We start from the raw sequence: 141,679 nt of genomic DNA, 5'->3' as shown, positions 1-141,679 counted from the left end.
TGCCCTTGCACATTCAGAACTTGGAACTAGATAAGTCTCTTTATAAAGTATCTATTCTCAGATATTTTGTTATAGTAACAGAAAATTGACTAATCTACATAGGGTCTGTGTTCTGAGCATATAGAATGGGCAAAGAGTCAGAAAATGTTTTTTACCCCCATATGGCTGATTCACTGTGCACCAATTAGATGCAGCAAGAGGATTTCTTTGCTTTTGTTTGTCCCTCCAGTGCCTCCTATACTAACCTGTAAGTGTAAAATATAAGTGAAAAAGAATCCAGTTCATTATTCTATGGTAGGTTTTGAAGGTGAATTTGAAGCTGAGATGAATTAATTTATAATGGCCACAGTCCATGTTTTGGATAGTCAACATCCATATGTATCCTTATATACATATTTGAATTTCCTTATAATATAAAACAATTGTATATTTCTACCTAACAAGAACCAAGGGAAAAAGTTCTTACCCTTCTCTAAAGTGAAATGTGCAGTCCCCCATCAAACACCATACCTTTTCCAAGACTTTCTTGTCACCAGTCTTGTTTCTTCCATATCCTTGTCTATCCAGCCAAACCACTGGCAACAATTCATAAATCAATGTGTATGCTTCTTTGTGGCCATCTCTCTCTCCAGACTTATTGGCTGCTAAATTCAGTAACTGAATTGGGAAAATTTTTCTTTCACTACCGTCTTCATGATCACCTTTCTGTGAGAACATAATTTTAGTTCTCCACTTTCAGGTGGAACTACATATCATGCAGACAACATCTGTAAACCAGGCTTTTTGTCAGCATCAATGGGTAATAAGGAATATCTCAGGAAGTCATAGGCATGGACTGAGGGAGAAGAGGTAGTGTAACGTGTTTGTGTTGAAGAGTATAGATCCCCTGCTCATGCAATTCTCTTTACTTACTGAAGCTGCCTGAGATCAATATCATCTATGTTATTTTTACTTGAGGATACATTTTTTTTTCTGCATGTGCCCATGTGTCTGTCCTATGTCTCAACAGAACATATAACATCCTTTTCTTAATAGGAAGCTCAGTCTGTGCAGCCACTTGATGTCTTATGGTTTGTTCAGTCTCTATTGTATACCAATCATAAGCTATTTCTCAAAAGTAGAATGGTTTCCACTAAAACAGGGCACGTATTTGTTCTATTTGCCAGAAGTCTGTGCTGAGTCTCTTATTAGTGCTTTCTAGAGGCTTCCAACCTCAACCTACTTACCACTGACAGTGAGTATCATTCTGTCTGGTGGATCATTCAGACTTAATGCTTGAGAAATTTGTACTTCAGCCTGGATTTGATGCAGAGTGCTTTCACTGTTGTCCCAATTGAAACTGGAATCCATCTAGGAGGCTCTGAAGATGGGTTAAAGCACATTCATATGGATACATGCTACTGTCTTCAAAATCTGAAAGTTTGGCTGGGGATAGAGTTCAGTGGTAGAGTACTTGCCTAGCATGTGTGAGGCACCGAGTTTGATCCTAAATACTGAAGTGGGAGGAAAACACCCTGAAAGTTCTACCAATGCTGTGCCTCATTGGGGAGCATGTGCCAGACCCTAAAAACATCATTGAGTTAGCTGGCCCCTACAGCTCCATTCTCTGTTTTGTTTGTATCTTATACAGATGTCTCAAGTATTTGGCATTTCCAACTCATGAGATTCAAGCCACATCATAGTCAACAGAGTAGACAGTTTGATGATCTATGCAATGTAAGACCTCTGACATTCTATTAGTGCAGTGGTATACGTTGGATCTGGAATGTACCCCCAAAAGTCCATATGGTAAAGTCTTGGTCACTTCCGAGTTACAACTAGGAGGTGGTGGAACCTTCAAGAGGCGGGTACTAGTGGGAAGCCTTCAGGTTACTGGGGACATGTTCTTTAAGGGGATAGTGGGATCTCAGCTCTGTCCTGTCTTTTACTGTCAGAGCCCGCTGACAATCTGTAATTCCTGGTACAGCAGAGATGCTTAAAGAAAGACACACGCACACACACACATCCAGTAGAAAATGAGCACCATCTTTACTTTCTTCTCTCCTTCTTTTATACAGCATTGTTAATTAAAACAAGGGAAAAGAAAAAACATCCTTTCGGCAGCTTAACCCTTACAAGCATGGATAAACATTCTCAGGAAAACTTTGTTTATGGTCACAGTGCTCAGTATTTCTTATCAATTAACTTGTGGGTAGTTATTCCCAGGCAAACACATACACACACACACACACACACACACACACACACACACACACATATATAAATTTTACTCTTGGCAGAACATTCTTTTATCTTCTTAAGACAGCAACAAGGACACAGTTCAAAGAATTCTTACTTTCTCACAGAACTCCTTATTTTGCTAAGTGCAGCAAAACTTAACTGTTTGTGTGCATGAGCACACATTTTACTTCTTAACCATGAGTTGAGCATATTTTTTTAAAGAGAGAGAGAGAGAGAGAGAGAGAATTTTTAATATTTATTTTTTAGTTTCTGGCGGACACAACATCTTTGTTTGTATGTGGTGCTGAGGATCGAACCTGGGCCTCACGCATGCCAGGCAAGCGCGTTACCACTTGAGCCACATCCCCAGCCCAAGTTGAGCATATTTTGCTCTGCCATGATGTGCCAACTTGTCACAGGTCCAAAGCAACAAGATCAGTCACTTGTGGACTGGAGTCTCCAAAACTGTGAGCCAAAGTAAATATTTTCTCTTTATAAGTTGATTATCTCAGGTACCTGTTATAGCAATGGAATGCTAACATAGGCAGAGAATGGGGGATTAATCCAATTTTATGATAATCTACTTCTCCAAGTTCCAATCTTCTTCCACACAGGTCTGGTTACATACCTATTTTCATAAGTAGGTAACTTTGAGAAATAGAAGTTACCTATTTCTGAAAATTGGGGGAGAGGCTGTGATTCTCTGCTGTGATGACTTGTTTCAGGTGTTTTGTCTACTGGATTTGAGACTTCTTATATAGATAAATAAGAGTCTAGTGCTCAGGTTGGCAACTATGGCCCATGGGACACATCTTGCCCTAACTTTAAAAGTTTCACTGGGACAAAACTGTGCTCATCTCTCACTTTACCCCAGCTGGATGGAGTTGACTATTTGCAACAGAGACCATTTGACCCACAATGCCTAACATTTAAACCCATCCCTTTAAGACAATGTCTGTTGGTCCCAGTTCTGCTAGGCTGGTTCTCAGTGTCATTCCTTGCAGCACTGTCTTCATATTCCATCATCAGTGATCTCTGCCAGCCAAATCATTCTAATTTCTGGTATGTGTCATCTGCTCTTGACTATTGATGTGGACCCATTGCCTTTGATAGTTAAGGGCCACCCACTTAGTTGTCACTACTCTGTCATCATCCCCAAGAAATCAAGATACTCAACTCAATGATTGTCTCCCCTATATTTGTACCTGACATATAAAATGGTATAACCACAGGTTTTCAAGGATGGAGGTTCTCCCGTCACCAGTTTATCTATGGTTAACTCATGAAGAGAGTGTCTTTGGCGTCCTCAACACAGGAAGAAGAAGAAGGGCTGTGCAGATCACACGTGAGAAATTCAGGGCAACATTCCTGTCTCTAGGATTCCTTCTTTCACTTATGCAGGAAAGCTCTGGCATATGAATTTCCCTAACTCTAGGTCACCACCAAGTCAAGTTCCAGTCATTCAACCAACATAACTGTTGGTTACACCCAGATCCATGAAATCCAGAATGTCTAGTAAGTGTCCCCTGTCAAAAACCCTAACAGTGTTTTCTGTTTTCTGAGGGCTCAAAATGGATTTCTATATTGCCATTTGCTGGAGCTACCTTGAAGACAATCTGACCAGTATGACAAATAAAGCAGGGCACTCCCAGACCCCATTCCTTTGTGGGGTTTTATGGGGGAAAAATCCACTCTGCTAGTATGTAAATATGTATCAGAATAAAAACAGGTAAACGTTTGAATGGATGCTAAGGATGTTAGAGCAAAGAGGGCGAAAAGTAATACTAGATAGGACCAAATGCCACATGGGGGCATTTACTAGCCTAACTAGTCCTGTTCCTCAATTATGTCAGAATACAGCCTTGAACTTCCAGTGGTGTCTGAATTAGGCAACTGAAAGTTTTAAAAAAATAGCCTGCATCAGACTAAAATTCTAAAGTATCTACTGTTTCTGTCCTTCTCTCCGATTTTGGCAACAGTGTCTGATTCTTCCCTTTCATTCCCTGCACAAATCTGCAGATAGCACCTGGCTTTACAGACTCTTCCTTGCTGGTCTGTCTTGGTAGCTCAGACTTGCTTCTTTGCCCTGAGCAGAGTCACAGAAAATCAAGGCTTCAAACCCAGCAAGGTGGATATGGCAGTTATGCTCCATGCTTCCAAGGGAGTAAAATTAACAACTGGGCAAGGTGGCACACGCCTATAATCCCAGTAGCTTGGGAGGCTGAGGCAGGACCCCAGCCTCAGCAATTTAGCTACGTCCTAGCAACTTAGAACCTGTCTTAAAATAAAAAGACTGGGGAAGTGGTTCAGTGATTGAGCACCCCTTGATTCAATGCTCAGTACTAAAAAAGAGCCATCAAATTAACATATAGCAATGAAACTTGAGTACAAGACATTTTTATTATGAAATAATACAAGCAACAGAGACTAAGTAACATATATTAAAATGGAGCCCCTTATACCTACCATCCTGAAGGCCAACCCCAACCCATTTTTCAGTGGTACTGAAGATTGAAGCCAGGACACTTGACGAAAGCTACATCTCCAAACCTTTTTTAATTTTGAGACTTTTTATATTTTGTTTTATTTGTGTATGTATGTGTGTGTGTGTGTGTGTGTGTGTGTGTGTATGTGTTGCTGGGGATGGAACCTAGGGCTTTGTGCATTTAAGGAAAGCACTGTAAAAACTGAGCTATATACCCAGCCCTTGAGACAGTTTTTTTTTTTAAAGATTTTCTAAAAAATATTTTTTAGTTGTAGGTAGATACAAGAACTTTATTATGTGGTGCTGAGGATTGAACCCAGTGCCTTGCATGTGCTAGGCAAGCACTCTACCACTGAGCCACCACACCAGCCCTAATTTTGAGACAGTCTTGCTGAGTTGCCAAGACAGGCCTCGAACTTGAGATCCTCACACGTGCACCCCATTAGAAGTTTATAAGAAGCCATTTTTTTTTTTTTTTTTTTGGTTCTGGAGATTGAACTCAGAGCTTCATGCCTTCAGGCAAGAGCTCTACCTGAGCCACGTCCCCATCCCAAGAAACATCTAATAGGATATGCATATCAACAATCCCCTGACTACCCAATTTCCACTCAATTTCAGGCAATAAAATCTGTATGTCTTAGGTGGAGAACACAGCGGTAAGCATGAACCTGGATGTCACGGCAAGGCCTGATGTCCTTTACCAGCTGCATCTACTCCCTCTGAATCTGGTCAAATTTAACAGGGTTGACTTCATCCCCATAAGCCCAGGGGGTGATATTCTCCTGAGGGGCAGGGTACTGCACTTGTGTCAACAGCATCAGTCTAGCTGTATAGCGCAGCGGGTTCTTAAGGGCACACAGGGAGATGTGGTTCCCATAGATGCCAAAGGTTTTGAGCTGGAAACAGTAACCCAGGGCTAGAAAGATGGCATCCAGCTGGGAGTCTGTGATCTCACAAAACTCTAGGACCAGGGTCTCAAGGGCGTCTGCCACTTTCTCTAGAGAAACCGGGAGAGGTCCGGGTCTCATCTCTTTCATTGATCATTTGCTGAGCTTCAGATGCTTCAGTTGGTTAGTGCTTGGACAGATGCTTTATGTCTGATTCTTTAAGTGGACTCGATGTCAGCAAGAGAGTCTTCGAGGGGGTCTGGCTCAGGAGGATTTTATGTAGTGCTCTGTAAAGGAAGAAGACATCCTGCATGCAGAGTTCCTAGAGGTTGTCCAGCTTTCTCAAGTGAAGGCTGTATTTACGGGGAAACCACCTATTCAGCAAGTGGGATGTAAAGAAGTGCCAACTTATGCTGGTGAAATGAAATAATGAAGTTTCCTCATCTTGCTCAGGTAAAGAAAAACAAAATGTTCCAATTTTTCCTGACCCCAGAAAATATCCATTTCCAGCTCCTGGACATAGTCCACCAGCAGAGCACACATGACTTTATAGGAGAAGTGATCACCAATCTTCAGCTTCTCATGGTATATGCGGACCACCGCCTTTCTCTCCAAGGCCCACGTGGGGAGCCTGAAAATGAGTTCATTTTTGGCGGCTTCATCCATCTCTTATGTATGAATACCCTCAAGATCTGTTTTTATTCTCCTTCATCCATATTTCCCTCTTTTCTTTGGACACGTGGCCTCTTGTGAGCAAGTACTCACTGGGGCTGTGGACCTCATGATCAGGAAGTCCTGATTCATATTCCTAAAATCCAACACTTGCAGTTTCCACTGCCTGGGGTGAACCTTCTGGAAAAGCAGCATATCCAGCCCACCCAACAGGATTTTTAAGGCCTGCACATTTTGTGTCTACATAAGAGACCCCAGAAGGAGGCAGGCCAAGGGGCAGGACAGTAACATCTTCTTCAGCATCTCCATGTGACCCCACCACCACCATTAAAGACCCTTTGTACAACTCTAGAATGAGCACCCTGGTCAGGTACTCCATATTGGGGATGGCAAGGCCTCATTGCTTAGCAGGTTCTGTATCACCAAGTCCTGGAATGTGGGTATGGGCTGGAATTCATCCTGTGGAATCCTATCTGAACATCTGGACGTGGCTATCAGGGCACTCTGAGTGTCAGCAGGGCCAGGCAGTGACTCCTAGCTCCAGGATTCTTGAACAGAATGGAAATTTTATTATGAGCTTTTCATCTTGCATTCTGATACATACCTGTTGCCTGAAATTTCCTCTTCATTTTGTATATATTCCACAGATTTTTATGATTACCATAAAGATTAAACATAATATCCCAATGCCTATTGCATTATACCAGTCCCACACTTCCCTCCTGCTATCCTCAGTATAACATTGGGGGGAAATTCTACTTAGAAAGTATTTTTAAAGCAATTAAACATTAAAATGTAAAACAACCACAGAAAACTGTGCTTACGTATCTTGAGAGTAAGACGCAGAAAAGTGATTTCCTATCATTTATTTCAATTTCTCCTCCAGAATGATTTATCTTATATGCAATTGTAGTACCACCTATCTTCTCCAAATTCTTGATTTATCCTTTTGGGAATGACAATGAATATTTTCTGTGTCTCTGAAGATATGTGTATTTACTAAAAACATTCCTACATTTTTGCATTCATACAGCTTCTTTGAAGTGTGAATTTTAGTTTATAGTAAGACTTGAGCATTTCCCTCATTCTCTACAACCATAATTCCTCTCCAGTATGAATTATTAAGTTCATTAAAGGATGAAAGCAAAAATAACATGTTTTCCTCTGTGTGTGTGTGTGTGTATGCACACATGTGTGTAGGCATGCCCATATTCCTTCCTTTAAAAAAAAATTTGGGGGGGTGGGCACTGGGAATTCAATCTAGTGGCACTGAATCACTGAGCAACATCCCCAGCTAAGTTACTGAATCTGGACTCAAACTTGAGATTCTCTTGCCTAAGCTGCCAAAGTCACTGGGATTAAAGTCATGGGCCACCTTGCCCGGTGGCATTCCTGTACGTCTGACATTCATGTTTTTGGCCTCTGAGATTTTTAACATATGTGGTAGAACTAAAGCTTTCTTATATCTTATGGGGAAAGGGTTTCTCTCCATTTCCTGTTACTTAGCAATATCTGAAGAATCTTTAGCATTTCTTAAACTTGTGAGGTTTCTTACACATGATGCTGTCAAATATTTCTGAAGGCTCTCCCAGATATTTGCATACGTAGCCTCTCTCTCTTTCTCTCTCTCTCTCTCTCTCTCTCTGTGTGTGTGTGTGTGTGTGTGTGTGTGTGTGGTGTTTGGGGTACCAAGGATGGAACTCAGGGCCTTATGCATTCTAGGCACTCTAGCCTGAGCTACGTCCCTAGCCATTCACTGTAAGTTCTTAGGGAAGGGTTTTCTTATAGACTTCACATTTGAATCCCCATGTGGATATTAATACCTAATTTTACTTAGGTAAAATTTTGCCATATTTCTTAGGCTGGTTATGGTGGCATTTGCCTGTGGTCCCAAATATCAGGAGCCTGAGGCATGAGGAAAGCTTGAGCCCAGAAGTTTGAGACCAGCCTGGGCAACATAGCAAGATTCCATCTCAAAAACATAAACCACATTTCTTACGAAAGAGTTATTCTTAAGTGTGGGTTGTTATGTTCTATGAAATCATGTGGATTTATATGTGTAAAATAAGTCCTGTGGAGTGTGGAGTGATGGCTTTCCCACATTCCATACACACATAGGACTTCTTTCCACTGTGAATTCTTGTATGATTCATGTATTTTCTTCTCCAGTGTGAGTTCTCATATGTAATTTAAGTCTTGTGGATTGAGTGAAAGCTTTGCCATATTCTTTACAGACATAGGGCTTCTCTCCATAGTGAAAAGAATGTCCTATAAGGTACAAAGAATGAATGAAGGCTTTCTCACTTTCCTTACATGTGTATGTTTTTCTCCAATATGAGATCTCATTTGTACTTTAAGACATGACTGATTAGAAAAGTTCTCCAACAATCTTTGTATTCTTACAATTTATCTTGTGTATGAGTCTTCTCCTGGCAAGTAGGATTTGGAACCTGGTTGAAGATTTTATATTGTACACACTTAGTTTTCTCCCCAACATGGTTTCTTTGGGGCAGAAAAATATATTAAGTTCTTTTTAAAGGTTTTTCTGCCCTGTTTATCCTTAGATGTTTTCTCTCTAATGTAAGTTCTCATGAGTCATAAGAAGTAAGTATTTGCTACAGATTTATCCACAATGGTTAGAACCATAGAGTTTCTCTGTAGCAATGTTTCTTTTCTGTAGATTAATAGATGAATGATGAATACAGAGTTTTAGTATAGTAACAGAATGTCTTCCCTATCAGCAACATTTATGTATTGGAAACAAAATTATCATGACTAAACATTTTGCTGTTTCTACTATGTATACAGAGTTACTGCCCTGCTTTTGAGATTTGTTTTATTTTGTGTGGTGTTGGAGAGATAATCCAGAGCTTTGAGGACTGAGCTACACACCCCCAACCCTGAATTACTTTATATTGAATAATCTATGAAGCCAGGAGCCTGTTTACCATCTCTACTTTCACAGAACTTCTTAGAGATTGTATCTGTATTAATAAATATAGTCATTAAAAATGTTTATCAAAAATGGATTACATAAAATGCATTCTACCTTCAGGTGTAACTAATTAGAACAAGTAAAAAATTCAAGTAAAAGATAGAATACATGAGTTATATGTGGATTTTTTTTTTAGGTATCTGAAAAAAAAATAGCTTTGAAGTGAGTTTAGAGTGATCCCTTAATTCATGAAATTCAGAGAATCTCTCAGAGACTCTGCTTTCTTTGGGTAAATGCCATTTGACTCACATAATCATGGAATTGGTGCTTTGGGTCCTAATGTGGAAGATTTCACTGCTAGAAAATCTTACCAATTATATTCCATTTGATGTTTTCTCTGCAGAAATGTTTTGAAACTGTGGAACATCTTTGGTATTAAGTTGCAGATCCAAATATTAAATAAAAATAGCAGGTTTTTTAAAAAATGAAGGTTTGGGATAAAGTTGTTTAAAAGAATATGTCAACCAGGCATGGTCCTGCATGCCTGTAATACCAGTGGCTTGGGAGGCTGAGGCAGGAAGTTCACAAGTTTAAATCCATCCTCAAAAACTTAGCAAGGCCTCAATCAACTTAGTGAAAGCCTGTTGCAAAGGAACTACATGCAAAAAATTAAACTTTCAAATAAGCCAGAGGCCTCCCTGAAAATAGAAAAAAGTTGAGAAGATAGATGGAAATTTAAAGGTAACAGCAAGTTGAAGGCACCCAAGGAAACTCAGAAACCAATTGTCTTAGTTTTCTCAGGAAAAAAGTACACTCAGAATTTACACAGTGATACTTAGAATGTACTCCATGTTTCCCAGACTAGCAACTCCTCCTCATAATACCATATTTACTTGTGACCTCACCCTTCAGAGCCCTTCTTCCTCCTGTCCTCAGCTCTCCCCCTCTGTCCATTTGATGGAATTGGATTTACATAATTTGGACCTTTTTTGAGGGAAAACACACAAAGAGAACTGGGCAAGATATGACAGCCATTTCTGTGAATCAAGAAACCACCCCTCTGCTTTCAGGACTTTTGAAGATGATCAAGTCTAACTTTGTAAACAGCAAACTAATCATGCAGCATTTCCAATAATGTAGTAAAGCTAATTTAAAAGGAACAAAAATGTAAACATATTCTCTCTGTGTGCCCTCAAATGACTGGGGAGCTCTAAGACCTAAGAACCATAAATTTTATTCATATTTAAAGGTTTACAGTTTTTAATCACATAAAAGAAAGTCATTTACTTAATGAAGTCTTCATGGGTAACCCTCTGCACAGTAATGCCCATCGGCCAAGGTCTATGTCTGTGCTTGTAGCAGGGATGGGGTAGACACTGGGGATTGAACCTAGGAACACTCTACCACTGAGCCATATCCCCTGTCCTTTTTATTTTTTTGAGACAGAATCTCACTAAGTTGCTGAGGTAAGCTGCAAACTTGTGATCCTCCTACCTCGGCCTCCTGAGTTGCTGGGATTACAGGTATATGCCACCATGCCTGACTATGTCGTTTTGTTTTGTTTTTAATCACATCATTCCCATTTGACAGCAAGCATTTAAGAAACATTCATTTCATAAAGGGCTCAGTGAAGACATGATACCAGCCTTACCCAGTGTAACAAGATTCCTGTAGTCCTCCAGCATCACATCTCTGTAGAGAGCTCTCTGTGTTTGATCCAAAAAGTCCATTCCTCCTGGGTAAAGTCCACAGCCACATCTTCAAAGGTCACTAAATGCTAAACCATCAAATACATAACTGACTTTAGCCAATTACCATCTTCTTTGGTGTTCCAGGAAAGGTGCATGAGGGACGGCACTCTTGGGCCTCAGATCTTTTCTCTTCTCTACATATCATCGCTGTCTGGTGGTTCCATTCGGTCACATGGATGACCAGTATCGCTGACCCATGTCTAAATGTACCTTACCATAACTCTACTGTGGGTTCTCATCTTATTCTTCCTCTATTTTTAGGTCATAGTTAACACTGAAGACATTGCAGCATTCTGTAAAGACTGGTAAATGAATTATTCCCACAATGACATACATATTCCTTCAGATTGGACACCTTCGTCTTTTTAACGTGATGTAACACTTGGAAAACAATAAGCCAACAAACATGACTGAGGATCAGAAAAAAAAATAGTAAAGAACTGGAGGTAGCTCAGGGGCACAGCTTATGCTTAGACTGTGTGAAGCCCTGGGTTTGATCCCTAGCACAAAAAGAAAAAAAAAAGAAGTAGGAAATACTGAGATAAAAGAATCATTGCCAATATACTCCCTGTATAGCCTAATGTATGGTTCCTGGAGAAACTCACCTGGGAACTCAGTCCCTGAGGAGTGCTCTAACTACTTAACACACTTACATACATGAGAAGGGCAAAGGCTACCTGATGGAAACATGCATGACATTTTAAAGAAAGAACTACTTTCCATTTGCCTGAGAGGAATCCATCAGTAACCCAGCCATCATCCTTGCCTCCTTGAGGTTCCTCTCACAAAGACAAAAAGGTTCCTGAGAAAGATATGTAGAGAAAAGAATTAGGGCATGAAATTTTCAAGTCTTTCCTCAGTAGCAACAATCACATGCCATTATACTATTCCACACAACACAGAGAACACACTAGACACAATAGTTCCACACAATGCCAAAGTGGTTCTGAGTTACCTAGAATAAGAAAAGGGTTATCTGCATCTTCTCACCTTTGAAGTAGAGGAGATTAATTTAATTTTATAGTTATACAAATTAAAGCACAGATAGACGGAACTGTTTATTCACCAGACACGATAACATTCACAGATTGTTATCCCCAAAAAAGCACATATGTGCTCCTCTTTGCATTCCAAATTCTAGGAACCTGAGTTGTAGACACCCTGGTTCATTTCAATATCTTTTGCAAGGCTCACTGTGACTACTCCTGAGCAATGGGTCCATCATCTGTGAAGGAGCCTCACAAAGTAGATGATTTGAAAAGAAGCATCAACAAGGACTCACCACATATAAGTCAGATCAATGACTGCCATTCTGTGGCACTGATAGTGAAATTCTCCAGGACATTCCATTTCTTGCTCAGAAGAATCCTGTGAATTTAAATTAATAGATTGATCTTGATTTCTCAGTACATTACTGGCTGGGTAACTGGATTAATATCATCAGTCACTAAGCCTCAGAGGTTTCTCCTTGATCATGAAATATTACTCATTAGCCCTCTCTGCAAATAAGACAAGCACCAACCATTAAAGCTAACACTATCCCAGGCAAATATTAATAATAACAATTGACATTTAATTAGCACCTGTTAGGACTTCTACATTTATAACATCCTTTCAATGTCTAACAACTCTACAAATTAGGTCTGAACACTGTTGTTTTATAGCTGAGAATGCTAAGGATCTGACAGAATCAATAATTGTCCTGTATTCTCCAGCCAGGAAGAGGCAGGCCAGGATTAAATGACAGGTTAGTGTGTCAAAAGCCTTATCTCCCGGGTTGTTATCCCTGATATGACTAGAATTCACTCCAGACCCTTGCTAGGCATATGAACAACATGATATAAAAGGCTTTATGGAATTTGGAAGGTCCCAGATATGCTCTGTTGGAGCTTGATGGATTTGAAACCTTTGATTTCCCTTCAGTCTATTAGCAAACATTCATTAAGGTCCTTCACTGTGGCAGGCCAGGTACCAGGTACTGAGCAGTAACTCTTAGGGATCTCTAATTTCAGTAGGGCACAAATAACTGATTTATCAGTTGCAGATGAGTAGTATGGTTTTGTTTAAAAAAAAAAAATCCCAATAAACTGTAAGGAGTATCACACACACACAAAGAAGGGTGTCACGCACTTGTAATCCCAGCAATTTGGGAGGTGGAGGCTGAAGAATCACAAGTTCAAAGCCAGCCTCAGCAACTTAGTGAGGTCCTAAGAAACTCAGCAAAACACTGTCTCTGAATAAAATATGAAAAATGGCTAGGGTCGCTAGGGTTGTGGCTCAGGTAAAATGCTTGCCTACCATGGGTGAGGCACTGGGTTCAACCCTCAGCACCACATAAAAATAAATAAATAAATAAAGGTATTGTGTTCATCTACAACTAAAAATATATTTTTTTAAAAAAATGACTGGGGATGTGCCTCAGTGGTTAAGTACCCCTTCAATCCTCAGAGAGAGAAAGAGACAGACAGACAGATGGACAAAAGCAGAATAGGAAAATAATCATATTGGACCCAAAGATACTTGAACTTGAATATTATGGTTTTATGAGTCAAAATTCATTTCTTATGCTGACCATTTCAACAGGGTCTGAATCATGTTGAATTTTTATATTCAAATTGAAGTAGCTTTATTTTACTTATAGTTATAAATAATACAATAAAACAGTTTCATCTTTTTATCTTCTTCTTATTGACCAATTCTACTTTTGCCCAGTAAGTACTGGTTCTTTAAAATTTTTTGTAGGTGTAGATGCACAGAATGCCTTTATTTTATTTGTTTATTTTTATGTGGTGCTAAGGATAGAACCCAGTGCCTCACACATACTAGGCAAGTGCTCTGCCACTGAGCTAAAGCCCTAGCCCTAAGTATTGGTTTTATTATAATTCATGGTTTCAGTACACTTTATTCTCCCTATTTCTCATTCTCATTATGAAATGTTAATACTTAGTTCTATTTCTTGAACTTCTCTCACTGAGTTACAGTATATATACAACAGAAGGAGGCAATCCAGAGTAAGAATTTCAGTAAATTGTCAAGAAATGAATTGTCCCATAAAGCCACCATTTGGGTCAAGAAATAGAACATTCCTATATCCCACATCTCAAATCTGTCTTTTGCCTCCTAGTCAAAACCACTACACTGACATCTTACACTCTAGTTGATTTTGTCCATTTTTAATTTTTAAAGAAACACTGTCATTTTTTTTGTGTCTGGCTTTTCCCATTTAACATGTTTGTGAGGCTCTTCCAAGTTGTTGCATCTATCTACTGGTGGTTTGTTCTTTCTCTTGGCTGAATAGCGTGCCATAGAAAAAATATGCCATAATTCACACACTGTCCTGTTGATCCATATTTCAGTTGTTTCCAACTAACAGTTATTTCAAATGATGCTCCTCTAATAGTCTTTATATGTATTTTGGTGCACATGTGCATGCATTACTGTTGCATTATGAACACTTCCTATTTAGTTGCTACTGTTCAAAAATGTGCTTCTACCAGCGATGTGTGCAAATCTTAACCAACCCTTGCTAAGATCATTCATTTTAGTTGTTTTGTGGTTGTTTTTCAGGACTGGTGTTTGAATCCAGGAGTTCCCCCACCTTCGAGGCAAGCACTCGACCACTGAGTTTTATTTATTTATTTATTTGAGACAGGGTCTTACTAAGTTGCCCAAGTGGGTCTCAGACCTGCAATCCTCCTATCTCAACCTCCCCACTAGCTAGGTTTACAGGCATGTGCCAACTATATCAAGTTGTCACTCATGCAGTTTTACTTGTAGCTGTTCAGTTATGTGTGTAGTACAGTCATTTTATGGTTTGGACTTGTACTTACTTGGTTACTGATAATGAATGAGCACCTTTCCTTATTGTTGTTGTCCATTTGGGCATTTTCTTTATGGAAGAGGCTATCCAAATCCCTTGTAAATTAATCTCTTGGGATTTGTAGTAAATTTGTAGGAATTATAACTCCTTTGTTGTTTCATGTGAGGCAAGTAACCAAGTATTTATGGTCAAACACCATATCCATAATGTCACGATCTCATAAACATTTATGTACACACAAAGAAGGAGATGTAGTGACAGTCACAGCTTCTCCCCTCCAGGATGGAAGACCCAATCATTCAAAGTGGCTCCCCACATTCAAGTATTTATATGGCCTTTTAAAAATCTAGCTCATGGTGGTGCCTGCTTTAGAGAAGAGCCCTGGAGCTGAGAAAGTAGGTTTCTCCCCCTCCTCCTTTGGACTTAGCATCTGCAGAAAGCTCCAAGACGCCACAGGGGAAGAAGCCACCCTGATGTTCCTCATTCCAAAGGCCATCTGGCCCTCTCTCTGCGTCTCTTCTGTGCTGCAGCGAGGAGGATGCATAGTCCCAGCTTGCTCCTCTTTTCTTCCTGGGTCTCTTCGGGCTTTGACTTCTGCCCATCCAGGGCCACTTGTCCCAGGACAGTCAAGACTTTTTTATGAAGTTTCTTCTGGACAGAGGCTACCAGGTCTGGGGCCTCCCCACCTCCTGCCCCCACGCAGGCAAGGTTGGGCACAAGAGCCTGGGGGCAGACCTGAGGGAGTTTTGGGGTGTGGTGGCTGCCAGTCCTGCTCTCCCTGCCACTCCAGCCGTCCTTCACCTTGGGGTTCCGCACCCTGTTGGTGGGGGCACGGATAGGCTGGGGGCCCCACTCATACATTCCAGGCCCTGATGCTCCTGCCCCGACCTCCCCGGGAAGGTGGCCTAGAGGCTGAGAGGCAGGGGAACAAACCAATTCAGCTAGGCTCTGCCTCGGTCCCTGTCTGTGTCTCTGAGGCAGCCCACCCCTCCCACACACACACACACCTTGGGGTACCTCTCTCTCTCTCTCTCTCACACACACACACACACCTACCTTTAGGTCCTTCACTCCACTCCCCAGGGGAAAGGCACATATCCCAGCCCGTCCTCAGCCTCCTGGCACCGAAGAGCGAAGAGCGGCTTCCCAGTCCCTTCCTGTGGCTGTAGCTGCCTCCCTCCGCTCAACCACAGGCTGGGACCGGGGCTCTGGAATGACAGGCGCCACTGCCAGCTGGGAGGGTGGCAAGGAGAGGAGGGCAGCCGCAACTGCAGCTACTCCAGGTGGGTGCACAGGTCTGGGCGCAGGGGCTGGGTCTCTGCCCCCTCCTTCACGCCCCAGAGCAGAGGTGGCTGTGGACCCGCAGAGCTGTAAGCTGGGTGAGGAGCTTGGGCCTCACTCCAGAGGGGCCGTGGGGGCGGGGGTGGTGGTGGGGGCAGCTAGAATAGAGTCCTTTAAGACATTTTTTTCTCCATCGGGTTGGAAGTGTAGGTCAGTAGTAGTAGAGCACGTGCATAGCAGGTGTAGGATCCTAATTCGATCCCCAGCACTGCAAAATCCTCCTCCTCATCCACATCGTTCACAGTCAGAGTTGCTCTGTTGTGCGTCCTCGTTCCTGTTGATTCAAGCATACTTCATGGTTAATGCTATCCCATGTTCATCCCAGTAAAAAGCTTCTCCCTATAAGAATTCTGTAAGCTGGGTGTGGAGGAGCACCCTGTAATCCCAGCTACTAGGGAGCAGGGCAGAGAGGAGAGTACAGCAAGTTTGAGGCCAGCCTGGGCAATATATCCAGAGCCTGTCTTTAAAATAATAATAATAATAATGAGCCACTGGACACCTGTAATACCAGTGATTGGGAGGCTGAAGCAGGAGGACTGCAAGTTTCAGACCAGCCTCAGCAACTTAGTGAGATCATGTCTCAAAAAATATAAAGGTTGGGGGTGAAGCTCCATGGTTAAGTGCCCCTGGGTTAAATCCCCAGCAATCCCCCCCCACCAAACTCTTGTGTATTAGAAGCATATGAGTAAGACAGGTCTCCTTTTCTTTTTCAGTACATAAATACAGGTCATATCCTATTTGAGTTCTTTCATGTTATATAAGGTAACTGCTACATCAGAAGGCTCCATTATAGTCATTATCATAACAGACTTATTACATGAAGAATTTATGTGATAAATATTAAACTGATGAAAACATATACTATACTTGATCTTAGCCAAAAGACCAAGAATGATTATATGCAAGAAATATTTTAAAACTAAATTATGTTTCAAATGTTAAATACTTGAGTCACATTTATGGAAATATTTACTTGTAAATATCTACCTGTGGAAGTATTCACTGTGTTAAAATTCTCAGACAAAAAAAATGTTTTGAGCTAATCTTAGAATGATCCTCAAATTCATGCTATTCAGACTATCCTTAGACATTGGGTAAATGTCACCTTTATCAGTTGCCTCTCCCAGTTCTCTTACTGCTCTTCCCAATCTTCTGCTAATTTGGAGGAAAGGTTTTATTCCATTAAACATTATCTTTTCCATCCTGTTGTTTTTAATCCTGAAAATCCCAGGCTGAAGTACTGACTCTTTTAGTATAAGTTGAGTCTCTAATTCTGGGGAAAAAAAGGGAAAAAATTTCATGCTAGTTAAAAGAAAGACTAAAGAAGCTAAGGAAAGGAGAGGAGCAGGGAGGGAAGGGAAAGGGAGAGGAAGGACGGCTCCAGGCATGGTGGTAGTCCATGCCTGTAGTCTTAGCTACTTGGGAGGCTGAGGCAGGAGGAGTGGTTGAATGCAGTCATTTGATTTTTTTTTTTTTGGGGGGGGGACTAGGTATTGAACCCAGGCAATTTCAAGCACTCAGTTACATCCCCAGCCCTCCTTTAGTTTTTATTTCAAGACAGGTTCTTGTTAAGTTGCCAAGGCTGGCCTCAAACTTAATTTCTGTTTCAGCCTCCCAAGTAGCTGGGATAACAGGTGTGGCACCACCCCTTGAATCCAGGATTTTAGAACATCCTGGCCAACTTAGTGAGACTCTGTTTCAAAACAAAAACTAAAAAGCTCTGAGGATATAGCTTGATGGTACAGTGCTGGCCTAGCACGTGTATACAGCACAATGGTTAACAATGAGTGCTTACCTATCTTACCTAGCATGTGAGAGGCCCTGGGTTTAATCACCAACACTGCAAAATAAAATAAAATAAAATAATAATGGTATTCCTCTAGGCAATCGAATACTATTTAGTACTAAAAAGAAATGAACTATCAAGCCATAAAAAGATATGAATGAATCTTAAGTGCATAGTTACTGAGGGGAGCCAATATGAAAAGGCTTACCTACTGTATGACTCCAACTATGTGACTTTCTAGAAACACCACTATGGAGACAGTATAATGAACAATGGTTTCCAGAGGTGGAGGGGAGGAAGGGATGAATAAGTAGAGCACAGAGTATTTTTAGGGCAGCAAAACTTCTGTTTGGAACTATAATGATGGATACATGTCACTATCCATTTGTTAAATCCACAGAATGTACAATATAAAGAGTAAACCCTTAGTGAAACCTGTCTCGAAATAAAAAAAGACTGGAGCTGTGGCTTGTGGGAAGCTGTTCTCACACGTGATTGGGCACCTCCCTGACTGGGTGTGAGGGGTTCTGGCCAAGCTGTGTCAGAACTTATCCCCAACCTTTTAAGATGCTAGAGCCCATCCGTGTGGGGGTATAACTGACCATTGACCCTGAGACCAATCACTGACCCTGACCTTGGAATGCTGTCCCCCTCGACCTTTATTGGATGGAATTTTCCCCTGAATTTCTTTTCCTCAATAAAAGGTGTGCCCTCCCTCTCTCCTGCTAGTCTCTTGTGTAAACCTCGATACCCCACCAGGTGGCTCAAGGCAGGAGCCAGGGAGGGCCTCTCTGACCTGGTCAAGAAAAAGGTAAGCTGAGTTTATGTGTCTTTATTTTTTATATCACTAGTTAACTTCTATGCTTAGGACCTCTAGTATGAAGCTAGCGTGCTGGTTGCGTGGCAGTGGCTCAGTGGTAAAGTTCCCCCTATGGATTCAATCCCCATCCCTGTCCCCCTCCAAAAAAGTTAATGTAAACTAAGGACTTTGGATAATATTGACATGTTGATTAATATAGGTTCATCAATTATATCAAATGTACTACTCTAGTGCAGGATGTTGATTATGGGGGAGGCTAGGTGGGGGGAGTAGAAGATAATATGTAAATTTGGTGCTTTCTGCCCAGTTTTTCTGTGAACCTAAAACTGCCTTTTTTTTTTTTTTCTTTCAGTGCTAGGGAACCCAGGGCTTTGTCCATGCTAGGTAAGTAAGTGCACTACTACTGAGGTATACTTCCACCTTAGCCTCTTTAGTTTCCTGACTGATATTTTGAAATGGACCAACTCTCTCACAAACTAAGGCTCTTCTGCATGAAAATTAATTTAAGCTTAGCTTGGAGAACTCTCTACTGTCCCCAGCCCTTGTTCAATATTCTATATATATATATTTTACGTACCCACATATTTTTTAGTTGTAATTGGACACAGTACCTTTATTTATTTATTTTTATGTGCTAAGGATTGAACCCAGCACCTCCCAGGTGCTAGGCCAGCGCTCCACCACTGAGCCCCAGCCCCCACTTGTTCATGATGATGACTGATTCATGGATGTATTCCTATGTCCAAACTCATCAAAATGTACATTTTTATATGTGCGATTTGCCGGGCATGGCAGCGTACACCAAGTAATCCCAGCAACTCAGGAGGCAGAGGCAGGAGGGTCATAAATTCAAGCCCAGCACGGGCAATTTGGCAAGGCCCTGTCAAAAAAAAAAAAAAAACAAACAAACAAACATAAAGTGGAGTTGGGGCTGTAGCTCAGGGGCAGAGCGCTTGCCTAGCATGCATGGGGCACTGGGTTCGATCCTCAGTGAAAGACCCTAGCCCAGCAACCTCAGGCCTAGTTACAGAATAACCAGGGCATGTCACAAACCTGCGCAGGCACCAGATGTGTTTGTTTTTTTTTTAGACAATCAGTTAAGTGTAACCAATTAAAAGGAAAAACAGGATGGTTGGGAAAGAGCAGAAAAACCAGAGTGCTCATATGTAACTGTCATGTGGTATTTTTCCAGGAATGTGAAGTAAAAAACAACTTTACCCTTTCAGTAACCTATATGCTGGGTTCAAAATAGCCAATAAGAAACCTGTTGCTTACCGCGGCGCACGCGCGAAACCTGCCCCTTTATCCTATAAAAGACCTGTACCCCAAAGCCCGGTGTGCCAGTTCACCAAAGCTCCGGCTGAGGTTTTGCTGAGCACCCGCAGGCACCTGTGTAACAATAAATTGCCTCTTGTTTTTGCAGCCAGTGTCTCGTGCGTTCTTCCTTGGACAGGAAGTTGGAGGGTCTTTCATGTGGAGGTTCCACCAAGACTCCCCTGTACCCCCGTCCGGATCCCTGCCCGAGGAACACCCGGCAACCACTGGGAGGTAAGCTGGCCAGCTCGTGTCATTTTGTGTCTTTTGTTCTATGTTTGCAGTCTTCGGTCGTTGTCTGTCTGTGTGCGGCGTCTGTACGATTACGCGTAATCGCTCTGTATTTTGGGCAGCTTGAGAAGGAGTTGACGAACTCGGACTTCTCTCCTGCCACCCTGGGAGACGTCCCGGGGATTTCTGACACCCTGGGAGACGTCCCGGGGATTCAGAAGGCCCATTTTTTCGGGGCCTCCAGTGTCTCTGAAGAGTACACTGTTCTTGTGGGTGACGGAGGTGACAGAGCTCCTCCTCCCCCTAATCCATCAGATACTTTCGGTTTGTGCCAAGGCCGCGCAGCGTTCTTTGTGTCCAGTCTGATTTTTGTATCTGTCTTCTTGCCTTTGTACCTTTTCATTGCTTGGGGCCAGCACCCACTTTCATTTTTTTGACAATCTAAAAAGGGAATCTGTGTCTTTGTATGTCTCTGTGTGTCTTTTTGTTTGTGTCTCTGTTAAGTGTGATGGCATTGTTCTACTTTGGACCGATGCAGAGTCCCAAATTCCAATCTACCTTAGAGGTGTGGAGATAATTTTAGCTAAATTTTTAACCTAAATTGTAAGCGAGATTAGGGAAGCAGTGTTTTCTTTACTTCCCGTAGTTGGCTTGAGTGCACCCGCTGCAGTTAAGAAATGCCTGCTGGGGATCTAAGAACTTTGATATCTCACTTTAACTTTTCTCAAAACCCTGTCCTCATTATTAAATTGGCATTAATTGGCTTTGGGGATGGGAGCTGAACTTTCAATCATAAATTCTGTCCCAGACCGAGATTCTACACCAAGATAAGTGCACGCACCCCATGTCTGTTTGAGGTGCATCTTTCTCTCTCTTTCCTTCTGGAGGTAAGGTGGGCACCCGACGGCTACTTAAACGCAATTAGTGCAGCCGCCACTCTTCAAGACTCGGGTGAGAGGTTTCCCGGCCTAGGCAGCTCTCAATCACCTGTTCAATACAGAGCAGGCATGTTGGGTTCTGCCAAAGCCACTTCCAACTTTTCTGTCTGAGCCCGGAGAGCAATTGGCATGAGTACACAGTGTCCCGAATCCCGATCTGCCTCGGATGCATGGAGGTGGAGGAAGGAGTTTGGAACAACTGCGGAATTCTGGTCTGGGCTACTCTCAGACGATTCTTAAGGTTCCTTTCTCTTGAGCCCCCTCCCAACAGCCCTAAGGGGTATCTAGGGTGATCGGTAGATGAATGGCACTGAGGGAAAGCCCCAATCACATTTGCCTCCGTATGGGCTTTGCAACACTCCCAACCTCGCATCCATTCCTCCTGGATGTTCCCCTTCCTTCGCAGGACAGAAATGTTAGCAATTCAGGTTGCAGGACTGAGAAAGGCATGAAATAATTAGTAAGATCTGCCCAGGTTCCCTAAGGTGCATAGGTAACTTTCAATAGTCTGTTTTACCGCCCAATGTTTAAAATGAGCTGTGTTCTTTAAGCTGCTAGAGAGGCATTTTTAGAATCAACTCCTCCGGTAATCTGCTACCTTAAAACCAGTAGATATCCCTTAACACTTAGGTGACTCCTTTAGTCTACAGATCTGCCATGAAGAGAAAAAAATCTTGGACTCACTGAGTGAAAGAGTCAAGAGAAAAATTTGAGCCGATCAAAGTACATACCCTCTTCCCCCTTCAAGACTTAAGGCAGATAAAAACTGACTCTACTGGAAAGTTAGGAGATATGCCAGATTGCCTGAGATTGGGTCTATCCAAAAAAGTTAATCCTGTAAGTAAAGGGGAGACTGAAAAACTCCCAGCAGCTGCCAGAGCCATCTTCGCTCTGGGGAATTTCCTCATTCTTTCCCTGCACTGCAAGGATTACTCCACCTGAATGCAGTAAAGTCAGTCACACTGAGACCCTTGATTTTACACCTATAGTTGCCCCTATGTAAAAACATCTGGTCCACTCATGGGAAAATCTATGGTGCCACTGATAGGAGTCATAATTAAATGGAAGTTCAAAACCTAGAGAGATATTTTCTTATCTAGTTGTCTGATTGTTTCTTGGGGATAATCTAGGCTAAATGTGTGTCTAAAAGATGATGTTTCATTGTAACGTCTGGTATCTAAATGAGTTTGAAGCATCGCACAATCTTGCAGTTAAAAGTTAGGGTTAGGTAATTGTTTAGTTTGTGATTTCAGATAATTCATGCCAGAGAACTTAAATACTTAGGATAAAAAAAAAAAACACATCTGGTGCCAGCGCAGGTTTGTGACATGCCCTGGTTATTCTGTAACTAGGCCTGAGGTTGCTGGGCAAGGGTCTTTCATCAGCACCACATAAAAATAAATAAAATAAAAGGCATTCTACCACCTACAACTACAAAAAAAATTTAATTAAAAAATAAAAAATAAGTGCCGATGATGTAGTTCAGGGGTAAAGTGCCCTTGGGATCAATTCCTAGTGCCAAAATAAATAAAACATGCAGTTTGTCACATGTGAATTGACCTCAATACTGCTGTTCTGAGGAGTTCTACGTAAGGATTCGGAAGCGAGCCTCTTCAGTCATTAGTGCTTAACAGGACACGCTGGCACTGCCAAGTCTACGGGGCTGCAGGAAGCTGGGACCCAAGTCACGGTGGCCCCAAGGGCAGAGATGCTTTTATGGAGAGAAGACCCGGATGTTGCTTTGGCGACTTTTGAAGGAAAGGCCCCGTCAGCCCGCCTCCTGAGGAGACGGAGTCCCAGGTTACAGGGCCACAGCCGGCAGCCTGGGGAGAGATGCTCCACAATCTAGTAAAGAGTTTCTGCTGCAGCCTGGCCCACCCTGCCCCTGGACCCCACGGAGCCTCCGCAACCCGCCCATCCTGCAGGCTTTAACTGGCCCGGCCGCCCAGGCAGGCGGAGGCCGCTTTGCTCGGTGGTCCTGCATACCTGCATTTCCGCTTCCTGTTTGGCGAGCCAGGAAGGGGCGGGGCCATAGGGCTCCCGGGAGAAGACCCGAACCTGAAGCTAGAACCTGGTCCTGGGTCCGTGGGCGGAGCTAGAGGGAGGATAGGGTTAGGGGCGTGGCTCGGGTTGAAGACCCGTCCTAGAAAGCGAGGCATAAGATGGGCATTTGACTTGTGGAATTGGCTGAAGTAGACTCCAAGCCCAGTGCGTGGAGCCATGATGGGGACCAGGCTGGGAATGGAAGTCGGTGAGTGGGACCTCCATTGGCCAGATCTCAGGATGCTCAAAGTGTTTTTCTTGCAACTGTTCCCTATCTTTTTTTTTTTTTTTTTTGCCGATCCGCAAAATAAGTCAACCATCATTCATACATTCATACTGTTCTTCCTTAACCTTTTTTTTCTTTCTTTCTTTTTTTTTTTGTGTGTGTGTGTGTGTGTGTGTGTGAGAAAAGCATTTTATTTATATGGGGGGGAAAAAACTACAATAAGATCTGTAAAAGGAGTCAATATAATGTTACCTGAACAGAAAAAATTCAAATGTGAATAGCAAAAAATAATTCATTCACATTGCAATAAAATTAAGTATAAAAAATTAAAACATATGTTTCTGCAGTAATCAGAATGCCAAGAATCAGTGTAAAGATCCTCTCAGGATTAAGAAATGTTCAGTCAATCTAAAGAATATCCTAAGACAAGGGAGATGCCATTGATTCATTTACTTACCAGCTGTTGAATTAATACTGTCCACTGGAAACAATTAGTTGCTCTAATTCCAGCACCTGGAAGGCTGAGGCAGAATTGAAAGTTTGAGGTCAGTCTCACCACTTAGCTAGATTCTGCCCTCTGAACAATTTTGTGAGGCCCTATCTCAAAAAGGACTGGGGATGTAGCTCAACTAGTAAAATCCCTCTGGGTTCAATCCCCAGGAGCCCCAAAATAAAAAAAAAAATAAGTTGATATACATGCAAATTGGACCTATTTAGTTTTGTATAGTGAAAATGCAAATTATGAAGTGAACTTACAGAATGAAATATGGATACAGATTTACAAAAATGACAGATAACACATATACATTTCTCATGTAAACACAACTAGTTTCATTTAAATTTTCCTTTACTTGTTATGTGGGTCTTTGGGAAGATGAGGGACATGTTTTAATTTAAATCACAAATGTAAACCAGAGTATCCAGATGATAAAGTTGATGCCCAGCAAATAGTTATTTTCACTTTATCTCAAACAAGGGTGAAGAGATAGACATATAGGTTTTCTTACATTCCTGTTGAGATGTTAATGATTTACATGGCAATTCAGGTGATATTCTGCCTCCTGCTGTATACTGGTGGTTTTACATTCCATCGCTAGCAGCTGCTTTTTGAAACTAACCATAAAATCTTCTGTACTGAAAGTTCTCATAAACAAGAAAAACACTTTCTGGCTGGATATGTAGCTCAGTGGTAGAGTGCTTACCTACCATGCTTAAGGATCTAACCCCTTAGCACTGTAAAAAACAAAACCAAAAACATATTTCTGTCTCACTGTATCTTTGGGTTGTAGCATCTTCCCACTGCTTGGGCTAAGGATGGGAGTAGATAGCAACAGTTTAACAGATGAGAAAACAGACCCACATAATTATAATTATATATAATTATATTTATACATACTATTTCCACTTCATTCCCAGCAAAATGCTGAAGGAATTTAGAAAATGTAAATTTCCGAGGGAAGAATAAACAGCAAGTGCAAAGGCCATGAGATAGGAGAGTGTTTGACCTCTTTAATCAACAGCGGAACCCTCAGTGTCTGAAATGGTTTGAGTGAATTGGGGATTAGGTCCAAAGTAAACTACCAAGAAGAGTAAAACCAGAGAAGTCACAGAGTCAGATCATAACAGGGGCACCTAAGCAACTCTAAAAATGTTGAGTTTTACTTTGATTGCAATGGGGAGCCACTGAGGGAAAGGTCTGGAGTTAAAAATTCAACATTATCTGAAACATTTTAAAAATATCTCTGTTATTTGTGAACTTTAGGGAAGCAAAGGTATGATGTGGAAGAATAGCTAGAAAGTTAAGGAGAAAGTGGTTTGGAGGATGAGAGGGTGGGAAGTTGTCTGATGCTAAAGTGAAGACAGTCAATAGCTGTTTAAGATGTATTTTGGAATCATTCATGATTCCAAGGATTTAGTTCATTTGTCTGTTTTGCATTATCAAGTGAAAAGAACTCTGGACATTGGTAAATGGAGACTTCAGTAAAAAAATTCCATTTCAAGAGGAAGAATAGGGCTGGGATGTAGGTCAGTGATTAGCAAATACTGATTTGAGTGTTTTGTGGATAAGGTTAAATTAGAACCTGGGCTTAATCCCTCAGAGAGAGAGAGAGAGAGAGAGAGAGAGAGAGAGAGAGAGAGAGAGCTTATTGCAACAGGTGGAAAGGTATTACTACAATAAGAACACACAGAAATATCTCAAAGATTAGTAGAAAAGGGCTTTTTTTTTTTTTTTTTTTTGCAGAAAGAAGTAAAAAAGCTCAGAGAATGTCTTTTTGTTTAAGGAGAAAGATGTTCTCAACGTCCACATTGGTTTCCATTGAGGATATTGAGGATTGAGGTCCGCATGGGAAGAAAGAAGCTTAACTAACTGTCTTCCTTAAAACCCCTGGGAGCCATGTCCTGCAATGTAAACCCCAAGGAAGATCTGTTCTTGCTCCTGTGACAAAATGCAGCCAGCATTCAGTATCCATGGAGAACTGCATCTGTGGATTCAATCAAAGTTGGACAAAGAACACATGAAAGTGTAATCGTGTCTGTCTACACTGAACAGGTTCAGACTGTGTGTTGAGGGGTGGGTACTGAAGATTGAACTAGGGGCATGCTACCAGTGAGCCACATGCCCAGTCCCTTCCATTTATTTATTTATTTGTTTGTTTGTTTATTATGAGACAGGGTCTTGATAAATTTCCCAGATTGGCCTTGAATTTTAAATCCTCCTGCTTCAGGCTCCTTCTAGAATTGCAGGTGTAGGACACCATGCCTAGACATAGACATTTTTTCCTTGTCTTTATACACTAAACAATACAGAATAACAGTAATTTATGTGACATTTATATTGTTATCATACGTAACCTGGAGATTATTTACACAGGAGGATGCGTGTAGGTTCTATGCCAATACTTATATAAGGGACATAAGCTTCTGAAGATTTTGGTATCTGTGAGGGATTCTAGAATCATCCCCTGAGGATAAAGAGGAATGAATAACAGAAATGTTTTCCTAACAGTTCTGGAAGCTGGGAAGTCCAAGATCAACCACCAGCAGTTTTAATGTCTAGGAGGGCTTCCTGGTTCATAGTGCATTCTGTATCCTCACATGGTGGAATGGGCAAGAGTCTCTTTGGGGCTTTTTTAAAAAAATTTTTTTTAGTTGTCAATGGATCTTTATTTATTTATATGCAGTGCTAAGAATCATACTTTATGCCTCACACATGCTAGGTAAGAGCTTTTTTTTTTTTTTTTAACCCCGTAGGGATTGAATCCAGGTGCACTTTATTACTGAGCTTTATCCTCAGCCCCCACTTTTAAAATCTGAGTCAGGATCTCACTACATTGCTGAAGGCCCCACTAATTTGCTGGGGCTGGCCTTGAACTCCTGATCCTCTTGCCTGAGCCTCCATTGTTGCTGAGATTATAGGCATGCACTACCATGCCCAGTTGAGACTGTTAAGTCCTTAGGCCAAAGTAACTTCATTTTGAAAATCAGCACCCACCATCCTAATAAGCCCACCCAGGCATGACCTTCTTGTTAAGCCCGCCTCCAAGAGTCCCTAATTGCCAAAATCAAAACAAAGATGCCGAGTAAAAATCACAGGACCAGATGGGTTATTTTTAAACTGTTTCCTTGTACTTGACTATATAGTTAAGAAGTATTTCCCAGCAGGTGGCTGCGCCTAGCAGAAGGGCAGCCTGGCAGATATTCTCTGTCAATAAACCTTTGCTTGACTCAGAGCTGTCTCTCTCGTGGACATTTGTGCCAGCACTAGTCCCATTCATGAGGTCCCTGTCCTCATGACTTAATCACCTCCTAACGCACCCCCCCTTGGGGACTAGAATTTCAACATATAACTGTAGGGGATTATATGTGTTCTCCAAAGGTCTTTGTGTTAAAGGCTTGGTCCCCAGGGTATACTGTTCCTAGCTGGTGGAATCTTTAGGTAATAGGGTAGTATTAGGGGCATGGTATTTCTCTTTTGCTTCCTGGCTCATGTGGTGAGCTATTTGCTCTACTGTATGCTCCCTGTCATTGGCATCCAACACCCTAACCAGAGCCCCCAAAACAATGGATCTACCTGATCTTATCCCACAACCTCCAAAAACATAAGCCAAAATAAACTTGCAGAGCCCAACTGTATCAATCTGTTCTTCATTACTATAACAAAATGACAGAGGCAAGCTAACTTCATAATGGAAAAAAAGGGCTTATTTTCAGTTCTAGAGGTTCAAGGACATGATGCCTGCATTAATGTGCCTCTGATACAAACCTCATGGCTAATGATGTCACAATGGCATCAGCATGTCAGGAAGGAACAAGTCTTGTCATCAAAAAGAAGCAGCTAGAGAGGTTAGAGTCCTACAATCCCTACTAAGTCCTTCTCACTAAGCTCCATCTTTTTTCTTTTTTGAGTGCTGAAGATCAAACTCAGGGCCCCATGCATACCAGGAAATTGCTCTACCGCTGAGCCACATCCCCAGTCCTAACTCCATCCTTTGAAGGTCCCACCACCTCTCACATTGCCTCCCTAGGGACCAAGCTTCCAACACATGAACTCTTGGGGGACAAATTCAAACCTTATCCAAACCATGGTAACATGTGTGGCTGATGTAGACCCTCCATCATATTCCCCCAAATAGAACCCAGTTCTCCTGACAGCCTCCATCAGCAAAACAGGCCTAATTTTATTTCCCTCCCCACCCCCTGCATCTGTGAAAACACCAATCTCTGTGCTCTAACTTGGCTCAATCCTGTCTCCCAAACGTCCTGAGCTAGAGCTGCTAGGTTTGGTCATAGCTTTGGACAATAAGACCCTAACCATGGCCTCATCGGGGGCATACCCACACCCCAATCCTGGCAAGACAGAAGGAATTTCTATTCCAGCCAAGTGGGAATAGCAGGAAGAAACATGTCCAGCTCCTCTGATAGGTAAGCTTAGAATAAGGAATCAGCAGACCCAGCCCAGCCCTCTTCTCTCAGTCCTGGCCCTGCCTGCCAGGCAGGTGATGAGCCCCCAGTCTGGGGCTTAGCCACACACCCTCAGACCCAGTTCAGAAGGTTTCAGAAGTAACACTCATCTCATGGGCAAGCAAATGCTCAGGCTCTTACCACCTGCGTCCTTCAAGTGGTTCTGACTCAAAAGACAGGAAAAGAGTTGTTACTTACCGAAACCCTAACACCTGAGCCACCTGTGAGGCCCTGCCTGCCCTTCCCCCATCGCTCTCCAACCTGGCTTTCTCCTCCCTGCTCACTCCGCCCACAGACCTTCTTCCCATTACTGGAAAATGCCAAGTTTTTTCCCTCCTCAGGATCTTTTTTCCCCAGCTTTCCCTGCAACTGGTTTACCACTTAGATCTCTGCCAAGAGGCTCAACCCTGACCTCTCTACCAAGCACCCATGCCTCCATCACATAACCTTGGTTAATTGTCTCGGAGGCTCCAAAATTATTCCATGAACCTGTTCACACCCCGCCTTCTCCTCTTGGAGCTGTACAAGAACTTTTGTTTTGCTCACTGCTGCGGCCCCAGTACCAAGAATGTTGCCTGCCAAAACAGGAAGTGCTTAAGGAATGAATAAACTGAACGCTTTCTTGAAAAAAAATTCATTATTTTTCTTTAATAGCAAAATAATATCTGCTGTGGAAAAAACTTGGAAAAGGTAGAAAATACAGAAAATACAACTGAGAACCTTCATGAACATTTTGATTATGAATGGCAAGCCTCATTTGCCCTTGATCTCTGTGCCTCTTGTGTGTGTGTAGATATAGAAATGGTGCACAGGCGTGTGGGTACACATGTATAGTCTTTCCAGGTATCATTGGGGGGACTTGGCCCCTCAGGTCCTTCTAGCTCTTAATTCCACCTATCTGGTTTGAGGACAACTCTGAGGATGACCTGGAGAATGACCTTCATCAAGGGCTTCTGAGGGCGGGGGCTGTCAGAGTAAGGCTATGCAACATAATCCTGAGGTAGCTCGGATCTCTATTTGTAGATGTGGGAACTGGGCCTCCAGAGGCAGGCTGCTGAGGCTGAGGCCACACAGCTGGCCAACGATTCCCACTGTCTGGAGGCCCAAGGCCTTCATTGTCTCCTCCTGTCACCTTCAGTTCCCTCAAGCCCCATAAGCTGCCCTCTTCAATTTGCTGCTCAGAGGGTCTTTCATCAAGGGCTTTCAGCAACTGTGAAAGCTGGGACGGTGGCACAGTTACATCCACCAGTCCATGGACTCTTTGGGGCAGGCCCTAACAATGACCATACAGTGGGGCAGCCCCTTACACAGGATCCTCTCAGCCTCCTGACCCTCCCAACCCAGCCCCTGCAGCTCAAGCACTCTGAGTTTGGGCATGGTGAGGCAGGAGGAAACAATTTCAGCTGGAGTGGGCATTTCTGGGGTGATGAGGGGGCCCTGTAAACACAGACTCTCCAGGGCTGGCATTCCTTCCAGGACAGCCAGGCCAGGAGCAGAGAGGCCCCCAACGGTCAGCCGGATCTTGCGCACACCTCGGAGGTGGCGGCTGATGGCCAGCAGGGTGCTGTCGGCTGAGAGGGTGCAACCTAGCATCTCGAACCTCTGCAGGTAGCTGAGCTCCTGCAGGCTGGTATCCAGCCCCGTCTGGGTCACACGGTAGGTGCCACCTAGCACCAGCGAGCGCAGGGCCCGGAAACGAGTCAGGCCCTGCAGGTGCTCATCACGGAAGGCAGGGACACGGTCCAGCACGATGCATTCGAGCAGGGGCAGTACGGTGGGGTCCTGCTCCTTAAGGAGCCAGGCCATGGAGATCTCACAGCTGTGCAGCTCCAGGGTCCTCAGGGTGCAGGGCAGGCTGGTGATGGGTACCATGCTCAGGTCAGCCACGTGCAGGCAGAGGCGCTTCAGGTTGGGGCACTTCTGGCCCAGGGCTTTCAACAGGGCAGGGGACAACTGGGGGGCCTGAGAGCCGGAGAAGAGGTAGCCACCCATCCGCAGGGAATGGAGCCGAGATGCCATGTATCGGCGAAGGAGGTGCCACATGACTTTAGGCCGCATCTGTAAGAGCCAGAGGTTGGGGTGACTGGGTGAGAGGTACAGGGTTCCCAAGGCCCCTGACTACTTGTGGCAGGGGTTTGGGTGTTTCCCTGGGTTTCTGCCCTTCCACATAAGCTTCCTCCCCAGGAACAGCAGGAGGGTCTGACTTCACCATTCTGACTGCTAAAATCCAGCGTGTGTGTGTGTGTGTGTGTGTGTGTGTGTGTGTGTGTGAGAGAGAGAGAGAGAGAGAGAGAGAGAGAGAGAGAGAGTGTCTCGGGGGTGGGGATGGGGGTGGGTCCAAATAGATCAGAACAGATGGAGCGGGGAAACAAAATGAACCACCCCTCTATAAGCCTTTCTTCATAACCACCTCTGGGAGAGAGAAACCACAGAGAATAAAGCTGAAAAAAAAAAAAAAAAAAAAAAAAGGCTAAAAATTACCCAGAGTAAATTAGGCCTAGGTTAAAAAAAAAAAAAGATTAAAAATAGTCACAGCCTAGTAACAATCAGAGCTGCCTGACCCTGGGAAATTAACAGAACACAAGCGGAGCCAGGTGGGGTAGTAGACCCCTTATCCTAAACTCCTTGTGAGGGTGAGGCAAGAGGATTTCAAGTTCAAGGCCAGCCTGGGAAACTCAGTGAAACCCTGTCTTAAAATAAAAGTTTAAAAAATGGTCTGGGGGTGTATGTAACTCAAGTGTAGAGTGCTTGTCCAGTAAGTGCGAGGTCCTAGGTTTATTCCCAGTACAGCGGAAAGAAATAAAACAAAATACAATGGAAAACTCAGTTCACTTCATTGTATGTACATATTACCTTAAAAAGAAATTGACTTCAGTGTAGCTCAGTGGTAGAGCAACTCGCCTAGCAAGCATGAGGCCCTGGATTCAATTCCTAGCATTATGCAGATTTAAAAAAAAAAGAAAAGAAAACGTATTGCATATAATCTATCTATGGTTCTGGGTATTGGATCCAGGGCCTTGTGCATGCTAAGCACATGCTCTACCAGCTTCATACCCAGTCTACTGGGTATAAATTTTGTTGACTACTTTTGACACAGGAATCAAATCTTTGTGGCTAAAATTATGGAACCAGCCCAGATGCTCCATCAATAGATGAATGGATTAAGAAAATGTGGTACATATACACAATGGAGTCATACGCAGCCATAAAGAATGAAATTTTGGCATTTACCAGTGGATGGAACTAGAGAACGTCATGCTCAGTGAAATAAGTTAAACTCAGAAAATCAAGGGTGGAATGTTCTCTCATATGCAGAAGCTAAAGCAAAATAAGGGGGGAAATGGGTTGGACTGGATATCAGTGGTGACACAGGGAAGATCAGTTGAATAGAGGAGATTGAGAGAGAGGGAGGACACACAGGAAAGGGGAGGAAATGTGGAATGAATCTAACAACTCATGCCACGTGCAAGTAAAAATATACCATAATAAATTCCACTTTTATTTTTATGTCAAAAGCACCAATCAAAAATAAATAAATAGGGCCTGGGGTTGTAGCTCAGTGGTAGAGCGCTTGCCTCACACGCATGAGGCACTGGATTCAATCCTCAGCGCCAGGTAAAAATAAATAAATAAAGATATTGTGTCCATCTACAACTAAAAAAAATATTTTAAAAATAAATAAATAGCCAGGCGCATGCCGTATGCCTATAATCCCAGAGGCAAGGGAGGCTTGAGACAGGAGGACTGCAAGTTCAAAGGCAGCCTCAGCAACTTAGCAAGGCCCTTAGCAATTCAGCGAGACCTGTCTCTAATAAAATATAAGGATTGGGGATGTGGCTCAGTGGTTGAGCACCCCTGGGTATAATCCCCTGCACTTAAAATAAATAAATAAAAAATAAATAAGTAAATGGAAGATTTGTAGGGCAGAGGAAGAAGAATGGGGGAGGGAGGGAGGTAGGAAGGTGATGGGCACCACGGACTGAAATGGAATAAATCAAAATCCGTACATGCATGATTTTTTTTTAGTTGTAGATAGACACAATGCCGTTATTTATTTTTATGTGGTTCTGAGGATCGAACCCAGTGCTTCACACGTGCTAGGCAAGTGCTCTACCACTGAACCATAACCCCAGCCCCATGCATGCATGATTTTGTCCAAAGAACCCAATTACTATGTATAACTATAATGCTCTAAAAATTACAGCAACTTAGCAAGAGCCTGTCTCAAAAGATTTGGGGATGTGGCTCAGTGGAAAAGTGCCTCAGGCTAAAGCCCCAGTACCAAAACCAAAACCAAACAAACAAAAAACAAAAAAAAATTCTTGGCCAAATTTAGACCAGCAAGTTGGGTCCTGGAAACTAACTCATTAGAAATACTGGCTACTAACCAGAACCTCACAAGGGTAGAAGCTATGGTTAGCAAAATTTGAAATGGGCAAAAAGCCAATGGACAAAGTTAATTTTTTATAACTTTATTATTTATTTTTATTGTTTATGTGGTGCTGAGGATTGAACCCAGTGCTTCATACATGCAAGGAAAGCTATCACTGAGTCACAACCCCAACCCTGACAAAGTTAATTTTTATTTGAAAGATGATATTTAAGAAAACTCTTTGAGTTTCACAACATCAAATGTGAGTCAGGATGCTGAGAGGCAGCTTTTCTCATGATCTGTGGAAACTTCTTTGGGAAGCAATATGGTAGTTTTTTCAGAAATATAGAATGCAGGAAACCACTAACACCTGCTTTGTTTTGAAAGAACACAGTTGACGCTCTGTAACCATGGGTTCTACACCAGTGGATTGAATCAATTGTAAGTTAGAATATGCTGGGGGAAGAAAAGCTACATCTCCAGCCCTTTTTATATTTTGAGACAGGGCCTCACTAAGTTGCTGAGGCTGTCCTTGAACTTTCAATCCTCCTACGTCAGCCTCCTGAGCTGCTGAGATTACAAGCATGAGCCACTGTGCCCAGCTCCTATAGAAATTTTTTTGAAATATATTTTTTTGGGGGGCTGGGGATGTGGCTCAAGCAGTAGCGTGCTCACGTGGCATGTGTGCGGCCCGGGTTCGATCCTCAGCACCACGTACAAACAAAGATGTTGTGTCCGCCAAAAACTAAAAAATAAATATTAAAAAAATTCTTTCTCTCTCTCTCTCTCTCTCTTAAAAAAAATATATTTTTTTTAGTTGATCTTTATTTACTTATTTTTATGTGGTGCTGAGGATTGAACCCAGTGCTGCACACGTGTGAGGCAAGCGCTCTACCACTGAGCTACAACCCCAGCCCTCCTATGGAATTTAAATCATCTCTGAATGACTTATTATAACTATAGAATGTGAATGCTAGAAATTAATTGTTATACTGTATTGTTTAGAGAATGATGACCAAAAAAAACTAGACTGTACATTTTCAATGCCTCCAAATTTTAATACCTGGTACCAAAAAAAAGAAAAAAGAAAAAGAAAGAAAATCTACAGGAGGATGTGCATTGATTCTATGCAAATGCTACACCATTAAAAAAAATGTTTTGCAGTTATAAATGGACAGCATGCCTTTATTTTGTTTATTTTTTATGGGGTGCTAAGGATCAAACCCAGTGCCTCATACATGCTACGCAAGCTCTCCGCCACTGAGCTACAACCCCAGCCCCATACACCATTTTTTTAAAAAAGGGACTTGAGCATCTAAGAAATTTGGAATATTAGGGGATCCTAGAACCAATCCCTAGCAGATACCATGGAACAACTGTTTATGTGTTTGTGTTCCTAGGATACAAAAGCAAACAGGAACCTGGAGCAGTGGCACATGCTTTTAATCTCAGAAGCTAAGGAGGCTGACGCAAGAGTATAGAGAGAAAATTTAGTGAGACTCTTGTCTCAAACAAACAAACAAAAAAACCTAAAAAACAAATTATGGTACTGGGGATTGGACCCAGGAAAGCTTTACTTATGAGATATATCCCCAGATATTTTTATTTTTTATTTTGAGACAAGATCTTGATAAATTGCTAAGGCTGGCCTCAAACTTTCCATCCTCCTGCCTCAGCTTCTGGAGTTGCTAAAATTATAGGTGTGTGCCCCCATGCCCAGCCAAAATTTTTAAAAAATTTAAAAGGGCTGGGGTATAGTTCAGTGACACAGCATCCCTGGATTCAATCCCCATACCCCCCCACACAAACTCCATTTCCCCACCACCCCCCTGCACACAGGCAAGCAAGCAAATAGCAACATCTGCTGCCTCTGGCAGAAAGAACAAGGTAAGGTAAGGGAGAGAAATAGAGAGCAGACCTTAATTAAGGCCTTAAGGAGACATGAATTTTTGCTACTCTGCATTTTGAATCATGCATGTTTTATCAAAAAAAAAAAAAAAAAAACCTAATGCTTTCATTTGTTAAAATGTACCCACCAATCTGGGGTACAGTTCAGTGGTAGAGCACTTGCCTAGCATGTGTAAGACCCCGAGTTCCAGTTTCAGCTACACACACACAAAAGAAAGAACAAAAGGTGGGGTGGAATCAAGTTAGGATTCTAGTACAGCCTGACTCCAAAACCTGATCTGGATTTTATAATCAATGCATTGTAAAAGCAAAATGTACATTGTAAATGCATAAAAGATGGGAGAGCAATAATAGTGGTGACTCTGGGGAAGGGGTTAACAGAGAAAACTCTCAACAGCTTAGCTCTGCCTGTAGTAATTTCAATGTATTTACCAGAAGAATCATTCATGACTTGCATAATTTCTTAAAAATTATCTTTCACTGGTAAATACACCTCCAAAAAAAAAAAAAAGTGTTGGGGGGGGTTGGTATGGTGATGCACCTGTGATCCCAGCTACTCAGGAGGCAGAGGCAGGTGAATTGCTTGAGTCCAGGAGTTTGAGGGCAATCTGAACAACACAGCTAAACCTCATTCAAACAACATGAAAGGAAAACTATAAACAAATGCTCATTTCCAGCAAATGGCAGGTGTGCTAAAAATGTTTAGTAGACTTAAATCTGAACGAATTTTAAAAATAATAAGATGGATTGATGGACTGAGAAAGCACTGAATAGATAGATGCACAAATGGATAAACAGGTAATAAATGTAATTAAACGTTAAGGTTGGGTATTTGGGATTCTCTATGCTATTCTCTCAACTTTTATGTATTTATAGTAAAATGGTTTTTAAAAAGTTGATTTCAGGGTTGGGGGTATAGTTCAGTGGTAGAGCACTTGTCTAGCATGACTTAGGCCCTGGATTCAACTCCCAGAACCACCAAACAACAACAACAAACAAACAAACAAAAAAACAGGTTTGGGATTATATGCCTATAGTCCCAGCTACTCAGAAGGCTAAGGTGGAAAGGTCATTTGAGCTTAGGAGTTCAAGACCAGGCTGGACAACATAGCAACATCAGGTCTCAAAAACTGTTGATCTCAATGAAAACAATTTTTCTATAGGGTCATAATCTCTTTTTTTAAAAAAAAAAATATATTTTTTTTATTTGTCAATGGACTTTTTATTTATTTATTTATATGTGATGTTGATCATTGAAATCAATGCCTCACACATGGTAGGCAAGTGCTCTACCACTGAGCTAGGACCCCAGCCCATGGGTCATAATCTCTTATGAAACATCATGGGGGCTGGGGATGTGGCTCAAGCAGTAGCGCACTCGCCTGGCTTGCGTGCGGCCCGGGTTCGATCCTTAGCACCACAAAGAAAGATGTTGTGTCCGCCGAAAACTAAAAAATAAATATTAAAAAAAAAAGAAAAAAAAGAAACATTATGGAAAACACTTTGAGTAGGAAAAGAAAAGGGGTATTGATAGCTTTATGCCAGGGTTGGGGAAGATTTTATTACCAAATAAATTTGTGCCTGGTTTAAAAAAAAAAAAAACTTTTCACTTTCCAAGTGTTTTTGTTGTTGGGGTTTTTATGTTTGTTTGTTTTTGGTACTGGGGATTGAACCATGAGCACTTAACCACTAAGACACATCCCCACCTCTTTTTAAATATTTTATTAGAGACAGGGTCTCACTGAGTTGCTTAATGCCTTGCCAAGCTGCTGAAGCTGGCTTTGAACTCACAATCCTCCTGCCTCAGTGATTACAGGTGTGCAACACTGCCCGGCATTACTGTTTTTAAAGATGAGATCTTGCTATGTTGCCCAGGCTGATCTCAAACTTGTGGACTCAAGTAATCCTCTAACCTCAGCCTCTTGAGTAGCTGATTCCACAGGTGTGCTTGAACAAGCCTGGCTTCACTTTGCAAGCTTTCTAATTTTGAAATGTTGGATTAAGAACTGAATATGGTAAAGTCTAAATGATCTTACTCCTCAGAAAGTGCACTTCCAGGTTTCAGTGTAACTTCACCTGGACAAAAGAAGACAATCACTGGGCGCAGTGACGCATGCTTGTAATCCCAGCAGCTTGGAAGGCTGAGGCAAGGGGATCACAAGTTCAAAGCCAACCCCAGCAACTTAGTGAGGCTCTAAGCAACTTATTGAGACTCTGTCTCTAAATAAAAAATTTAAAAGGGCTGGATGTTGCTCAATGGGTTCAATCCCTGGTGGGGGAAAAAAAGAAAAAGAAGACGACAATCACAAGGCTATTCTTGTTAACCAAAGTGTCTTCCCCCGAGGAGAGGGGCCGCACCTGGAGATGCGGATCAGGTCCCGGACCGGGAGGTAAGAGAAGATTTCCAGAATGAGGACAATACCTGGAGTAGAAATGCAGAGGTTAGGACCCCATTAACCATTTTAATAAGAACCCCAAGTGATTCATATACACAGTAAAGTTTGAGAAACTGATTTTAACTATTTAGACTATTGGAAATAATCTAAACATCTATTAACAGGAAAATGGATACATAAGTTAAAAGGAATGAACTTGATTTCTATGTGCTAATAAAACAGCATTATTTAAATAGAAATTGTTCAGAAATTCATTCACTATACTGTATACTGCTTATGAACGCACGTATGAAATGATGTGAAAGTAAGATTACAAATCTTCTTTATAATACTGGCAACTTATGAAAAGGATAAGACAACAAGTAGACCTATAAATGTTTTGCTGTGTACACGTATATTGTGTGTTTATATATACACACAGGTGTCTGCACACGTACGATGTGCAGTAAATAAAACGAAGTTTAGGTTAGATCTGCCCCACAGTGGCACACATCTGCAATCCCCACTACTTGGGAGGCTGAACGAATAGAATTGAAAGTCCCAGGGCAGCATGGGTAACTTGGTGAGATCCTTTCTCAAAAATAAAAAGTTAAAAAGACCACAGAAATCGGCAGCACAGGCCTGTAATCCCAGCGACTGGAGGCTGAAGCAAAAGGATCACAAATTCCAAGCCAGCCTCAGCAACTTATCCAGAACCTATGTCAAAACAAAAAATAAGAGCCTGGAGAGTAACTTAGTGATAGAGGGGTCCTGGGTTCAATCCTCAGTCGGACCAAGGGGGAAAAGAAAAATCAATGAGAAAAGAAAAGAAACAGGGTGGCGGATACAGCTTAGTGCTAGAGTGGTCACCTAACACAAGCAAGCCCTGGGTTCCGTCCCCAGTATAGCCAAAAAAAAAAAAAAAGTTAAATCTAGGTGGTAAAGACATGGTTGTAATATTACCCTCCATACACTTCTGGATAGTTGAAATATTTCATAATAAACACAAAGAAAATAAAATGCAAATGAGAGAAAGTGGAAATGGTTTGGTCGCACTACTCAGGAATTTTATTCAGAAAATCAGTTGACTCAGGAAAATAATTTCGCTACAAAAAACTGGTATCAGCGTCTGACAATGTCATCACAGACCAGCATTTCCTGGGTGCCGAGTAGGGCCAGGCACTGCTGCAAGCCCCTTCTCCGCACCGCGGCCCCACGACCGAGCTTTTCTTTTCGGGGCTGGGACTGACCACGGGCCTCGCGTGGACTCAGCACGCGCGCCGGTCCCGCAGGGATCTAGGACGGGGACACTGAGGCCCTGAGACGGGCCCACACTGCCTGACTGGAAATCCCAGGCCTGCGCTGACCAAGGGCCAGTTCTTGCAGTTCCTGACACACCGTCCCAGGGTGGGAAGGCTGGTCCTCGGGTCCAACCAATCCAGACGAAGCCCTGGCCCGCGCCACCGACCCCGCGTACCGTGTAGAGAGTCAAGTCGACATGTCGCCACAGCCACCGGTCGTCCACCAGCCTCTTCCAGCGGTGACAGACCCTGGGGGAGGGGACCCGCCGTTAGAACGACCCCGGCCCCGCTGGGGCCGGAGCCGCATCTCCGGGTGCGCCCCCTGCCCGGCTCTTTCCCCCGAGGAGAGGGGCCGCACCTGGAGATGCGGATCCGGTCCCGGACCGGGAGGTAAGAGAAGATTTCCAGCAGCACCGAATCCGGCAGGTCAGTAAGAGTCACCATGATCCCGCCGCCACGTACTTCCGTTTCCGGTCAAAGCGAAGTCGGGATTCCCTCGGGAATGCCTAGGCGGCGGGAGGGGCGGCAGCCGGACTTCCAGCACCCGGCGCGACCTCCCGCTTTCCTCTCGCAGGGATGTGGTCAGGTTCCGGGACGGGACCACCTCGAGACCAGACCTGCCCGGGGGCCGGGCTAGAGACTAAGACCCAGCCTGGGCGGTGTCGCAGGGGCTGGGTGAGGCCCAGGGGCGGGGCTGGGACGAGGACCAAGCCCGGAAGGCGTGGTTTGGGCGGGAACCAATCGGGGGTGTGGCCAGGACGGAGGCTGGGCTGGGAATGAAGATGGGCTGTGGGCGGGGAGTGGGCCAAAGAGCGTGTCCCCAGGCGTGGACCTAGCCCAGAACAACAGTACAAAAAACTGGTATCTGCGTCTGACAATGTCATCACAGACCAGCATTTCCTGGTTCGGAAGGGGACAGTGACCAAGCTTGGGAATGTAGGAATGTAGCCCAGCAAGCGCAAGTCCCTGGGTTCAGTCCAGGGAAAAAGAAAAGGGAAAAAGATCTCACGAAGAAGCCTGGAAGACGGCACCGGGTTGGGACGGGCCCAGGCCCAAGGGTGGGACCAGGAACGAAGCTCAAGCCAGAAGGTGTGGTTGGTGGGCGGGAACAAGGACCAAGACCCAGCCTGGAGGCGGGGCAGGGATCCGGCGAGGCGAGGGGGTGTGGCCACAAGCGGAGTACCTGGCGGAGGTGTCTGCGCTTTTTCACTTAATGCAGCCTGAAGCCAGAGGCGGTGGTCCACGCCGCTGATCCCAGGGACCTGGACGGCTGAGGCAGGGGAATTGGAAGTTCAAGGCCACCCTGGGCAACGTAGGAGATCGTGTTTAAAAAAAGTCTCCGTGTCGGGAGATGAAGTTCAGTAGCAGCACGCCCGCCTGGCACACGCGAGGCTCTAGGTCCAATATTGGAATGTCCTGAGCTGTGAACTCAAAGGGAAATGAGACAAGATTTTGCTAGCCTTGTTATGATGAGATAAATTTATACTCAAGAAGTGCCACATGACTTGATAAGATTAAGAATGTGCGAAGTTAGATAAAGAGTGTGTGAATTTAGGGCTGGGGATGTGGCTCAAGCGGTAACGCGCTCGCCTGGCATGCGCGCGGGGCGCTGGGTTCGATCCTCAGCACCACATAAAAATAAAAATAAAGATGTTGTGTCCACCGAAAACTAAAAAATAAATATTAAAAAATTCTCTCTCTCTCTCTCTCTCTCTCTCTCTCTCTCTCTTAAAAAAAAAAAAAGAGTTTTTGAATTCAGATAAGGGAGATTGTAGATAATTGAAGACCTTGAGACCCTGTGTAGGCATTGGGTCCCACTTCCTCGTTCTCCTGTAAATGTTGGTGAAGATGCTCCTTGGCTCAAATCAGTAATACAGCTTTGATGTTGTGGCTGTGGACTTCATGCAGAAGGAGTGGAGTTTCCTGGATCTAATTCAGAGAAACCTGTACATGATGTTATGTATAGTGATGTGATGCTGGAGAACTACCAGAACCTAGGATTGCCATCATTCCTGTAGCCTCTCAGGGACTTATTGTGTTGCAAGGTTAGTGATGTTAACTCTGAATACAGTGGGAAATAATATAGTCCCTGCCCTAAAGAGATTGTAAATTACTGTGGTGGTTCTCAAAATGTCCAAGATCAATAACAGTGCTGTCATTATGTTAGAAATGGACTTTTCAGCCAGGCACACTACTATGATCCCAGCAATTCAAGAGGCTGAGACAGGGAGACACAAGTTCAGGGCCATACTGGGCAACTTAGTGAGACCTTGTCTCAAAACAAAACTAAAAAGGATTGGGGATTTAGCCCAGTGGTAGAGGGCCCCTGGGTTTGAGCCCCAGTACTAGAAAAATAAAATTAAATTAAAAACTGGAGTGACTAGGGGTATAGCTGAGTGCTTAGTATCGGCAAGGCCCATACAAATAAAAATAATAATAAAAACAAAAGCAGTGTGTATAGTTTGATATACACACACATGGATTCACATTCTTTCAATAAAATACAAACTATTATGTCTTTTACTTTATACATAAAGGCCTGTAAGGGGGCTTGGCTGCTCGTGTGACTCAGGGGTACAGCACTTGTCTAGCACTTGCAAAACCTTGGGTTTAATCCCCACTGTGACCAGAAAAAGAGAAAATAAAAGCCCTGTGTGGAAAACAAGTTGTTTATCAAACCTCTGACATAATCTGAAATGTTGTACAGTGCTTGAAAATTTGTTACAAAGTCTATTTCTTATTGAAATGTAATATGGTGTCTGAAAGATTTATCATTTTCTTAGGAGGCTCCCGATCACACATGTGAGGATGCAGAGACTGTTTTTAGGAAACAAAATTTTAATGACATTTGCTGTGGGAGGGTTAGGGGACCATGTGCTGCTGTATTGCCTTTTATGCTGCTCACATTTTCTACCTTGTGCAAGTAATACCTTTAAAAAAATAAGTTCCAAATGTGTATTTTTTAAAAAAAATTTGTAGTTGTAGATGGACAGCATGTCTTTATTTTGTTTATTTTTATGTGGTGCTGAGGATCGAACCCAGTGCCTCTCAAATGCTAGGCAAGCGCTCTGCCTCTGAGCTACAGCCCCAGCCCACAAATGTGTATTTATACTACAAACCCCTTTGATATTTTTCTTCAAACAAGAGTACAGATAAGGGCTGAGGATGTGGCTCAAGTGGTAGCGCGCTCGCCTGGCATGCGTGCGGCCCGGGTTCGATTCTCAGCACCACGTACAAACAAAGATGTTGTGTCCGCTGATAACTAAAAAATAAATATTAAAAAATTCTTTCTCTCTCTCTCTCTCTCTCTCTCTCTCTCTCTTCCTCTCTCACTCTCTCTTAAAAAAAAAAAAAAAGAGTACAGATAAAATGCTTCATGTTTTGGCAATCATTCTTGTGATTGTGGAGGGAAAGACCAAAAGAAATGCACAAAGAAAACCTCAGATATCCCTGAGTTGCTCCTTCAGGTGCTCCCTATTTCCAGAATTTTTGTTATGAGAAAAATAATCAGTTTAAGCAACTGTAAGCTTTCTGTTAGTTGAAGCCAAAAGCATTGCTAACTAAAAAGTTTGAGGCTCTTCTCTGGACCTGGAACACTGAAAATTAAAACTCCTTTTCTTAGCTTATTGGTTAAGAAAAAGTAATAAAAGTACAAAATAGCTGTACTTTTCTGCTGAGTGCTCGTTCTGTTTGAGTGTTTTTACCAGTATTAGCTCACTTTATTTCCATAACCATGGTGGTTGATACGACCAGGCGGAAGCTGAAGCTTAGAGGTCGAATCACTTGCTAGAACTGCAGGGCCAGAACCTTCTGGTGCTGAGCCTCTGCCATTATCACAGTACTCTGTGGTGGTAATTACCCAGCACTGCTTTAAAAAAAAAAAAAAAAAAAGTCAAAAGCCAGGGGCAGTGGCACTTGCCAATAATCCCAGCGGCAGAGAAAGGATCTCAAGTTCAAAGCCAGCCTCAGCAAAAGCGAGGCGATTAGCAACTCAGAGAGATCCTGTCTCTAAATAAAATACAAAATAGGGCTAGAAATGTGGCTCAATGGCTGAGTGTCCCTGAATTCAATCCCCAGTATCCCCCCCCCAAAAAAGCAAAGAATAAAAAATCCTAACTATGGCATTGGTTTTGTTCACTGCTGTATCATTAAGACTTGCAGAGATACTCAGATCTTTGGGAAAGGGACCTTCTCCATCCCTAAGGTTATTTTACTTCTGGTGAATTGTGGGTGGGGCATTGCCTTTTTGTTTGGCAGAATCCAAGCAACTATGCCCCTGGCTCAGGTATAGGGGGTCCTAAAAACCATCTACTGGACCACCAGCACACGGGGGTGAAGGGGAGGAAGGTAGGTCAGGTAAAGAAACATATGTATAACTTCCTTCTGGATCAGAAACGAGGAAACAAGGGTATCAGGGGCCTGCCCAACTTGCTCCCTGGGTCATAAGCCAGTCTCCACCTTCTGAGAAATATCCAACTGCCCCAGAAGCAATAGCTCTGACAGACAGCACAATGGGGTTGCCAAAGGGCAGTTGCAGCCAGATCCCTGCACAGGCAGCCCAGAATTAGCATTACCAAGATTTGGGGAGGAGTCTCACTAGGTGACACACTGTCTCTTGGGGTGCCTGTCATACCACTTGGGTCCAGGGAAGGAGTTCTGCAGTTGTGGCAGTCTCATTCAGGGACTTCCCATTGCCCACACCCACTCCCCAGGATGGCCTAGTCCCTCAGTAGACCCTCACCTGTCTCCATGGAGCCCAAGCCCTCATCAATCCCAGGCTTGATGTTCCTCTTCTCATCGCAGCAGTCCCCACTTCCTATTGCCCCAGCCCACAGCTCAGCATGACAACAGCTTCAGTGAGCTGTATTTGTGTGTGTGTGTGTGTGTGTGTGTGTGTGGTGTTGGGGATTGAATCCAGAGCCTCATGTCTGATAGGCAAGCACTTTGCCACTGACGCTATATCCCAAACCCTTTGAGCAATCTTTAAAATAAACACATGGAAAAATTTACTCTTATAAAATAAAATAAAATGTGTTCATGTTAAAAATCTGTAAAACACCAAAAAGTATTAAAAAGAAAATCAGACTCTCAGCAATTCCACCATCTAGTGGTAAGGACTGTCAAGGACCTGTGTAACCCAGTATTTCTATGTGAACACAAACACACGTTGCTTTCAAACTTCTCCAGATGTATCAATCCCCTTACCTTACCCTCAAACTTCCAGCCTCTCTTAATCTATCCATTCTTCTGCAAACTCTTTTTTTGGGGGAGGAAGGGGGGTTGTTAAATTGCCCAGACTTATCTCAAACTCCAGGGCTTAAGTGATCTTCCCAACCTGGCCTCCCAAGCAGTGTGGAGGTATGTACTACCATGCCTGGAATATATATATATATAAAAGATGGTATCACATTGCGGGTTGTTTTTGGTTGGTTGGTTGGTTTTATTTCCTTGGTGTTACTGGGGATTGAACCCAAGGCCTTATCCATGCTAGGCAAGTGCTCTACCACTAGTCCTCCCCCCACTTTTTTTTTTTTTTTTTTCATACTAGGGATGGAATCCAGGGGCAGTTTACCACTGAGCTATATCCCTAGTTCTTTTAATTTTGAGACAGAGTCTTACTAAGTTGCTTAAAGTGCTGAGGCTGGCCTCGAACTTTTGATCCTCCTGCCTCAGCTTCCTGAGTTGCTGGGATTACAGCCAAGAGCCACTGCCACTAGCCTCAGCCTTCTTTATTTTGAGGCAGGGCCTCACTAAATTGCCCAGGCTGGCCTTGAATTTGTGATCCTTCTGTCTTGGCCTCTCAAGTAGTTGGGATTATAAGAATGTCTCAACATACCTGGATAGGCTCACTCTTCCATAACAGTCCACTCTGAAGGGAACTAACATACTCTTCTAGACTAGCATTACTACCTCCAAAAACCTAATCACCTCCCACTGGGCTCCACCTTTAAAAGGTTCCACCACTTCCCAACATCACCACACCGAGGACCAAATTTCCAACAATCCTTGGAAGACACTCTCTAATCATATCCAAACCAAAGCACATAGAATCTGCAGTTTCCATAGGATGGCCTCTCAGCTTCTACCTAATCTCACATTCTAGTTTGAGAAGGTGGATTGGGTAGGTTGAAAAGCGGTGGCTTCCTCTCAGAATGAATCAATTTAGGCTCAGAATTTTGTCTGCTGAAAAGGAATTATCTATCAGGTCCACTGGCAGAAGCTGGTTGAATTTGGGGGGTGGGGTCCTGTCCCACCAGCCCTCATGACTCTTGAATAAGACACAAAATGCTCCTGGAAAACACAAAAGCAAACGATTTTACGATTGTGCGGTTTTCAGCTTCCTAGTAGGCATTGCTAGTGCGCGACAGGGTCTCCATTCCAGGATGGGGCTTCGCTTGTGGGATGGAGTCTGTGACCCGTGACTCCGCGGAGCAGTCGCGACGAACAGAGGTGGGGGGTGAGCAAGAGGTTATGAGTTCTGAATGCGGGGGCGGGGACAGGACGACTGCAGGGCTGGGCACCCTCTGCCCGGTGGCCCTAACGCTGGAGCAAGGCTTCCTCGCGCTCAGGAACTGGAGGTCATCCAGAGGCCGCTGGGGGACCCTCTGGAGTTTCCACCAGCTGACTGGGTCTACCCACAGCGAAGGGGTTTTAAACAACGGCTTCCTTCGGGCTGGGCGTCGGCCCCTGACCTCTGACTCCGGTAAGCTCGTCCCCGGTTCCGTGCCCACCGCTACCCTGTTCCTACCTCAGGCTTCTGACTACCCAGTTTCTGAACCCTAAAGCCACGGGGATGAACCTCAGGACCTAAACGGGCCCGGAACCTTGAAGAACCCGACCCAGCTCTAACAGGTACCCGGAACACAAGGGAGGGTGCTTGCGGTCTCGCACTTCCGCTTCCGGTTCCCAGCGTCGACTTCGGCTGGGCTTCAGCGCTCGAGCGGAGAGGTTGTGGCGTCTTCAGGTTCGAGGCGACTCGAGGTGAGCGGGTCAAGTGAAAAACCCTGAGTCGCGGGCAGCGGCCGGCAGTCGCCGCCGAGGGTCCGCGAGTCGGTGGGAGGTGAATCCGGGAGCCTTGGGGCCTGGCCTTCAGGCTACGTGAAGTGGCGGAAGCGCTGCTGTCTGGGATCCCGGGTCGCTGCTGTACTTGGGGCCCAAGAGGACTCAGGTCTGGGGGTTAGAGGAGGTGAGCAGAAGACCCAGGCCGGGGTCTTAGGGCTGGGACCTAGGAGATTTGTACGATGGGCCTTCTGGGACCTGGGAGGCCCCAGAAGTCCTGACCGCTGTCCTCCCTCCCACCCCGCGTAGCTCCGGTCAGGATGATCGAGGTTGTTTGCAACGACCGTCTGGGGAAGAAAGTCCGCGTAAAGTGCAAGTATCCACCGACGGCCCGAGAGGCAGTGCTCGCTGGGGGTGCTTAGCGTGAGGCAGGCAGCCCGGTCTGTGTTGTAGGGTGGTTCTAGTTAAACCCAGGAGAGCGGGCGGATGGGCTCCCGGCAGAGTGTAGTGCACTCAGCCCTAGAATGTCATCTTCCTCGTTCTACCTCTCCCTTCCATTTGCCTTAACTTCGCTGCGTCCAGCACCGATGACACCATCGGGGACCTTAAGAAACTGATCGCGGCTCAAACTGGCACCCGTTGGAACAAGATTGTTCTTAAGAAGTGGTGAGTGCAGTGGTGGGGCTGCCGGCTGGACTGGGGACTAGGCCAGAAGGGTTTGGGTGGGGGAGCGCTGGGCTCAGCCTGCCTCTAGGGGGAAGAGTTTTCTAGGCTTTTTTCTGAAAGGTCTCTATTTCCATAGGTACACGATTTTTAAGGACCACGTGTCTCTGGGGGACTGTATCCTTTGTGTGACTTCTTGAGGAAGAGTCTACATACCCATCCCTGGTTCTCTTGGTTCTGTATTGAAGCACGTTTGATATTAAGCTCATAGGTATTAACTTAGAATATGATACATGGTAAGCACTGAGAAAATAGTTGTTACTGAATTATTTCATTGGGGAGGAGGGTGGTTTATTGGTGAATTCGTTTGACTTGGCTTAGAAGGACTTTGTCACTCAAGTTCAACATATTACTGAGCTCCACCTGTTAGGAGGTCAGGAGGGGTGAAACTCAGGCAAGTCTGTTATGCAGAGTGGGAGCCCTGAGCTGTGGAGTTTACTGTGGTTCTCTGAACTTTCTTTAAAAAAAAAAAAAAAAAAAAAAGTTTTCATTGATTGTTTTTTTCCCCTCAGTCAAAATTAACCCAGTCCAAAATGACTTCTTAGCCTTGTACTGAGTCTTTAGGGCACTGGATCTAGCTGTGAGTAGATGAGGGATGGTGATGAAACCCCCAGTGAAGACTCCTTAACACTTTACTTCAGATGAAATCCATGATGGGATGAACCTGGAGCTTTATTACCAATAGAGCAGAATTCCTTCCCCCCCTGACTTAGCCTCTTGTCTCACGCTCACCTCTCACACTGGTATGGATATTTGTTTTTAAAAACTCACATTAATAAAGACTTAGATACTGCTTTGTTGCCATCTGTGTTTGAGAGCTATCTTATGTATTCGTCTGTCCGTTACTGTTAATACATGGCTGCTTACTGAGAGCTTTGGAATGACTGGATCAATGACAGAGCTGACTAGGAGCCCTGAGCTATGGGGTTTATTGTGGTTCTCTGCAGGCAAGAGGCCCTGGGAGTCTTGTTACCCTAATAGACCATAGAGCTCCCACATAAGGTCAGATTTACTAGTAATGTTAGTAATACAGGCTCTAGATTCAGACAAACCATGGGTGGAATGTCAGCTCCGACACCAACAACCTGGTAACCCTGGGCAAGTTACTTAACCTCCCTCTAAGCCTTTGCTATGGTTTGAATGTCCCCACCAAAACTTACGTTGAAATTTAATCTCCATTTCAATGTATTATAAGCTGAGATATTTAAGAAGTGATTAGATCATTAGGGCTGTTTTCCTGGATTAATTAATCTATTCATGGATTAATGGGTTATGTCAAGAGTGGGTCTGTTGCAAAAACTCTTGACTCCTTGTTATCTGGAGATTCTACAAAACCCCCTAAAAAGCCCCTCAACCCTGGTCCTCACAACAAAACCAAGAGCTGAATAAACTGTTAGTTTACAGATTACCCAGCCTCTGGTGTTCAGTTACAGCAATAGAAAACAGATGGCCTTCTTTTCCCTATCCCTATTCCTAAACTGGAATTATTTCATGTCTACTTCACTGGTATGTTGTAAAGCGATGAGATATAGCATGTGTAAGCATTCATAATTCCTGGCACTTCTTTTAAAGACAAAAATGAGATCATAGTGGACAAAACAAGGCAGTGTGGCACAGGGTTTAACAATTCAGATGTTATACCTCTGATCCTCAGGTTCCTTCTCTAAAAGGGGCCCGGTGGTACTTGTCTATAATCCCAGTGCCTTGGGAGGCTGAGGCAGAGAGATTGCAAGTTTGAGGCTAGCCTCTACAATGTAGTGAGACCTTGTCTCAAAATAAAAAGGGCTGGGTGCAGTGATGGGAGCCCATATCCCAGCAGCTTAGAAGGTTGAGACATGAGGACTGAAGTTTAAAACCAGCCTCAGCAATTTAGCAAGGCCCTGAGTAACTCAGTAAAGCCCTGTCTCTAAATAAAATGTAAAAAGGCTTGGGGAGAGGGCTGTGATTGTGGTTTAGCGGTAGAGCACTCGCCTAGCATGTGCGAGGCCTTACGTTCTATCCTCAGCACCACATAAAAATAAATAAAGGTATTGTGTTCAACTACAACTAAAAAAAAAATAAATATTATAAAGGTCTGGGAGTATAGCTCAGTGGTACAGAGCCCTGGATTCAGTCTCCAGTACCACTCTCCCTCAAAAAAAAAAAACAAAAACAAAAAAACTTAATCACTGAGCCACATCCCCAGCCCCTTTTATTTTTTGTTTTGAGACAGGGTCTCACTAAGTTGCTGAGGGTCTTGCTAAGTTCCCGAGGCTGGCTTTGAACTTGCAATCCTCCTACCTCAGCCTCTGAGTGCTGGGATTATAGGCAGATGCCACCGAGTCCAGCTCAAAACAAAAATATTTATTTATTTATTTTTGAGAGAGAGAATTTTTTAAATATTTATTTCTTAGTTTTTTCAGCGGACACAACATCTTTGTATGTGGTGCTGAGGATCGAACCCCGGGCCGAACGCATGCCAGGTGAGCACGCTACCGCTTGAGCCACATCCCCAGCTCCACAAGAATATTTTAAATATTTTATATTTTTAAAAATTTTTAAAAATTACATGACAGATCTAACAAGGTGTTCTTTAATTTCAAATCAGCTTATAAGTATATAAGCTAATAGTAAAACCATTCTCCTTACCCCATTCTCCTGAGGGCAGGCCTTTTTTAATGAATTTATATAATCTTAAATTTTGTTTTCAGAAGATGATTGTGCTATGAGCTGGGGATGTAACTCACTGGTAGAGTGCATGCTTAGGTGTGCACAGGGCCCTAGGTTTGCTCCCCAGCATGGAAGAAAAAAAAAAAGACTATAATATTATGCTCAAGAAAAACTCAAAACAAGAATTTGTTTTTTGGGCTGGGGATGTAGCTTAAGCGGTAGTGCGCTTGCGCAGCCAGGATTCCATCCTCAGCACCACATACAAAGAAAGATGTTGTGTCCGCCAAAAACTAAAAAATAAATATTAAAATTCTCAAAAAAAAAAAAAAGAATTTGTTTTCTTATTTCTTAATTCCATCCCTCCTGCCTCTGGAAATCATTACATATCTGAGTGAATCTAGGAATTTTATGAAATAGCAACGTAAAGTTTTCATACAATAGAATAATTATATATTCTGCAATATGCATTACCATGTAGCAGCTTGCTTTTTTTTTTTTGGTCCTGTAGATTGAACTCAGGAGCACTCAATCACTGAGTCACATCCCCAGCTCTATTTTGTATTTTATTTAGCAAAAGGGTCTCACACTGAGTTGCTTAGTTCCTTGCTTTTGCTGAAGCTGTCTTTGAGATCCTCCTGCCGCAGCCTCCTGAGCTGCTGGGATTACAAGTGTGACCACTGCTCAGTGCAGCTTGCTTTTTTGTATGCTTATGTAGATATCTTTCCATTTAAATTCTCTGTCCCAATCTTTTTAATTAGTATTTTTCTTTGCTTGGTTTTATTTATTTATTGTTTTACTTATATAAATGGGTAGTAGAGGGGGATCTTTATTTGTTTCTTTTTTTGATGCTAGGGATCCGACCCAGCCCTCCCTGTTTTTGTGACAATTGAAAGTGTCTTAAGATATTGGCAAGGGCTGGGGATGTGGCTCAAGCGGTAGCGTACTCACCTGGTATGCGCAGAGCGCTGGGTTCCATCCTCATAAAAAATAAAAAATAATTACGTCCACCTAAAAAAAACTAAAAAATAAAATATTATTAAAAAAGATATTGGGGCTGGGGATGTGGCTTAAGTGATAGCACGCTCACCTGGCATGTGTGCGGCCCGGGTTCGATCCTCAGCACCACATACAAACAAAGATGTTGTGTCTGCCGAAAACTAAAAAATAAATAAATATTAAAAAAAAAAAGATATTGGCAAAATATTAAAGAAGTGGTAAATTTAAAAAAAAATGTTGGCAAATGTTCTTTGAGTATCAAAACATCCTGGTTGAGAACCTCTGTTCTATCATTATGTATCTTCTCCCTCCCACCCCCCACCCCAGTGCTGGAGAAAGAACCCAGGACCTCACATTCTAGACAGTGCTCTATCACTGAGCCGTACACCCAGCCCTATGACACACTACTTTTGCAACTCTGCCCTAAGTCTAAAGTTGTCTTTAAAAAGAAAAGATTGTGGGGCTGGGGTTGTGGCTCAGTGGTAGAGCACTCACCTAGCAGGTCCAAGGCCCTGGGTTCGATCATCAGCACCACATAAAAATAAATAAAATAAACGTATTGTGTCCAACTACAACTAAAAAATAAACATTAAAAAAGAAAAGATTGTTATGTTGATACACCTATATGAAACCAAAGTATTATGTGAAAATTAAGTCCCCCATTTCTTCCTTCACCACATCACCACCAACAGTCAATATGTTTTAATTAATCCAGAAATTTTCTGTTATAAGCTTATAGTTCTTACACAACTGAGATAATTATACTCTTAATAATGCTGTTCAGCTGCTTGCTTTTTTCTGCTTTATAGTTGATAACTCTTCATAAGTGATCTGTTTATTCATTTTTAGTTTTTTGATTTTTTTTTTTTTTTTTTTTTTTGGTGGTGGTGATATGTTTTCATACATACTACGGTTGCTATGCTGTACTTTTTTTCACCCAGCAAATACCAACTAAAATTTATTTATCATTCTTTTGGCCACCTGGGAATTGGACCCAGGACATCCTGCAAGCTAGGCAAGCATTTTACCACTGAGCTATAGCCCAGCCCAGGACTTTATTATATATTTGCTCAAACAGCTCATCCTCTTCCCACCCACACCTGCTCCTATGCCCTCATCTGAGTGGCAGTGCTATCACCCACTAGTCACCCAGGATGGAGGTAGGAGCCAGATTAAGAGGGAGTAAGTTGAAGTAAGTAGGTTACAAAAGGCATGGAAATGTTTGGGTCGGTAGCATTGGGAAATAGCCTTATAAAAACTAAAAAAGGGGCTGGGATGTAGCTCAGTGGCAAAGCGTCTGCCTTGCATTCGCAAAGCCCTGGGTTCGACCCCCAGTTCCAAAAAAGACAAAAGAACCCCACCAAAAAAATAAAAATAAATAAATAAAAAAGAGCTAGGTTCCTTTTGGACATCTGGAAAAGTCAGGTGGGAAGAGGGAGGATGGAGGAACCAAAATTAGGCATCTAGCAACTCGTCACCAAGGCAACTGCGTTGCTATGGCAACAGCAAAGGCGGTCTCCTTCCAAGTACTTTGTGGGTTCCCCTGTTATCTCCACACCAGCCGGACGCTTCCGCCTGGGGGCTGGCAGGCTTCCGGAAACTGTTCATGAAGGAGGGAACTGCTGCTGCAGTAGCCAATCAATAAGGTCTATCTTTCCCGGGTGGGCTCCGCGGCGAAGAGCGCCAAGAACGGGTCGGGACTTTTTTGGTGCTTACCGAAGGGCGTTGAAAAGGGCGGGTTCGTGTCCCTTCCCCACCACTTAGGAGGGAGGAGGCGGGGCCCAGATAAATCGTGGGTGGGTACGCCTACCCTCACTTCTGCCCAATAGGAAGCCAGAGAGTTAGCCGGGACGGTTGGAATGTCCAATGTGCGTCGCAGCCAGGCACCGGTGCGGGGCGCATAGAACCAATAGACAGCGGCAGTGGGCGGGCGCGGGCGACAGGCGGTGCAACGGAGGCGGAGCAGGCGCTGCGGCAGGAGGGAAGATGGCGGACGAGGAGAAGCTGCCGCCCGGCTGGGAGAAGCGCATGAGCCGCAGCTCAGGTGCCGCGGGGGTCGGGGCTGGGGCGGGGTCGCGCGAGCCCGCGGAAGCAGGGCTCGAGCTTCCCCCTCGGACGCGGCGGCGCCACCTTCCTTCTGTGGGATCTTGTCCCCTCACACCGTCCCCCGGGTAACGGCCCCAACCCGCCCTGTGCCGGCTGTGAGTCCTAGGAGCTGGGACCCGAGGAAACCGAGGCAGTGGGCGGGGCGAGTGAGGGACCTGGGATCCCGTGGCACTTCCCAGGCAATAGCCGTGGTCCCGCTGGCCCGGCTGATGCGTTTCGGCCTGATGCACTTGACGCTCTCGGGGGAAGTCTCTTCAACCCACTGGATCTGGGGATACCGTACCTTTGGGAGGAAGACACCCCAATACCGTGCAAAGGGCGTGGCCTCAGGATCTTGCCGTGCCGCAAATCCACAACTTACTCCTGCTAACGCCCCTACCATCTACCCCTACTGCTGAATCTGCAATGTCGGCCAGTGATGATCTGAGGATGGCTGATATTGTGGGGCCTGATATTGTGGGGTTTGCCACAATAATAGTGTTGATAATTGGGCATGCATCTGAGCGCCAAGCATCGTGTCTAGTGCTTTAAGTATTTAAGTTCTCTGAATTGCCATAACTCTGAGGGATGGGTAGTTATTACTCCCATTTTAAAAGTGAGGAAACTGAGCCTAGGACACTTAAGGAACAGGTCCAAAATCATGCATTTTAAGGATTGGGGGCTGGTTCTACCCCAGTCAGTCTGCCTCCAAAGCCCACCTCTTGCTTCACTGCCAAAGCTGCAAAAGCTGGTCCAGCATCTCTGGGTAGGTCCAGGATCACTTTGCTTCCTCCAGAGCCCATAGTAATCATAGTCACAATAATAATTCTTATTTATTGAACACCAGGTGCTCTGGTGAAAATTTTGCATACATTGACTTCTCACAGTAATTCCATGAGTTTTGATGTCCTTATTCTCTTGATCCCATTTTGCAGATGAGAAAACTGAGGCATTGCTAAGGTTTCAGTCAGTGGCTCCACTGGATTTACCCCCAGAATCCATGCTCTTGCCAAGCTTGCTGCAGCTGATGTGTGACTGCAACCTCCGCATAAACCTGCTACTGTGCCCAGCTCTGGGTCTATTCTTTTTTTTTTCCTTGCAGTACTGAGGATTGAACCCAGGGGTGCTTTATCACTGAGCTTCACCCCATATTTTTTCTTTTTTGAGACAGGGTCTTACTCGGTTGCTGAAGCTGGCCTCGAACTTGTGATCTTCCTGCCTCAGCCTCCTGAGTCACTGGAATTGCAGGCTTGTGCCACTGCACCCTGCTTTTGGTCCCATTTTTGCATTTCTGCTCAGTGCAACCCTTACAGCCTTCTTGATGGATGATCTGCCCTTCACAGTGCTAAGTCCACTATGTAGCCCAGGCAAATTCTTGGCCCTTGGAGTGATACCCAGAGTCGACTGGGTCCTTCCTTTAAGCTTTTTATTTGCAATCTTCATTCTTTCATGCTCCTCAACACCTGCATAACATCTGGTCCCCAATAATGCTGTTTCCTAGCTTGCATCATAGGACATTGGGTAGGGAGTTAAAAGCAGAGCTTTTGGGTGTGGTACACCTGAGTTCAATTCCTATCTCCTCTCTATGTGCCTAGAGCAGAATAAATGTGCAGGAAACATTTCCTGTTACCAGAGATGCAGAGGGTGAGGCCTCAGTTTTGTCATCTGTGCAATGGAGAAAACAAAAGCTGTTATACTCTTAATATATGCCAGACTCTCCTAGGCAATTTACAGATGTTGAACTTACTCAGTCAGCACTGTAGGCAGGTGCTCTTCATTTTACAGGTGAGAAAACTGATGCCCAGGGAAGATAGATCATGCAGTGGGTAGTGGCTGAGCCAGATTTAAACTCAGGTGTTTTGCCTACTGATCGCAAGTTCTCCCTAATCTCTCCTTCCCTTCTTTTGTTACCCTGGGTTATTTTCCTTCCTGAAGTTGTCATTGGCTGATTATTTTGTCTTGCTTGTTTAATGCTTGTTTGGCCCCATATACAGTGTTAGCTCTGTGGGAGCTAACATGTTGGTCCTGCCATGTTGGTTTACATCTTCAGAGCCTGTGGCACATGTGGGCACACAGTGGGTTTGCTGTGTGAAGGCATCACATAAGCCAGTCTTTGTCCTGGTTTCTGGTCAGGGGCCCAGGGTGATATCCTGTGATCATAGCCCCAGCTGAGTTCCTTCCTGTCCTCCCCTCCAGGCCGGGTATACTACTTCAATCACATCACTAACGCCAGCCAATGGGAGCGACCAAGTGGCAACAGCAGCAGTGGCAGCAAAAATGGGCAGGGGGAGCCTGCCAGGGTCCGCTGCTCACACCTGCTGGTTAAGCATAGTCAGTCAAGGCGGCCCTCGTCCTGGCGGCAGGAGAAGATCACCCGGACCAAGGAGGAGGCCCTGGAACTGATCAATGGTGAGCTGGGCTGGGGCAGGGTCTTTCTTCGGAGGGAGTCCTCTCAGGTCACATCAGACCTTCCACTCCAGCCTGGTTCCGCTGTCGGGTATAACCTTGGCCTACACAGAAGTGCCTGTATGTGACATAAGCTTGGTTCAAATGACCACCTCTCTGCTCTGTGGCATTTGAAGGCGAGCCTTGGGATAGGGGCAGAGGACCAGCCTTCGGGCTGGCACATCTGGGTTTAGATAGCAGCAGTGCCTTGAGAAGAGAAACACTGGGGACTCCTGTCCAGGGGTTGTGATTTTGCCCCTCAGGGGAAACAGGGTGTTTTTAAAGAGGTTAATCAAAAGCTACGTTCCACATGTTCTCTGTTGTACTTCCGTTGTTAATTTGGGACATAGTCATTTCTTAGATCTTCTGGTGCCATCCCCAAGTCTGAATTATTTAGTTCCTGAGATGGGTATGTGTGCAAAGACATACCCCTAGAACGGGGAAAAAGGTAATCCTGTTTCCCCTGAGATTAGGGAGGGAGTCAGGTTTTTTGGTTGTTGTTTTGATTGTTATTTTTTCCTTTCTAACCCTAGGGTTCCTTTTCCCTAGTCTATAAAGGTTCTGGTCCCTGACACCTTCCTGCACCCAGCAACTAAGCCTAGTCATTCAAGAGCACTAGCCACAGATTCAAAACTTGATTACAGATCTTATCTCTTCCATTATTAGCTGTGTGACCTTGACTGTGTGAGTTGGCTAACCGAGTCTCAGTTTCTCCACCTATAAAATGGGGATCACAGCTTCCTGCCCTGCAGGGTTGCTGTGATTAACTCAAGATGATGTAAGTGAATGCCTAGTGTAGAACAAGCATTCAGAGTTGGTGGGTTTACTCTGACCTGGGGAGGAAGTTGTACCCAACCCTGATCTGTGTCACCACTGTAATCTGTAAGCAAGGTTGGCAAAGACGGTGTGTAGTTTAGGTTTTGTGGGCCATGCAGTTTTTGCCAGCTCTGCCTTGAAACTCCATAGTAGCTGTGGACAATATGTAAACACATGGCTGTGGCTGTGTGCTGGGAAAGCCTCATTTACCAAACCAGGCAGGATTTGGCCTGTGGGCCATAGTTGGCAGAACCTTGGACTGGAGCTCTCAGTGTGGCAACCACTACAAGATACAGCTATTTCTGTTTAATTAAAATGAAATAAAATTAAAAATGGTTTCTCATTCTCATCAACTTCACTTTAGGCGTTCAGAAGCTACGTGTCCTGGTGGTAACCATCTTGGGTGGGGATGTAAAAGGAAGTTCTGTCGGACAGACACGGCTCTTTGAACCATGTGGGCCAGTGGCAAGCAAGGAGGATTCCTGGCAGAGGACAGGGCAGAAATAATGGAGGGGGCTAGGGTGTAGCCAGAAATCTGGGGAAAATTGTACAGGGGGACTAGAGGGGCATGAAACCCTTCAGGGGCAGGACCCAGCTAGGGGAGGAGGGTCCTGAGTGAGGTGAGGAGTTTGGATCCATCCTGGAGGCAGCAGGAAGCACAGGTCATGTGGAACCAGGAGAGGGGCCCCGGTGCTGTGCCTTCAGGGAAGATCTGTGTGGCTGAAATGTGAAGGGTCGGGAAGCCAGAAGGCTCAGAACCCAGGCTGAGTTTTGAGGGGGTTCTGGCTGCCCCAGGGGACTAGGAGGAAGTGGCTAGAAGAAATTATAGGATGACCTCTTAAGTCGTCCCAGCACTAGCGTTCCCTGTTCTGAGGCCCCTGCACTCCATAAGTGACCAAGAGGAGATGGGCATTTGGAGATGGAATGACAGAGGTACCATCTCCAGTAGAGGGCACTTGGGAAGAGGCCCAGTGTGGGAGGAACTCATTAAATCTTTGGGGCTAAGGAAGAGACTGGGAAAGGGCGTGGGGTTCAGCAGAGGAGCCAGGCTGGAGACAGATGTGTGAGGTGATCCCAGTGAGAGAGGTCTGAGGCAGGTGGGGATGGTAAGAGGGCAGAGGTGTGGGCATGGCAGGTGAGAGTGTCTTCCCTTGTGGTTGGTGGGGGTCCTGCGGGATGTCTGAAGATACCAAGCAGTTGGGCCCTTGGCCTAACTTTAAGTAGACACGGACTCCGTTGGGAATGTCAGCAGGAATTCCATGCTTGTCTGTTCAGAAGGGCTCCATGGAAGCTGTGGGAGTAATTGCAGCTAGAGACAATGTGATTTGAACTTGGGGGTAGGGTGGGATTAGAAGTGAGGGGGAGCAAATTCTAGAGATGTTTAGGAGACAGAATTAGGAGGACTTGGTGATGGATAGGTGGGCAGGGATTAGGAGTTCAGGAGAAGGTGATTTAAGGTCAGGACCGTAGGACCCACCCTTGCAGGCCAGCCTCTGGAACAGAGCAAGTGTCTTCATTATGAGAGCCTCATTTGCTGACCTGTAGAACAGGGCCAGGGTGGCCATGAAAATCCAGTAGTCATGGGCTCTCTCTTGATCCCAGTCATTCGGCACATGCTGTGGGGAAGCTCAGACCAGGACAAGTTCTGTGTTCATGGGCAGCCCCTGTTGCTGTCCTGAAGCCCCTAGAAAGAGCTTTGAGCGGGGATGCAGGAGGCCTAGTGGCTCAGCCAGAGACCCTCCACTGACCTTGGACCATGACCTCCTTCTCCTAGCCTTGCTTCACTGTCTTCTCGGACTGAGACAAGACCCTTGGTGGTCAGCTGGAGGGTCAGTGAAAAGGCCCTAGCCAGAGTGCACTGGGGAACCAGATGCTTCTGTGTCGTGTCAGCAAGTGTTGGGCATCCAGGCCTTGTTTTCTGTCCCAGGAAAGTGAATGTTCTTCCCCATCCTGGGCTTGTTCCAGGTGATTAGGAGATGATGATTTGGGCAGTGCCCTCCCCATCTTGCAGGCTAAGTGAGTGTCATCGGTGCCCATTTAGAGCTGGTGTTTCCTCTCCACCCTGAGGACAGACTGCCCACAGCAGAACCAGTGCCTCTACATTTCTGCTGAGGCTACTTTTCCCAGCATTGGTTCTCCTGTAACTGTTGGGCTACAGCCAGAGACTGTCAGGAATCCAAGGCCCAGCCGGTGTCACTGTTGGTGTCCTTGTCTGCGGAGGCCAGACCATGGACAGGCCCTCATTTTCGGTTCCCTATTGTTCCAAGACCCTCCTGCTTGCCCAGGACCCGAGGCTCAGAGAACGAGTAGCACTCCTTCTCACGTACCCTTTCCAAGGCTCAAGGGTCAGTGAGCTTCTGTGGCTTGGTGTTCCCCCGGGGTCAGTGGTATCCTTCCAGCCTGTTAGTCTCAGGCGATCCCACCTGCTGGATCCTTGGTCTTCTGGACAGCAGACCTAATCCTGTTGCCTGTTTCCCTGAGCAGACCCTTTCCCCTAAGGTTCTTGGACTGGAAGGAGCCTATAGGATGTGGTGGGAACGTGGGAAGTTTGTCTCTAAATCTTTTTAGGTTCAGGGGTCACCCCATTTGTTCATTCAGTCTCTCAAGTATCTATGGCATATCAACTTAGGTTGCCATAACAAAAGACTGGACTGGGTGGCTTCAACAATAGAAATTTATTCTCTCACAGTCTGGAGAGCAGAAGGCCCAGATCGGGTTCCAGCCTGATGGAAGCTTGGTTCTTAGCAAGGCCTCTCTTGGCTTGCGGACATCTGTCATCTTCTTTTTTTTTTCAATACCTGTACTTTATTTATTTATTTTTATGTGGTGCTGTGGATCGAACCCAGGGCCTCACACGTGCTAGGCAAGCTCGCTACTGCTAAGCCCCAGCCCCAGCCCCCGGCAGCTATCTTCTTGATGAGTCCTCACATGACCTTTCCTTAGTGCTAGTGCAGAGAGAGAGAGAAAGAAGAGTCTCTTTTTTTTTCTTTTGAGAGGAAGTCTTGCTACCTTGCTGAGGCTGGTGTGGAACTCCTGGGCTCAAGTGATCTTCCCACATAGATGGGACTACAGGCACATGCCACCACACCTGTCAGTGTCTATTCTTATAAGAATGCTGATTACTCTGTTAGAGGCCCCTGCCTCCCAACACAATCACACTGGAGGCTAGGGCTTCATTTTATGCATTTGGGGACACAGACATTCAGCTCCTATCTGTGAATGACTTTCTCTGAACCAGCCATTGCTCCAATGGTCATTTACTCTTCAGAACAGCCCCCCAAGGTGGAAGCTCTTATTACCCCATTTTATAGGCCAGTGAGTGTGAGATTCAAAGAGGCAGACCTACCAGACATGCAGAGCCCAGAAGCAGCAGAGCTGGGATTTGAACCCAGCAGTTGGAGTCCTTCTAGGTCTCAGGGATATGCTGTGAGCAGGCCAGCCTAGAGCTGCCAGCGGAGATGTGTCCTCTTATGTTTTGCATGCAATTTCAGGGACTCCTGAACACCCTGAAGCAGGGATAAGGCCCCTGTTCCTGGAGAGTCTGCCCTGGGTCTGGGTAGTTCTCAGCGAGAGCCCTCCCTGGCTGGAGCCCTATTGATCAGATTTGAGTCGGGCGCCATGTTGAGACAGGTGTAGTTGCAATCAGTGAGGCAGGGCCTGCTCCTGGAGGAGGCCCAGGAAATCTGGCCTCCGCATTGACACCTGAGGTTCAGGTACAAAAGTCAGGAGATTCCAGTGGTGGTTCCCTTTTCCCTCCTTCCCTGTGGCCTTTTCTGTCTTGTTAATTCATGAATTCCTTGGACACCGGAGAATACCTGTTTTGGGCATACTGCTGGGTGCCGGCAGGGATAGTGATGAACAGAGTCGACCCAGCCCCTGTCCTCGACACACACACAGACAGGACAGTGGTAAAGGCAGCATCCACAGAGGGCACCTCATGCAGTAGGGGCTTTGGGAAGGCTTGCAGGAAAGACCGAAAGACATAGGCTGGTGCCCAGCAGAACTAAAAAAAGGCCTGGAGGTGGAGGCAGTGGGGTGGGGCAAGAGTAGGAGTGACATCATCGTGGTAGGGGCATGTGTAGACTGAGCTGCTGAGGGGACACATGGAACTGACCACTTTCAGGTCATTGTCAAAAGAAGGAAAACTCAGGATGAAAAAGGTTTTTTAAAAATTTGTGTAAGGCTCCATCAAAACAGAACATATTCTAAGAGAGCTGGTTTGTCAGGTTGATCTGGGTGATGTGAACTGTGAGGTCAAAGCGTGGCTCTTATTCATTTTTAAGTGGAAATGGCTTACACACTGAATGTGTTTGAGAAAGCCCTAGGCAGTCCAGTCTTAGGGATCCCTGTGGCCCCAGCTGCTGGGGGGTGCAGCAAGGTGACACTTGTACAGGAAGGGCTGTGGGCTTAGCTCTGTGGGTGCTGGGCTCCTGCATGCAGTTCTGCTGCCAGGAGGCAGGCAGGTACCCAGGGGCACTGTGCATCAGGATTCCTTGACTGGCTGACTGTGGTCCACTCAGAACGAGAGGTGGGGAAACCTGGTGCTGTACGGCTAAGGCTGGGGTACACTCAGAAAGCCAGGAAGAAGAGAGGAGGGTGACTAGGGATGTCTGGTTCAGCTCAGAGTTGCTGATGGATGCATTGGCACAGGGGGACCCCTTGGTAGCCTAGGAGGGTGGTTTCCAGCCAGACCTGGGTATTCCATGAAGCCCAAACAGGGAGCAGGGAGGAGCCTTGTATGGCCAATGTGCTTGTCTGACAGGCATCAGGCAACGCCTCCAGGGATGGGCAGAGCAGAGAGGAGTAGAGGCAACTTTGTCCCTGTGATGTGCAACTCACATAGAAGGAAGAATGGTGACAGCAAGTAACTTTTTCAGCATCTCACTCATTGCCTGGTACTGTGCTGTGTGTCACAGTAGCACGCTGGCAAGATTGGCAGTCTGGGAGACAGGTGCAGGTGATGATGATGCAGGTGCAGTTGAGTTGTATGCTCTGGCAGTGTGCAGATCAATGACGTGTTTTGCCAGACAGGAACAACATTCATGCTCTCTCAGTCACATGGTTTCTACTCTGGTGCCAGTCGTGTTTATTAGGGTGGCATTCGAATCCCACAGGAACCTGAGTCAGATCCAGCAAGATCCCCATGGGGCTCAAGCCGGCACCAGGTGGGTGTGTCAGAGGTGGTTACTCCAGGCTGGCTGACAGGCATTTTGGCTTTGTGTAGGTCTGTGGAATTAATTGGTGGAAGTGTTGGTGATTTTGCAAAGGCAAAAATGTGTTGGGTGACCCTCACATCTTGAGACAATGGCAGCTGTGGGCTGGTGCCCAGTTGCCCAGCCAGATGGGTGGGGTGGGTATAGTCCCTGGTGCACTCCACAGAGCAACTGCTGGGCCAGGCAGGAAAGTGGTACAGGGTCCAAGATCACCAAGGGCTGCTCCAGGGTCCGGGGCCATTGCCCTGGGAACTTTGGAAGGAGATGGCCAGAATGCTCACATGTGCCAAGGCTGCTTGTCAAGCTGGAGGGTCATGAAGGGAGGACAGGACAGGATAGACTGTCCTGTATCTGTGTCACAGACTCCTGGACACCTCAGGGACTGCCTGGACTCAGGAAGGCGACAGGCAGCTCCTCCCTATCTGGCACACATATGTGTGTGCGCACACACGGTTACACCCGTGCCTGTGCACCAGTACACTCTGACACATGCTGCATACTTACACTGCACACCCTCACCCCTAGTGCACACACATACACATTTGTGCACACGTGTTCAGATCTTACACGTTCTGCTCCAAAACCTGAGTCACCCAGATTCTTGGCACTGCCCTCTCACTCCCCTCTGCTGGGTTAATTTTCCTTCCTCCCTTGCCCCTGGCTTCCTCTCCCTCCAGGAGAATTGTGGTCCAGTGGGGCTGGTTTGGTCTGCACATCTGGGGCTCTGCCAGACACCTGTCAGGGCAGCTGGAGAAGAGCCGTGTCTCTTGCCTATGGGACCCCTGCGCATAGGGCTGACACAGCATCCCTTGGAGTCCCCTTGGGTTCTCTTCTCAATGCTCCAGTGATCTCACGGCTTATCTCCCCTGTCCCGAGCGAGAACTGAGGCCCACAGGTGAGGGCTTGGCTGGCCTCTGTGGCAGACCTGGGCTTGTACCCTGGCCTCCTGCCTGTCCTAAACCTTCTCAGATTACCCTGGGGCTGGGTAACCCTCCTGCTGTGGGGTCCGCCATCCCTTCCGTCTCCCATCTCCTGTTCTTACTCCCTGTTGTAATTTAGATGTAGATTTTCCTCTTAAATATTGTGTGTTGGGGGATGGGAGGAGGTCGGTGTGTGTGTGTGAAAGAGGGAGAGGGAGGGGAGAGGGGGTGACTGGCTTGGCCATCAGTATCACTGTAGGATCACAGGCACAGGTACATGCAAATGGGTGACAGGGTTGGTTGTGTCCCTGGAAGGCACCTCTTCATGGACTCGTGCAGTGCACGAACAGGAGACTGCGTGAGTGCAGGGGAGCGCTTGTGGCCTGCAGTGTCTGTGAGGAGCGTGCACAGTGGTCAGAGGAGGGCTTACATCCCCCTTGGGGATGGCCTTCTGCCCTGCCCCTGACGTGGGGCTCTTTTTCCTGTCCCTGCAGGCTACATCCAGAAGATCAAGTCGGGAGAGGAAGACTTTGAGTCTCTGGCCTCACAGTTCAGCGACTGCAGCTCGGCCAAGGCCAGGGGAGACCTGGGTGCCTTCAGCAGAGGTGGGCAAGGAAAGGGCACCACCCTACCCTAGGCGAGGACCACCTGCAGCCAGGAGGGCAGTAGAGGCTGGGAGGAGCCTGTGGGTTTTCAGGAGTGTGGCCCTTGTCACACAGGGCTTTCCCAGCCCACCAGGTGGCAGCACAGTCCCTTCCTCAGGCTGTTGGGGCTGCCCTGCCTGGGGAGCTGGCAGCCAGGAGAGAGTAGGGGCAGCACAGCCTTCTTTCTGATGTCATTCCCTCCCAGGGTCTGTGCGTCTTTGCACAGTTGTCCCCATCAGGGCTCATAAAGGTTGGTTCCATCCTGTTGTTAACATTCCCTTTTGTCAGGGGCTATTGAACTGAGTCCCCCAGAATCTCCTTTCCAGTCTCACAAGTGGGGAAACCAGGGCCGGGGGAGGGGGCAGGTCAGCAGCCCTGAGTTTAGGCCCATCTGTCCAGGACAAAGGAAATCAGGGAGCCACGGTGGCCTGGCTGCCTCCTCCCACCACCTCCTATCTCCTCTCCCCCTTTCTTCCTCTCTGCCCGCCTTCCTCAGTCCTCAAGGTCTACAGGCCCGGGGTGGGCTATGGTATTCAGACCCCTGCCAAAGAGGGGGAGTCCCGCCCTCACCCACCCCAGGAGGCCTGTGGGACAGATGATGTGCCCGTGTGGGGAGCCAGGCCCAGGGAGAGGAGTTCATCACCAAAATGCGCCTCTAAATGCGTAATGGTGGCAGCGGCTCTGCCTGCCATCCCTCATGCTGTCCTCGGGCTTCCCAGGGCCTCCTAATGGCCTTGCCACCTCCGGCTAGGCTGCAGCTCTGCTCCATGACAGGCCATAAACTCAGTGATGGATGAGTAGGGGTGGGTACAGGCGGGAGCCGCATCTGCTGTGGCTCGACTCACCTGCCTCCTTCTGGCCCTGCACTGACTCGCTGACCCCTTCCTCTCCATGTCCCTCCTGGTTCCTAGGTCAGATGCAGAAGCCATTTGAAGACGCCTCATTTGCGCTGCGGACAGGGGAGATGAGCGGGCCCGTATTCACGGATTCTGGTATCCATATCATCCTACGCACGGAGTGAGGAGTGTGGGCGGCCCAGGCCTGGCCTGCAGGGTGGGGCAGGGCCACGGGACCCACCAGTTCCCCTGCTGCCCGCTGGCCAGTGAGTGCTCCTCCCTGCTACCGTCACACAGTATTTATTGTTTCCAAAATGGCTGAAGGGGAGCTCTTCGAGATTGGGAGCTCTGGGCTTCCGCTCCCTGTTCTACCTGCAGGGGGCTCTCCCCGCCAGACTCCCCTGAAGTAACTGACTTCAAAGGGCAATGGGGGTCCGGAGGCTCCCAGACCCAGGGGAGTGGGGGTGACCTGTCCCCCAGGTCCCAGAGGCAGGCAGGCAGCAAGGCCTGAGTTGTTGGGTTCTCGGTTTGCCCCATTCCTCTGTTTAGTTGCAAAAAGCAAATGCTCCGTGCCAGCCGCCCAGCTGCGGGCCCTTTGGGCGGCAGTGCAGCACCCCTTGCTCCCCATTAAACCTGGAACCACTGCTCTGCCGTCCTGTGTCTCATTTCTTCCCTGGTGAGGTGTGGGGGCCGTCGTGCAGAGAGGGGATCATTGTCCATCATCCCAAGTTGTTCACACTGTTCTTCGTGCCCTGGAACCTCTCTTTTTCTGTACCGGGGTGGTCCTGTGAACGTTCTTCCCAGTTACAGGACTACCAGGGCCGTGGGGCACCTTCCAGCCCCAGTCCATGCAGGGTGTGTCACGCCCTCCCCAGGGCCTGTCCCAGGATGCAGGGGCCCCACCTCGCTCACCTGACGGCCTCTATTCGGCAGGTTGGGAATGGAGCCAGTGGACCTGCCAGTGTTCCTGGGGGAGCCAGGCTGAGGCCCCTTGGTGCTGGGTGCTCTTCACCCGTTCCCCACCCTCATACACACAAGCTACTGTCAGATTAGAACAAATCACACCCAGCATCCTGATGCCTGTATCCCTGTCACCTGGAGCACTTCCAACAGTTTGTTCCTGGGTCCAGCCGCCAGACCCAGCACCCTCTGCAGCTGCTGTTACCATGGTAACATAAGCCCCCTGGAAGTGGGCTAATACCAGGTGCCGCTGTCAGCAGGGATCCTGGCGGAAGGGGCTGAGCAGAGGAACAGAGTGGGGAGCAGAGTGCGGCTTCCACTGGCTGTTGTGGAGCTGAGAGGATGCCTGGGGCAGGGGGAGGTGGACCCTCTTCCTCCACCTCTGGGTAGGGCCCCTGCCAGAGTGGACGGCTGCGAGTGTGGCCTGCCTGTCCACTTTCACCTCCGCAGCTGCCTCTGCAATGGCCTGGGACGGGGGCTATTGAGAGTCATTTAGATGTAGAAGTGGTTCTGCCCACCCACAGCCCCCTCACTTGTGGGACCAGCCTGGATTGTGGGGGTGGCCAAGCTGGCCAAGCTTGGGGACCTGCAAAATAAGGCTGAATCCCAGGGGACCCTCCACCCCCAACTCCAGGGCTGAGACTCATAAACAATCACCTGAGCCTGCTCCCATCTGGCTGGTTTCTGGAGCAGTCGCTCTCCCCACCAGCCGCCTGCTGGAGCGTTTGTCATTAGGAAGGTTTAATGAGTTTCTTCCCAGCTCTGCTGGGCTGAGGAGAGCCGGCTTGGTTGGCTACACCTCCTTGCAGAATGTTCCATCATGGGGGCTGTGAGGCAGGCAGGCAGTAGTCCTGCTGTCTGCAGCAACAGTTGGGTGGGGTTGGGGAGGCGATTGCACTGCTCCTGGTACAGGGGAGCCCCTGGGGATGATTGGAAGTGAGGGGTTGGGGAGCAGGTTTTGCTGAGTGCTGCACCAAGGGAAGAATAGCCCTATGTTCTGATTTGTGACACAAGAGCCCAGGGAAGGATCTCCCTCGGGCTCCTGCTGAGTCTGAAATGCTGCCAAGGAGGGGCATACCGTTACCCCGTGTGAGGCCAGAAATAGTGTTTATGGCACTGTCACTTTGGACATCCACAAAGTGTGTGTGTGCGTGTGTGTCCTGTGCCATGCTGAGAGACCCTGGACCTCGTCCTTCCCCTTCCCTGTCTATCCATGCAGTGGCCAAAACCCAAAGAACATTGCTATTAGACAGATCTGCCCCCGGAGCCCACTCACTGTCTGAGTGATTCATTATTAAGTAGCTGTGCTTCCCTCACCTGCTCCACATTCTCACCCACCCCTCTTGCCCAGAATTGGAGCTGTAAATCCCAAGCCTTTAGGATGGTGACAGTGTAGTCTCCTCTGATTTTGTTTTCCTTCCCAGTGCTGGAGATGAGCTGGAGATGAGCGCTCGCTCAGCAAGGACTCAGCCACTGAACGCCCCACCCCCTCCCAGGCCAGGCCCTAACCCAGAGAGCTGGTTCCACTCATCTGCCATGTGCATCAGTCCTGGCCTCTGGCTACTGGGCAGGGCTAGAGGTGGTCACTTCAGAGCAAACAGGGTTATTACAACTTCCTGGATGTAGCCAGGTCCCCGTCTATAATGACTGGGACATTACAGAATTAACAGTGGCAGCCTAAGACAGGCGGGCACAGACGGTTCTGACCTCGAGGGGCGGTGTTCTCCTCTTGCTCACCCTTGGTTGGGACAAAACCCCAAACATGAAAGTAGAAGGATTGCTGAGCCTGTGTGCGGGAGAGAGAGTAGGCAGTTGTGTGCCAGGTGCCCGGGTTCTGGAGACTTGAGGTACAGGTGTGACTGACGGGTCCCATCAGCTCTGTTCTTGGTGTGAGAAGTGGATCTCTGTGTCTCAGCATATTCTGGACAAAGGCTGAATCAGCATCCTCCAGTCATGACCCTACTCTGGAGGGTTCAGTATCAGATGGATAAACCACCCTGTCCCCTCACCTTGGAAATCTGCCTCCAGATAAATGAAAGTGTGGGGGTGTGGTACAGTGTTCCAAGCATCCCAGACCTGTGATGTTTTTGTTTGTTTTTTCAGTTGATATGGATCAAAGTGCTGCTTCAGGTGTTAACCCAGGAACCTGTTCTTTTCTGATGTCACACTTGTTCATTTAAATGGAAATTAATTGTTCTTCTGGAGAATTTCTTTAAAAATTGGTTTTAAATGAGTGCATTAGGCAGCCCCATTTATTATTCATGGGGTTCATTCCCAATATGGCCCCAGTGTCCAAGTTCCCGGAGATGCCAGCGCAAAGCGGAGATGATTTAATCAGGAAGGCCATTAATTAGAGATGGGGACATAAGCCTTTGGGAGGAGCACCACCACCTTCCTGTGGCCGCAGAGGAGTGGGTTCTGGGCCAGTGGGGCCCTTTGCAAGATTTTTTTGCTCTGGGTTCACATGGGACCACCTGAGGGGCTAATGTGGAGGGTGGGGGCAGCCCTGAACCATCCTCTCACCTCCATTCCAGACAAAAACAGCCCTAGGGATGACTCTCCCACCCCTCTTGCAGTCCCACCCGCTTGCCCCTCAACTTTTGACACCTCCCTGGTCCCCAGCTTCATCCCTTCAGCCTGCCTCACATAGCTCACCAGACGAGGTATTGAAAGCACTCGGTTTTGTTCTCCCCCTTCTGTGACACCTCCAGCCCCTCAGCCCTACCTTTAGCTAGGTTTCTAAGGCTCCAAAGCATCTGGCCTCTTTCTTTGCCAGCCTCTTCCTGACCCTGCACCTCTTTCCTCCCATCTCTGATTCCTCCTGCCTGCCTGGCCACGAGTCTGGTCCCCATATTAGGAAGCACCCTGGCCCAGCCCCTTCCAGCACACAGGCCCCAGGCATGGAGTGTGCTGGGTTCCACTGACGGCCAGACCACCAGAGCAAGCCCACCTGGGGTGACTTGTTTGGAAACGATTTTTCAAATTACCAAGCTGAAAGAGAAGAAAGGGGATAAATTTGGCAGGGCCCTAACCTCTTATACCCAGATTCTTAAAAGTAGCCAAATTGTTTAAAACCCATTAAAACATTGCCAGACAGCTCAGAGAAGCACTGGATGGATCAATGAGTGAAAGCCAGCGACAGGGAATATTTGAGGCCAATTTCCATCCTTGTTAGAGGATTCTCAGTTGTTTTGATCAAATTGCTTTTAAGCGAATTGCTTTTGATTGAAACACCTTGGATCAGATCTCCTCATTCGTCTCCCCAAAGGGCTCACCCTGGCGAAGGGGGGCTCCAGGCTGGACTTGCTTGCCCCTGGTTGAATGGGACAGGGGCTCAGTGGGGATGGGGCTCCAAGCTCAGGCTTCACCTCCAACTCCAATGGACACAGAGCAACCGAAGCGTCAAATGTCAAAGGTCCCATTTATTCCAGCAACCCAGAAAGAAAAAAGTGTAAATAAAAAAAAGATCCATGCACTCAACTCCAGGGGCTGGGGGTTGGGAGTGAGGATGAAGAGCAGGAGGGGGGCAAGGAGCAGGAGGGGAGGGGGAGAAAGAGAGACAGAGACAGAAAGAGAACTGGAGGGTCAGATCAATGAAAAGAAAGAGTCGGAGGGACATCAATAAAAGGCAGAGAGACCAAGAAGTAGAGTATCAAAAGCAGAGATCAATAAAGGAGAAGCGAAAATGGAGAAGAGGCATTGATAGGAATTCAGGGCAGAGAATGAAAGCTGGGTGTGCAGAAAGGTGGGGAGAGGGCACCACAGAGACAGAAACTTGAAGGGACACGGGCAGAGTGGGAAGGGCCCCAGCAGCCCACATGGGGCAGCCTGAGCCGCGGAGGCACCTAGGGATCCCCAGCGGTGCTGATGACATGGAAGAGAGTGACATTGTAGAGCACCTGGTGGCCATTGTTCCAGGTGTACAGGGCCCGCTCCCGGGGGTTGTAATCCAGCATGGAGATGTGGGAGTACTGGTTGTGGAAGGGGACGTCCGTGTACTCATAACTGGACGTGTTGGTGAAGTAGGCGAAGTAGACCTTGGCCCCGGCCAGGTGGGAGTTGGTCACATAGAGCACGCCACAGATCATGAAGGCCTCCCCAGCACTGCGCTTGGGGTAGCCAGTGTCCCAGGACCGCATAACCTCCAGGGTGTGCGGGTCCAGCCGGCTGACCACAATGTTGCCCGCGTTCTGGTTGGTGGTGTACACGGCCCAGAGCCCGCTCTCGTCCACCATGAAGTCCATGTCGGAGAAGCCACCCCAGGAGTAGGGGAAGGTGTTGTTGTAGCCAGCCCCAGGGAGACTCCTCTGCACCAGCACGGAGCGCGAGCGGAAGTGGTACTTGACCACCACATTGCTCTGGTACTTGTTATAGAACAGGGAGCCATTGTACACCACGTGGCCCGTGCCCGCCCATGGCTGGGGCAGCAGGTGCTGGATAAAGTTCTGGCCTTTGATGAAATCGCCCAGAGTGCGGAACTCCAGCACCCGCCGGCCCTTGTAATAGCCGTCCATGTACCAGACCTATGAGAGTAGCCTCTGGTCACTGGAGGGACCAGCATCAATGACCCAAGGGTCCCAGCAACCATTCAGGACTCAACGATGGTCATCAAAGACCAACTGCCACCTACATGGTCATTACTCGGTCATGGGCTTTCTACTGACCACTCACGACCCAGTGACTATGAGTAACAGTCACTAGGTGGGTGGTGCTTGATCCCAAAGGATTAGGGAAACTGCACTCCCTGGGGACTTCCTGGCCTAGGAATTCACTGATCACTAGACACTGATGGCTAGTGGTCACTGAGGGTCCCTTGAATTCATTGCCCATGGATAACCCCTGTAATAAGATAACTAGGCATGTCCTCCTCATCGCCAACATTGTCTTCATTGTCCTTGTTGTCATATTAATTAGTATTGTGAGTGCCCTTAGTATTGAGCTAAGAATCTTAAGAACTTTAATTCTGAAATTATAATAATTTTGAAGATAAGGAAATCAGAGTCAGACATTAAGAATGCTGCCTAAGATTCCCTAGCTGAGAAATGGCAGGAGGGGAACGCAATCCCAGCCTGATTTCCAAGCCAACCAATTGGTTGAACCATCATGATCCCTGGGGGACCAGTGATCACAGGCTTATTACTACCTGTAGTCTATGATACTCAGTGGCCATTCAATGACCTATATCAGTCACCAGGAAGGTCACTGTGCAGGAGAGTCCCTGGGCAGTTTGTTCCTGATTCTTGTGGGTCAAAGTGATGGGCAGTCATGACCAAGGAGGCCACTGGAAGTCCAAATGTCATTGAGCAGGAAAGGCATGGGTCACTGTAGCCATACAGTCTTATGCTACATATGTCATTTTGGTCAATGACACATATACAACAGTGGCTCCATGACACTATATCACCTAGTAACATTGACGCCATCTTAGATTTACAGGGCTAGAGGGCCCTTGTCACTAGACAGTCAAGGGAAGGTCTAAGGGTGCTGAGGATCCCTTAGGACACTTTGGTTACAAGCGTCATTGGTGTGGAGTCCCCGGGTACCTGTGGGCAGTCACGGACCATGTCCCTCCCAGAAGCTGGTCCCTGGGTTGGGCACTGTCACTCACCCGGCTATCGGCACTGGGAGCCATCGTGTCAGTCATCCACGAGCCAAAGCGGGACCCCATAGCCCGGACAGTGATGGGGTTACTGACACCAGTCAACTTCCCGCAGCCTGGGGACAGGAACAGAGGGAATGAGGTAGGGATGGGAAGAGCCCAGGGGAGGAGGGCAAGGCTCAGGCTGGGAAGGGCAAGGACCAGGGAGGCCAGAAGGGGCAGAAATCGGGTCCCAGCGTAGAGCACGGTTGGGGGTGCAGGGTGGGAAGTCAAGGGTCAAGATCATTCAAGGTCATTTCCAGTTTCTGGGCCCAGGTTTGGCCTTGGATAGAGAAATCGAGTGTTGAGGTTTGGAAGTCAGAGGTTGAAAAGTGCCCAGATTGGGGAGCACAGGTGGCATTGGGGTGGGGGGTGGCATGGAGGTCAGGGGTCAGGGTCAATGGTCAAGGCGTACCCAGTTTCTGGGCGCAGGCATGTAGCCGGGCCTCCAGAGCCATCACGCGCTGCTGAAGGTCCTCGTACCCGTAGGCGCCCATCTCCTCCTGGATGGCCGCCAGGCTGCCCGAGAGATTCCGCACCTCCTCCCTCAGGCGCACGATGGTCCGCGTGTCCGCTTTGTACTGCTCCAGGACCGAGCTCAGGGGCAGTAGCTCTGTCATCCTGTCCTTCAGCTCCTGCCGCCAAGGTAGAATGGTCGCCAGTCCTTGCCACAGACCCCTTGTCTTTGGTGTACCCTGGCCCTTGACGTTTGACCCATACTGGACCCAGAGCCCAGCCAGCCCTCGTTTCTTCCCAGACATGACCCTGTCCTTGGATCTACTGAGACCAATCGCAGTCACTCCCTCCATATCTGGCCTGAGCCCAGAAGGACCCACCTGGAAGCTCTTGGCCGAGACGGACCCATCGGCTGCCCGGAGCCTCGCGTCCAGGCTGCGCATGAGGGTCTCCATGCTGCGGACGTACTGCAGATCGCGGAACGTCCGTAACTCAAGGACCTCCATGGACTGCGAGACATTCTGGACCTAGGAGTGGGGACAGTTCTGGAGGCCAAAATTCCTCCCACCCGGTAACCCAGAGACGTCACAGAAAAGACCTGGTAGGGCCAGAGGCCATACAGACACCCTACCAACCTTCTCCCCCCATCTTCCTAGCAACCTCCCGATAGCATGTCCACTCCTTGCCCCTCTCATCCCCTGGCTCCCACCACCTCCCACCTGCTCCCTGTTCTCCTGCTTCCACCCTTACCCCCTGTCTTCACCCCACAGCGGCCAGAGAGAGCTTTCCAAAAAGAAATCAGGTGAACTTCCTCCCCTACAGATCCTGCGAAGGCTGGTCCTGCTCCCTTACTTGCTTCCCCTCCTGGATGATTCCATTCTAACCTCCCGTTGTCAGAGGCTCAAAGTTCCTCCCCAACTCAGGGCCTTTGCACATGCTGATCCCACCACTGTTCCCCTCATCTTCCCAAGACTGGCTCCTGCTCATCCCTCAGGTGTGAACTTCAGCATCACTTCCCAGCAGTCTCCCTGACCTTCTTGGCTTGTTCACACTCCCCCTGCCCAGGGGTTTTCTTCCCAGCTATCTGGAACATTCTTATACATCTGCAACCTCAGAGGTAGAGTCAATGTCTAGCTTGTCCTCGGCTAACTAAATCCCCAGTGCCCAGTTCTGGCCCCAAAGTAGATGCTAAATAAAAACTTTTGGCTGGATGATTAAATTAAAATTCCCTTGCCTTGGCCTCTCCTGACCTGGCCTGAGAGTCCTCCAGCTCCCCCCTCCACCTGTCTGAAGTGAACCCCACCTGCTTAAGGTGAGCCCCACCTGCCTAAAGTAAATTCCACCTTCTTAAACTGAACCCCACGGCCAAACTGAACCCCACTGGTCCCTTGGTGGAATGCAGACTGTCCTGTGTGACCGCTCACAAGGGTCCCTGGAAGTTCTCAGAAACTCAGCAGCACACCAGCCCCCTGGGGGCCACAGACATTCAGCCATTATCAACAATCAGAGGGCACCACATGGACGTCTCCAACAGGTGGGGAAGGCAGACCGGTGTTGGGGTAGGAAGAGCAACAGGTGGAGGACACCCTGGTGCCGACACTGTTCTCTGCCAAGCCTCAGCTTCCTCTATCAAAGGAGCATTGGGAGAGCCCTGGTCCTTTCCATCACTGGCATCAAGTGACCAAGGGGCAGTTCAGGTGGGTAATGGCCATCAGTCTCCAAAGGGCACTGAAATACCTCGGGATGGATTGATGGGACCTCTTTACATCATCCACGATCAGAGGGAGAAGAAATCTTTACAGGAGATTTCTTCTAGGAGTGGGGGGAGGTCCCCGAGAGGCCCAGAACGCCATCAGCAGGTGCACTAAAGGCTGTACTGGGCGTGCGCAGTGGGGCCTGGGCTCACGGACAAGACTCAGGTCCTGCCCCTGGGATTTTCCTCTCCCTGACTACAGGCTCTTGGCTTCTCTCCCCAGGAAGCGGTAGCAGACATTGAATTAAAATATCCATCGGGACTATGGATGTGGCTCGGTGGTAAAGCATTTGCCTAGCGTGTGTGAGGTCCTGGATTCCGTCCCCAGCACCACCGTCTTCCCCAGTGGCACCTGGAGTTTCCTACCTTCTCCATCAGCTGCCGCAGCTCCCGGCTCCGGCCATCGCGGGAGCAGGTGCTCTGAGCTGGGATCACAGCTGTGCAGATGCATTTGCCGTCAGGGGCCTGGGCCGAGGTGTACAGTTGCCAGCCCTCTTCTGGACTCTGGAAGAGAGTCTACCAGAGGTTGAGGTCAGAGCTGGAGCCCAATGGGGGACCCCCCCTCGATCTTGCTGGGAGAGAAAAGGGGACCCCTGGAAATGACAGATGCCCTTTGCTGGATGCCTGGAATGGGCTGGACCATGTATTGAGTGTGGGCTGGAGTGTGACCGCAGTCATTCCTCAAGGAGCCCCACTTATAGACGACAAGACCCTCGTGGGGCAGGATTAGGGAACAAAGCAAGGAATTGTGGAATTTGAGCTCTTCCCCAAGCCAGTAATGCATTCCCTCACACACACGCCACCTCCATAACCTCCATTAGAACATAGATATGCTCTGGGTGGGCCTCCCTCTCTGCTCCCCCAGCCCTTGGTGACGCGTGGGCTCCAGACACATGAACCTCGCTGTCCCACCCCACCGCACCTGGAGAAATCCAGGCAAAATAATAGCCAAAGTGAGATAAAATGCTCACAGAGACATTTCAGGTTTTTGGATGAAAGACATCACCTTCAGCTGTCTCTTAAATGAAGGATCCGTTTATGTTGGAGATCAATTATGACTGTTTTCCAAACCATGCTCCTTGGAACACTGGCAGTTTTACCAGGTGCGCCGGGAAAGGGTTAATTTCATGCATTGCCGGGTGAAATAAGTTTTTATTGTAAGGTTTATCAGAGCCTTGGCCATGCTAAGGTCCATCAGGGAACTCAAGCCAAAATTTCCAAACTTATTAGGAAATAGCTAGTAAGAGCTTCTTCTGTGCCAGCCATAGGGTCTGGGAAAGGAGCAAGGAGGAGAGGGGAGGAGGGAGCACCCATCGTTGCCCACAGAGCCAGCCGCGAGGACAGACACCAGACGTGGAATCCTAATGATGCTTCTAGAACCCCGTGTGGTGCTCTGAAGAGAATATTTTGAAGAAATGGTACAAGGAGTAGCAAGGGGTCTTTCTTCCTCAGGGTTGGAGTCTTAGAGGAAGCATCCCCAGGCACAAACATTTGAAATGAATTTCAGGATTGAGGAAGCTAGAAGAGGGGGAGAGAGAAAGGGACATTTTGGACACCCCCAAATCCTGAATAACATCTGAAGGGGCCTAAGGAACGCTGTTAAAAGGCAGTGAGTACAGTCTCCGCTTGGTAGCTGTGAAGACTTGTTCCGGGATGCCCCGCAGACACCAGCATCTGCAGGGACTCATGTGCCCATAGAAACCGGTGGAGCACTTGCACAGAACAGAACCTCGAACATCCCCCTGTGGACTTCCAATCGCCTCCAGGTGCCTTATAACACCGAATATCACGCAAAGACTATATACATAGTTGTTATATGGTATTGTCTAGGGAACGATGGCAAGGAAAAAGTCTGTGCATGCTCAGGACATAAATAATATATTTTAAAATATTTTTAGTTGTAGATGGACACAGTACCTTTATTTTGTTTATTTAGTTTTTTTATGTGATGCTGGGGATTGAACCCAGGGCCTCATGCACGCTGGGCAAGTGCTCTACCACTGAGCCACAACCCCAGTCCCCATAAATAATATTTCCAGCCCGTGTTTGGTCAATTCAGTGGACCCACAATGTTCAGCAGACACCAAGGCTCAGCTGAGCTCCCTGGATGGAGCCGAGACCCCCAGTCGGTCCCCGGAACATCCTCAGACATAGTGGATTTGGTGCCAAGCAGGTCCCTTTCTTTTTAATAGGGTACCGTGATCTCATTTGTTCAACAAATCATCAGCATGTTCCTACTGTGACATCTCTACCTCAGATGCCGAAGACACGCGCAGCAGTGAACAAAACATGTGCGCTCGTGTGCACACACAGGCGCTGAGCTGGGTGCGTTTATTAAAGGGGAGATGGACATAAATAAGTAAACATCAACTATTTTAAAATGATGCATATCAGAGAGAGGAGGAATCCAAGGCTGAGGGGCGGGAGATGCAGGGGAGGCCCCAGGTTGGGATGCTGGGTGTCCTTGGAGTTCAGACCGGAAGGAGGAGAGGGAGGAGCCCAGGGCTGTGTAGGGAGGGGTGTTCCAGGCAGAGGGGAGAGTAAGGAGGAAGGCCTGAGGCAGGACCTGAGGCAGGACCCTGAGTGAGCAAGGGGGTCGTCCAGGAGAGGAGGGCTGGGGGCAGCGCAGCCCCACAGCCTACAGCGAGGATTTTGGCTTCTCTGGATGATGCGGGAGCCATGGAGGGTTCTGAGTCAAGGAGGGGTGCGCCCTGGCTTGGGTGCTCACAGTGACCTCCAGCTGTTGCTGGGGACGGGGGATACAAAGGAGGGAGGCTCAGCTGAGGTGACTGCACGTGTCCAGGCAAGAGATGATGAGGAGTGGCCATAGAGATGGCAAATAGAAAATTCCGGTAGCACGGGAGAATTCTGATAAAACTGCAAATGTTTTACAGAGAAACAAAGCACCACAAAAATTGATAATTTCCACCGCGTTCCTGATCCCCCAGCTGAGGCCGTTCCCATGAGCTGCAGCTGAGATACGCCCGCCTGGGAGTCAGGAATAATCCCCGAGACTCCATGATTGCCCCACCTTGTCCTCCCCCGCTCAATAAAGTCCTTTTTTAAAAAGCTTATTGGAATGTGAGCTAATGCTATAATTGTACAGACGAGCTTGGCTCCTCCACTAATTTATAAGGAAAACAAACCATTCATAAACACCATCCAAAACTATTGTAATGAGTCATTATTTGTGTCTTACATATACTCTGCTTAAATTGGGAGAACCCCTTCTTTTTTGCCAGGGATTGAACTCAGGGGTACTCGGCCACTGAGCCCCATCCCCAGCCCTATTTTGTATTTGATTTAGAGACAGGGGCTCACTGAGTTGCTTAGGCCTCACTTTTGCAGAGGCTGGCTTTGAACTAGTGATCCTCCTGCCTCAGCCTCCCAAGCCTCTGGGATTACAGATGTGTGCCAACATGCCCGGCTGGGAACCCCTCCTTTAGGTGACCACATGCCCTCCATTGGGGTAACTCTTCTTCCCAGCCTTCTTTGCGCCAGGTCTGAGCTGGGTGGAGTCTACACTGGCTCAGTGTGGAAGTGCCCAGGTTTCCCCACCGCCAAGGGCCTCCTTTGGTGGTCAGGATGCATTCAGCCTTTGCCCTGGACAGACAGGCAGGGCCTCCCCCCAGCATTGTCAACAATGACTCAAAGGTGCTAGTGATAATTCAATCCTCTTGCCTCTTCCTTGGGAGAACTTCGAGGTCCTGCAAGTCTCCCTGGAGAGCCGCAGGCACTGTGCTCCAGTGGCCCGGGGTGCGACCTGCTCATTAACTGGCTCTGCGTGCATCTCCCTCATCTCCTCCCTCCCTTCCCTGCGTCCCCACTGGTTCCTCCAGGGATCTCTGCCTAGGCAATCACAGTCATCCCTTGGGATCCGCGAGGGATGGTTCCAGGACCCCCCGCAGATACCAAGAGCTGAGGATTCTCAAGTCCCTCATTTTAAAGGTCACAGTATTTACACAGAAGCCCTGTACATCCTCCTGTAAACTTTAAATCCTCTCTAAATGACTTATAATACCTAATACAATATAAATGCTTTGAAATAGTTGTTACACAGTACTGTTCAGGGGACAATAAGAAGGAAAAGTCTGTGCATGTCCGGTGCAGAGCAGTTGCTCTCCAATATTTTCAATCTGCGGATGATTGAATTGGCGGAGGGAGAACCCAGGGATAGAGAGGGCTGACTGCGACTGTACCCAGTCCTCCCCTTCGAAGCCCAAGACAAGAAGGATGACCCCAGCAAGGCTTTCCCTTTGTTCTAGAAGAATGCAGCATTAGTTTCATCTCTTTTCAAGACAAATCCAATTCTTTAAAGACAACACAAAGCAAAACAATGAACAGGAGCCCAAGCTCCTGCACATCCTCCCCTGGCTCCAATCCCCAAGCAATTAAGTCAGAACCCCCCCAAAGATTCTCATTTGTGCAGAAACAAAGCAGCCCAGCTCAACATAATTAACATCTCCTTCCTACATTTCCTAACATGTCCTTTGAAGCAAACAAGGCATTTTCTCTCAACATATGAAATATTGAATTGTAAAAGAGAAGCGAGATTTAAGTGGCACGAAGAGAAGGCCTCCGTGGCTTTCCTAAAATAATTGTCTGCGTTGGACGCACTTCGCAGGAGTGTTCTCTGCAGCAGTATAATTAAATGCCTGGGGTTTGGCTGCCAAGTCTCAGCATGCTAAGATCCCGAGTTTTGCCCGGCAGGTTTAAGTTCAAATATGCAGTCGAGTTCATGTCCCTAGGAGCCATGGGAATGTCCTGGAGGGCTCAGTGTTTGAAAGTCCAAATGCCATTTCTCCTAGACTGGGTCTAGCTTAGAACCAAAGTCATGAACTCCTAGAGGTCACAGACGGAGGGATAAACTGGTCTATCCTGGGGGAGATGTTCCCGATGGCGGGTGTGAGAATCCGTGAGTTCTCTGGGTACAGAAATCTCCAGTGGGGCAGCCGCCTCACCTCAGATTGGCAAAAGCTCAGGAGAAGCCAGCTGCTCTCTTGCCGAGCTCTGCCTCCAGCCTAATATTCCTGCTAATGGGCTCTGAGAGGGTACGCTATGCACTCAAGTAGCAATCCTCAAATCGTCTCTTCTGCCTGGGATTGTTCAAATACTTCACGGAGGCTGCCGCCCCAATTAAGCACCAGGCTCCGTCACTGGTCCAGGGTGAACTGAGCAGGAGACACACAGGGAAGTTTTCCTCAAGGCTGGCTGGGCCGGGGATCATCATCTCTGCAGCTCTGCTGTCTGTATCTGAGCTCCAAAACCTTCCCCGGTGGGCTGGGGTGTGGCTCAGCGAGAGTGTGCGCGCCTCGCCCCTCCTGCATGAGGCCCCAGGTTCAATTCCCAGCACTAAAAAAAAAAAAAAATTAAGTGTTTGCCAGGGTGAAGGGATTACTCCAGCATCCTGGGGACAGACCCTCACTGAGCATTGGCTGCTAGGGATTAGCCAACAGGAAGAGAGCAAGGCTTTAATAAAATGAAGATATCATGGTGTTTGAGACTGGATAATTTAATCAGGAAGCAGATGTGGCTTGGGGCTTATATATTTATTTGTATCCTGCCTTGTTCCAGAAAAGCATCTAAGTGGGTTACAAGGATATGTAAAATACCACATGATAGCTCCAATTAAATGCGAGAGAACAGGGATTAGGCACTCCTGGAGGGCCCAACCCACAGCTCAGGCTTTGAGATTTCTGTACTTGCCTTTTACTCAGCCAATCCAAGGCAAGGAATCCAGCCCATGGAAATCACCGGGGCACGTACTGGACCGCTCTGAGGATGCTAACTAAAGTGCTTCTTTGGATCTGGAGAACTAGAATTGTTTCCTCCAATTACCTGACAACAGGAGGAAGGATTTAAAATTATAAGATGCATCCACAGGATGGAATATTATGCAGTCCTTAAAAATTGGGATTCACAGGAATTTTTATCATCATCTCTATCTCCTTTCCCAAATCTTCAAAGTGAACATGTATCTTGGAAGGGGGTGGAGCCCAGGACCTGCAGGATACGTACCCTGCCACTGAGCTACACCGCCAACCCATGGTTCTTGTTAGAATTCTTTTAAAGCCCTTTTTTTTTTTTTTTAATTTTTTCCAGGGGAGTAAGGGGAGGAAAACAAAAGTAGGGACACAAGACAGAGCCAGAAATGAGACTAAGAAAAACTCATCCCTGAAGAACCCAACCCATCAGCATATGGTTGGGCCATAAATTTGGCTCCAAGCTCCTTAGCAGCCAACTCAAAAAGAGAACGCTGGTCATTTCTGCGGTTCCCAGTGTCCTGAAACAAAAGTACACCAGATGCTCAGGAGAAGGCTCAACTATTTTTGGTACTGAGAACAGGCAGGGATTTCTCCCACGATCCTCCCAAAAAGGATTCTGTGTGATGTCACCCGTAATCTTTCCAGACAACATCCTTACGACAGAAACCATTGTTTTCCCTAGATGTTTATTACTCCTACTTGAATGATGGAAGATAGCCAGGATCCTGGGGTCGTGGTGGCTTGACCATTCCTGGGCTGTGTGATGTGGACAAGTCGTTTAACCTCTCTGTGCCTCAGTTCCCTCATCTGTGAAATGGACGTGTTAGTTATCCCTACCTCACAAGGCTGCTGGAGGATAATAATACACAAACAATTAGAACAAACATCATCATATAGGAAGTGCTACATAAGTGTTTGTGACTAGTATTATTATTATTTTTTTTTTTTGGCAGTGCTGGGGATCAAGCCCAGGGCCTGGTGCCTGGTAGGCAAGTGCTCTACACTGAGCTCCACTCCCAGACCCTCTGCTATTTTTATTCATTTATTTAGGTACCAGGGATGGAACTCAGGAGTGCTTAACCACTGAGCCACATCTCCGGCCCTTTTTAATTTTTTTTTTTTTTTTTTTTTTTTTTAGAGACAGGGTCTCACTGAGTTCCTTAGCTCCTTGCCTTGGCTGGGGCTGGCTTTGAACTCACGATCCTCCTGCCTCAGCCTCCAGAGCCGCTGGGATGACAGGCGTGTGCCACCGCGGCCGGCCCACTGCTATTATGTCCACTGCTACCCTTGTAACTCTCCAAAGGCTGATTTCAGTGACTTTATGGAATCAAGGTGGTGGGAGAGAGGAGACACGGCTCCATCCCGAACCCGGGATGGTCCAGCCAATGTCCCGACCCAGAACGTGTGCTGCAACCCGGCAGGAGCGGGGGAGGGGGCGGGGAGGGGCCGGTCCATCTTGACCCGCATCTTGAGGGCTCACCCGCCCGGCCCCTCTTCCTAGTTGCGGTTCCTGCCTGGAGTGGACCGCGCTTTTCTCCTCTCCGGCCTCTGCACAGTCTGACCCTCTTCCACCGACACTTGTGCCCCGTCTCATGGCCAAAATAACCCTCTCCACCCCTGGGGCTCAAGCATCGAGGTTTCTGCCAAGTTCTCCGCTCCTCCTGCCATGGGTTACCATCTCTCAAGGCAGCCTGTGCCCAATTCCTAATGCCCCTGTTTCTTATTGTATTTGTTCACTTAACAAAATACCGGAGGCAGACGACTTTTGAAGAGAGATGTTTATTTGGCTTCCAGTTCTGCAGGGTCAAGGGCACGGTGACCGCATCAGCCCTGCTCTGGCGAGGGCCTCAAGGCAGATGATATCCATCACAGCGCTGCGAGCAGGTGCAGGAGGAGGGAGAGAGTCTGGGGTCCCACAGGACCCCCCACAGACCTAAGCTCCTGCCACTAGGTCCTGCCTCTTAAAGGTCCAGGCTCTCCAAACACCTCCCACACTGAAGGGCCAGCCCCCACACAGAAACCTTTGGGCGCACAAACAGGATCCAAGCCATGGCCCTCGCTGTGAATCAGAGGTTTCCTCCAGCACCTTGTGTGAATGGACTGATCTAATCCTCACAAGGACACTGTGAAGCAGTTGCTGTCATTTTCCCCCTTTAAGGGTGAAGAAACGAGGGTAGGGAGAGGTCAAGTTCATCAGTCTTGGGCCAGGATTCAGGCCCAGGTCTGACTTCACAGTCAGTCCCCCCACTTGCTGCACCTCCTCCCTCCAATTCTCCTGTAAGCCCGAGTCACAGTGGCCACTAAGACCTCATTAGTGTGACCCAGGCATGCCTCTGTCCCTGGACAGGAGATGGCATGAGGGTGGGGAGTTTTGTCTGCTTTGCAAATCATTAATCACTCAGTCCCCAAAGCCAGCACCGCGGATGTTTGTTGAATGACTAGACATCGAGCTACCCGGTGTGTGTCGGGGGGCGGGGGAGAAAGAGAGCAAACATCTTCTCCGATCCACCATGTATTTCTCCTTCTGCCACCAACTGGCCTGCGTCCCTCGCAGGGAAGAACCATCTGAGATGAGGCGGCAGAGAGGCGCCAGGCAAGCTCAGCAGCAGCCCTGGCTGTTCCCTGCCTGCCAGGATGGCAGAGGGCCGTGATGAATGATCAGGGACATGCCTGTCTGCTGCGACTGAGCCGTGACGGGGCCACGTCCCTTTGGAGGGCTTGAGATAATAGCAGGCTGCCCTTGTCAAGCCTCAAGGTGTTGGGCAAATCCCCCCTGAGTGATAAGCTTGACAGGCCTTAAAGAAGACATCAGCTCTCCTGCGCCAGCCAGGCTGGAGGCCCCAAGTCACGGCCTCCCTGGCCTGAGCTAGCGGGGCTTTGCCTGCGAGAACCCGGTGGCAGGGGCAGGGGACCTGTGCGGGCACGAATTCATTAATTCTATTTGCACGCGCACACACACACACACACACACACACACACGCCCAGCCATTTGTTCCTTCATTTATCCTAATTAACCCATCTTGAGAGGCCTCCAAGGCAGCAGCACAAGACAACCGCTAACCCTCTGCGATGGTCAATCTGTTTTATAATTTTTTTTTTTTTTTTTAGTTGGGGACAGACAGATGCCTTTGTTTTACTGAATTCTTTTTAGGTGGTGCTGAGGATGGAACCCAGGGCCTCCCACATGCTGGGCAAGCCTCCACCACGGAGCCACAGCCCCAGACCGCGATGGCTACTCTTGATTGTCACCTTGGCTGGATCGAGAGCCGCCTAGGAAAATACTAAAGGCCCACTCCGGACGTGTCTGGGAAGAAGGTGTCCGAGGCCATTGGCATTTGGGTCAGTGAACTGAGTGACCCGCCCTGAATGTGGGTGGCGCCGTCCACTCAGCTGGCCCGGAGGGAACGAGGAGGAAGGAGCTAGCTGCGCTCCTCTTGAACTGGGGCCATCTCCTTTGTGGCCTGTCACAGTCGGTGAACGCCCGACTCTGGCCTCTGTGAATGTGGGCTCACACCTGTGCCTCTCCAGGGGCCTCCCAGGCCTTCAGCTCTGGACAGGGCTGCCTCAGTGGCCCCTCTTGTTCTGAGCTCCTTGGACAGAGCAGCGGGTTCCTCTGGCCCTCCAGCCTGCGGCGGCCACCGTGGGACCAGCCAGCCTCGGCTCGGGTGAGCGGATCTAGTGAAGCCCCTTTCATAACTATACGTGCATCGTGTCGGTTCTGTCCCCTAGAGAACCTGGACCCGGGCTGGGCTGGGGCTCAGGGGCAGAGCGCTCGCCTAGCCTGGGTGAGGCACTGGGTTCGATTCTCAGCACCGCATACAAATAAATAAAATAAAGGCCCATCCACAACTAAAAAGTTTATTAAAAAAAAAAAAAAAAAAAAGAACTTGGACAGCACACCCTCCAAGCCACCCAAGCAGAAGACTCTAACATGCTCCCGACCACCAGCCCCAGTTGAGACCACTTCTTATATTCAACGATGCCTCAAGGCTGTGGCATCATATAAATGAAAAATAAAATAAATGAAATAGGTTTTCTGGGGGAAAATGGAAAGAGACACAACTCTGCGTTTGCCTGACTCTCCCGCCCAGAGTCCTCAGCACGCAGACGGTCGTCCTGTTCAAGAATATCGAGGCAGGGCTGGGGCTGGTGTGGCCCAGTGGTAGAGCACTTGTCCAGTACGGGTAAGACCCTGGGTTCCACCCCCAGCACCGCAGAGAGCGGGCAGGGTGGAGAGAGAGTCAGAGAATTGACAAAGACAAGCCACCGGTGTGTGTGTGGCCCCGTCTATAAGACAGCTTAAGAGATCTGCATTAGGACTGCAAATCCTGACACCATCAGTCATCAAGCAAGCTTGCTTTGAGGAAGTGCACAGTCCACCTGCACCCCAGCAGTCAAGTGCCCCTCTTTTGGGGAGACCCTTCTGGGAGGAAACAGACACTCACCAGGGCCCCCAGGTCTCCCGTGGCTCCTTTCAGTTCTTCAGCAAACCCTCACACTTTGCTTTTCCATGAAATTAGGGACTGAACCCAGGGCGCTCTACCACCGAGCGGCATCCCCAGTCCTTTTGATTTTATTTTGAGACAGAGTCTCATGAAATGCCCATATATTTTTTTTTTTTTCCAATCCTCCTGCTTCACCTTCTGGGCAGCTGGGATTACAGCGCCCGGCTCCCCCAAGCTCTGAACGTGCTGTCCTCCGCCCTCCCCTCACCAAAGGGTTGAACAACGACGAGGACTTGTATGAGTGAACGCATTGAGACAGACGCGTGGTGGATATGAAGGCAGAGGCCAGAGGTTTGCGGAAGGAGGGTGGGAGGTGGAAGGAACACAGGGGAAATGAGAATGACTCCATCTTTGGGGGTCATGCATGCAAGGCAAGCGCCCCACCACTGAGCCCCCCGTCCCAGCCCCAGAACTGCCTTTTGATGTGTCTCCCCCATCTCAGACCCCCTGCGGCCCTCAGTGCTGCCAGTACAAAGCTCAGACACTAGTCCTGCCCCGTGGCCTCCCCTCTCCTGTCCCCAGACGGCATGTCCTGTCCGTGCTGTACTGTCCAGGACACCTGCCTCTCCCCCATCATGGAGGAACCTGCTCAGGCCTCAGCAGGCAGGAGCTCCCAGACTTGGGCTGGGCCCTGCAGCAGCCTGGGTATGATGTGTCGCCTGTGGGGCTGGAAGCTTGGTCCTTGCTCTGGTGCTGGTGGGAGATGGTGGAACCTTTAAATGTGAGGCCTGGGGGAGGTACCAGGTCATTGAGGCCATCATGTCTAGTGGACTGAGTTAGTTCCCATGAGAATGGGTTGTTATAAAAATAGCAGCCTAACCCCTGATCAGCTCGGACTTCCTGTCTCACCATGGTGATCCTCTTCTGCCATCTTTCCACTCTGTGATGCCTCACCATGAGGCTTTCACCAGAGGCCAAGCCAACAGACTGACTCGATCTTGTACTTCCAGCCTCCAGAGCTCTGAGCTCAATGAGCCTCTCTTCTTCATACATTATCCAGCCTCAGGTATTTTGTTACAGCAATAGACAAGGGTCTAAAACAGCTCTCCCCTAAAATGCTGCTGCACCCAACATATACAGAGTACTGTGACTATGCGATGTGACAATCTCCTTTAGCATCACAACAATAAATAACAGCTACCATTTATTGCACACCTTCCCTGAGCTATGTCCTGTTCTAAATGCTTTGCAGCCAATTTCTCACGAATCCTCATAAGAACTCGACAAGATTGAGCCATGATGAATGTTCAAGTCCTGGATCTGCTCCTTCCTCTTTGCAGGTTCCCAAGAAGATCACTTTACTTCTGTCATTTGTAAAATGGAAATAAAAAACTGTTTTTCTTCTAGCCACCCAAACGTACACACACACATGCACGCACACACTCAAGTAAGTGCAAGCTGCTTGTCTCCTGCTCTGTCTGCTGCTTAGAAAAAAAAGTTTCCAACACAGGACATAGGAGGAGGGCTGCCCATCTACCACCTGCTCTTTCCTTTTCCCACCCATGTCCTACAAGGCTGGAAACTACATTACCCACACTCCCGTGCTCTCTGCCTTCCAGGAAGGATCAGCCAATGGGAGGCGCTCCTGGAGGGCAGGAGGGTGGGACAAAGGAGAAGCCTGTGTATTTTCTGCTTCCTGTGCCTCCTGCGCTCTGATTGTGGCTGGGTCTCTGCTGGGGCTCCTGCTCTCTCAGTAGTCCCAGTGTTGGGCTCTGTGTATTTGACCACTTCTTTCTTCCTAGGAGGACAGATGTTCTCCTTTCTATTGCCATTCTGATTTTCTTTTCCATCCTTGGTTTAGTTTCTTATTTCCTCCACCGTCTATATAAAACCCTTGAGAGGCCTGTAAGAGTTCAGTTTCTCTGCACCTAAAGGGGGATAGTAGTTGCTTAATAAATATCTGTGAATTTATAGGCGGCTGTTAAAGAGTCCAACAGAACAGGCTGCTTGGGTCCAAATTTTGATCTGCTCCTTTCTGTGCGACCCTGAACAACAGGTTTAACTTCCCTGTGACTTTTTGGGAGGGGTGAGGACTGAACACAGGACCTCACGCATGCCAAGCACATGCTGTACTGTTGAGCCACCTTCCCCGGCCCTCTCTGTGGCTTCCTTAGCTTCCGATTCCTTATCCATATCAGTCCACTTTCTGCTGCCATAAAAAATACTTCAGGCTGGGTTCTTCCTAAAGAAAAGAGAGGTATTTCTCTCACAGTTCTTTTTTGTTTGGGGAGATGGTGGGTACTGGGAACTGAACGCAGGGCACTCAACCACAGAGCCACCTCCCCAGCCCTATTCTGTATTTTATTTAGAGACAGGGGCTCACCGAGTTGCTTAGTGCCTCTCTGTTGCTGAGGCTGGCTTTGAACTCACAATCCTCCTGCCCCAGCCTCCGCTGGGATTATAGGCGTGTGCCACCGCACCCAGTCTGTCTCACAGTTCTAAGCATGGCCATGGGGAGGGCCTTCTGGCAGATGGCATCCCCCTGGTGGGTGTGAATGTGAACTGTGAGATCCCCCGTGAGACGGGAGGCAAGAGGGACTCAGGGGCCAGGCTTGCTATTCTTAGACAACTCAATCTCTCAGGAACCAGCTGGGGTCCTGATATAACTGCCTCAGTCTCTTCTGGAGGTGATGCCCCCAGAACCTAATTACCTCCCGCTAAGCTCCTCCTCTTAAAGGCTCCACCTCCTCAACACTGGGGTCCAAGCATACAGCACAGTGTCCAAACTAGAACAGTGTCCAAACCACAGCCTCATCTCAAAGTCCAGATCCTGGGAGGTTGGGCCTCCCAGGAGTGCTGTAAGGGTGACATGAATTAGTATACATCAGCGGGGACAGTGCCTGGCACACAGGATGCACCTGGTCTTTGGAGCTTTTATTATCGACAGATTGAACCGGCACTGTTCTGAATTGTTGCAGATCCTCTGCTGATTTTTCCTTTCTTTCTTTTTTGGCTAATAAACTTTTTATTTCGAATAACTTTAGATGTACAAGAAAATTACACAAGGTGCCAGGAGCGCCCGCGTGCCCGCCCCTTGTGGTGGCAATCTTACATAACCTCAGCACATCCCTCACAACCGAGACGGCAGCATTACTACTAACTAAATGCAGACTCCATTTGAATTTTCCCACTCATTTCCTTTTTCTGGTCTGGAATCCAATCCAGGATACCATGCTGTTTTGAGTTATGGTATCGCCTTAGTCTCCTGCGGTCGGTGACAGTTTCTCAGTCTTATTTTTCATGACCTTGACAGCTTTGAGGACTACTGGTCAGGAATTTTGTAGAATGCTCTACACGTTTTGTTTTGTTTCGTTCGGTGCTGATTAAGCCCAGGGCCTCACGTGGTCTAGACAAGTGCCACCACTGAGCCACACCCCAGCCCCCATCTCCAATGACTTCTTAAAAGTGGTACCAAGGATCGAACTCAGGGATGCCTTACGGCGGAGCTACACCCCCAGCCCTTTTTATTTATCTTGAGACAGAGTCTCACTAAGTTACCCAGACTGGCCTTCAACGTTCATTCCTCCTGCCTCAGCCTCCAGAGTAGCTGCAATTACAGGCAGGCACCGTGGCGCCCGGCTCCCCGATGGCTTTTAAGGTCAGGAACTGGACTGGGGGTGAGACTCAGTGGTAGAGCGGGCACTTAGCATGCATGAGGTCCTCAGTTCCATTCATAGAAAAGAAAAGGGGGGCAAAAACTAGGTCCCCATGTCCCCCAGCCATTCCCCCAGCCGGAAGCCCAGTGCCCAGAATACAGAGAGATTTCCCCAATGAATGAATCCGTGAATCGCCGTCATTTAGCTCTGCATCCTGCTGCACCCCATGTTCCGTGGGCATCCCTGCCAGAGGCGAGATCTAGAAAAGTTCACAGGGACATAAAAGCTCTTCTCCTTTCAGAAAGATTCGCTTTTGATCCTTTCTTTGTAGACATCAAGGATTCATTTCTTTAATATTTAGGGGCTTTGGAACCAAAGACAAGCAGCACATTTGCATCAGACGGCTCATTTTTCAAGGCCGCCGAGAGAACTTCCAGAAAGACTCGGTCTCTTCCTTCCTGCACTTGTCACTGATTTCTGTCTCTCCCACCCTGGCTTTCAGGCTCTGACAGGGGGTGGGAGTGTCTGCACACTCTCTGAGTTCTCCCTGTCACAGCCCCAGGACGCTTAATAAGCATCGGACCAAGTCACGGGGGCTGAGTTGGGCTCAGGAGCTGGGGCAGGGGGTGGCTGGTGATGCAGATAAATGAGTGGACTGAACCCAGGGGTCCACTAGGCTGCACCCCCTGCCCTTCTTCTTTGTCTGGAGACAGGGTCTTGCTAAATGGCTCAGGCTGGCCTGGAACTTGTAATCTTCCTGCCTCAGCCTCCCCGGTAGCTGGGATTGCAGGTGGGTCCCCCCTGTCCCCAGCTTAAATTAGTGGCTTTATTTCCCATCCTTCTGACCAGCTCCTTATCTGCCACAGGGACCCAGAAGCCTGTCTTTGGGGGCACAGAACAGGTCACCTTTCTACCATGAGGCGGTCAGAAATGGGAATTCCCTTCAACCACACAGCCCTCAAGGTCTGACGGCTTTGTATTTCTCAGCCCCGGGAAGCCCAACCAAAGGCAGGAAATGGAAGAAAAAAATGCCCGCGGCGGGGTCATTTCTCCGCCACCGCCCCGCCCCCCCCCCCCCCAGGTCTCTGCAGCTGGAAGACACTGGCCGGGGTTTAATCTCTCGCCTCAAGTTTGTCAGAGGTAAAAATGAGGCAGGCTGAGCTTTTTCAGACACTTCCCTCGACTTACAGGAATCCAATTTCTGGCCAGGGCATAAATTTGCAGCGATCAGCGCCTGCAGCGGGGCCCGGGCTGGGCCTGTGGGCTGGGGATGGATTTCTGAAATCAATCCGGCGGCGCGTGGAAAAGGTCGCCATGGGGGAAATTCATCTTCCATGGCTGGCTGAGGCATTTTGTGCCGACAGCCAGGGACACCCTGCACAAAATGGAGGTGTTTGCTCTGAGGATCCCAGGCAGGGAGTGCGGGGAGGGAAGAGGCGGGGAGGCTCAGAGGCTGGATGGTGAGGCCAAGGTGGGGGGCTGGGCATCAGGCCGCCAGCTAATAACTCAACAGGGCACAGGTGCCAGCACTGCCTGCCACCAACTTCCCAAGGGCTCCTTCCTGCTAGGTACCGCATGCGCCCCTGGGGAGGCGGGTTAATTTGGTTACCCAAACCTTTTATCACTTGGCTGTACCTCTGCACACACACTCCAGAGTCTCAAAGGCTCAGCCGACTCTGCATCCGGGTCTCCTGGGTTCAAATCCCAGCTTTGCTGTGTGACCTTTGGCTAGTAATTGAACTATCCTGGGCCCCAGCTGGAAGAGCACACTAGTGCCGATGTCATGATGTTCACATTAAAATGGCTTCACTGTGCACTGTAATGTGATGTGGCTGCTTGTGGAATAAGAGTGATAAACGTGTGCTGCCTGGGAGCACAAAAAGACGGGGCGGATAGCCTGAGTTTCCATCTTGGCGCTGTGTTACATCAGGCAAGTTATTTACTGTCTCTGAGCCACGGGTTCCTTATTTCTCAAACAAGCGGTAGGTGACGGTGACATTGGCGTTTTGAGGATGCAGTGAGCGAATATACTCCAAGTGCTTAAAGCTGTGGTTCAAAGTGAGAGCTCGAGAAACGCCTGCGGCTGTTTTCCTTGCAAGGCAGACAGGACCGTGAGCTCCCCGAGTTCACAGATGAGCCAGGCAGAGACACGGCGAAGAGGCAATTAGAACAGAGCGTGATGGGTGTGCGGCGGGCAGATATGGGCCTGGTGAGAGCCCATATCAAGAGTGTGAGGACAAACTTCTGGGAGAAGCAACGGCTAGCTAACAGTCTGGATGGACAGACAGGAGACTGTAGGTGGGGAGGAAAGGGTTCCAGGCAGCGGGGATGGCACAGGCAAAGGCCTGGCGGACAGAGAACATCTGCTCCTCCCATGCGTGTTTGTTGAGCACCTCTCTGTGCCGGGCACCGTTCTGGGCTCTGGGAACACTGCTGCTGGTGAGACAGAGAGAGATTCCTGTTCTCATCAAGGCTCCACCCTAGTAGGAGGAGACAGGGGGCATAGAGGCTCCTGAGAATTATCCAGTGAAGAGTCAAAGGTGAAACTGGGAGGCTGGGAGGTGAGTTGGAATTCTCTGTTTGTCCCCCGCTCACCCCACCCCAGATCCAATCTCCGTACTGCTGCATCTGCTCTGGGCTCCAAAAGCCTGACCCCTGTGTAGGATTCCATTTTTTTTTTTGGTACTATAATGAAATACCTGAGGCTTCATACTTTATTAAGAAAAAAGGTTTATTTAGCTCAGAGTTTTGGAACATGGAAGTCCAAGATCAAGTGCCTCATTGCTTTGGCCTCTGGTGATGACCTCATGGCAGATCACAATATGGGAACCGGTGCAGAAGAAAGAGATTATATAGGAAGGCAGAAAGTAGGTGGGGAGACCCGGGGGTCATCTTCAGACTATAACATCTTGCTCTCCAAGAACTTACTCCAGGAGACCAATATTCCCTTCACTTGGTCCCAAGGGCAGCCCTCTCCATGACCCAAGGACCTCCCACCAGCCACCACCTCTTAAGGTTCCTCCTTCTCCCACAGTCACACTGGGAGCCAAGCTTCCAATGCGTGGAACTTTGCATGTGGGACAGACAAACCACACACTGCCTAGGACCACAGCACCCCCCAGACTCCCCTGCCCTCCAGCTCCCAGAAAAGTGTGGCCCAGGGGGACAGCCACAGGAAGCAGGAGGGCAGAAGAGAGCGAGCCCGGGGTTACTTATGCCCCTTGTTCCTCCCAGGCAGGTGGCAGGCAGTGGGTGCGTCTCTCTCCTGTGGCTGGAGGCTGGGTGTCCCTCTGATCGGAGCTGAATTGTATCCCTCCCAAACTCACATGTTGAAGTCCCAATCCCAGAATGTGACTGCATTGGCAGATAAGGTCTTTAGAGAGGCCACTGAGTTAAAATGAGGTCCTTAGGGTGGGCCCTCACCCAGTAGAACGGGGGTCCTCATAAGAGCAGGTGATCAGGACCCCGATGTCTGCCGAGGGCGGGCGGGGAAGACACGGGAGAAGACTGCCGTCAGCGAGCCAGGGGCGGAGCCACCTGCCCACACCTGACTTCAGACTCGGAGGGTCCACAGTTATGAGAAGTGAAGTTGTTTAAGCCACTGAGTCCTAGATTCGGTCCAAGATACCGTCTTGGGTATGAGAAGCTGACCCAAGGTGACTTAAGTCCATGGGAGGACACATAGGCGCTGTACCAACTCCACATGGTTTTATATAAGGGACTTGAGCGCCGTGGACTTCGGAGTCCTGGGGGTCCTGGGACCATCCCTCCCCACAGATACCGAGGGACACCTGTGCCTCATGGTGGCAGACCTAACAGATGAGCACATGGCCCTCAGTGTGGCCTCTGCAGCTTGGGGAGTCTCCAGCTGCAGGCCGGGGCGGCCCCCAGCCCCCTGCAGGTCCCCTTAGCCTGGCCGCTTGATCCTCTTCACTGCGCCCTGTGAGGGCGCTGCTTCCCAGGGGATTCTGCCCACACGGTGATGAGAAGATCTGGGCAGGAGTCCAGCTCTTCAGAAATGACCACTCCCCCTGAGGCCTGGGAGACCTCCACAGGCAGGTGCAAGAGTCTGCTCGGCTGCAGGATGAGGGGCCGCAGGCTGCACTGCTTCACACGGACACCTCTTGGTTCTGGAGAGTTTGAAATCAAGATGTCAGCCGCTGGGTTCCTCCTGAGGCCTCTCCTGAGTTCGCAGACAGCTGCCTCTCTCTGTGTCTTCTCCAGGTCTCTGCCCCGTGTGTGTCTCTGCCTAATCTCCTCTTCTTGTGAGGACCCCAGTTGTATTGGCTCAGGGCCACCCTAAGGACCTCATTTAAATTGATTACAGGCCTCTGTTGGTATCTACAGAGAATCGGTTCCAGGGCACCCCTGGGATACCAAAATCCATGGGTGCTCAAGACCTGGATGGGGAATCATGTAGAGTTTGCAAAAAACCCTACACATCTCCTCCTGTAAATCATCTCTAGATAATTTATAGTACCTAACACAATGGAGGTGCCATGAAAATAGTCATTATATTCTATTGTCTAGGGAACAAGACAAGCAGCGTGTGTGAGCACGTTCACTACAGACTCACAATTGCAGGCTACAGACAGAACTCCCACCAGACGGGGCCTGAGCAATGCTCAACTGAGGGCGGGAGGGGACTGGGGACCCAAGAAATGGCCAACAGCACGGTGTGTCTACATGTCCGGGGGCTCAGTGTAGTGCCCAGCTGATAGCATATTCCAGTTTGGTTTTTTGGAACTTTCTAGATTTTTTTTTTTTTTTAAATCTGCAGTTGACGGAGTCTGTGATATAGAACGTGGGGTCCAGAGGGGGAGCTGTACTCTTTAAAGCCCCATCTCTAAATATAGACACATTCTGGGATGCTGGGGTTCAAGACTTCATCGTGTGAATTCTTCTGGCGGGGACAGGGGGATGGACACAGTGGAGGCGATAACTGTGCGTGGGCGGGGGAGGCAGAGATCCGCTGGGGGAGTCCGGGCAAGCACACCAGGGGCCGGCTCAGTCCATCTTTCGAGTTTTCCAGGTCTTTCAAAGAAATGAATCTCAAAGCTACAAAAATCAGCTCCAGCAGAGAGACATCCTCCGCTGGGAGGGGAGGGGGCAGGGACAGCCACCTGGGTCACCGAGCCCTTTGTTAGTGAGAATGGGCCACTTGAAGGGAAATCGATCCGGGCAGAGCGCGGAGCAGCTGTTCCCAGCCGGCGCTCCCCTGGGGAGGGGCCCCTCCCCTCAGGGCCGAGCCGAGCCCGAGCCCGAGGATTGTTCTGGCAGGTGGCGGCCGCGGACGGGCCTTCAATCAGCGGCATGGTGGCTGCGGGCACCTGCGTCCAAACCCCTCAAGGGAGGCTCATTCAGCCTGGGCCTCCAGCCCCCGCAGCCACCAGGGCCCAGGCCGTCCCCGGCCCGGCCAGGCCATGCGCCTGCAGGAAGGGCCTCGCGGCTCCGCGTCCCAGTCGTGTGACGGAACCTCGCGGGTGGCCTCGGTTCCCGTCCCGAGCGGCGCCGAACTAGCGCTCATTCCCCGGCCGTCGAGGAGGCCGCCGTGAAGGTCCGGGCACGAGCTCAGAGTGGGCCTTCCCACAGCCGTGTGGCGTCGGGGACACCAAGGGAAGGGCAGCGGGGGAAGGCCAAGGGGCGGAGGCTGGCGTGTCCCCACAGGCTCTGAGGGGAACCGAGGCCACGATAGATGGTCCCTCGGAGGGGGAGAGGCTGAAAGAGAGCCCGGGACGGTGAGGCCATTCAGACAATAGCAACAGCTGTCACCACCCAGGGTGGCAGAGGAAAGGGAGGGGACGGGGTCACTAGAGCGGTGTCACTAGAGCCCGGAAGCTGGAGCCACCCGGCAGGCAAGCCACCCAGGCGAGGTCACTGCCCCAAGCGGAGACTACGGGAGAAATCCCCCGGCTCCTCTCCGGCTCCGCCCCCAAACTCCCACCGCAGCTTCTCATTGGCTGAACAGAGAAGGGAGCCAGTGCGCGTAGGATCCTGGGAAATGTAGTTTTCAAAAGTCACCTTCTCCACCACAGGGAGAATAGGGAAGGATAGGGGAGGGCCACCAGGGAAATGACCCGCATGCAAGACTCGAACTCTGGTTGCCTCTCTCTAAAGTTGTCTCGAACATCAGGTTATCCACTTACGAGACATTTGCTCAGGTCAACTGTCCCATTTCGTCCCCATAAGAAGCCTCTGATCGGCGAGGGGACTGGATTCTTAGAGTCCAGCCAAACAGTCACCTCCTCAGGGAAGCCTTCCTTGATTGTCTCCTTCTGAGTCTTCCTCTCCCTGCATGGAACTTGTTATGAGAGAAACCATATCCTGCATTTATTGGTTAGTGTAGTGTGTGACTTAGGCAATGGATGTCATTTGTCCCCAAAGGGTTCATTTGTCAGAAGCCTGGCTCCCAGAGTGACACTATTAGGAGTTGGTGGGACCTCTAAGATGTGGGGCTAGTGAGAGGTGATTAGGGCACTGCCCCTGGAAGGGAGTAAGGTAATCCGGAGGGGGAGGGAGTGAGACTGGTTAGTTCTCTCCAGAAGGTTGTTACTTAAAAAAAAAAAAAAAAAAGGTTGGTCCCTCTCCTTGATTTCCTGTCTCTTGATTTGCTCCTTCCCCCTCACATGTGTTCCTGCCGCTGTGACACTGTGCATTCTGAGGTCCTCATCAGAACAGAGCCAATGCCAGCACAGCGCCTTGAACCTCCAGCACTGTGAGCTACACAAACCTCTTTTCTTTATAAAGCTCCCCAGCCTCAGGTAAGTTACAATGAAAATACACTAATGCAATGACTAGAGGAAAGTAGACAAGAACAGAGACCTCACCCTCTGTCACTCCCATGTTCCCAGTGCCCAATACAACACTAAGCACAGGGCAGATGCTCAGCGAATGTTCGCACAATTTTTTTCCATAAAGCTCGGAGGCGGTGCTGCTCGCTGTCTGCATTCAGAGGCAGAGTGGGTCAGAGCCGGGCCGCGGGGCTGTACAGATGCTGGTGTTTCTAGGTGCCCCACTGCCATGACCCCAGGAGGACTCCCCCAATTCCGTGCTCCCTTCAAAGCTACCTGGAGGAAGACCTTCCATCTCTGAAGCCAGGTGGGAGCAGCGTTCCCCTCCTGGGTGGTTCTCCACTGTTGCCGGCCCCTCCTCTCTTTCTTCTCCTTGGCTAGCTGGGCATCTGTGTGGCCCAGGGACCTTGAGCTCCAAGGCGGGGCCAGGACATGCTGGACAGAGCAGGCCTGCGTCAGAGCATGAATGAATGAATGCTCTGCACTCTCCAGTGTCCCATGTGACCTCCCTCCCCCATGCCTTCTGTCCTGTTCTGTCAGCCCTTCCTTCTTCCTCTGCCCTCCGGGGTGGACACGGGGTCTCCGGGTTTTGAAGGTTTCACAGGGTCTAAGGCAGTTGAGTGTGGCTTTGAAGCACACAGACCCCAGAGCCTGATGACTTGAATTCTGGCTTTTCCACTTTCTGGCTGTGTGACCTTGGGCAAGTGATTTAACCTCTCTGGCTCTCGATTTTCTTGAAGATGGGGGTGGCAGCAGTGCTTTCTTTTAGCGCCGGGGAAAATTAAGTCACCCTGACCTCTGTGAGGGCAGCGTCTCCTCCTCATGGCCCCCTTTTGGCAATTCCCAGGCAAATCTGGGAAGTGAAGGGCTGAGTCTCTGGCAGCTAATGAATCCGGAAAGGATCTCAGCTGTGTCAGGGGAGTCCCAGTGCCAAGTTGGCCTGATTTTCATCCCGGGAGAACTGAGAACAGGCTCTGGTGTCAGACATCCGCACTGTGATTGGCACTAATGTTTGGTGCTCCCGTGACCCTTCTCGTTGGGGCCCGGGGGGTGTTGGAGCTGCTCTTGGGGTTCTGCCTGGATCCCCTGCTGCCAAGAGGCACTCACTCCACAGCTGCTGACCGTGGCGGCTCATTGCTAGCAGCTGTGACCTCTGGAGACCTTCCCTGGGCTTTGGGAACCATTGCACCCTTGGGAGGTGTCCCCCACTGCCAGAGGCAGCCATTACTGATACATGGGAACAAAATCGGCAATGTCTGTTCTGGAGTGTTCCCAGCCCTGGGGATCAGGCCAAGCTTGGGCTGTACCTGGGACCTGGTCTTCGCTTCACCCCTTCCCTTCCAGGACCCGCTTCCCTCACCCCTATTGATCATCAGCTCCAGACCCTGTCTCCCACTCAGGAACTCAACCTCAGGGGAATGATGAATACCCACAATAAGAGGGTATTTCTGCAGGTGCTCCTTCAAGCTCACATGCACACCGGGCACCCGCTCTGTCATTTCCATCTAAATAGGCAATCCATCAAGCAAACCCGGGCAGCTCCTACTTTGACATGCATCCCCAGTGCTGCCCAGTCCACCCACCCGCAGGTGCAGCCCCTGTGCTGCTCCGGGCTGGGCTGGCCCTGATGTGCGCGGTTCTGCATAGAACTGCTCCCCCTCCTGCCTACAGGAAACTTATTTTACTTCTTGATTTTCCCTGCATGGTAGGTCCGCTCCTCAAGGGAGGGGATTTTTATTGCTCTGTTCATGAACTGTGAGCTCAAATCAGAATCGTGCCGGGCACATAGTAGGTGCTCAGGAAACATTTGTACAATCAGTGAATCCTTTTCAGTGAAGTCACTTGGAGACATACTTCATCTCACACTAATCCATCAGTTATATCTCTTACCTCTAGAACTCTATGAGCATATACCCATTTCTCCCCCCCACTCTCAATTGCCATCCCCAGGGTCTGGCCCTGTCGTCTCTCACCTGGACAGGTGCAGTAGCCAGTCCTGCCCTGGTCCTCAGTTCCCACCCTCACCTCGCTGTTCTCCCCACAGCCACCAGAGGGCACCTGAATACCTGCATCATGGCCCCACCCTCTGCTCAGAACCGCCCACGGCTCCCACCTTACTTGGGGTAAGTGGCTTGAACATGTCCCCCAAGGTTCACATGTCGGAATCGTAATTCCCAAATGCATTTGTTGATGGTAGCTGGAGGTGGAGCTCCGGGGAGGCAGTGGGTCTGATGAAGTCGTGACAGGATCTAAAGAAGGGGAAGGGAGCCGCGAGCCCTGCTCCCTGTCTCCTGACTGCATACTCCAAGCACCCACCTTCCTCCTCAGGTCTCTGCACGGGCTGTTCCCTCTGCCTAAATGTCCTTCCAGTTCCTTCAAGTCTTTACTCAAATCATTGTTTCAAGAGGCCCGATCTGGCTGGTTGGAACTCCTGGGGTCCCAGCAAGCCCTGCACCTTCTCTGCTCCCCACATGCCATATCGCTGATGCACTCATTTTGCAAATTGTCTTTCCTCCCTTCAGAATGTCAGGCAGGTGTTTTAAACCCATTTTTACTGACTGGTGTGTCACCCTCACCTAGAATAGAGCACCTTGCACACAGCAGGTGCTTGGTGGCTGCTTGTTATTTTAACTGTGTGTGGGGGGTGGGTACTGGGGATCAAACCCAGGCCCTCACACAGGCTAGGCAAATGTTCTACCCAGCACATTCTTGTTTTTGTTTTGTTTGGGAGATGGAACCAGGGGCACTCAATCACTGAGCCACATTAAAAAAAATAATAATAAAAAAATGAGACAAGATCTTGCTAAAGTGCTTAGGGCCTCACTAAATTTCTGAGACTGACCTTGAACTTGAGATCCTCCTGCCTCAGTCTCCCGAGTGGCTGGGGTTACAGGTGTGCGCCACTGCACCCAGCACGTTTGCTATTTTTAAAACTCTGCACTACAGCTCTGCACAGCTGCTCAACGTGCCTCTTATGTAGATGGGACTGAGGCCACAAAAGGGAAGTGTCCTGCTGAGATCATGGGTCAGGAGGTGGCGGCATGGGCTGGGACCGTGGGCTTCTCTATGGTGGTGTGACTGTGTGCAGCTGGGTGCTGTGTGACCGTGTGCGGCTGGGCGCTGTGTGTGCTGCTCTGAGCAAGAGTGGCTGTCGCTGCTGGAGGGTAGACAGGGGGAGGCTAGACAGGGGGAGGCTAGACAGGGGGAGGCTGCCTGCACATGCTCAGGTCCACTTTGTAGGGTGCCTTGTGTGTGTGTGTGTGTGTGTGTGTGTGTGTGTGTGTAAGGGAGGAGTGAGCACGTGTCTGTGTGCCTAGCTGGGTGTGAGTGCACGCACGTGTGCAAAGGTAGCTCTGGAGGCTCAGTTGGGGTCGCAGCTGAACTTGAAGGAATCAGTGGGTGAGGGAAGAACCCCATCAGCCACAGGCCTGTTATTTATAGATGGATCCTGGTTCATAAATTCCAAATGTTTTTTTTTTTTTTTTGTCTCCCTCACTGCCAGGCCCCTATAAATATTCATGAGTTTCCTGCCTTGGAATATTTGAGTAGTCACAGGGGGAGCAGGGCTGGCCGGGAGAGGGGTGGAGAGGGTCCCTGGTGGTGCTGGGCGGGTGCGCGGGAGGAGGCCGGGGTCTCTCTGGGTTTGCTCCCCCCTGGGCTTCCCTCCCAGGCTGCAGCTGGCAGGATGAGGCAGGTTCTCAGCCAACGCAGAGACCTTCCAGCGCCCATTATGATTCTTCCCAGTGTCTGTGGAAAAACACCGCCCACTCCCGGGCCAGGGAAGTGTTTGTGCTGCTCTGTCTCCAGCTCCAGCTCCAGGTGGGAAAGCTAATTACCCTGGGCCCCCTCCGCAGAGGCCAGGGGACCCTCTGATGTTCCCCAGGGCAAGGGGGGGTCAGCAGGGCTGGATGGGGGGGGAGAAACCGTGTGTGCGTGCACACGTGTGTACGTGCATCTAGGAGTGTGTGACTTTCTTGAGCGCGTGGAAGTGCAGTCGTGGAACTGTTGGTGTTTCGCAGTTCTTTTCTCCTGGGCAGATGATAGGACTGTACTTCACCAGTGTGGCCACGTGACTGCCGCCTCAGGAGTGGATATTACTTCCAGGAGAAAGCTTTAAGAGGTGGCATGTGATTTGCCCTGTTCTTGCATCAATAATTGAAGTCATCTGGGTTAATGCAAAGTCCCCACCAGCAGGGTTCCCAAGTGGCCAGACAAGGCAGAGACCCCTAACGACCCTCAGGCAGCAGGAGTCAAATCTCATTTGTCTGCTCCATGGTACTGAGACTTGGGAATGGTTTTGTTACACAGCGGAGCGTGGCCTATACTGACCAGCACAGAGCGTGTGAGTGGGTGAGACTGAGGTGTGGCACATCTGTGTCCAGGGACCCAGGACGGGCACGAGTGTGCAGCTACGTGTGTGCTCACATGCGTGAGCCTCAGCGAGTGCATGAAACCAGTGTATGATGGCAGAAAGGGGCTGAGTATGGATGTGCAAGCCTGGATGTGCAAGCCTGCGCGTGAAGATGTGCAGCTGAGCGTGAAGGGCAGGGCTCTGTACCGCACAACCCCAGGTGCACTGCCCTGGAGCAACACCGTAGATGTGAAAGTGGCCAGCGTGGGAGGCTGTCAGTGTGCCAGGGACCTGAGGGTGGTGTGCCTACAGGGCCACCATGTGATCTGTGCACATGTGTGTGAGGGCGTGTATGTCAGTGTGCAATGCTTGTGTTTGAGGCGTGCGCATGGGTCTGTGTGGACACGTTTGCACACGTATCTGCTACAGCGTGAACGTGTGAATCCCTGCGTGTGATGAGCCCAGGCCTGTCAGAGTAGTCACAAGGACACGGGAGGAGGGACGGCGCCCCCACCCCGCCCCCCTGAGCTAAGCCTCTTTCCAGGCTCCTGGGTTGTGCTGGATCACACTCCGACCCTAGGATGACCTGGCATGGCAAGGTGAAACTCTCTTCCCCTCCTCCGTCTTGGGACATTTCGAGTCATTTGCAGTGGTTCTTAGTCCCAGAGGTACTCAACAGTTTGGGCAAAGTGGTTCAACTAGTGCGGAGGGCAAACCCGGCCCCTTCCGCTCCCCGAGGTAAATCATTTCCTGTCCTGTCCACGTCTGTGCTGCTCTGATCTAGCTCGGGGTTCGGCCTTGGTCTGTCCCAGGGTCTGGGTTCGTTCTTGTCCATCTCAAGTCCACAAGCAGCCCTGATCTATCCAGGATTTAGATTTGGGGCTGGTCTCCTAGCACCAGGCTTATTTTGGTCTAGCCCTAGACCCAAGTTCAGCCCGTGTCTATCCAGGGCTTCAGCTTGACCCTAGGAGACAAGAGCCAACCAGGGAGTATGGTAGCCCTGAGATCGTCCCGGGCCTCGAATGTACCACCACCTTGGACCCGAGCTGAGCCTGGTCTATCTCAGGGGCCACCTGGCCCTGGCTGAACTTTCCCAGGTGAGTGAGAAATTCACAGCCAAGGGGTCACGTCCTCATCACCCGTTGCTCACGGAACACTCAGGAACTCGTGGATAAGTGTCCGTTGCAAATGACTGGTGTGTCCCAGGATTAACGAGTGTAAGGGGATTTTATTTTTCCAAAGTCATTATCTGAAGTTCATTAAGTTGGATTTTATGGGTCTTTTTTGAGGATTATTATAAGGGGTTCTTGATTTGCTATGCTAAATGGCATTGATCTTCAGGAGTTGGGGACTTCATGAGAACCCATCATGGGGTCTTACTCATAGATGCTGGAGTTGGAACCCCCTCCATCTGGGCTGTCCCCAGGCTCAGCCGCCACGCCGCACACTGGGTGCTCTGGTGGAACACTGCAGGGAGCGTTCTTCATGGGTGTGAAGGGGCGGGGGTTCGTGCACCGTCACAGGCCAGCACACGCTCAACAGAAAGGCTCAGAACCATCCATCTCCTCCAACCGTCCCTGGCCTCACTCCAAAAGAGGAAATAAGAAACACACCATGAGGTGCCCCTTCTCCCTAGTCACAAGTGGCCAACTTCTGTCTCATTCTGTCCTCTCCTTCTTCCAGGGTGAGAAGCTCTTTCTCATTCTGCAGTTCTAGTTGGATCCCTTCGCCTTCTTGGGACTCCCAACAAACGATTCGTCTCTATCCTGCTTATTCAACCCCTCGCACACGGAACTTTGTCACGCGAGTGCTTCCTAGGAAAGAAGACAGACCAAGCCACCTTGCTTGGCTCCTTCTGCCATCCTCTACTTCTCCCCCACTTTCTAAGCTGCTTCCATCTCCCCGCTTCCTGCACCGGCTTCTCTACCCCTTCCCCTGGTTTCTGATCCTCAGCTCCTACCAAGCCCATCAGGGGCCTCTATGTTTCCAAAACAGTAGATGCCCGTGGCTCACCAACTTTCTGAACCCTGGCTCCGCTGACGTCTCTTTCTCTATACATTTCCTTGGCCACCATGACACGTGATTTGGGCACCTCTCCTGGAATCCCTGAGTTGGAAACTTAATTCCCAAAGTTCCTGGGCTCGTGTTATTTGGAAGTGGTGGCTTCAAGAGGTGCTTACGTCCTGGAAGCTCTGCCCTAATGGATTCATCAATCCGCCATGGATCAATGGGTCCCGGAGGGCGTGGCCTTGTGATAAGGGTGGTCTCTCTCTGGGTAGCTGGCTCTGGCCCACCGTGTGGTGCCCTCCACCTCGTCCAGATGCAGAGGAAGGCCCCCCCTGGCACCATGCTCTAGACTTCCCAGCCCCCAGAGCCGCGAGTAAATGAATATCTGTTCTTTATAAATTACCCAGCTTGTGGTATTCAGTTATAGCCACAGAAAACAGACTGAGACACATCCTGCACGGCTCCCTCCTATCGCAGACTCGTCCTCCTCCACCCGAGGATTAAATGGACTAAGGTTTCTCCGTCTCAGCACAGATAACCCCATTCTGTGCAATCGATGTGAGCAGCATCTCTGACTTCTACCCGCTAGATGCGCGCGGTATCCCCCTCTCCACACTGACAGCAAGCTCTCTGGGCAGGGCCAGGGGTCCCCTGGGGGAAAAGCGGCCCTCTGGTTGGAAACCGTTGCTCTAGTCTCAGCCGTGGCCCTCCCTCCCCTGCACCTCTCTCTAAAGGTTCCTCCCCCACTGAGGCTCCCATGGCCCCCTGCTGCACGTGTTCTCAGAACCCCCCACCCCTGTCCACATGTCCATCCAGCCCCTCGGCTGCACCCCGCTCCCAGAAGGTCTCTAAAGCCCTGAATCCCAACAGGCTCAACTCTGAAGGCAAGACCTCTGCTCTCGAACCTTGGTTTCACTCAGTGGCCCCTGAGTCTCCATCTCCATCCCTTCCAGGTAAGTGGGTCAGGCCCTATTTCTACTCTCTCACCAAACCTGGCTGACTCCAATTCCTAGATCTGAGACGTCACAGATGGTTCTCCGCCTCCATCGCCATTCAGTGGTCTAAGCCATCTTCACAACTTGGAAAGTCCATCTGGTCTACCTCAACGGACTCTCTTTTTTTGCACACCTCAGGGAACTTTTACAACGTACATGTGACCATAATCCTGCAAGCCAAGCCCCATGGAGGGCTCTTTTGACTCTCTGGATACAGATAAACCTCCTTAACAGCCACAGGACCCTGTGGGTCTGCCCTTACTTACCCTCTGCTGTTGTCCTGTACTGACTTCTTACTCCAGGGCCTTCTCTGGACTGTCATTCTTTCCATACTTCCTCTCACCCCAGGTCCTTTGCATAAGCCATTCCCTCTGCCCAGAGCACTCTTCCCTCTTGGCATCAGATCTCAGCTCTTGCTCCCTTGGCCTTTCCAAATTAGATCAAATCTCCATATCATAAGTTCCTATGGCACCAAGATCTTTTCTTCCAAGCTGTTATTACAGCGGCCATTCATATTTATTGGGGAATCTGTGATCACTACCTGCCTCCATTTGACAGGAATCCCCATCTGCCCGAGTCTGCTGGGCTCACCCCGTCTCCTCCCATCACGAGCACATAATAGTTATTGAGTTAATACACACAGGCTCCGCTGCTCTCAGGACCAACTTTGAGTGACCCAGTCCAGCAGTGGAGGTTCTCTGGGACCTCAGGAGCCGAGCTCCCAGGCTTGGTAAAGTCTGAGCAAAGATGGAAGGGCACAGGTGCCAGGTGGAGAATAATATTTCATCAGAGGCAGGAAGTCAGAAGCCAGGGTGAGCAAGAGAACACAGCCCCCCATGGCAAGGAGCCCCCAAGCTGGCATCCATGCTGCACAGGGGACCGAGCCTCTGTCTCCTCCTGGCTGTTAGAGACTGGTGACCTGTCGTGTCTGCTGGGGCTCGGCGCACCATCTTTTACACATCCCCCAGGCTCCGCCTCTCTGCCAACTGCCACCTGTGTCCCTGTGTCCCCGTCCTGCTGCTCTTTCCCAGTTCCACAGATCAGAACCACGAGCGAGTCCCAAGGGCTCTTCTCCAAGACTTGCTCCCCTGCCCCGCACCTCCTTTCTGGCTGCCTCCCTCTTGGCCTGGACGGCGCTGGGTCCTGCGTGGACTGTCGCAGGCACCTCCTGGCTGGTCCCATTCCCCAACCCAGTAACTGACAGAGGTCTTAAGCAACAGGAATCAGATCGGACTCTCCTTCCCACTGCAACTTGTCCCGCAGCACCGCGCCACATTGAGAATAAACTCAAAAGCCTCCCCCTGACGCTTGTGAGGCCCTGACTGAGCCCCCTGCCAACCTGCGTGTCCTCGTGCCGGCCTGTCTCTGGCTAGCTCTTACCACAGCGCAAGGGGCTCCTCCCCACCTCAGGGCCTTTGCACTTGCAGTTCCCATTCCCCAAAAGCCCTTCCCCCAGCTCTTCCCAGGGCCAGAGAGCCTGACCCAGTGACCCTGCCTCACGAGGCTCCCCTCACACAGGCTCATTTATTTGTGACGTCTGTTGTGTCTCCAGTATGATATCACCCAGGACTCAGGCAGGCTTAATATCGTCACATCTGTGTCCTGCCACCTACGACACAGCCTGCAGCTCCAGGCAATCGCTGTGTCGCGTGAATGAACGAATGAGTGTCCGCGTCTGTATGACCTCCACTCCCAGCTCTCCTTCCAAGAGATGCTCCTACCTGTCCACCCCTGCTGAGTGGGAGACCTCCAGAACCAGGGGTTCCAAATGCCCAGGGGTCCCGTCTCGGCTAACTGGACAACGAGTGCACTCCTGGTACAAGTTGAAACCTCAACCTCCCCTCCCCAGCCTGGGGAGATGGACTTGGAACACCGAGGCCAGGGTGATTGGCAGGTGTAGGGCCATGGACTTGACGGTCCATGAAGATCGGGGGCTGCAAAACCCGGAGCTGTGGGTAGGTGACATGAGAGGTGCAGAAACAAGAGGCCTGGGGTGGGGGGGTCATGCCAGGGGAGGGACCCAAGAGCTGGCGCTGCACCGGCTTCCAGAGGGGATTCTCTAGGCCCTTGGATTCTAAGTAACTCCCTGCCGTTGCTGAGATCTGGAACATTCCCCAAAGCCTACATGTGAAAACTTGGTTCCCAGCTTGGCACAGTGGGTGCTGGGGTCCCATGGGAGGTCTTAGGCCATGTGCACATGACCTTGAAGGGCACAGGGGCCCCAGTCCCTCCCCTCGCCCTTTCTTTCACGCCCTGGTCATGGGATGGGTGGTTTTGCCACTCCCTGCCACGATGTGCTCCCTTGTCACAGGCCCAAAAGCAACAGCACCAACCAACCATGGACTGAAACCTCTGAAACTAGGAGCCAAAAGAAGCATTTTTGCTTTGTAAGTTGATTGTCTCAGGTATGTGTTACAGTAACAGAAAGCTGACGAACACCGTCCCTTGCCACCACCATTCTTTGCCCTGCACTTGGAACCAGACAGTAATTTCTTGTTTGTTTGCAATTGGTCTCTTCCCACCAAATGTCAGCTTGCAAGAGCGAGTGTTGTGTCTGTCTCACGCAGAGTGTGGTATAAATATTTGTTAAATGAATTGATAAAGGAGTAACTGAATGAATGAAAGATGGCCCTCTGGGCCCCTGGGGCACCACCTACTGGGTTTTGAGAGATTCCCTGACAGCTCCTGTGTCCCTGGGCCTGTTAGGGACACCACCCCCGACCCCACCCAGGCCAACGGGAGGCAATTGAAAATGGAAAGAGACGTCAGGGAAGAGCCAGCCGGTGAGAGGGGCAGAGGGTGATGGCTGGAAGGAGCCTCTCCAGCTGGAGCAGGAGGGAGGAGAAGATGATGAGGCCAGAGCTGGACAAGGCCAGAGCTGGGAACAGGCAGGGCTGGGGGACAGGAGGCAAACCAGATGTAAAGGACCGGGACCTCTCTCATGCAGAAGCTCGTCACGATAGATGGTAACAGTGATTCTGCAAAATGCGAACCGTGATCCCTTGCATGCTCCTGGCCCTTGCTTGTGCCAGGTGCCTGTTTGTGCATCAGCCCCCGTAATTAGTCCTGGGGGTCAGGGGGTCAGGGGGGTGGGTGGCCATGTACCTATCGCACATCAATGTAAATCCAGGCAAATGACCGTGTGCATCAGTGGACGAGGGCACCCACGGCCACGGTCGCTCCCTTGTTAGTGGTTTGCAGCATCCTGTTCTCCTGTACGAAGCCTCCTTGACTGACAATGGAGTTGCATCCTAATAAACCCAGAAGTCGAAAATGCGCTGGACACACCTCACCTTCCAAATATCACAGCTGAGCCGCGCAGCACGCGTGGAGCGTCTGTTATGTGCACCTGTGATGGCGTGGCCAGTGGCACTGTGCCAATCTGGGAAACGGTCAAAAATCAAACGGAATGTGTATTGCTTTTCACTCCATCTGAAAGCACCATAATCCAGGGATCATCTGTACTCCATGTACAACTGAGAGCTCATGGGTCAGTGTGAGAACCCAGTGTACCTGGACGCTGGTATGTGTGTGTCTATTTTCCTCCATCCTTGGTCAGTCACATCCACGTGACGCTCTACAGCCAGGTACACGCATGCATGTTGCCCATACCCAGAAGTGTGCCACGCTGGGTCATGCCCATCACACAGGCCAACACCTCCTTGTAAATTCCCACGGCCGTCTGTATGTTCTTCTGGACAACCAGGAACACGTGTGTAAGTCCACCCAGGAGCCATAAAAATGTTATATATCTGGTTCTATTTAAGAACACCTGTGTCCTTCCAGGTATAACTCTCTACGTCCACTCACATCCACCTGCCTGTATCCACGAGCATCCCCACACTCGTCTCAGTAGGAACGGACATCTGTATACCGTCTGTCAACTGCCCTCCTAGGTCTCCCCAGTGAACTCATTAGCATTGCAGTCAGTCCTGAAATATTCCTGCAGAATTTATGCTTTACTAATAAGCCTGATGTCCTGCTGAGGTCACATGGCACTTATAGGGCTAATGGAGCCAGCCTTGGCCAACAGGGTTGGGGAATCCAGGACTCTCGGAATGGCCAGAGAATGCACTTAAAAGAATGAATGAATTCCTCTTTCTTCTCACTGCACCAAATGTCAGTGTCTACCTGCAGAATGTAAGTCACTGTTCAAGATATGTTTATGGCCCCAACACTGCCCTGGCATCCTGCTAAGGGCTACATCCCTAGATTTGCCATTATACTGAAGACTGCATCACACATTACACTGAGGGCTGCATCAACAGACTTGTCATACTGAAGGCTGCATTCCCTTTAGGGCATTACACCAAGGGTTGAGTCATCAGACCTGTCTTTACATGAACATTGAATCATTCTTCCAGTGATACTCCTGAAGGCCCCAATGGAGACTGAGCATTATACTGAAGGCTCCATAAATAGAAAGTAAAATTGAGAAGCAGCACCTTCCCTCAGCCCTGGTGACTCCGGTGGGGGGCTGAGAGATGGTCCTAAGGGGTCCAGGAGAGTGGCACAGAGGAGAAGCTGGAAACCTGGAGTCATGCACTGGGGAAGGAAGCCAGAAGACAGAGGAGCACTAGTACATCAAAAGCTAGAACCCAACCCTCTTGAGCTCCTGGTGCTGAAGGAGCTGGGGAGACGCCCAAAGTGTAACTTGGGGCCCTTCACTGGAGCCCTGGAAGCTGCAGCTCCCGTCATGCTCAGCTCCCCCTGCCCAGGGGCCCTGCCGACACATCCCTGGCCACTCCCTTGAGGAGAGATCTGCACCTGAGAGCACAGGCCTCTGCAGGACCAGGCAGCTGCTGTGCTGAGACAGCCCGGGCATATGACATGCCCCACTGCACCTCCATGCCCTAGAGTGTACCCCACATGCCCCGCAGTCCCCACGATCGCCGTGTCCCCTAGGCTCAGACACCCTGGGTGGCATCAGATTCCCCTTACTCAAAGGTGCACACCTGCCACCAACACACGCTCAAACATACCAGGACATGCCCCGCCACGCAGGGCCAGGCTCCAACACACACGCCCGTGACCAAGCGAGCTTTGGGGTCCAGCAGGTCCCCAGCTTCTGCCCGGGTCTACACGCTGCAGGTGGACTGGCGGGCAACAGGGAGAAGCTGTTATGAATTAACCATGGAGGCCGTGGAGCGCTTGGCCCTGCCACCGTCACTGGCTGCTGCCCTCCCAGGAGGCTGTGGGACCGCAGGGCGGGGGACAGGGCAGACAGAGTGGCTCGCTTAATTAATTAGTCCTAATTGAGATATCTTTGCAAATATCCCTTTATTGAAGGACACGATTCCATCTGTTCCTTGGGAATTTGTCGCCTCTATTTGTGGCCAGCCCTTGAGTACCGCAGAAATGACAAGAAAGAGCACTCAAGGAGGCCACGGCTTGCACCTCGGCCACGCTCCCGATAATGACAGGGGCGCCCGGGGACAGGCGGAGGGGCTGGAGATCCAGGGATCCAGCGGAGAGACCGAGAGATAGGGAGAGATGGGGGGGCTGGGCCAGAGCAGGAGGGACAGCAGGGCAGGTGAGGCACAGAAACTTCCCACCAGGGAGGACAGACGTGGGCGCGGAGGGGCCGGTGTGGTGCGGTCGCATCTCCCTCTGCCTTTCCCACCTCGCCAGGTCTCCTGGGCACAGCACCCGCCACAGCAGCAGCGACAATCAGGCCTGATTCCTCTTGGCCCTCGCAGCCTCCCCTTCCCTCTCCTCCTCTCCCTCCCCAGTCACTCCCGCAATCATCTCCCTTGTTCAAAATGAGCTGCTGCAGCTGTAGCCAGACAGCTGTTCATCTTGGAGCCAGTGCCGGGCCTGGTGGCTGGGTCCTAGAGGGACGCCCTCGTGGACGTCAGCAGGAGGCGGCATGGGGCTTGGCTCCCACCTCCACCCCAGCTGCCACCAGAGCTTGGCCCCCACGCCCAGTGACCGCAGGGGTCTGGATGCCCCCCGACCGTCTTTGGGGCCTTCCTGGTCTTACGCTCCCCTGGCCCGCCATGTCCCCCACGGCAGCCTTCCTGACACCGACACATCCTCGCTCAGGAGCCTCTCAAGTCTGAGATTCTAGTCTGTTCCACACCCTCCACCCCAGCCCTGCCAGGGTCCCGTGGTAATATGCAGACGGAACCCCAGACAGACAGATGGACAGACATGTAGGAGATATAAAGGTGGTGACATCCAGAGGCAGAGATGTCAGAGAGACAGAGACACATAAGACAAAGACAGAATGAAACAGATTGTGTGTGTGTGAGAGAGACAGAGAGAGAGAGAGAGAGAGAGAAGGGGTTGGGGCTCAGCAAGCATGAGGCCTCAGTTTGATCCCCAATACTGAAAAAAAAAAAAAGAAAAACAGAAGAGAGAGAGGATGACAGAGATAAAGACACACACACACACAAGGACACACACACACACACACACACAATCAGCAGTGGACACTCAGCAAACATTTAAGGAGTATTTACTATTTGCTGTGAATACATAGTAAAGTTAGCAAGAAATAAACACTGTGAGCCAGGCACCCCTGAGGTCCCAGCTACTCAGGAGGCTGAGGCAGGAGGATCACTTGAGCCCAGGAGCTTGAGGCCAGCCTCAACATAGTGAGACCTAGGACTGTTAAAAAAAAAAAAAAAAAAAAGAAAGAAAGAAAAAAGGACATCTCTATCCATTGAGATAGAGATGGGGGGTGCAGAAGTCCAAAACCTCAGCACTGAGGCTGAGACAGAGAAAGGCGGAGCCAGGCCAACCCCACGCCTATTCCCCTGTCCCTCTGCCTGTTTTCCCTCCAGCCTGGCCTCCCAGCGGCTGCCTCTTCCCTCCGGAGCAAGAACACACCCAAGCCCAAGCCCAGCCATTCCAAAGTGCCCGGGGCTCCCAGAGGGTCGCCTTCCTTCCCTGCGCAGCCAGACAAGGGAGGTGCAGCAGCTTTCCAACTGGCCTCTAGATAGACGTTCTGACCACTGAGTCTCCGTGGCCTCACGGTCCCTTCCTGCCCCACTCAACGTGGCATCCAAGCACCCAGACCAACTCCCTTTATGCCCTGGACATCGCTGACATTCGGGGTGCCCCATGCCCCTCCTGACACACTGCCCCCGCCCTCCCTCATCCTCTCCTCTGCTGGCGGGTCTCTGCCCTCCTTCCCCGGGGAGCACTTCCTTCTCGGCTGGAAGACTGGGTGAGGAGCTGGGGGTGCAGCTCAGGGGTGCAGCTCAGGGGTGCAGCTCAGGGGTGCAGCTCAGGGGTGCAGCTCAGGGGTGCAGTGGCACTCACATGCCACAGGAGGAGCGGAGGACTCTTAGGCATCGCCACCTCCAGGAACCCGCCAGTCTGGTTTCAGTGCCTCCTCTCGCTCCCACAACCTCCCAGAAATATCCCTGTCACTAAACAAACCATGGCATGTCACAAGTCATGCTGATGAGACTGTGATCTAATTGAAGTCAGGGACCTTGTTGTGTGTGTGTGTGTGTGTGTGTGTGTGTGTGAGTGTGGTGCTGGGATGGGACCGGGTCTTCGCACGTGCTAGGCAAGTCACCCTCCTGTCCCATACTCTGCAACCCTTGCCACTATGAAGCAGGTGCTCAACCAGCATCGCCTTGCGCTTGAGGGTCCTGAGCAGAAGTCAGGAGCCATGACCTGGGCAGGAGCTTGAGCCCAGGAGATTGAGGCCAGGCACAAGGTGGACATGGCCGATGGAGGCCAATTCCAAACGCCTTCTCCTTCTCTTGGCCTTGACTCTGGTCCAGCTCTATCATCACCCACCTGGAGAAGTGCAGCCACCTCTGCCCTGGTCTCTGGGCTCCTCCCTTGTGTCCCCGCCAGTCGACCCTTCCCAGAGGCCCCAGCAGGCAACTGTGAGCCCCTAATCCCACCCCTACCCACGCAGAACCCCCCAGAGCATCCCATCCAGTCACCATGTATTCATTTAACAAGTACTTATTGGACACCTACTATGTGCTTTGTTCCAGGTTGGGCCTAAAATAGTCTACAAAGACTGACTTTTAAAAGTACCTGCCCTATGGCCATGCTATGTAGAGGGGGATCAAACAAGCCGAGTTAGTCGGCGATATAAAGCCTGTTACAAGGTTAAAGTGCCATAGCGAGGAAGCAGTGGAAGAGGTGGGAGGGTGTGCTACGTCTCAAGTCCTGGCACAGCCCTCAGACAAGGTATGGCTCCTGTCACCTCCTTCCCCTCCCCTCCTCTTGCTCTCCCCTCCCCCACTCTGCAACTGCTCCACGGGCCTCCAAAGCCACTTCAGGGCCTTTGTACCTTCTGTTCCCTCAACCGCCAACTCTTTTCCTCTAGATATCCCCCTCGCGTCCTTCAGATCTCTGCACAAATGTCACCTCCTCAGAGAGGTCACTCAATCCAAAATAGCTCTCTCACCTCTCCCCCCAGCCCCCGCCAGTTCTGCTCTATGTTCCTTCGGTAGAAGGAACTGCCACCTGAGGTAGGGTAGATTTGGGTACACTTGTTGCCCCCTACCCCTGCCCCAGAATGTCAGGCCCACAGGGGCGAGGATTTCTGTCTGTTTTGTTTGCCGCTTGGCACATAATAGGTGCCCAAGAAACACTGGTTGAATGAACAAGTGGGTGAGTGAATGAACGCACAGAGGCAGCCCCTGTGAGAATTCCTGTCCTTTAAGTAAGAGGAGCAGAGACCGGCAGAGTGGGGTGGCCCTGGCAAATACTTGGCTGTTCATCCCACGTGGTCCAGGTTGCGGGACAATCGTAGGTCTTGCCCTCCTCGAGGTAAGGCATGGCCGTGTGACATCTTTTAACCAGTGAACTTTGAGCAAAAGTAATCTATGTCACTTCTCAGGCAAAGCTTTAGGAATCAGTGGGGATGTGCCGTGCCCTGACTCTCTTCCTCCCTCAGTGATCATGTCACAAGAGAGCATCCATCATCCTGAGTGCCTCCAACACCTTCAGCCCGTGGGTGACCACCATGGACAGCTCTCCACCCTCCACCGCCAGCCAAGGATGGACCCATCAGGGAAGCAGGAATTAAGCCAGGCTGTAAACGGGTGCTGCTGGGGATGTTTGTTGCCATAGTGTCACTAAGCCTCTCTCGACTGATTTGGGAGTCTCCCCACCCCCACCCCAAAAAATCATCAAGAAAATATGGATTGTGAGTCTTGGTTATACTCCCCCAGCCTTTTGCTGATAGCTGCTCAGACCCTCCCCACACTTCCTGGGAGCAAAAGGGTCCTCCCCCAATAGAACAGCCTCCCCCATCTCCCCAGCCCTTCAGCTGGACGGAAGGCACAAGGGCATAACATACAAGATGCAGGTAGCTCACTTCGGGCCCTGTCATGACGGCAGCCGCTGGCAATGGCGGTGACCGCTCTTAGTCTGGGTCTGGATTTATGGTCCCCAGGTGAGAAGCCTTTCCCCCGAAGGCTCCATCACAAGGGGATGGTTTATGGCTGGGAGATGGCCAGAGGTACCAGCAGTGGCTGCTTCCTCCCTCCTCCTCCCTGGAGATGGTCCACAAGCACAAGAACGCTAAGCTGCTGCTCTGGAGCAAGGAGGGGAGAGCCAGAGAGAAGCACGACCCTGGGTCTGGGCTCACCCCTTCCACATCACACTGCTTAGGTTTCTAAACCCTCAGCCTCTGCCAGGGTGGTGTTCTGTACCTCCCTATAACTCCTCTTTACTGAGCACCTACTATGTGCCCGATCACTTCCATTCATCCCTCCCAAATCCTTATGAAAGGGACATCGATTTAGACACTTGATGAATATTTTTTCCAGACCTACTATGTGCTTGGCTACAATGGTGAACACAACCCCTCCTTACTAACCACCCACTATGTTGGGTCGTTTGTTTCCATTTGAAAGTGGAATTTGAGAATCTCTAGGATAGTGTGATTGTTTATTTTAGCCACTTGACACATATTTGTGGTAAGCCTACTATGCAAAACACAGCTGTCCTCATGGATCTTATAGTCTAATGGAGATACTGAGTTCTCCTTGACTAACACAACCTGGAGTTCGGAGAGATTAAATGATTTCCCCAAGTTTACAGTTAAGGCCAGAATCAAACCCCGACATTTTAAATTCAAAGTCCTATTATTAACTGAGCATCTGTCCAGAGAGGCACGAAGCTGGGGCCTTTCAGATACACACATACCTGACATAGAAGGGGCACTTGGTAGTTTTGTTGAGGAAATAAATGGATCAAAGGATGGATGGATGGAGATATGGATGGATGGAGAGGGATGGATGCACGGAGGATAGACAAAGAGATGGCTGGATGATAGAGAATGGGGGGTAGGGATTGGTGGATACATGATAGAGGTGGACAATGGGAGCAAAGACCTGTAGATAAGTAATGGAAATGGATGAGACAGGGCGATGGAGAGATGGATAAAAAGATGGAGGAACCAGTGGATGGAAAGACAACGAAGGGACAGAGACAAGATGGATGTGTGGAAGACCAAGTGTAAAGGTGGATGGACAGATGGAATAAAGAATGGACAGATGGGCGGGCTGGTGGAATGATGGCTGGAGAGAGAGACATAAGGATGAATGCAAAGAGATGGATAGATGGACGGATGGATGGGCAGATAGAAGAATGGATGGATGGGGGCCTGGACAGTAGATGCTGTTACCCACAATGATTCTGTGAGGTAGGAATTATCATAATCATTTTATAGATGAGGAAACTACAGCACAGAGTGGCGTAGCCACTAGTGGATCCAGGGACACAGAGAAGGGGGGAGAAAATCCAGATTCTAAGGTAAGTTTATCAGACTCCCAAGACCTTGTCTTGAGCACCCGACGGTGGTCATCACCTCCCAGGCCCCACCCTGGATCCTTTAGCATCTCACTCCACAGAGCCCTTTTGTCAAGGATAGTAAGACTGAGGGATGGGGCGGGGGTCAGGGATGGGGGGGGGCATTAACTTTCAGCAGGTGATTCCATGACAGCCTTGGATCAGGGACTGTTAGCTATGAAGGGCTCCAGGTCCATTTAGGAACATCAACAGACACACATACGCACGCAACACACACACACCTGCACACAGGCAAGCAAGCACAATTAATAAATACACATGGGCCTATGTGCACACACAAAGCATGCACGTTCACCCTTAGTGCACACAAAAATGCTGGGCACATGAACAATTTGCACACACATGCACGCATAAATCATAATTTAGAAGTGCTCGCACACACTTATGTATACACATTCCCCAGATATGCCATAAGCTCACATGCCCACACACACCTGCATATAACACATACATGAGTTACACAGACTGGCACTCTCCGGTGGGGGAGGGGAACTGGACTCTGATTTCAGGGAACACATCTCTCTCCCCTCAGATAGTAGCTGCAAGAAGGCTGTGTCACATTCACGTACACAAACTCAGATATGCATATGCAATCACATAACACGCAAATCCACAGCAAGGGGCGTACAACTGCAGACACGCAGATGCCTTCATATCCAAACACACTCAGGGACACACCCACACTGATTCTGGGATGGACTCCCACATGCAGGAAAGCGCAACTGGACCCTCATGTCAGCAAGCACATAAACTTTCTCTTCACATCCCCCACATACACATACTGAAACACACGCACAGATGCACACACCAGGACAGACCCAAACAATGTCACTTGATGTGAGACACACAGAAAAATACTGCTTCACGAATTGGCTGCAAGTCTGAGAATGTGGAATGAATAGTCTCACTTGGGTCCAGCCCAATATCACCTCCCTGCAGGGGCCAGACAGAATCTGGGCACAGTGGATGGTGTCCTCCAAGACACACACACACACACACACACACGCTTGCCTGCAACCCTTGGGAGCAAAGACCTCTCCTTCCAGCCAGGAGGGAGAAGCTGTGGTGCTTATTGAGGGCTAAACAGGAGTTGGGGCATCACGGAGCAGAAGAGCTGAGGTCCAGTGCAGCCCAGACCCACCTATTGGGAGGAGTTCTGCAAACAGATTGAAGATGGGAGGGGCTCCAGAGGGGTGACGATGTAAGGGGAGGGGCTGAGGGAAGTTTGCCATGGAGGAAGCCCCCCTCCCCTCTTCCCAAAACAACAGGACCACCATTATGAATCCAACTGAATACCTTCCACCCCCTCCCAGGGAAGCTCTGTGGCGGGGAAGCGGGAGGATAGGGCCACAGAGGGGGATGGCACAGAAGGGGCGATCCTGGAGCTTCTGGTGGCAGTCTGAGCCCCTGCCTTAGGCTAAGCCCCTCTGCCTTCCGAGGTGGACGAGTTATGGGGATAAATATTCAGCGCATGTTAGACAGGTAAGGATCAGGGAGATGCTGGGGTGGGATTAGGGTCGGTGGGTGCAGGGGAGGAAAAAGAGACAAAAAGAGATTCAAAGTCAGAGACAGTGCGACAGAGATAGAAAGAGATTGGAGAGACGTAAATAGACTCAGAGAAGCAATCAGAAAGAAAAGGAGAGAGAGAGAGAGAGAGAGAGAGAGAGAGAGAGAGAGAGAGAGAGAGACGAACTACTCCGATGCGTTTAAACACAACCAGACAGAGACCCTGAAGGTGGAGACATCGGAGACCCCGAGACCCGCCCCCATGCAGAGGCCGGCTCCCTCCCAGCCCCACGAACCCCTCCCGCTCCGCGCGACTCAGCCGGGACCGGGCTCAATTCCGCAGCCCTGGCCGCCTCCGCCCGGGCTGGAGCGAGCCCTGGCACTCGGACCCGCTCACTAACAGCCCGATCCCCATGACAATAACAACGCGGCACCGCGCGGAGGGGGCAGCTGGGGGTCCCGGGCCCCCTCCGCCCGGTGTCCCGCCACTCAGCCGTGACAGGCATCCCTCGGGAGGGCACTCTGCTCGGGATCGCCGGGCGGTCGGGGGTGCGGGCCCCCGGGGGCTGCGGCGGCGGCCGCGGCGCGAGCACCACGCCCCCCGGGAGCGCCCCCTGCGCGGCGGCCACTCACGATTTTCTCGGAGGCGCCAGCGCGGGACACGGTGCCGTTGAGCCCCACGAGCGAGGGCAGCGTCTGCGACATCCAGTTGGTGACCATGGCCATGGTGCTCAGCACGGCCCCGATCTTGAGCAGCGGCACAGACATCGCGCCCCCGCCTCATGCCCCGCGGCCACCCGCCGAGCGTCCCTGGTCCCGCCGGCCACCAGGCAGGCGCTCGGTCCCTCACCACCCAGCCGCCCCAGGGGCGCGAGCGCGAGCTGGGGGCCGGGCCGGGGCCGGCCGGGGGGCTCGGGGACGCGGGCTGCGGCTCGGCGCGCCTCGCGGGCTCCGCTTATAAAGCGCCGCTCGGCCCCCACCCCCTCCCGCGCCTCCGCGCCGGGCACTTCCAGCCGCCGTGACGTCACGGCTCCGGCCCGAGCCCGGCGGGGGGCGGGGGGCGGCCCGACTGCCCCCTCCCCTGGGCCGGGAGCCCCCGGCCGGGAACGCCCCACCGGGGGGGACCCCTCCGGCGCGTCCCCACCCGCCCCACCCCCAGGCCGCGGCATCCCCAGCCCCGCCCCCCGGCGGCATCCCCACTCCCCCACCCGGGGCATCCGGGTGCCGCCCCCAGGCGCAGCCCCTCCGAGGTCCCCGCCGCGGCGTCCCGCGTCTAGAGTGGGGACAGCCGCCCCATCTCGACCACCAAAGCCGGCGCGGGGCCGGGGTCGCAAGTCCCCATTCGCCGACTGCTGTTAGGACTCTAACCCGGCTCTCAGCCCAGAGCGGGCGGGGGGCGTGGGCCGACCCCCGCGCGCCCCCCCGATCGGGCAGCCTGGGGTCCCCGGGGGAAGGGGTTCCCCGGTACCGGGACCACTCTGGGGTCCCTCGGTAGTTTCGGGAAGAGGGAAGCCCAGAGTGGCGCGGCCCGGAGCAGTGGGCGCGACTCGTCGCCGGAGGTGCGGCGACGGGGTCCCTCGGGCTGCGGGACTTCCCTGCGCGGCCCAGGGCGACAGGGAGCGGTCCGGGGCCCTGGAGGCGCCCGGGGCAGCCAGTCCCAGGCCCCGCGACGCTCAACTTGAACTCGGGGTGGGGGCGGGGAACTTGGACTTGGGACCCTCTTCCCGCAGGTCCCGGACGGCCCCGGGGCCCGGCTCTCGGCCGAGAGGGGAGCGCAGCCCGCAGCCGCCCGCCCACCCACCCACGCACCAGCCGGCGGCGGGAGGAGCGCCCGGCGGGGTTAATTTCCTCGGTTTTGCCTGCACTCACGCCCCCTCCTGGCGTCCCCGCATCACCTCGCGTCGCCGCCGCCGTCGCCCTCGGCCCGCGGCCGCCGCCGTCGCCCTCGGCCCGCGGCCGCCGCCGTCTGGAGGCGGCGATGACTCAGGCCTTTCCCGAGGCCGCTCTCGGAGGGCTCGCCCCGGAGAAGCGCAGAACCTGGCGGTGGAAGTGGGGGTCTTGGACTGTCTCTGAGCCCGACCACCCCGAGAGGCAGATTCTACACCTACGTGACCTCTAGCAGTGACTGCTCCTCTCTGCCTCAGTTTCCTCATTTGCAAAATGGGTGGTTGTGAGGCTGATGGCTCTGTTACAGGTAAATGGTTTGGTGCCCTGAGAACCAAGTGATCTATCCAACATCGACTACACCCCAGAGAGCAACAGACAAAAATGCCTACCTTCGCGGAGCTGTGGGGCGAGTCAGACAAGAAACAAAGTGAAATACAAATAGAATATCTGAGGAAGGGGAATAGGGACTACGGAGGGGAGAGTTGATTTTAAATTGAGGAAGCTTACAGTTAAGCAGATATTTAAGAAGGCGAGGGAGGAAACCATTTGGATATCTGGAGAAGAATTCAAGTATCAGGAACAGCAAGTGCAAAGGCCCTGGGGCAGGAATGTTCAAGGAATAGGAAAGAAGCCAGTGTGGTCAGAAGAGCGTGAGCCAGGGGGACAGAGAGGGAGGACATTGCCTGTAAAGCGCTTTGTACATTGTCTGGGACATGGTACATTTTTCATAAATAGTAAATGCCATTGTTGTTATTATTTGCAAGTGATAAAAAAATAAAGTGTCCTTGCTTACTTGTACAAAACTTCCATTTATTAGCACTGAACGCCGAAAATGGACTTGCTAGCATTTACTGCAACCTCCCAAGAAATTTTTGAAACCCAATGATACCTCTCATCTTCTCCCTCTGAGGGCTGTGTGTCACTGCCCTAGCTCAGTGCAACAGGCTTCTCCCAGCAGTGATCTACTCAGTACTAGATCCACTACTGGGTGCACCTCCTGGCCTCCCACCTCCTCCAGGATCCCCAAACTCCTCTCCCCAAAGGCATCAATTACCTTGCACGGAGCTTTAATTATTTAAGCTACATTCCCAACCCTTTATATGTGGATTTGTGTATTTATTTATTTTTGAGACAGGTGTTCTCTAAGTTGCTAAGCCGGCGCGATCCTCCTGCCTCAGCCTCCAGAGTAGTTGTACCACTGGGCCTGGCTTTCCCCTTCTTCTTGAAAGCCATTTCTTCCCTTATTTCAGACACACCTTATCACTCCCTGGTTTTCCCACTTCTGTAGCCTCACGGCCCCTCCCTACTTCCTGAATGTCTGCATCTCCCTTTTGGACTTTGTCCTGCCCGTGCCCCTCACATTTGGCACACTTGATCTGTACCATCCTACCCAACCCCAGGGCTTGGTTCTGCCTAGCACACTCAGGACCTTTGCCCTGGCTGCTCTCTCTACCCAAAACTCTATTACCACAGACGCCCACATGGCTTGTTCCTCTATTTCTTCTATGTTTATTCTATATCCTCGTATGGGTCAGAGTCATGCCATGCCCTTCTGCAGAAAAAAACTACATTTCCCAGGTTCCTTTGCGCACTGACTTCCTGTTAGATTCAACCAACGGGAGGCACTGGAGGGAGATTGGAGAGTGCGGAGGGAGAAACCCGGTTACTCTCCTCTCTACCCGGGTTGTGTGGGGGTGGTGCTTTGTGACTGTGCCCACACCCCCTCCATGGCCCCACAAGAGCTTCTCCAGTGTCCCTCCGGCAGCTTTTTGCCGAGGCCTGTAGCTGGATTCCCTGATTATGCCATCTGGCTTCTCAACTCCTCCATCTCCCACTTAGCCAATCCCCTGTGTTAAATCCACTCTCCCTGATGGACATGAATGGTTGTTTCCCTGACTGGACCCTGAGTGATATGGTCTTTGGGGAAGGGGTGCTGTGGACTGAACCCAGGGCCTCATGCCTGCTAAGCATAAGCTCCCCACTGAACTTACCCCCAAGTCCAAATATGGCCATCCTTTCTGAACGACCTTCCCTGACCACCTCATCTGCACTCAGAGCTCCCATGAAGCTTCACCCTTGACTCTACTTATTTTTTAAATACCAGTACCCTCACCATGTGATATTATTGTATTGCACTTCTATTTGTTGATGGTCTGTCTCCTCCACTAGACCATAGACCCCTGGGACTGTCATTCATATATATATGGAGAGAGAGAGAGAGAGAGAGAGAGAGAGAGAGAGAGACAAACTACTCCGATGCATTTAGACACAACCAGACAGAGACCCTGAAGGTGGAGACATCGGAGACCTCGAGACCCGCCCCATACACACACACACACACACACACACACACACACACTCCAGCATTTACTGCAACCTCCCAAGAAAAACTTGAAACCCAATGATACCTCTCATCTTCTCGCCCTGAGGGCTGTGTGTCACTGCCCTAGCTCAGTGCAACAGGCTTCTCCCAGCAGTAATTGACTCAGTACTAGATCCACTACTAGGGGTGTGTGTGTGTATGTGTGTGTGTGTGTGTGTGTGTGTACATATATATATTTAATCATTTATTTATTTTTTAATTGTAGATGCACACAATACCTTTATTTATATGTGGTGCTGAGGATTGAACCAAGGGTCTCACACATGCTAGTATACTAGTGCTATACTCTACCACTGAGCCACAACTCCAGCCCCATTATGTCTGTATTTTTGACAGCTGAATCTTCAGGACCTAGAACAGCACATGTCATATAGTAGATGCTCAAGAAGTTGTTCTTTCTTTCTTTCTTTCTTTCCCTTTCTTCCTGTGGGGGGGGGGGGCGTTGTTCATAGGGATCAAACCCAGGGTCTGGTGCATGTTAGGCAAGTTCTTTACAGCTGAGCTTCATCCCCATCTCTAAGAAATTGTTCTTGATTGACTGACTAAATCAATCTATTACCTGAGGCCTGTCTACAGCCCAATCTCCACCTAGAGCTCAGACCACTAAACTTACCTGATTTTTGGACACTTCTACGAGTGTGTTTCACAGAACTAATGACACATTGCGTTCATTAGAATGGCATCAAATAAAAAAGATGGTATCAAGTATTGATGAGGATGTGGAAAAACTGGAACCACAGACATTGCTACTAGGAATATCAATTGTTGCAACCACTTTGAGAAACATGGTAGCAATTTCTTAAAGAGTTAAACATAAGTCTATCATTGGACCTAACAATTCCATCTACCCGAGAGAAATAAATTATACGACCATGAAAAGACACATGCATGAATATTCAGAGCAGCATGATTCATAAGGCATGCAATCAAATGCCCATCAGCTGGCGATGGAGAAAAAAACCTTGGTCCGTCAATATAAGGGAACTCTTCAGCCACAAAAGGAACAACTATTGATATTTTCTACAATGTGGGTGAACCTCAAAAATATTTTGCTAAATAAAAGAAGCCAGAAAAGAAGACAGAAAAGGCCACATATTTTATGATTTCATTTGTACAAAGTGTCCAGAAAAGGCAAATCAATGTGATGGAAAGTAGATTAGCGATTGTCTGGAACTGGGGTCAGCAGTGGGGAGGGAATGCAAAGGGGAGTGAGGGATCTTTTGAGGGGGACAGAAATGTCGTAAAATGGGATTGGGGTGATGGCTGCATAACTGCAAATTTATGAAAAGTCACTGAATTGCACACGTAAGCTGGGTGCAGTGGTGCATGCCTGTAATCCCAGCAGGAGGATTGTGAGTTCAAAGCCAGCCTCAGCAAAAGCAAGGTCTAAGCAACTCAGTGAGACCCTGTCTCTAAATAAAATACAAAAAAAGGCTGGGGATGAGGCTCAGTGGTCAAGCACCCCTGGGTTTAAAAAAAAAAAAAAGCAAGGAACATTCTTATACTTTTCCTGTGAACTCCCACCCTCCCAGGTGTCCTGCACTTGCACTAACATGAGAGTAAGTGCCTTCTAAGGACTGAAGGACGCTGGCTTCACCCTGGTCCTTGCGCTGATGTACTCACAGTCAGAAACTAGAGGTTATTCCCCTTTAACTCCTTATTCTCCCTGCCTCCCCAGCACTGAGTCAGTGGATCCTGATGCAGAAAACATCTCAACAAAGTGTCTCTTCCTCTCTTCACCATCATTCTGAGCATCATGCCAGAGAACCACTGAAAGAAATGGAGGCCAGGGTGCAGTGGTGCACACCTGTAATTCTAGAGGCTTGGGAGACTGAGGCAGGAGGATCATGAGTTCAAAGCCAGCCTCAGCAATGGTGAGTCACTGAGCAACTCAGTGAGTCCCTGTCTCTAAATAAAATACAGAATAGGGCTGGGGATGTGGCTCAGTGGTCGAGTGCCCCTGAGTTCAATCCCCAGTACCCCCAAAAAAGAAATGGGGGCCTACCCCAAGAAAAATCCTCATGAGGAAAAAAAAAAAGTTCACCACTTTCAGAGTAATATGAATCATAGCTAACGTGTCTTGAGCTGCTGTCAGGAACCAGGCACCACTTGTAGCAAGGCACAGGTAACGACTCGGAATAGACAGGACTATACTTCCCATTTTATAAGAGGAAATAGAGGCACAAAGGTGCTAAGAAACTTTCCCAGGACGCCCAGGTTTCGATTTGAGTCTCCATGGTACTGGGATATTTAAACCAGTACATGGCGGGAGAGAATGAAGGCTGGTTCCTACCTCACACCCTGTACAGAAACCCATGCTAGATGGATTGTTCATCTAAGTGGGAGAGACAAACTCTAAAACTTTTAGGAGAAAACTTGGAAGGATATCTTCATCACCCTGTTGTGGGCAAGGATTTTTAAAACAGGACCCACTGACAAGCACCATCCGTGATCTGAACTATGTTAAAATTCAGAAATTCTATTGATTAAAAGAAGCCATTAAAAGAATGAAAAGGAAACTCACAGACTAGGGGACTATGTTTGTCATCCTTATGTCCAATCAGGAGCCCGTATTCTGGTTTTATATTTATGTAAGCTATGGTTGTGTGTGTCTATATACAATCTGGACACACACACACACACACACACACACACACACACACACCTTCCTACAAAGCAATAAGGAAAAAGCAGGCAGCCTAAGGAGAAGCAGGTGAAAGACTTGAACAGACTAAAGGGGGTATCCGGGTGGTCGATCAAGAGGTGAAAAGTACTTAGCATGATTAATCATCAGAAAATGCAAATTAAGTCCACAAGGAGGAACCACGGTGCACCCACCAGAGTGTCCAAAAGGAAAGAGAGGCGCGCAGGTGTTGAGGAGGATGCGCAGCCGCCGCCGGCTCCCCCTGCCGGTGGGAGGGGGAGCTGCGGCTCTCTCTGGAAGAGTCTTCGGGGTTCTGGAAGCCTGTTCAGAGGACCTCCCCTGAGCCAGCAGTTCCATTCCTAGATTACAGCGTGGAGCCTCGTCATCTTCGGATTGCCTATTTGATACAACTTATTTATATGTCTAAGGCCAACTGCTGGGACTTTTTGGTAATTTGTGACCATGTCAGAGTATCAAAATGTTGGCTGGACTGGGCACCGGTTCCCAGCTGAGGCTGAACAACCAGATGGCTCTGTTTCATACTATAAACGAGCACATTTTTTTTTATTTTATTTATTTATTTTTTTTGTAACAGGGATTGAACTCAGGGGCATTTGACCACTGAGCCACATCCCCAGCCCTATTTTTTTGGGGGGGGGGTATTTTATTTATTTATTTATTTTTTAATGTTTATTTTAGTTCTCGGTGGACACAACATCTTTGTATGTGGTGCTGAGGATCGAACCCGGGCCGCACACATGCCAGGCGAGCGCGCTACCGCTTGAGCCACATCCCCAGCCCAAAGGAGCACATTTTTAACAGTCTACTTAGTGTCCTGTTTTCCACACTTTTGTTGGTGGCTTCATGTCTTGAATGTTACCTTCCGCAGGCTCCGAGGTGCTGTCTAGTGTTCCCCGGTGCAAGGTTCTGAGAAAAGCCACGTGTTAGATAAACTTTATTTGGGTGTGAGTTATAATGCTGGTAGCCATGAGTTCCATATTAATGAATCAAATTTTCAAAGTTTTAAAAAGAAATGCACGTCAAATGGCATTATCTATTATTCCACTGATAAAAATGTTGTGACTTGAGCTTGCAGACAGAGTGACTCATGTTTGCAAGGATGTGGAACTCTAGGGCACCCTAGCTGGGGACGTTAAAGGGTGCAGCTGCTGAGGAAAACAGCTCAGAGGGCCCTCAAAAATATATACGGGGGCTGTGGCTGCAGCTCAGTGAGAGAGCACTTGCCTAGCATGGATGAGGCCCCAGGTTCAATCCTTAGCACCACATAAAAGTAAATAAATAAAATAAAGGTTAAACTTTTTTAAAATAAATAAGTATGGAGTTGCTATAGGATCCACAGACTCCACTCTGGGGTATAGACATAAGGGAATCAAAAGCAAGTCCTCAGCAAGATATTTGCACACCCATGTTCTCAGTAGCATTATCCGTAATAGCCAAAAGGCGGGAGCCAGGTACAGATCAACAAAATGTGGGCATCCTTATGATGCAACATGATTCAGCCTTCAAAAGGAAGGAAATAATCCTTGTGGACACGGATGAACTGTGAAGACAGTATGCCAAGGGAAATAAGCAGTCACTAAAAGACAAACCATGTGTGGTCCCTCTTTTTAAAAAAAAATATATATATATATATTTTTTTTTAGTTGTAGATGGACTCAATATCTTTATTTATTTATTTGTATGTGGTGCTGAGGATCAAACCCAGTGCTTCACGTCTGAGGCAAGTGCTCTACCACTGAGCCACCATCCCAGCCCTGTGGGGTCCCTCTTACAGGTGATTCTATAAAGACATCAATCAACAGTCTAATTCATACAAACAGAAATCAGAATGGAGGGTACCAGGAGCGGGAGGGAGGAGGATCAGGAAGTGATTAACAGGTACAGAGTTTCAGTTCTGCCCGATAAAATGAGTTTCATTGGTTGCACAATAGTGTGAATTTTCTTAATATTACTGAACTGAATACCTGGAAATGGTGATGATGGTAAATTATAGATTATTTGTATTTTACCCACAATTTAAAATTTAAAAAATCTTTCATTTGAACTCTCTCTTCCCTGCCCACCGCCGTCTCTTCTATGACTTACTGTCAGCTCAATAAATTCTAAGACCCTTAACCCAGCATTCAATGTCTTTATAGTCAGATCACAACCTCTTGTTCCAAGTTCACCTCCAAATCTCACCTCCCCATGGACCCAGCCATGCTCCACCTTAGTTCACGTTTCTAGAACACACCACATGCTTCCAGGTCTTGTTAGTTTGGCCAACAACCTTCTTCTGCATGGAATGTCCACTCTCCAGTCTTCACGCACTCGACCCTCAGGCTCAACTGGAGCCACCTCCTCCAGGAAGCCTGTCTGACTTGACATTTTGCACAATGGACCACATCTGCCACATCTGTCTCCCTGACTGTCGACCGAAAGCCACTCCACAGCAAGCTCTGTCACATCTCTCCACACCCCAGTGCTTCTCTCAGTGACCTTTTCATAGGAGTTACAAGAGAAGTAGAAAGCACTGGGAATCTGTGATGCTGTCTCGGGATCTAAAAGATGAGGAACTCTTCGCCTCTTCATTCAAAATCTCAGCGGAGTTTGCCTTCTGGTTTCTTTCCTGACACCTCGTCTTCTTATCTGCTAAGCTGGACTCAGATAGATGCTAGTTGCCCAGGATTGTCAGAGCTGTGTGGACACGTGGACACGTGGACAGGCACCAAACGACTACTGGGATTCCCGGGAGCCATGCAAGTAAGCTTTTGCATACGACCTCAGAGAACCCATTCAGACTACTCTCTGCTCTTTCCTGGTTCTGACTTGGTTTGTGGCTGAGCCTTGGATGGATGAAAATTGGGACAGATTGAGTTTCCATCCCAGGGGGAAAGGAGTGTGGATGCCCTGTTAACTAAAAGTGGTTCAAGCTGGACACAGTCACACACGCCTGTAATCCCAGCAGCTAGGGAGGCCAAGACAGGAAAATTACAAGTTCAAAGCCAGTCTCAGCAACAGTAAGGCACTAAGCAACTCAGTGAGACCCTGTCTCTCAATAAAATACAAAATAGGCTTGGGGATGTGGCTCAGTGGTCGAATGCCCCTGAGTTTAATCCCTGGTAAATAATAATAATGGTAAATAATGGGATCAAACTCTGCTCCCATCATGAAACCCTCGTCCCTTTATTTATTTATTTTTTTATGTGGTGCTAAGGATTGAACCCAGTACCTCACACATGCTAGGCAAGCACTCTACCACTGAGCCCCAACCCCAGCCCTGACACCCTCTTCCCAACACAGCCAGGCTCAAAACCTCCAGAGAGATAAACTCTTCCACCCCACTGCTTGAGTGCACAAACTATCACCCAGACCTTGGTGTGTGCTAAGAGGCTTGGAACAGAGGGTTCTCAGCGAATACTTTCCAAATGAATGCACGAATGCACAAATAAATTATAACTGCATGTTACTGGCTCCCCAAAACTGACATTGAATTCTGGGGAGACAAAGCCATTGCCTAGACTAGCTGCTGGGCTCATAAGAAACACACGCCCACCCACATGATGGATGCATAGGGAACAGAGTCACGTGCACACACATCCATAGGTATAATTGTGGTACAAACAAGGCTTGCCCAGTGCTGAGTATTCTGCAGGTTCAACCAATGCTGGATCAAAAATATTGGGGAACAATTGTACCTGTATTGAACATGTACAGACTTTTTATTATTTTCCAAATAATACAGGATAACTCTTTCCATAGCATTAACAGTTTATTAGGTATTGTAAGTCATCTAGAGATGATTTAAAGTCTACAGGAGGGTTGCATAGATTCTATGCAAAAGCTACACCGTTTTACATAAAGGACTTGCATATGGGCAGATTTGGGTATCGTAGGAGGTCCTGGAACAAGTCTCCTGCAGATACGGAGGCACAACTGTGACAGTCCCTGAACATACATACTGTCACTGAACATGCGCACATACTACAGACAATTCCTATGGGCCCAGGATTAAAGTGAGGCAAGTTGTACAGGGGCAGAATTGATTCCCATTTTTATTTAAGTTTTTGACATTTTGTACATAGATATTTTGCATAAATTTTGCCTTTCTTAAAAAATTTGGTTAGCTGGGTGTGGTGGTGCATGCCTGTAGTTCCACTGACTTGGAAGCCTAAGGCAGGAGGACCACAAGTTCCAGGCCAGCCTGGGCCCCTTAGCCAGACCCTGTCTCAAAATAAAAATCAAAAAGGGCTGAAAGTGTAGCTCAGTGGTGGAGGATCCCTGGATTAAATCCCAGAACCACAAAAAAATTAAATAAAAATTTAAAAAGGTTTGAATCCCTTAAATTTTGTACTAGAAACAACTGCCTGACTTATGTTGACGTAAGACAGACACACACACCGACAGGCATAAGCATCACGCACACAGGAACAAAGTTCCTGCACAAACCTCACTTCACCACTAGATGTCGCCTCACCTCCTTATCTTAGGCCTAGCCCCCACAGGCTCTGGGTTTTGAAGTCTTGAACATTTCATTTACCTCCCTCCACCTGGGACACTCACATGTTCTAAAGGAGCTTAGGAAGAATAGCATCTTAACCCTAAACAGTGCTGCCCTATAATGGATTTCAAGCACAAGTAAAGAAGATGGGTTTTCTTAATGCCTTTGCTCCAGGAGTCCCCGCATCCTCCCTTGGTACACTGGTTCCCCCTCAGCAACAGACAGTTCCATAAATAAACAATTCATAAGGTTGGTTTTGTTTTGTTTTGTTTATATCAGAGATTGAACACAGGGGTGCTTAACCACTGAGCTACATCCCCAGTCTTTTTTATTTTGAGACACAGTCTTGCTAAGCTGCTTACGGCCTTGCTAAGTTGCTGAGGCTGGCTTTGAACTTGCAATCCTCCTGCCTCAGCTTCCTGAGCTGCTTGGATTACAGGTGTGCACCACCATGCCTGGCTTTGTAAGTTTTTAATTGCACACTATTCTTTTTTTTTTTTTTTTTAATTATTATGCTGGGGGATTGAACCCAGGGCTGCATGTATGCCAGGCAAACACTTTACCACTGAGCCACATCCCCAGCCCAATTATGCACTATTCTTAATAGTGTGACCAGAACCCAGAGCAACTGGGACAAACCTGGAACACCTCTGCACTATCCTCCCTGGGACGTGGATCACCCCTCTGTGCATGCACCCCACTTGCTAGTTATCAGATTGGCCATCTTGGCATTTCAGTGCTGTGTTCAGGTATCTTATTTTACCCGATAATTGTCCCAAAGCTTAAGTATAATGATATAAATAAATGATTATAAATAAATGAAATATTCAAGTGCAGAATAACTCAGGTATCATGAGTGGTGTGTAAGAACGTGCAGGGGATATTGGGTCAAATAGTAGATACAGAGTTTGGTACTATACCAAGTCTCAGGCATCTACGGGGGTTTTGGAATGTACTCCTCCTTAGTTTAGAGGGGGAATTAGTGTACAAGAATCTTATGACTTGAGAAAGAAAGAGACCCTGTGTGTATGTAGGGGGTCCACCCACTCATTCATTCAACAGATATTTGCTGAGCACCTACTGTGTGACAGGCTTTGTTCCAGGCAGTAGAGTGGTAACAAACTTTGCCTGATGAGCTCCTGTTCTAGTGGGGAGACAGACAATAAATGAACACATAAAACATGGAAAAGAAGTGACAAGGGTGATAAAGAAAAATAACAGTAAGAGCTCAGAGGGTGGAAGTGGAGAGGCTATTTTAGATGGTTGCCAGGGCAGTCTTCTTGGAGGAGATGACATTTAAGCATAAAGAAGAGAGGGAGGAAGTCAAGTAACTGTTCCTAGGGGTACAATGTTCCAGGCAGAAGGAATGGAAAATGTAAAGGTCCTGGGGCACCTGGTCCAAATTGGACTATCCCCACCATGCTCTGGAGATCCCCTGAGAGAGTTGACCCTGAACCCAGATAGTGCCAATGATACAGTTAGATTGTAGGGAGGACTTCCCAGGGGTCAGGAAGAGGGAATTTTTCCCTTAGGAAAGATGGTGAGCTTAGAGTTATCAGGTCCTCTGGATGCTTCAGATCATGCACAGGGCCACTCGCTGGCCAGAACCCAGAACAACTGGGAGAAACCCTGAATGGATGAACAAGACCTCTGATATGGCAACTTTTTTTTTTTTGCTTTCCAGTTAAATCTAAACTCCTGCCCACAGCCCACAAGTTCCTATGTGGTCTTGCCATTCTGGACTTCTCTGGCCAAATGGCACTCACCCACAACTGTTCCCACCTCAGGGCCTCTGCACGTGCTGTCCCTCCTGCCTTGAATGCTCTTGTCCCAGATACACAAGGCACCCTCTTTCACTTCTTTCAGGTATGGCCTCAAATCCACCCCCATAAACCTCCCTAACCACACCTGCTCAAATAGGACATCCCAACCCTTTTTTTTTTTTTTTTTGGTAATGAGGATTTAACCCAGGGGCCCTCTACCATGGAGAGCTACACCGTGGAACTTTTTATTTATTTTGATATTGATTTATACTAGTTGTTGTTGTTTTGTTGTTGTTGTTATTATTATTATTATTATTATTATTATTATTATCACTATTATTGATAGGGTCTGGCCAAGTTGCCCAGGCTGGCCTCAACCGGATCCTCCTGCCTCAGCCTCCGAGTAGCTAGGATTACAGGTGTGCCCCATTGTGCCTGGCTCCGCCAGCACTCTTTAATCTCTTTCATCCTATTTATTAGTCTTCATGTCATTTACATGGCATTATGTATTTAGGTCGTTCTTGTCTCCTTTGCCAGAAGGTCAGCTCCAGGAGGGCAGGGATTGGATGACTTGTCTCGGCTGTATCCCCATTGTTTAATCATATCTGTTGATTGAAAGGATGAATAAATGATTTCTAAGAATGATACATGGAGAAACCCATTAGGGATGGGGGGGATCTAGGAAGCGATGGAGGGAGCGAAGAAGGGGCAGAGCGCCCTCTCTTAGGGGTTAGCAGGGGCTGAAACTGTTTTCCCACCATGCAGTGCCCCTCGAGGCCACCCGGGGCACTGCAGTCCATGGCAGGACTCCATCAGTCCAGCCCCAACTCATTACTCCATCTTGGCCCCGCCCCATGTGCTCTTTAGCCCCGCCTTCAAGGCTGTCTGGTTAGCCCCGCCCCCAGCAGCCTGCCCTGGAGGCCCGCCTCCACGATTACACAGTTAGCCCCGCCCCCAAGCAACTCCTTCCCAGCCGTGAGGTGCGTGGGACTCACCCCTAACTGCACCGCTCCCAGCGAACTCTCTGGCACCACTTGGAATAGACAATCTAGCGTTCTCTAGGGACTGGCAGGGGTGAGGGACAGTCCCCAGGTGGTGATTCCAAGAACCCCTCCTAGAAACCAAATTCAGCTTCGTCCCTGGTTCATTTTTTTCCAGCAGTTCAAGTGTGTGCCTCTTGGTCTCTGACTGTCCGCCTCTTCATGTGTTCCTCTTTGCTTTTCTCCAGCTTACATATCAATTGAGTACCTACTGTGTGCAGCCGGATGCCAGGTGCTGGACCGCACTCCTTTTCCCAACCAGTGTGTAGGTGCTGAGATGGGGAAATGAGAGGAGGGGACCCACAACCTCTCCTCATGGAAATGAAAATCCTCTTGTCTAGAATGTATCCTCCATCCTCCCAAGCCCCCACTGGGGGTGGGCACAGCCGATTCCTTTCTTCTGCTGGTCAGATTAAGGAAGGTGCTAGACTGTTTTTCTTCTGAGTTTCTACCTGAAAACCCCACCTAGTGACATCTACACAGACACTGTCCACCTTTGAAGTGAATTCTTCAACAAGCTCGTAAGCATGTGGCTCAAGAACCCGACTGCTTCGGTTCAGTCCTGTCTCTGCGACTCCTGAGCTGTCTGGGCTTGAGCAAGGGACTGTCCTTTTTTCTGCCTTAGTTTCCCCATCTCCAAGGGTAACAATAGCATCCACCAGTAGGGCACTGAAGAGAGTAAATGCCTTCCTTGGGGCTATGTGCTTGAAACAGTGCCCTTCACATAATGAGCACTTAGGAATGCTTGCAGTTATAATTATTATTTCATTATTTTTGACTCCAGCTTCCTTCTAAGCCCCTCCACAGAGGGTATTCCCACCCCCAAGATGGAGGAAAAAAAGGTTTCTCAATAGCTGAAGAAAGCTTGGACCCTCACATTTTGCAAGGTTCCCCAAACCTGCCCAAGCGATGGGATACCACAAGGAGACAGACCTGCATCTGTGAGAACATGAATGGAGTGTACAAGAAATCTACACGCACGCACACACGGGTATGTGGATGCTCTCTTTTGCACACACAACCCCCCCCACACTCCCTCTTTTAGAGTAATTTATTCAAAGGCATAGAATGGCACATGGTCATCTCAGCTCTCACCGAGTCACACACCTGGTCACATGCGTTTTGTACAATACCCATGCATTTGGAAAGGGTCATGCAAAAACTGTCACACACAGTCCTTGACACAGCTATAGCTGCACAAATACCCCCAGGATTAACACGGTCCTCACTTGAATTGATGTCACACTGCCAATCACATACACACTCACAACTCCATGGAAAGCTCACAAGCCTCACCATCACACCAACCCTCCGGTCACAGCCACCCACTGTCACACACAGACTCTCCCTCACGTACAAACACCCTCTCCTAGTCACACCCCAACTCACTTACAGTTGGACAAACACCTGCAGGGCCACACACACAAACTCCCCTCGGTCACACCCAGAGCGACACAAAGAGACGTTTATCCTGCCCCCCCCCCAGCACCTCAAACACGTCCCCATCAGTCACTCACACGTGAGTCCCGCCCCCTTCCCCACTCTGGGGGTGCAGATGGGAAGTGGGGGGCTTCAGCTAACACCTGGGCCATGATAGAGAAGTGAAGGGTAAGCGACATCCTAAAGCCCCCCGAAGTTCCCCCCTCCACCCCACTCAGCTCCAGAGAGACGGCGGGGTGTGGGCTCCAGGTCACCGAGGGGTTAAGAGCCCCAAAGCAGGGATCATGCTGTCTCCCAAACCATCCCGGCTTGGGGCTGCATTTGAAGTCCCCTGCTACTCCCCCATGCCAGGGTGGATGTCCCAGCCCCTCCCCCGCTGCGACCCCCGCCCCTCGTCCCCCGCCACCCTGCGGCTCTGGGGGGGGTGGCTCATGGAGACCCCGACCTCGTTTCTCCGAGGACCCTCCGCGCGCCCCTGCCCTCCGGGACTCCCCCGCGCCCACACCTGCCCGCCGGGCCCCTACCTGTCCGGCGAGGCCTGAGCACAGCAGCGGCAGCAGCAGCAGCGGCAGCGGCGGGACCGTGAGCGGCCACATGACGCGCCCCCAGCCCGGCGTTCCGTCCCCCCGCCAGCCCTAGCGGCGCCTCGGCGCGGGGACCGCCACCAGGCGCGACCCCGCCCGCGCGGCAGGGGCGACCCTCCACGCCACCTCCCCCGCCTCGCCGGCGGCCGGGATTCCGCCCCACCCCCGCCCCCCAGCTCGCTCCAGTCTTTGTTGCGGGCTCCGCCCCCTGCCCCGCCCCCAGCTCGTCTTCGGGCGCCGAGCGAGCGGGGTCGGGGGACCCGAGGGGCGGGAGCTGGCACTGGCGGGGGGAGCCGCGGACAGGAGCCAGCGCCCCACCCCAGGCCATCCAGGGAGTGGGTCACGGAGATGGGGCGAGGGCGTCCGTCACGTGCTTGTCAGTTTCACCCTCCCAGGAGGTTTCCCACGTTGAGGAAGGAGGTGGGAGAGGGGTGGGGGGAGAGGGAGTTAGGAGGAAGGCCTGGAGCGAGAGGAGAATCATCCAAGAACCCAACAATCTGCAGAGAAACTGAGGCACAGGGCCTGTGAAGCTGGAAGTTGGGGAAGGGGCCAACGCCAGGACAGGGGCAGGTAGAGCAGAGATGGACACTGGGAGTGAGAGGCAAAAGCGGGGAGCAGGAGCGTGACATTGAGAGGAGGCCCATGGGCATGACCAGGTGGGCGGACCTGAACTCCTGCGGGGGCATCTCATTTCCACTCTCCCTGGGCGCCCTTTCCCTAGGGCTCTCCTGATGGAGAACTTATCCTCCCCCCAACCCCCAGCCACACCTGGACAGCCTCTCCTGGTTCCTGTTTCAATGGCCCAAAATGACAGACCGGATTCCCAAGAGAACCAAAATGTGAAGGCCGCCTCCACACGAGGCATTTGCATATGAAGGGCGTCCTTGTCCGGTCTGCCTTCTCTGGGGAGGCTCTGCAGCCCTTACCTGGTCTCCCCACAGCTCTTTGCTGCAAGGCAAGTAAATCAAATTATGAAGGAATCTGCTGTAAAATATAGGGGAGGGGTGAGAAAAACTAGCATTTTTCTGACCCTACTATGTGCCAGGAAGATAGCACATTATTGATGGTTTTGTTGAGACAAAGAGGAAGAGCTTGATGTCTAACAGCCCTGGCTCTGTCACTATTTTGCCATGTAACCCCAGGCAAGGAGTTTTCCCTCTTTTTAAAAGACCTGAGGGCAGAGAATGTGGCTCCAAGGTTAAGGGTACTTGAATTCATTCCCTGGTTCCAAAAAAGAAAAAATAAATAAATAAATAAAAATGTTATTTGGTGTACAATGAATCAAAATGCATTCTGATGTCATATATACCTAATTAGAGTAAATAAATAAATTTCATTTAAAAAAAAAAAAAGACCTGTTTCCTCCCAGCATCTCCCATTGTTGGGAGACATCTGTGACCCGGGAGCAAAGAGCGCACTCAGTCCCCAGAGCACATTGCCACAGAGCAGTTGAGGACACTGGCCACAGGATTGGGTCACAAGTCAGAATCTGAGCCTGAGAAAACATCTCAGTTATTCCTCCACCTCCTTTTTTGAAACGGGAGACTGTCCTCTGCTGCATCCTCAAGCCAAACCTGAAGAAGAGCATGTAGTTTGGTACATTCGGAAAACTCTTGACCAAGAGTGGGCGCCCTTGTACAGGGCTTTGTTTCAGGACCATGAACAGTGTCCTCCTTGGGTTCTGATCAGGGAGACGGTCACTGTTCTAGCCAGGGTATGACCTGTGTTATAATGCAGAGCTTTGGCCAGTATGACTTCAGGTCCATCTCTCATCTATTCTCTGCTCTCTTTTGTAGTAGGGGAGATAGCATTTGTAAACTACATTTCCCAGGCTCCCTTGCCTCTTACAAACTACATTTCCCAGGCTCCCTTGCTTCTGGTTAGGCTCAGCCAAATAGGAGGTCTAGGAAGAGATTGGAGGATGAAAAGAAAGTCTAAACCAGAATATTTCTCCCCCTCTCTCCACTTTGGGTGTCTCTAGGAGTGGCTGTTGGGTATTCCCGGTTGTCTCAGCCCCATCAGGTGTCCCCCATCATGATTCAACTCTGTCCAGGTGACTGTGACTCTGGGTCTCCAGCAACTAACTAACTTCCCTGTTGTTTCATCCTCTTGGAAAGATGGTAATTTGCTTTTTCTGGGGCTGAGTCACTTTCTCCCCCATGCTCTTCAAACCTACCCAGCACCTCTGTGACTCATTCCCCCTGTGAAATCCCCTCTATTGAATTAACTGGCTTGGGCTCTGGTGTTTTCAGACTGGACTGGAGCCAATACTTTAAAGGTTGTTTTCGTAACCACTGCTTTGGTCAGTGGCAATCTCAGTGTCCTCATCATGCTATGGTCAGTGTCCTACTGAATGGTGATCTATGCTGTCATCAGCATCCTGGTTCTGCTGGGGTCAGCAATGTGGTCAGTTTTGTGGTCACTGCTGATCATTCCTGGCCATGCTATGGTCAGTGTGGTGGTCAGTATTGTTAGTGTCCTGGCTGCCATGGGCTCAGCATCCCCATCACTGTCCTGGTGCTGTGTCATTGTCCTGAACTTGCTTTCGACAGAGGCCTGGTCGTGCTGTGGTCAAAATTATGATCAGGTCATTCTGTGGTCAGAGTCCTACTCAGTTTCCTGGTTGTACTGTAACAGCTTCAGAGTCAGCACTGGGGCTGGTGTCATGATGAGCGTGGTATCTACAGTGCAGTGGTCGGGACTGTGACCCATCCCTGAAGACACATCAGGGTCAGATTCCCAAGGATCTCATGTTGCAGAACTGATGAACTGGGTGGGTCAGTGTCTGGCATCAGGCAGAGGACACTGTGACATGTGTGGGAAGCAGAAAGGGCATTGGATTTTGTCATCTCGTCACTTGAGTGTCCCTAATTGGTGCTTAGGAAGCCATTGGCTCTGCTGCCCTGGGACCCTTCATGTGTCCAACTGAAGGACACAGCCCAGATCTTTGTATTCTCACACCCTGCCCAGGGCCTGTCGTAGGGAAAATGATCAAGAAGTTCATGAATGAATGAATCTATTGCATGTCTACTTACACCTTTGTTCTTGCTAATCCCTGTCTTTATGATTCCAGGTCCTTTGGTAGTAATTGCAGAAACCCAGCTTGAATTGAACTTAGAAAAAAAAAAAAAAAAAGGGGGCCAAGGCTGGGGATTCACATGAGGCCCTGGGTTCAACCCCTAGCATTATGCTTAAAACAATAATCCAGGGGTAACAGAATTTAGGCATGGCTGTATTCATGGGGTTCTGTTACATCTTCAGAATTCTGTCTCTCTCCATTTCTTGTCTCTGTGAGGACTTCTCTTTTAGACAAGAGATGACAACATCAGTTCCCAGAGGCTTCTATCTTCCAAGATCAGCAACATCAGCAAAAAGAGAGCTTGCAAAATAGTGACTGTGGTTCATCGCCAGTCATGTGCCCATCCTGAACCAATCTGAGGGATGTGGCTCAGCCAGACCAGTTCACAGATCATCTCCCTGGAACCAGAGAGTACAGTCGGTCTCCCTCAACTGCACTGGGTGGGAGATGGGAAGTGGGGGATGCAGAACTTTAAAAGGGAGAAGATTAAGAAGGAGAAGATGCTGTGGAGGTGAAACAAAGGATAGGGGGTTGATTCCCCCGCATGCAGCCTACTAGTGTGCTTCCTGTATCGCAGACGGGCAGGTTAACACTGCGTTTCCGGACTCCCTTGCAGCTACACTCCATGTGCCAGTTAGTTTCTGCCAATCCGAAGCCTGAGAAGTGGGAGGTGGAGGTGGGAAAGTCGCTTCCTGCTGTCTTGGTAGAGGCAGCTGCCACCGCAGTTGTGGAGACTTTGGGTTTTCCCGCAGGTATGTTCCCATTTCCTGCCACAAATGTTATCACCGCCTTTTATTGAGAAACAGTTGCAGTAAAAATGAGGGTGGCCCCCAAACCACTACATTGCCACTATAGCAGTGTATTCTCTTTATTAACAGCTTTATTGAGATATAATTCACATAACATACAATTCACGCCTTGATGTGTACAAGCCATTGGCTTTTGGTGTATTCCATCATTAGCTTTAAGTGGTAATAAAATATATATAACATAAAATTTGCCACTTAAACCATTTTAAGTGTGCAGTTTGCTGCATTCACTAATTCTACCATAGTGTTCAAATCAGCACCACTACGTATTTCAAAATTTTTCATCACCCCAAACAGAAATTCTGCAACCATTATACAATGCCTCCCTCTTCTCCCCATCCCAGCCCCTGGCAATCTCTCATCTTCTCTCTGTCTTTGCTTAGTCCACATGTTCCATGTAAGTGAATCACATGGTATTTGTCCTGTCGTGCCTGGCTCCTTCCACTTAGAGCAGCACTTTAAAGGTCCACCTGCGTTGTAGTGTGCACCAGAACTTTCTTTTTTCTTACAGCTGAATAGCATTCTGTTGTATGGATATACCACACTTTGTCTGTCACAGTGATGTACTCTTTTTTATTTTATTTTATTTTTTTTGCAGTTCTTGGGATTGAACCCAAGCCTTGCATTTGCTAGGCAAGTGCTCTAGCTCTGAGGTGTACCCCCAACCCCTAGTGATGTATTTATTTATTTTTTAAAATTTTTTCGTTGCAGATAAAAACAATATTTATTTATTTATTTATGTGGCGCTGAGGATTGAACCCAATGCTTCACACATGCTAGGCAAGCGCTCCGCCACTGAGCTACAGCCCCAGTCCCCTGGTGATGTATTCTTGAAGCCAACAGTTACCACCGGGTGATTCCCCACCTTCCTGCTGATCACCAAGACTTGTGGGTGGGCCATGGACAGGAGATTTCCTATGCTGACTCAAACGATGGGCTCACCCTAGAGCCCCTTCACCCATGTTCTTCTCTTTCTTTCTTTCTTTCTTTTTTTTTTTTTTTTTTTTTGGAGTGCTGGATATTAAATCCAGGGCCTCATGCATGAGAGGCAAAAGTTCTACCTCTGAGCTATGAGCTATATTTTCATGGCTTTTTCTTTCTTCCTTCCTTCCCTTTTCTCCTCCATCTATCTCTTCCTCCTCCTCCTCCTCTTCCTCCTCCTCCTCTTCTTTCTTCTTCCCCACCCTCCCTCAGCAGTACTAGAGATTGAACCCAGGATCTGAGAACATGCTTTTTTTTTTTTTTTTTTAAAGAGGGAGAGAGGCAGAGAGAGGGAGAGAGGCAGAGAGAGAGAGAGAGAGAGAGAGAGAGAATTTTTTAATTTTTTTTTTTTTTTTTTTTTAGTTTTTTTGGCGGACACAACATTTTTGTATGTGGTGCTGAGGATTGAACCTGGGCAGCACACATGCCAGGCGAGCGCGCTACCGCTTGAGCCACATCCCCAGCCCCTGAGAACATGATTTTAAGCAAGCAATCAACCACTGGATTATATCCACAGCCCTTTTTATTTTTTATCTTGAGGCGGGGTCTTACTAAGCTGCCAAGGCTGCACTCAAACTTGCAATCCTCCTGCTTCAGCCTCCCAGGTCACTGGGATTACAGGTGTGCACCACCAGACTTGGCACCTTCCACCACTTCCTAAGTACCAAGATTCCTGCCATCTTAATCCATTTCCTGTTGCCAAAGCAAACTACTTGAGGCTGGAAACTTTATAAAGAAAATAGTCTGTTAGGATCACAGTTCTGGAGGTTCAAGAGCAAGATGTCTGCATCTGCTTAACTGGTGGGGACCTGAGGCAGAGGGCATTGCAATGGTGAGAGCATGTTTGGAAGCCGGGGCTGGGGAGTTCGGAGTCACACTTTCTGTTTTTATAACAACATAACTCTCCTAGGAACCAGCCAGTGTCCTGGGAGGACTCACTGATCCCTTCTAAAGGCAGCACCCCAAAGACCTAATCACCTTCCCCTGAGCACCACTCACCACACTGAGGATCCAGCTTCCGATCTACGAACCTTTAGGGACACACTGAAATCACATCGAAACCACAGCACCTGGTATCGGTTCTTCTCTTCCAAACTAAGCCCTGATTGACCTGTGCTTGGAACGTCCATTCCCTTTATCTGTCAGGGAAAACTTCAGCATTCATGCGGCCCTGGTGCCCCAGGCCACGCTGGACACCTCCCTTTGAACACCAGTCCCCACTCCTTGAGCTCCAACTAATCCAGAGCACTGGGCTAGACCCTCGCGGCTACTTCCTTGCACTCTCGCAACCCTGGGAGGTAGAGGTCTTATCCCCAATTTAAGAGTGAGAAGGTTGAGGCTCAGAGGTTAAGTAACTAGCCCAGAGTCACCCAGCTCCAAGAAGCAGACGTGGGATTCCCCCCCCCCCCCCCGCTCCATCCAACTCAAAGCCCAGCTCTAGACCTCTGCGGCACGACAGCGAGACCATTTGTCCCACAACTGTCCGTCTCCATCAAACCCACATAGGATAGGCAACTGAGACTCGATCCTGCTGGGGACCCCGGGAAATGCGTAGAGTCCAGACTCAGAGCTCACCTGAGCACGAGGGTGCAGGGGTTTAATCTCCGGGTCCCACCCATCAGGGAGAGCGGCTTTCCTGGACCATGGGCTCAGCAGGCTCAGCCAGGGAAAGACCATCACGGCCCTTAGAGGATGCAGAACGGAGCGAGATGCTGACTCGGTGTCGTCCAACCCAGACGCGGAGCTCTCTGCGCTGAGGGTGTAGAGGGACACCTGGGCCGCCCACGGCCTGGCTGTGCCCCGTGGGCTGAGAGTTCTGCCGCCCCTCCCCGCCCTGCACCTCCACAGGGATGGGAGCAGGTGCCCTCCGGCTCCAGCCCCTCCGGATGTTCCCACAGACGGGATCTCAGTCCCCTCCCCAGGCCCAGAAGAGGGTGGAGGGAGGCCTGGGCTCAGCCTGGACCCGCAGGGCTTCTCCAGCTGTCCTGTCCGATCCACTGCTCAGCCTTTTCTCCTCTTGGACATTTGTCACTGTCCAACTGCTGCCACTGCTGGGACTCCTTGCCCCTCGGGCATCACACACACGCACACCTGCCGAATGACCCAGTTGTGGGATGGGAACTTGGTCCTCAGTTACCCAGACGGAGCCTCCAGCAAACAAATGCACACATGCAGGACTTGGGCACACGGTGAGCCAAGGCAGCGCGGCCGGGCACGTGGCCCCGGCACAGCAGCCCACGGAGACGCCGCCGACCATCAGGGGTGGAAGACCAGCCAGAGGCAAATCAGCCACGGGAGCTCGCAGAGTCCAGCACACGCAGCCCCACCGCGCGGGGCACCCCCAACGGACCCCCAAACCCACAGCGTAGACACAGCACACTCAGATCCCGGCGTAGACGTGTCATACACACATCCACATGCAATAATACATCCACAACGCGAGCACACAAAACACGCAGTGCCAGCACAAGCTCTCTCACACACACACACACACACACACACACACATTCATAAACAGGACACGTGGTCAGGCCCCACACCCCACTGACCCACGAGAAGGGCAGACGGTTCGCACACAAACCGGCTCTCCCACGCCCACCACGGGGGCGCACAAGGGTATAAAACACACCTGCACAAGCACAGCGCGCACACACAGTCGCACTCACAAGCAGCTGGGTAGAGAGTTCACACACACACAGACCCACAGGGACTCGCCACGCTGACTTCCTGTGACACGCAAGCTCAGGGCCGGGCAGCGTGGGAATGAGGCCGTGAGTGGGGGCCAGGAGGCCCAGATGACTCAGGAGGCCTCCTGGGGGAGGGGTGGGCAGGGAGCGTCCAGCGCATGTGGTTCCCATTACAGGCCTGGGAATTGAGGCATGAGCTGGCGGGACACGGAGACCCAGCATCACTTCCCAGCTCTGCCAAGGCAGGAAGAAGGGAGGCCCTGACTGAGGTTACAGGGCCGGAACTTGGCTGGGAACCACAGCAGCTCCCACAGCTGCCGAGCTCTCTGCCCTGGGCCCGGCCAGCCTGGTGCTCATTTCAGCCCCTCCAGTAGCCCTGGGAAGGGTTTCACAGCACAGGAGAGTGAGGATCAGAGAGGTTATGCTACTTGCCTAAAGTCACCCAGGAAGTGGAGTTGGGAGTCTGGTCAAGGATTCTGTGTAGCCCTGGCCCCTGCCCCAAGGTAGATGCTCCTCCATTTGATCCACAAGTAGAGACTGAGTGCTGCTTATGAACAAGGCAGTCCCCACCCTCAGATTATGGGATGCCGGGGTCTCTGGCTATGTTTGGAGGGCTCTGATCTACCCTGGGGTGGTTGGTGCCAGGAGTGACACTCTTAGCGAAACCCAAAGGATGAGGAGGAGCTAGCAAAGTTCATGGAGCAGGTGGGACGGGTCACCTGGTGAGGGATAGTGACAGGCCACACCACAGCTGCCAGTTAGAAAGAGTTGCATTGTACTTTGGGGCCACCGGGGAGCCATTGAAGTGGTGAGAAGAAAGAGACAGTGGGGTCTAGTGACCAGCATGAAGTGCACGCCTGAAGTGACAGCTGAAGATGTGCGTGCGTCTTACAGCATCCCACACTTCCCTTCTCAGAATCTCCACCCCAGGCACTTAGGTGTGTGCCCAAAAGATAGAGGATGTTAGCCGGGCTCCGTGGTACACGCCTGTCATCCCAGAGGCTCGGGAGGCTGAGGCAGGAGGATCGAAAGCTCAAAACAGCCTCAGAAAAAGTGAGGCGCTAAGCAACTCAGTGAAACCCCATCTCTAAATAAAATACAAGGGGCTGGGGATGTGGCTCAAGCGGTAGCGCACTCGCCTGGCATGCGTGCGGCCCAGGTTCAATTCTCAGCACCACATACAAACAAAGACGTTGTGTCCGCCAAAAACTGAAAAATAAATATCAAAAATTCTCTCTCTCTCTCTGTCTTTCACACCTCTCTCTTAAAAAAAAAAAAAATAAAATAATAAATAAATAAATAAAATACAAAATAGGGCTGGGGATGGGGCTCAGTGGTCGAGTGCCCCGAGTTCAATCCCTAAATGTTGAAAACTTGACAAAATGAGAATTACCTACAAGTTCATGCGAGAACAAGATGAAGAGAATGTCACACGCTGCAGCCAGAAGACAGGGCCAAGCTGGGTGCTGCAGCCACACCTGTCACCTAGTGACTCGGGAGCCTGGAGCGGAAGGGGCCCAAGCTCCAGGCCGTACCAGGTGATTTAGGGAGACCCTGTCCCAGAATAACAAATGAAAAGGGCTGGGGTGCAGTTCAGTGGCAGAGCACCCCAGGTCCTGTCCCTAGCGTGACACTCAATCCACTACAGCACAAGGGCAGCCTCAGAGCTCCTGGGAGAAGAGGCGAGGCCCCCAGTTGAGCTACAAAGCAAGTTGCAAAAGGACGTGCACGTTCTGTGCTGTGAGCCCTGGCTCCGACCCGGCCTGGCCAGGCACGTCGCCCATGGATACCGCCCACAGCACTTCGTCAACACAGAGAAACACTGGGAGGACAAGGGTTTCCACACTCGGGGGAGGGGACCAGGGCAGCCAGTGTTTGCTGGGGACAGAATTTCCTCTGGGACAGATGGGGAAGTTTTGGAGATGGATGTGGGAACGGCCACACAGCCACGTGAAAGCCTGTTCGTGCCACCAACTGTGTGTGCTTCATTCACTGGGACAGGATCTTGTTGTGTCGCCCAGGCTGGCTCTGAACCCCTGGGCTTAAAGCCATTGCCTCAGCCTGTTTAGTAGCTGCAGTGACAGGTCACGCAATCGCACCCAGCTCACCACAATTTTAAGTGTTTTGGGGGGGCTGGAATGTAGCTCAGGGGTACAGCACATGTGCCAGGCCCTGGGTTCCATCTCCAGCAAAGTGATTTTTTTTTTTTTTTTTTTGGTGCTGGGGATGGAACCCAAACCCAGGGCCTGGTGCATGCGAGGTAGGCACTCTACCAACGGAGCTATAGCCCCTGCCCAATTTTTTCTTAAAAGAGTTTTTTTTTTTTTTTTTTTTTTTTTAATAAATCCCCCACTCATCTGCCTTTGGTATGGAAAATGAGGGGGTGAGAGGCAGAAAGACACAGCACTTGTGTGTGCAGGGCTGGACTTTTAAGGCAGGGTGGTGGACATTCCTTATAAAGCTCTCTGTATATCATCATTTTTAATGATGGCGACACCTTTATAGCTGTGGCCACATAGCAGTCATTATTCTAAATGTTTGGCCTATTTTAACGATTCAGTCCTCACACGCCGGGATCCCCCGAACTGTTCTCAAACGCAGAGACCCAGGCTCTGGGCGGGGTGGGGGTGTCAAGCCCTCCTGGGAGCCCAGGTGTTTTGGCTCTAACCGTTACACACCCTCTCCCCACCCGCCTTCCACACTTGGTGTGTGTGTGCTGGGGGGGGAGCTCAGTGGTAGGATGGCTGCCCGGCAGGTGTGAGGCCCTGGGTTCCATCTCTGCCCCACAGAAAAAGGAAGGAAGAAAGTGGGGGGGTCCCAAAGAGACTGGAGGGGGGTGGGCATGAGAAACTTTCTAGAAAACACCTCCAACTTGTTTGGGTGGTAGATTTGTGGGTGTAGACAGTTGTGAAAAACCATCAAACAGAACGCTGAGGCTTGGTGAATTTCATTGTATATAATATGTACCTCAAAAAACAAAATTTTGAGATTCCTGAGCCAGGAGGAGACATTTGTACCACCCAGCAGCCTGATTCACAGGAGCCATGAGGTGGAGGCCACCAAAATGTCCTCGTGGATGAATGCTGAGCGGCAGGGGCCCATCACGCAGTGAGCATTGTTCAGCCGTAGGGAGGAAGGAGACTCTGGCACACGTGGGCGAACCTCGAGGACTTACGCTCAACATCAGCCTGTTCCTGAAGGACAGGTACTGCCTGATTCCGCTCCTGTCATCCTTGGGGCCGAGGCCCACCCTATCCAAGGGAAGTCCCTGAAATCTGGGTACTCTGGACACGAGGTGACAGAGAGGGCGGGGGTCGTGTGAATGCCTGACCCGGCTGTTCCCAGAGGTGCTGACAATATGTAGATTCACACCCGGCCACACAAAGAACCCCTCAGATACTGGATTTACTTACCGTTTGCCTCACAACAGCACAGATCATTGTCTGTTCACTACTCCCAGAGCCCAAAACAGTGCCTGGCACATAGTAAGGGCTCCATAAATGTTTGTTGAATGATGAGTGGTAGGGAGGGGTGGGACCTCTGATATGTTCAGGGTCAAGTTGAACTGAGTCTGTGTAGTAGCTGGCTATGGTGATGGCATGCCTCTCTGTGTGGGGCTGTGTCCCCCTCCGTGCCCACGTTCCTGCCACGTGCCAAGCCTCGGGGTGCAGTAGTTCAAGGGTGACAATGGAGGCCTCTCGAGCTCCAGATGTGGCTGGATCTCTGGGGGGGGGTCTGTGAACACCATCGTGAGGGAGGGAGGAAGGCACAGCTGGATGTGCGCCACTGTGTGTGTGCCCTGCTCTTCACACCAGGGTGGCTGAACACGGCTGAGGAGGCAGGTTGTACAATGTGGGTCAGGGATGTGACCTGCAGCTGCGGCAGGGATGTCAAGGACCAGAGTCCGTGGGCCCTTGGTCCCTGCGAGTAGCTGTGCGTGTGCCTGCCGTGGCGTGGTGTGTGTGACGTCCCCTGCTGGGCCCACAACCATCTCTGTACCAAGCCCCGCGGCCCCCCTCCACACACACACTGGCCACCCGCCCCACCCCCAGCTCGGAACAGTGGGTTTCAGTAATTGCTCAGGAAGCACAAGCACAGTGATTAATTACGGCTGCTGAATATGCAAATCAGCTGGGGGTTTTCCCAGCAGCCGCCTGGGCGCTGCCAACCACGCTGAGTCAATCCAGGGAGCCCAGCAAGGCCAGAATTCCCTTCTCACACCTTTGTCAATTAACCTTTAATTTACAGGGCCGGGTTTCTCATTCATTAACGAGCTTTGGGCTAATTAAAGCACCCTTATTAAACTATGCATTAATTGTCCCTTCCCTCCATAAGGCCTGCACCAGGACGGTTGGAGTTGGAAGGCTGAGATAATCCAACTGCAGGCAAACCCTGACCTCTGTATGCAGGTCAGCCACCATCCCTCAAACTCAGGTCCTTCCTGCCTCATCTGGTGAAGTTGGGGGGAGAGACTGTTCAAAGTGGGCCTTGGTGAGAAATTAAGAAACACTGAAAGACAAATTCAAGTGCTGAGCCCAGGGGTGTTGTTTTGTTAAAATAACCATAAGAGGGTCTGTACCTCAGTGGCAGAGTGTTTTCCTAGCATGTGTGAGGCACTGGCTTTGATCTTCAGCACCACATAAAAATAAACAAATATGTGATAAATAAATTAAACCAGGTAAACATTGGATGAGCAGTATCTGGCAGGTAGACAATAAATGGCCATTACGATTGGTATTAATAGTATTAGCACATCTCCAGTGACAAATTCACGGTGGTAGGGCTTTTGAGGACAAGGATATTCAATATTAAATTTTAATTTGTTCCTTTTCCTGAAATGAGACCTCCTGGTTGTCACACATACTTCCATGCCAACCTTCAGTGAAAGTTGGATTCACTTACTGTGTTAGTCAGGATAATTAATGATAGCTGCTATAACAAGCAACCCTAAAAATATCTCAGTGGCTTAAAAGAATCAAGCTGTGTGTTCATATCACCATCTGATGGAGATCTCCTCCAAGCAGTGACTCAGAGAACCCGGCCCCTTTCAAGTCCCTGATGCAGTTGGCCTTCTGTATTGTCAGGATTCAATTGACTACAGGTTGAAATATTTGAGAAAAAAAAAAAATGGGGCTGTTCTAAACAGATACAGAATTTCTTCTTGTCATTATTTTTCAAACAATAGAGTATAACAATGATTTACATAGCATTTACATTGTATCAAGTATTATAAGGAATCTAGATGGGATTTTTCAAAATAAATTTGCAGCGCTGGGGATCCAACCCAGGGCCTTGCCCGTGCTTGAACAGAACTCTAGTGCTTTACCCTGGCCCAGAACAAGATGTCAAGTGCTGAGCCCAAGAGTGTTATTTTGTTGTGAGGGGAAAGTGGGGGGAGGGAGAGAACAGAACAACAACAGATGAGGTAGAGAGGGAAGATGGGAGGGGAGAGGAGGGGGGATAGTAGGGGATAGGAAAGACAGCAGAATACAACAGTCACTAATATGGCATTATGTAAACATTGTGAATGTATAACTGATGTGATTCTGCAATTTGTATTTGGGGTAAAAATGGAAAAGCATAACTCACATGAATCAAATGTATGAAAGATGAAAAAAAAAAGACTAAAAAAAAAAAAAAAAGAGTGTTATTTTGTTTAAATGACCACAAAAATTCCCCTAAGGAAAGGCTGGGATATGCAGGGAGGTGTGCAGAGGTTATATGCAAATACCATCCCATTTTGTATGAGGGACTTGGATCCCTGGACTGTACTTGGAGGAAGGGACTCCAGGAGCCAACCCTGTAGCCTGAGTGACTGATTAGATGACACTCCCATTGTACACCTGTGACTGCCAAGGTTACCTTAAAGGGAAAAAGAGGCCAGAGGATCAAGCAGGAGATTTTACAGCCACTCGCATCCCATTGGCTAAGACCCAATCACTGTCCCAACCTAACTTCAAGGGAAGCAGGAAAATCTATTTCCCAGGAGGAAGAGAAAAGCCCCACATAGCGCTGGTGTTGCCACCAATTTTCCTTTATTTTTGCAGC

At 49.3% G+C, this 141,679-nt stretch overlaps 4 protein-coding genes, 1 non-coding gene and 1 pseudogene across 9 annotated transcripts; 2 read left to right on the top strand and 4 right to left on the bottom strand.

Annotated features, from left to right (window-relative positions):
- Nucleotides 1-16,888: 16,888 nt before the first annotated feature.
- On the bottom strand, nucleotides 16,889-17,008 carry LOC143384164 (U2 spliceosomal RNA; annotated as a pseudogene).
- A 12,041-nt stretch (nucleotides 17,009-29,049) lies between these two features.
- Nucleotides 29,050-39,071, bottom strand: Fbxl12 (F-box and leucine rich repeat protein 12). 4 transcript variants are annotated; one of them, XM_076871463.2, is made up of 3 exons: nucleotides 38,746-39,071; nucleotides 38,564-38,636; nucleotides 29,050-30,489 (listed from the first exon to the last, which is right to left on the bottom strand). In XM_076871463.2, exons 1-3 carry the CDS (start codon nucleotides 38,829-38,831, stop codon nucleotides 29,668-29,670), a joined length of 981 nt encoding a protein of 326 aa, XP_076727578.1. In that variant the 5' UTR covers nucleotides 38,832-39,071; the 3' UTR covers nucleotides 29,050-29,667. The 4 variants fall into 4 exon arrangements, with proteins under 4 accessions (XP_076727578.1, XP_076727583.1, XP_076727589.1 ...); XM_076871468.2 differs by lacking the exons at nucleotides 38,564-38,636; nucleotides 38,746-39,071 and adding an exon at nucleotides 37,070-37,128; XM_076871474.2 differs by lacking the exons at nucleotides 38,564-38,636; nucleotides 38,746-39,071 and adding an exon at nucleotides 36,748-36,831.
- A 6,189-nt stretch (nucleotides 39,072-45,260) lies between these two features.
- Ubl5 (ubiquitin like 5) lies at nucleotides 45,261-46,913 on the top strand. The gene is made up of 5 exons (XM_076871461.2): nucleotides 45,261-45,368; nucleotides 45,696-45,762; nucleotides 45,969-46,052; nucleotides 46,189-46,226; nucleotides 46,751-46,913. The coding sequence occupies exons 2-5, from the start codon at nucleotides 45,707-45,709 to the stop codon at nucleotides 46,792-46,794; spliced, it is 222 nt and encodes a 73-aa protein (XP_076727576.1). The 5' UTR covers nucleotides 45,261-45,368; nucleotides 45,696-45,706; the 3' UTR covers nucleotides 46,795-46,913.
- Nucleotides 46,914-51,716: 4,803 nt separating this feature from the next.
- On the top strand, nucleotides 51,717-63,357 carry Pin1 (peptidylprolyl cis/trans isomerase, NIMA-interacting 1). Its single transcript, XM_076871457.2, has 4 exons — nucleotides 51,717-51,798; nucleotides 54,036-54,248; nucleotides 61,728-61,838; nucleotides 62,789-63,357. Exons 1-4 carry the CDS (start codon nucleotides 51,741-51,743, stop codon nucleotides 62,896-62,898), a joined length of 492 nt encoding a protein of 163 aa, XP_076727572.1. The 5' UTR covers nucleotides 51,717-51,740; the 3' UTR covers nucleotides 62,899-63,357.
- Nucleotides 63,358-67,150: 3,793 nt separating this feature from the next.
- On the bottom strand, nucleotides 67,151-128,162 carry Olfm2 (olfactomedin 2). Of its 2 annotated transcripts, XM_076871447.2 has the most exons (8): nucleotides 112,495-112,601; nucleotides 104,663-104,711; nucleotides 95,231-95,236; nucleotides 71,887-72,024; nucleotides 70,148-70,294; nucleotides 69,727-69,946; nucleotides 69,282-69,388; nucleotides 67,151-68,196 (listed from the first exon to the last, which is right to left on the bottom strand). In XM_076871447.2, exons 1-8 carry the CDS (start codon nucleotides 112,599-112,601, stop codon nucleotides 67,519-67,521), a joined length of 1,452 nt encoding a protein of 483 aa, XP_076727562.1. In that variant the 3' UTR covers nucleotides 67,151-67,518. The 2 variants fall into 2 exon arrangements, with proteins under 2 accessions (XP_076727562.1, XP_076727569.1); XM_076871454.2 differs by lacking the exons at nucleotides 95,231-95,236; nucleotides 104,663-104,711; nucleotides 112,495-112,601 and adding an exon at nucleotides 128,016-128,162 and having other exon boundaries at nucleotides 71,887-72,036.
- Trnaa-agc (transfer RNA alanine (anticodon AGC)) lies at nucleotides 73,464-73,531 on the bottom strand. Its single transcript has one exon. It is a non-coding gene; the product is annotated as a tRNA-Ala (tRNA).
- Nucleotides 128,163-141,679: the final 13,517 nt, after the last annotated feature.

This window comes from Callospermophilus lateralis, chromosome 1 (genome assembly GCF_048772815.1).
Source record: "Callospermophilus lateralis isolate mCalLat2 chromosome 1, mCalLat2.hap1, whole genome shotgun sequence".
In the NCBI taxonomy this organism is placed as follows: Eukaryota; Metazoa; Chordata; class Mammalia; order Rodentia; family Sciuridae; genus Callospermophilus; species Callospermophilus lateralis.
This window is presented reverse-complemented; position numbering and strand designations above follow the sequence as displayed.

Bases quoted from the DNA above. Each gene is read 5' to 3' on its own strand.
- Fbxl12 (XM_076871463.2), bottom strand. From the start codon at position 38,831: ATGGTGACTCTTACTGACCTGCCGGATTCGGTGCTGCTGGAAATCTTC. The intron at 38,637-38,745 runs GTGCGGCCCCTC...CCCCTCCCCCAG, and splicing joins GACCGGATCCGCATCTCCAG to GGTCTGTCACCGCTGGAAGA. The intron at 30,490-38,563 runs GTACGCGGGGTC...TGGCTCTTACAG, and splicing joins TCGACTTGACTCTCTACACG to ATGCGGCCTAAAGTCATGTG.
- Pin1 (XM_076871457.2), top strand. From the start codon at position 51,741: ATGGCGGACGAGGAGAAGCTGCCGCCCGGCTGGGAGAAGCGCATGAGC. The intron at 54,249-61,727 runs GTGAGCTGGGCT...CTGTCCCTGCAG, and splicing joins GGCCCTGGAACTGATCAATG to GCTACATCCAGAAGATCAAG. The intron at 61,839-62,788 runs GTGGGCAAGGAA...CCTGGTTCCTAG, and splicing joins CCTGGGTGCCTTCAGCAGAG to GTCAGATGCAGAAGCCATTT.
- Olfm2 (XM_076871447.2), bottom strand. From the start codon at position 112,601: ATGTCTGTGCCGCTGCTCAAGATCGGGGCCGTGCTGAGCACCATGGCC. The intron at 69,947-70,147 runs GTGGGTCCTTCT...CCTTGGCGGCAG, and splicing joins TCTCGGCCAAGAGCTTCCAG to GAGCTGAAGGACAGGATGAC. The intron at 69,389-69,726 runs GTACGCCTTGAC...TCCTGTCCCCAG, and splicing joins TGCCTGCGCCCAGAAACTGG to GCTGCGGGAAGTTGACTGGT.
- Ubl5 (XM_076871461.2), top strand. From the start codon at position 45,707: ATGATCGAGGTTGTTTGCAACGACCGTCTGGGGAAGAAAGTCCGCGTA. The intron at 45,763-45,968 runs GTATCCACCGAC...CGCTGCGTCCAG, and splicing joins AAAGTCCGCGTAAAGTGCAA to CACCGATGACACCATCGGGG. The intron at 46,227-46,750 runs GTATCCTTTGTG...ACTTTACTTCAG, and splicing joins CCACGTGTCTCTGGGGGACT to ATGAAATCCATGATGGGATG.